Source organism: Mirounga angustirostris, unplaced genomic scaffold (genome assembly GCF_029215605.1).
Source record: "Mirounga angustirostris isolate CCGP_5_RB_7025 unplaced genomic scaffold, mMirAng1.0.hap1 SCAF_5, whole genome shotgun sequence".
Taxonomy (NCBI): domain Eukaryota; kingdom Metazoa; phylum Chordata; class Mammalia; order Carnivora; family Phocidae; genus Mirounga; species Mirounga angustirostris.
In genome coordinates this window covers 115116738-115238633 of record NW_026991713.1, presented here as the reverse complement: position 1 = coordinate 115238633, position 121896 = coordinate 115116738, and the positions used below count along the sequence as shown (strand labels likewise).

The following is a 121896-nucleotide window of genomic DNA, read 5'->3' as shown; positions in this document are numbered from 1 at the left end:
TGCCTCTCAATCAGCATTCTTTCTCCCAGCCGTCAGTCCCGTCAGTCAGATCCTGGACGGTGGGTTCAGCGACCGCGCTCTCCGAAGCACAGGAATGACGCGCTCCCGAGCACCGCGCGGCTGGATAGGAAGGCGTCAGGCTCTACTAAGGAGCTGAAATGAGCCCTTAAGCGCGTAGGCGCCCTGCCCCCACCGTCCCCTCCCCAAGCTCACGAACCGCTTGTGATTCCAGCCCAGCCGCCGGGGCTCTCGAGGTCACAGCGACCTCAGCACCGTCTTGGAGGAAGGCGGCGCGATTTCCGCGCCGCATTCCCGGCAGCAGGAGCCAGACCTCAAACAATACGCCAATCGATGCCTGCATGAGACCCGTTCCGGCCACCCGCTCCGCCTCGCCAAGGTCTCTCCGGTCTACCCCTAGCTGAAGCCGGCGCGCAGTCAGCAGCGTTAGCACTCGGGACAGCGCACCCGAGCCCGCGGGGGCTGTTTGCGGGCTAGCGGCTAGCGCTCCCCGGGGGCTCCCCTGCACGCCTCCCACCCACACGCTCTGACTCCAGCTCGTGAGCGCTGTCTGCCTCGCACCCTCCCTCTCCCATTTTTTCTCTCCGTCGCCCCCTCATCCATCCGGATTGGACTCCTCCTTCAAAAGCAGTTCGGGTGCTCGGCGCTTTCCCATACCCCTGCTCCGCGGACCCTTCGGTCTCCTTCCCTATTTAACCTCAGCCTTCCGAGAGAGTTGCCACGTCTCTAAGCCCTAACCCCAACACACACACGCATTCACACGCAGACACGCACGTTCCCTGTCGCTGTGTGACACCCACCCTCTGCCGCACGGCCGCGCGGTCCCCGCGCCGTGCCCTCCTCCCGCCACACTCACACACGCACGCAGGCGCGCGCAGCGCCGAGCAGAGGGCAGCTCGCCGACAGTTCGCACTTGGAGGCGACCCGCTCCAGTCTCACAGCGCTGATGGCATCTCCAGGCTCCGGCTTTTGGTCCTTCGGGTCTGAAGATGGCTCCGGGGATCCCGAGAACCCCGGCACAGGTAGGGGAACAGGGGCCTGCAGCAGGCGAGCTTTGCGGGTGGAATGGGGTTTGCAGTGCTAAGGAAGACGAAGGAGGTTTTTCCACCTGCAACAGGAAACTTCGGACACTTGGCCCTGCTCTCGCTGTAGGTCCCTGATGGCCCAAGAGACCAAAACCTCACAGGCCCTTATCCCTTGGAAAGACACCCAAAGAATCTCAGACCCTTTTCAATGAAGTCTGGGAGAGCCCCCAAACGCAGAGGCGTCTCCTCGACACCGAATTCCGTGGGCCTGGAGCACTGCCACCATCTTGGTGTCTGGACCCTGTAGAGGGATAGAGTGGCTGTGGGGAAAGGGAAAAAATGGAAGAGATAGAATTCTTGGTCTGGAAGGAGAGGCTGCGAGGAAAATGGACAGCTTCGGTATCTAGGAAAACTCACTGGAGCAAGGCAGGAAGGGGAGTTTGCCTGAACCTACTGGCACCTGGAAGGCAAGGGCAAAGGGCTGGAGTCTCTGAGCTCTTGGAAAGAAATCAGGGAACGTAAGGTCGGGCTGGGCTGGGCCGGGCCGCCTGGCTCCCGTGACCCTCCTGCACCTGTCCTTTGTGCGGAGCCCAGGACGGCCTCTTTCTGAACCCCGGGTTTAGTGCATTTGTTCCCGTAGAAGGAAACTTCACACGTTGTCTGCTTCCTCTTTCTGCCTCGCTGTACGCCTACCTGTCTTTCCTTGCAGCGAGAGCCTGGTGTCAGGTGGCCCAGAAGTTCACGGGAGGCATCGGAAACAAGCTGTGCGGTGAGTGCCCAGCCCGTGCCGGGGGAGGGAGTCGAAAACGGCCAGTCAGTCGCCTCTGTGTCCCGCGGGGGCAGTGTGGCCTTCTCACCTCCTCATCCCCAACAGCGGAGTTGAGGTTGCTTGGCCGGGGATGGGCAGGCGCGAGGGAGCTGGGACCGGCGGGCGGCTGACCAGCGCTCTCGATGTGCTTGCCTAGCCCTGCTCTACGGAGACGCCGAGAAGCCGGCGGAGAGTGGCGGGAGCGAGCCCCCGCGGGCCACCTCCCGGAAGGCTGCCTGCGCTTGTAATCAGAAGCCTTGCAGCTGCCCCAAAGCGGATGTCAACTATGCGTTTCTACATGCAACAGGTAAAGGCGCCCCGTGGGGTCCCCGGGAGCCACTGTCCCTCGCACTGTCCCACCCACCGCAACCAGAAGGGACTCGATGACAGGGGCCTGACCCGAGTCGTGGAGAAGCAGGGCGGAGGCGGACCTTACGTGAATCTTCAGCTGAAAGCGAGAAACACTGGGCCTGTCCCTTCCGTCTGAGCCCCAACCCGGCCTCTGCGCAGCGCTGGGCGCGGGCGTTCCAAGGGGATTCTCGGGCCGCGGCTCTCTTGCCCCAGTGCCGCCCGCGGGTCTGCGGTTGGCGGAGGTCCCCGCGCGCGCTGGACCTCGAGGTCGGCTTCTTGGTGGCCGCTGAAACGGGTGGGACTTGGTTGATGAGACTTTCTAGGTCTTTAGATCGCAAGAGTAATTCATAGCTGCGGTTTCACAGGGGAACTATTCTATTCACGTGAGACCTGCGGGCGTTTTTACTCCCTTGTGTTTACACACCCAATCACCTAAACGCGCGCGCGCGCGCGCACCCACACACACACACACACACACACACACACACTGACTTAGGAAACAGCGAGCCATCTTAATGGGTCAGGGATCCTAACATTGCATGCTCCACTTTGCCTGATTTGCCCAAAGGCATTCCTCAAACATTCCGATGTGACGTATTTCCATAATCATTTAAGATGATTTACTGAGATGTAACATTTAGGACGGACCCCGGTGAAACAGATGAATGGAGGCACACTCCTTTTAAAAAAGGAAGCAAACAATACCTTATGGATTGAAATGCAAAGAATTAACTTGGGGTGGGGAAGAAATCTCAATTTCTCTTTTTCCTTTGTCTTTGAAAAATACCTCCCATTTAAAGAAAATGCTCTGCGTTTCCAGATTTTTTTTTTAAGCACAAAATCTCTCAGTCCAAAGAAAAATTGCCAAATCAAGATCTTGCCTGGATATTTCCACAGTAAAATTAAAATGTGGCATTTTGATTCCATTCTTTAGACCTGCTGCCAGCGTGTGATGGAGAAAGGCCCACTTTGGCATTTCTGCAAGATGTTATGGACATTTTGCTTCAGTATGTGGTGAAAAGTTTCGATAGATCAACCAAAGTGATTGATTTCCATTACCCTAATGAGCTCCTTCAAGAGTATAACTGGGAATTGGCAGACCAACCACAAAATTTGGAGGAAATTTTGATGCATTGCCAAACGACTCTAAAGTATGCAATTAAAACAGGTATTGTCCAGTCAAAAATAATAAAGCTCTTTTTTCCTTTTACAATTTTTATTTTTTATATAAAAATGTTTTCTGTTTATGGAGTTACTGGTATTTTCAAATTAACAGAGTTATTTTCATCAATTAAAAGAAGTCATTATTAGAATGATATGAAGCAAAGTCACCCTTTACTATTAATGGTCATGCTTCTGAAGTTGATATCAGAAACATTATAAACGCATTAAGTATAAATCATCAGATTTTACACTGCACGTATTTGGCCACAGAGATTAACCACTGATGTAGAAGCAACCATTTGTCAGCAGAGGCCAGTAGAAGTGACCCAAAATGGAGAAAGGAAGGGAATATGGAAATGAAACCTCAAAAGGCATGATCCAAACAAAAACCCAATACTAGTGTAGTGCTAGTCATTTCTTTGGCATAGGAATGGTCAGACATTGGATAAACCATCCTATGTAATCATTGCAACAGGGGGATAATATTTTGGCATTGTCTCAAATGGCCAGGACTTCAGATTCGAGCCCCAGGTTTTCTCTTTTTTTAAAGAAATGTCCACAAAAGAAAACACAATACAAACTAGCTTAACAATTCAGCGGTGTTATATACAAGGATGTGTGTGCTTCATAGCCATTCTGAATATAAAATAAAGAAAATGGGTGGGGGAGGGGAATGAAATATCCTTATTTTAAAATGTATTTTGTATCTATTGCTTTTTTTCACAGTTGTCTTCATACGCTGTTTATTTATTTATTTATAGTATTTATTTATTAGTAACATTTATTTGGGCACATTGTAAGCTTTCATTTTATCTACACAAAATCAGCTATTTATCTCCCCAGGTCATGATTACCGCTTCTTTTCCTGCATTGTCTCTAATCATGCTGATGCATGATCCACTATACTTCATTAAAGCAATAAAAATAGGTATGAATGAATTTCATGAGGGATAGAAGACCTTGTGGATCTAAATTGATTTGTAGTCTTAAAAAAGATCCGCTAGCAACTAAAAATGTCACATGAATATTAATTACCACAGGAACTTGATTTTTTATGTTGCCATTTCTTTGGTTAATGAATTATCATATTGCTCTAATCAACCACAAGCATTTTAAGAATGTTTGCTGTGTGACTTTTAGCTACTACTTTTGGTTTTGTTTTTCCATTCGTTATACCAATAGAGAGGAAAAGTATGCAGAGAAGAAGCCTAAGGAAATGGATCTGCTGCATTATTAGTATCCACTTTTGTGAGACTATAGACGTAAAACTAGGTGCATAGGGAAAGGAGTTTAACTTGGTGATTTTGACCACACTTGGTCTGTGGAATATGAATTTTGAAGGCTTATTAGCTATCATTCTCAATCATGTTCACAGAGAATCCACATGATGTATATACTAGGCATTAAAGATGTTCTTCCAGCTTTTGATGTATCTGTGGGGGCAAACCTGAATAGTGTTTTTAATTCATTTTTGTTTGATCCATTCCCCTAACCTAATATTTAAATGTAATAATAGTAGGTTGCTACCTATTATTTTTATTGCTACCAAACTGGAAAGAACCTATAAAAATGTTTTACATCTTCATCCTTAAAAGCTGGTGATGTCTGACATGTAATTTAAAGAGTTAAGATAATGAGAATTGCAAGTCAATGAAAGTCATAGTTCTGTCTATCAATGCTTCCTTTAGTGTTAGGAGAAGATGGGGCAATTCAATTCTTAGACTTTGCCATAATGCTTGTGAGATTGTTGGTCAAATGTAGTTCTAATGCATTTTATTTAAAGTTCAGGAGAAAATAGGATTACGTTGGATTTCCAAGCATCAATATCAATATTATTCATAACACATGTAGTCTTCTGGTCTTCCCCATTCCACCCCTAAATAGCAGTTCAAAGAAGTAACACCGGTCACCTCTTTTTGACTAGCAAGCTTACAGGTTTTTATGCTATAACTGGTATTTGACGACTAGTACTATTTAGGGTCTGTAAAGTAGTTACCACCTCTGTGACCATTAGACATTTTAGTTCTCTTAGGGAGATGCTTTTATAAAATATGTTAGCACCTGCTTTCTACTGAGAGTCCTTAATCTAATTTTCACTTGGGCTCCAAGCTTAGAGAGGAGTGAGGGGCAGTGGGGTTAAATACTTGCAAGTGGAAGTCGTCCTGTATTGTTAAAATTCCGTCTGTAAGAACTGTTGGAACAGAAAACTGAAAACTGCAGAGAATGATAGTATTTTAGAATAAATAACATTTTCGGGGATCATTGGACTTGGTGGTAGTGATGGTGGTTGGGGAGTGCAGGGGTTAATGAGTCTTTTAACGGAGCCATCAGACAAAGAAATGGAAGCATCATAAATGAGGCCGTCCTTGGGTGCGTGCTGTGGCTACACGGAGAGCAGTTTGGACCGACTTTGGGGCCCTCCCCAACTGATGGTGGACAAGGGGGTCAAGGCCGCCCGGGGCTGGTCGTTGGCCGAGCCTGGGCATCCTTCCTGGCTCATTTGCTAATCAGTGGGGAGCGTTCCAGAGGCGTGAGCGGCTCTAATCTCACGTTTCCTCCTCGCTGTCTGCCCGGCTGCGCGTGGCCGCCTATTCCCGGGCCCGGTGGGGGCGGCGGCGGCAGCTGGATGCCCAGGCCGGCTGGGACAGCTGGGGGCCTCCAAGGCAGGTCTCTCCCACCCTTTCTCTCGGAGAGCCTTGCCTGGATTCGCCGGCAGCCTGCGGGGGGGGGTCACGGGAAAGGAGCAAATAGAATATTTCTGCAGCCCACTTCTGCAGAAATCAAGAGGACATGTTGCTCTAACCTGTCAAACTATCTCCTTCCATTTTTATCACATCACCATCAGTGAATGAAAATTTTGAGGCACGAGACATTCAGGTGCCATGGGCGACCAAGGTAAAAAAAAAAAAGAAAGAAAGAAAGAAAAGCGAGTCAAGCCATTGAAGCCTCAAATTTGCTTCCCAGTTTTCCAAAGGCAGTGGGCAGGGTGGATTGGCCTTTTGATATCCTGGGGCCAGACACAGGCCTTGGAATTTCTCTCAATTTTTTTTGCAGAGGTTTTTCATGCCAAAGTTTCCAGAGAGTTAAATAGTGTGTGATAATAGACACCAGATTCATCCAGAAAATGCATATGAATTGGGAGAGTAGATTAATGGATTGATTTGCTAATCTTTATTAATTTCCTCACTTTAAGGAAATGGCTTAGGGAAAGAGAAATGAAGGGGAATCAGGAGGGAGAGGCGGCTGTGATTTCAGCTGTGAGCTCTAATGAAATGGGGAGTCAATGAGGCAGAGAGGGGAGGGCTGTTCCAGACCATGGCCCAGGCGGCAGCAGCAAAGGGGCTTTCTCCTTTTGCCTGGATGCATAAACTGACAGGGTCAGCATCAGAGGGCCTGGTAAAGAGCGAAAAGGTAGAAGGGCACTGTGCACAGCCACAGGGAAGCAAAACAATGCCGGAGCATGAGCGAGAGCCACACAAATCCCAGTCTCTTTGAAATGTGCCCTTTCCCAGCTCCTATCTTTTCCCGGTGTCTAAATGTCTAACCACATGCCCAAGGCTGATAAGAGAGCACTCCAGTCCTAGAGATAAGCTCTGTGTTGACTTTTGTCCCTGTTTTCCCCATTGCCTTCCTTTATCTTGTTTTGCCCATGCTGGCCTGAGAGACCGTCACCCCAGGCTTCAGACAGGTGTCCAATAAGTAGGGGCTGCCTTTTTATCAGATGCTATTTCCATAATTGATAATCTTCCAAAATTTTTGCTGCCAAGCAAATCACAGATTTAGAGATAGGCTTTTATGGGGCAAGACAAGGAATGGAATTCTAATGAGATATTTACAATCACATTTTAAATAATAGCCTCAGGAGTATTTGGATGTCAGCTCCTTTGGAGAGTTTTAGAGAAATCTAGAAGTTAATTAGATAAGCCTTGCTAATGGACTCATCAGCCCATTGAATATATCTTCTTGTATCTTGTTGGTGGGGCAGTGATGTTGACCGTATCCCTCTTTACTTCAAATCACAACTATGAGGAGTTCTGTTGTTTATAATCAAGTATTTGGACAGAAAAGAATCGACAAGAATTGAATTTGCCCATGCCCTCTTTCGACGATCATCACCTTTTGAATCCAGGGCAAATCACCCAACAAAGTGTCCTATTTTCTCATTTTTGTGTTGTCTTTTGTAATCATCAGTCATTTGTCACTGATATCATTATGAATGTTGGCATGTTGGCATGCCTGGTGGATGTCATGATATGACTGATTCCCAGAACAACTTCAACAAAAAAGGATTTTTAGCAGCATGAGTGTAAACAAGAATAGCTTTGGATTACACGAGCATTTTAGTTTACAAATGTATTGAAGGGATGCTAGGAAATAAACTAGCATCCACATTGCAAACCACACTTGTTATTTTTTTTTTATATCGGATAATGTTTAGAGGAAGCTTTTTTAGAGAGTGTGTTTTAAGAAATACCAAAACCCCAAATAGTCTCTCTTGTTAGATGAAATGCTCCTTTTGGATGTGTCTGCGTGTGCACACGCATGCATGCACATGTTGGGTTTCTGAATATGGATTTCCTATTACTGAAGGATCTTTCAAGGTTCTTTAGCTAGAGCAATCATGTGTTTGAGAGGCATTTATTTTCACTGGATGCAGTCTTGATTCTCGTATTCCTTTTTATTCAGGGCATCCCAGATATTTCAATCAACTTTCCACTGGACTGGATATGGTTGGACTAGCAGCAGACTGGCTGACATCAACAGCAAACACCAACATGTAAGTTGTTAAATGTGGTGTTTTTTTTTTAAATCCAGGATAATTATTAGTGAGATTTCATAGTCTTTATTCTACCTCTCATGTGAAAATCTCTTTTTAATTAAGTAGTCCCTAACATAGTGATACAAACTTCAGAAGTATACGGGTGCTCACTCTAACTTAAAAGAAAAGAGTCCTGATCTATCTTTCATGCAATCAAAGCTATATAACATTTTTCAAACACAAAAGGCACTTTTTTGGCATTTTGGATTTGTAATTATGTATAAAGTGAACAAGAAATGGGACCAGATGATATCTTTTAAATAGTATTACTCTGCAGTGTTCTTTATTTATTCAATATGATAAATGACCCTTGGGCATTAAGCTCTTAACTTTAGGAATATAGAAAAATGGGCAACCTTTAAGAAGACATAATTTTCTCTCTGTTCAATAGAATAATCAAAACCTTTGTGAATGTAGGGCTTGAAGAGGGACATGCAATAGTTCTATAGATGTTGTAATGATGAATTATTTCTTCGAGTTACATACATAAAATGTGGCCATTACTACATTTCAGGTTCACCTATGAAATTGCTCCAGTATTTGTGCTCTTGGAATATGTCACGCTAAAGAAAATGAGAGAAATCATTGGCTGGCCAGGGGGCTCTGGCGATGGGATATTTTCTCCTGGTATATGATATTTCAACCTTTCTTTGTGTTTTTTCTTCTGATACACAGTGCCTCGTTATGAACATAGGAGCGATTAAGTATCTAGTCTGTGTTTCTGCTTATGTTAAATAGGTTATGTTGATCAAAAGAATGAGCGTGCTAATACATGACCATTGACCATGCTTCCAAGCCAACTCCCCATACTTGACCAATAGTTATTGGTGTTCAGAAAAAGGATAAACAGGGGTGGATATTTACCCAACCCTTCTACTGTGATCCTACACAGAAGATGTATGGATCATGTGGAACACAGGAATAAAGATTCCTCATAAGGGAATTCACTCTCTGAAACTCTTCCCACAATTAGTGAAAGGGTAGCCTCATTTAATAAAGCCTTCTCTGTTTCAGGAGGGGCATTATGAAGCAGATCTACGTAATTGAGCCTATGTACTCTGTCCCTTTCAAATAACAACCAGAGAAGCTGATTGACTTTAATTTCAAGGAGGGCAGAGAGTGACTTGGGAAACCATTTCTTAAAGCTGAAACAGAGGGTGCTGATTCCTTCCAAAGGTTTCTTTTGCCTTCTCTTCTTTATCATGCCATTCAGTCTCTTCATCCTGCCTTTTATCACCAGCCATTGGATTCTAAGCTCCATTATTTACACCTCTTCCAGCCAAGAGAATCAACCTGACACCAAAAAAAAGCCTTGCCCTTGGTTCCGGATTTGTATGTGACCTTGGTTTTGACGCAGAGAAGAAATAGAAGTTAGAAAGGCAGTAGGGAGAGAGAGTCGCTGACCCAAGGAAAATAAACCTGGTGTGCAGACTGTCACCTAATCAGTGGCAGGAGAGGGTCATCAGAATGGGGCGGGCCCTCAGTACACTGAGACTGGCCCTGCTGAGGAGGCCACAGCCACACCTGCCATTATGTCAGGCCTAGCAAAGGCCACGTCGAGATGTCCCTTCAGCAAACCTAGAGACAAGCGGATGATGAGGGAGAGAGAAAATAAAGAACAGGTGGAAAGAAGAAATTATAAGCAAGCAACAGTGGCCTCAAGGGTAGGGCTTAAATTAAGGAGCTTTACCTACAAGCTCAGGTCTGCTATTATATTTTATGCTTTTAAAGATACAACACAATTTTTCAGGTGCTGAAGGAAAACATGTTAGTTAAATGGAAGGGAAAATTAGCTTTTTTTTTTTTTCGTTAAACACCAGCTGTGATGAATTTAAAGCTAGCCTTTATTTTGTAGGGAACGCAGTTTTCCTTTGGAAAACCATTCCCCACTGAGGGAACTTTGCCATCATTGCCTGGAACTGATGCTCTTAAGATATTTTTCGTGAGGAATTAGGTAGTGTTCAAAGATCAGCATTGTTTTTACCTCTATTCTTCTCCCTCTTACAAGGCTGGTTATGTGATTGAGCATCCTGAGCTCTCTTTTAAAGGTCCCCAGGAGTGGGAAGAGAACAGTTGCTCCTGTTGACCCTGAAAACTTGTCTGAGAGGGCTTGGGCCAGGCCTAATTTAGCTGCTCTTGGAAACCGCTTGCCCCAGAAAATATACACCCAGAGAAAGAACCTTCTTTGGCAATTCTGCTAAGCCAAGTATGGACACCCCCATCAATGACAGAAAATGATCAGGTAGAAAGACTTAACCTTGATCATGGGGTTCCTTCCTTGGATCCTAAAGATCTGTATGCTCTCACACCAAGATGGAAGCCACTGATGTCATGCTAAGTATAATGTAGACATTGAAAAGTGGGGAGGGGACAGAAGAAAACGCCATTGGCAACCTGTTTCTGCTCTGCTTTCTACAAGGCATTACAGAGGAGAGATGGACTATAGCATCCTCACTTGCAAATGGATGCCTTTCCAGGTAGCATCTGGCCTTATTCCTGGGGTATAGGGTCTTACAATTTAAAGAGTGGGGATAGGGGAAATCATACATCATATGTGCCTGAGATCTGAAAGTCCTATTGCCCAGGACTAAACATGGAGAGTTAGGTCTGTGACTTGAATACATAGCTCAGCTCAGTTTACCTTACACCTCCATCTATAGCATCCAGAGACTTCATGCTTCATGGAAAGTTCTCTGGGACTTCTAGAAGAAATCTGTTCATGTGATGTCACCTGTGCCTGGGAGCCAAAGAGAACTGGAGTATTCCTCACTGCTCAGCAAGTCATGAAGGACCAAAAGAGAAGAAAGGGAAATTTTGGCTTAGTCACAAACCTTTTCCAGTCTGACAGGATTTTCCTGATGATTCAGAGCTCGTTTTTGCATCCTTCCTCTGGAAGATGCATCTGTCCTCCTGCCTGGGCTGCACAACAGTCTGCTCTAACGATCCAGAATCCTCTTCATCTCTCTCAGGGCTACTAGATCTTTAGACAGAGAATAACTGGAGTGGCAAAATGAGAAGTGGCAAGGTAGAGCTGGAAGCTTCTTGAATAACTGTGCTGTGTGACTGGTATCTTTGTGTTCATCTTCCCCTTTTTCTTCTGGCCTCCTTTCTCCCCAGCCTCTCTGACAAGAACAACTAGGGCAGTGCTTCTCTGCTGGGGGCTATTGTAACCCCCAGGGGACATTTGGCAATGAATGGAGAGGTTCTTGATTGTCACAACTTGGTGGCGGGGGAGAGGGAGGAGGTAGTACTAGTAGCCTCTGGTGGATAACAGCCAGGGATGCTGCTAAACACCCTCCTTTAAAAGCTGGTCCCTTGCCCAGCAGCATCCTACACCCTCAGCCCTTTTAGACAAGGTGTTTGCTCAGAGCAGGCTTGACCTGGATTCCTCTTGCCCCATGTCTCTGGGGGTCAGAAGAGGTAGCAATTGCCCTTATTCAGACTGATGACAGAACCGGGATCTGGATAGTTACTGCTCTGGGCCAGGCTGCTTGCTTGCGTCGGAGCCCAGGGAGCATGGAGGCAAAAGTCATGGCCCTGTGGGGGCCATTCAGTTTGGTACAAAGAGGCCTCTGCTCCTCAACCACCCAAAGGGAAGGGAACTCTCAAACACTCACATCATGGCAGAGCCCAGTGTGTCCCCTATGGGAAAGGAGGAGATAGTGGCTTCACTCTGCCACATGATGTCACAGCTTCCATTCCAACATCCCCATTTGCATGCACAACAACTGTCTTCTTCTTGTATTGCAAAAATCCTGAGCTTTCCAACAATCTTGGGGGAAATCTCACTTTTCTTTGCTTGTCAAATGAGACCTTACTTATAAGATACAAATATTATGGTATGAAATCCTTGACAATCTTAGGATGACACAGAAAAAGCAATTCAACATAGACTTAAAATTCCCTTAGTTTTGTGTTTTCCTATCATTAAAATATGATTTTTGTTCAGCTATTACAATTGTATTTCTATGAAGTCTTTGAGGGGGAAGAACTGTTCTGGGGAAATTCACAGATGAGTATGATGAAATGGGCTTGGATGTTTATCCTCATTCTTTTTTTTTTAATTTTTTTATTGTTATGTTAATCCCCATACATTACATCATTAGTTTTAGATGTAGTGTTCCATGATTCATCGTTTGTGCATAACACCTAGTGCTCCATGCAGAATGTGCCCTCCTCAATACCCATCACCAGGCTAACCCATCCTCCCACCCCCCTCCCCTCTAGAACCCTCAGTTTGTTTTTCAGAGTCCATCGTCTCTCATTCTATAAGAATTGTGGATTAATAGTCCACACCATGAGCTACAACGGATTTGTCTTAGTGTGAGTGCAAGGCACTGCCTGAGTTGAAATGAAAAGAAATGTTTTCTCCATCAGGAGATAAGTAGGATTTCCACAAGCCTAATGAAGAATGACCACGTTCGCATGGTGGGAAGGAAGGCAACAATTTCTCAGTTCTTAAGAACCTCTTCAAAGGACTCCCAGCAAGAGCAGAATCAATTGGCAGTTCTGTTTAGTCGCAGATTTGGGATGTGAAGGGGTAGCATATGTCCTATGGTTGGGCCCAATGCTCCTTTTTCTAGACCCTCTTAGGCTGAAGATTCAGTCTGAGTTTGAGGATTCAGGTCAAAGGATAACCAATAAATATGGCCTTCTCCCATGTCCAAGGAGGATTCTAGGTCAATGGAAATAAGGAATGTTGCTTGCATGTGAAATGATGTTGACAATGACTAGAAAAGGTCACTGTGTGTTGCTGTTACTTTCTTTAGGTGGTGCTATATCTAACATGTATGCCATGCTGATTGCACGCTTTAAGATGTTCCCAGAAGTCAAGGAAAAAGGAATGGCTGCTGTTCCCAGGCTCATTGCCTTCACATCAGAGCATGTATGTGTTTCTGTTCTTTCCAAGTTTAAGGTTATAGTCTGTAAAGCCCAAGCTGAAGGAGTCATATTTGGAAATGCTTTATCCCCAGAGGGTAGATACTTCTTGGGAGAGAATGAGGGGAGAGAACAACTGTGTGGTACAATGGGGTGAACCCCTTTCTCTTTGAAATGTAGGAAAAACCCCAAAGAGAAAGCAGAATGCTTCTAGAAACTTCTAGTTTCTACACGTAATTTTTCTGTAATAATGTTGTGTGTTGGGGGAAGGAGGAGAGGAGAGGCCAGAGTGACTATGAACTCATTTGGACAATTGTTGCTGTGCCTACATAATTCAAACCTCTGGAGTGTCCTACTGATACCATCTTTTTGTATGAAAATTCTTTTTTTTTTTTTTTAAAGATTTTGTTTATTCATTTGACAGAGAGAGATAGCAAGGGCAGGAACACAAGCAGGGGGAGTGGGAGAGGGAGAAGCAGGCTTCCTGTGGAGCAGGAAGCCCAATGCGGGGCTCGATCCCAGGACCCCGGGATCATGACCTGAGCCAAAGGCAGACGCTTAACCAACTGAGCCACCCAGGTGCCCCCTGTATGAAAATTCTGATCAGATATTCTACCCTAATGGTGCCTTGAACCATTTAATGCTTATCTTTGGTGGACTTAACCAGAGGTTTTATCACTGTAGAGAAATGGCCTAGTGGTCATATCTGTCATATCTGATCTTTGGGTCAGTTCTGTCTCAGCCAATCACAGCCTCCTGCATCCTGCTAGGCTCTCTCCAGGCAGGACGCTGAGACCTGGGTCTTCCTAGCTGAACGCCACAGCATAGTACTTCACATTCTTTCCATGGCTTTCAAAAAGTTAATGCCATTCTCCCTACCATCACAGACACATTGAAAAAAGTGGCCCACCCTGTTGACATAAATTAAGCTAAACAGCTTCCTTCTGCTAGGCCTTCAGCTTTCCTTCCTGTGCAGGGACAGAGCCGCACACAAGCTCGAAGCCACTTTGCAGCTCTTTGAGCAACATCTTGGTTCCAAATTCTCCCACCACACAGACCCTGCAGTAAACCAGAGGCTGTTCTTGACAGGCATTAGTAAGCATTACCTGCCATGGAATTCCTAAGATTTTTCCTTCACAACCTCTGCCTCAGAATAGCCTAGAGTCTGGGAAACAGTTGCCTCAAAGAAGATCAAGAAGCCCTGTGATGGTGGGGGAAATAGGAGCTGGGGAGGGTAGAGGGGTCTATAGGGAAATGAGGGACTCCTGTAAAGAGACATCAGTGGGGAGAGGCAGGGAGTTATAGTGGGAGTCGAGGCACATCTCCTACGGAACTTTTCTTTTTCTGCTTTAAGTGATGTGTGTGCGTGTTCTTAGCAAGGAAGCAAAGGGTAAGTACAAAGAAGCCAGTGACTACCATTCACAACCATAGCAGTAGCCATGGAATCAAAGAAACTAGTGATTTATGTTAACAAATGATCTTCAGTATCATTTTTAGACATGTTTTACCATTTTCTTTTGTTTTGTTTCTTTGCCCTTCCTCAACTTACAGAGGTCAAATTTAGCAGAGAATTTCACAGGCTGAAATTACCTGCCTTTGCTTTCCTATTTGCTACTTTCCTATTGTATTCCTATTGCTACTAAAAAAATTATGACAAACTTAATGGATTAAACCAATATAAATTTATTACCTTACGGTTCTGGAGGTCAGAAATCTATAATGGGTCAGGCAATGCTGTGTTGCTTTGGAGATGGTAGGGGAGATTCCATTTCCTTGCCTTTTCTAGCTTCTAGATGCCACCTGCCTTCCTTGATTCATGGCCCCTTCTTCCAACTTCAAAACCAGTAGAAGAACATCTTCAAATCTCTCTCTCTTTCTCTGACCTCTGCTTCTGTCACCACATCTCCTTCCGTGGCTCTGACTCTCTTCCCTACCCCTTTTCCACAAGGACACTTGTGATGACATTGGGTCCACCCAGATAACACAGGACAATCTCCCATCTCAAGACCCTTAGCTTAATCACATCTGCAAAGTCCCTTTTGCCATGTAAGGTGACATATTCTTAGGTTTCAAGGATTAGGTTGTGAACATCTTTGCAGGAAGGGCATTATTCAACCTATTAAGCCTAGTACCCCATCCCATGAGATAATTTTCATTTCTCAGCTTCTCCAAGGATAGAAACCATGATATAATTTTTTCAATTACTATTTCACTATACTATTGTACCCCTAAATAGCTAAACGTTACTCTATTCTCAATCTCAAGAAGCTCGGATGATCTTATATTAGGCATTTTCTTTTGGCTTCCAAGCTGTTTGCACAACCTGAAGTGAGGTTGGTCAACCGGAAAGCTGCCCTGTGCTCTCTGGTTTCTGTGTGGATTTCTTGGCTCAAGCTTCATGGAAATTGACTTAACCTTGCCCACAAAGCCCAGGTCATGTGGTCTGAGAATAATTTTTCTATGCCTTCTTTTCTTGATATAGCAAACTTAGAGTCTAATTTTTGACTTCTAAGTGATAGAAAGGTGACTCAGCTATATAACAACCATTCGATTCTTCCTCCTCCTTCTTGTGCCTCGATCCATGCACATAATTATGAAAGAACATTTGAATTATGAACCTTTCCTAAAATACCAATTGGTTCTAATGCTACACCTATTTTTTGACAGATGAACTCTTTTTCTAATGTATAATATCTTATATCTGATAACTATTTGACTCTTTCCAACACACTTCCAATATACAGTAGCTCATCTGATTCTCACTACATTCTTGTAGAACAGGCAGAGCAGAGATTGTTATTAGCATTTCTTCAACGAAGAGGCTATAGGTAGAGCCAGGATTAAATGGGTTTCCTGACTCCCAAGCCAATGAGGTCTCTGCCCCGACTACCAAAGTAGAAACCAGATCAAAAGATTCAGTGACATTTTGTACACCAGAGCTCATCAATTAATTTAACATTTTATACCTTCCCAAGTAAAATTTCTACCAAGATCTTTTCTCTTAATGTGACTGTCATGCTAAATTATTACTCCCCTCACTAAAAAAAAAAAAAAAAGTCCTTATTATCTCATAGGGCTGGGCTGGAGGGGATTTTAGAGCTCATTTAAAGCACTCCTATGTCTCACTGAACACTTGATCCAAACCATTCTGGACAGATGAACTCTTAAAGTAGCCCTGCCCGTGAAGCTTCGGATTAAGAGGTAACATGATCCCTGTATCTAGTTCCTTCTAGACTCTAGACCTCAGGGCCATTCCATTCCATTCATCACTTAGTGTAGTTCCTTCCAGTTTCAGGCCAGGCCATATATTCCCTTAGTCTTTTCAAGTTTTACAATCACCTTGTTTCCACCAGCCCCAGAAATAGATCTCCACCAGCTGAAAACAGAAGATCACCAAGTCATGTCTCAAATGCCTTTTCTCCAGGCCAAACAATTTCCATCTTTGCATGGAGGTTTCTTTCCTGAGTCCCTTGACCTGCAGAGAGAAACAGCAGTGGAAGAGCTGCTTTATGAATCTAATGGAGAGAGGAGGAGCCAAAGGCTTTGGCAGAAGCTGCTTCAACTGTTGTCTCTCTCAATGCTCTTTGAGAGTTTCCAAGGCCCAAGACTTTTGAGAATCAAATGAGAGCCTTATAAAACACTCACCTCAGCTCCTGGGATGTAGGAAACTCTACATAAATATTAGGTGACTTAAAAAAAAAAAAAACCACAACCTTATTTATAGATGAGGAACCCAAGTCCCAGAGGTGGGAGATGTTTTGCCCAGGGTTTCTAGCCAGTCGGTGGCAGAGTCAGATCTAGAGCCTCGGTTTCCTGACAATCCCAACACTGCTTTTTCAACTACTGGGTTGGATGACCTCTACACCACTCTAGCTGGCTGCTCTAAATTCACTTGTAGCATCATTTCTCAAATCTTATTTTCCCCATATTGTTATTCTAGTGCTAATTTAATTTCCTGATTTATTGAGCCAGGTCAAGTTACTATCCTTTCTTCTAGTCTGAGCACTGAGTTTAAAACTTGACATGCGTAGGGCCATAGGGATGGAAATGACATTGAGAAACTCTCTTCCAGCAACCAGCCAGAAACATCACACATTGAGGAAGGGAAGGGTCCTCTTTTGTTTACTAAATGGCCCTCACTGTCTCTGTTGCACCCGCAAAGCTACCCATCTCTTTTCTGGCCACCAACTCAGACAAGAAGTTTCCCTTTGTTGATAAGGAGGGCAAGCTATTACATTTTTCTGTTGTTCAAAGCCAACTCTTTTCTTGAAATTTTGAATAGGACTAAATTAAACAAATAATATTGCTATGAAGAACATTAGAAGAAGTAAATATATCACTGAGTTGAAACAAGAGACAGCATTTAAGCTCTGAGTAAAGAGTTCCAAGACTATTTTCCTCCCCAGGATGGAAGCACAAAAATCTCAGAATTGGAAAGGATCTTAAAGATTGTCTGTTCCATACTCATTCTTTGCTGGAATCTCATCCTCGTCACCAATCTTCAGTGATAGAAAATCTTGGCAAAAATTAATTTGATGAGTTTAAGGTCCTTTCTTGAAAATAGGTTTAGAGGGAAGTTAAGACTCTAGCTGAATAATTCACATCTCTACCCCTGAATCCTTTGAAAGCCCAAACAAGCTCCATTCCAAATTCCTCTTATTTCCTTGTGTGCAACAAGCTCTTCCAGAAATAGTCTCAGTGAAACAGCATATTTGCATCTAGGAAAAATGCTCTTCATAATCAGAACAGGTAGTGGGATCTTTTAGGCAAATCAGCACAACTCACTCCACTCTTTACAGCCAGTCACCAATGTTCTGCCGAGGTCCTCATGGCCTCAGCCCACATACACGGAAGATGATTCTCCCAATTGTTTAGAAAGATGGTTTTCACATCACAACACTATATGAGAGCCTTCAATTCCAAAAACAGATGTCCTTTGTGTCTAAAAACCAAAACAAAAAACTAACAGTGACCCAGGCAGCTTGGAAAGACAGCTCCCGTGTAATGCTTTCCATTAGACAGAAGCTTAGCCTGACAGAACTTCAGTAAGTGAAATTGTGAGCTAAATGCAGGTTTCCTTTAGCCTCTGCATTCCTACCTCATCTTCATTTCAGGGCCCTCATCACCCCCGTGTTATTTTCTCTCTCTATTCAATCCCATCAAGACCTACTCTCAGGAAAGAGCCTGAGAGCCCTGTAAATGATGGGTAAAAACCAAAGTGTTACCTCTCTTGGGGGCATTTCCATTGCAATAGGAGACAAAGGAAGGCACAGTGCAGCCATGGGGTAGTGGGATGTGCTCTTTAGACCTTCTTCATTCACTCAGTGCACAATGTGCCAGGCACTGCCTCAGGCATTGGGCAGACAACAGTGAACAGAACAGACCCAGTGCCTGCTCTCAAGAGGCATATATTGTACTGTGGGGGAAGGAAAGAACAGAGGTCTGGAAGGGACAGTCACTCTTCTCAGTGCCCCTGAGACCACACTGAGTCATCACTATAACTGAATTCATGCTCAGTGCTGATGTTCACATTTGTCACCAGATGTGATCCTTGGATCTCTTTTCATGTCAACTTAATCTTGGTACACAACCTTCTTTTAGCACTTACTTAGAGCACAAGCTCACAATGGGTGAGTAATAAGGTAGCAGCCTCCCAGAAATGCCTTGTATGCAGATCCATATCACGTCAGTATCACATGGAGTCTCTGAGAACATGGTTTGGTGGTCCCCTGCCCTCCAAATCATTATAATTAGAAATCAATGAAGTGGTCTCACAGAGTACCAGCTTCTTTGTAAGTCAGATGCTTTAGAAAGCAGAATGCTCTTTTAAGGCCACTTGATGAATAAAAGCAAGGACAAGGACTACCAGTGTGTCTAAGGCAGAAAAAGCCGTCATTTTCATCAAATCTCAGGCTGTATAGAGAGCAAACCAATGGATATGTGGGAGAATTGTGGAGAAAGGGAAGACTGTTAGTCCTATAATCGCTGAGTGGGGCGGGGTGTCCAAAGCATGTGGAGGGGTCAAAGAAGCAGACTTCAGCTCATTCACCGGTTGGGCTTTATGACCTATTTGTTGGGGGTCCTGATGTGTAAGGCCCCCCCATTCACCTCTGTTCTGTGTCTCCACACACACTTCATTCACTCCATTCACAAAGGGGTTCAAGTCCAAGAACAATCAATAGACCTTAGGGCTAGAAGATAGAGCTTTTGACAGAAAGTCAGAGAGTTAAGAGCTGAGATTTCCAACTTAGTGTGCCTTTTTCTTTCTTCATTTGAAGTTATGAGTTGCTTCTTCCCCAAAGCAGCTGATCTGGCTAGAAAGACCTATAGCTGCTTCCTACTTGGGAAGGACCCCATCTTGGGCCTTTTAGGGTGGGTGCTAAAAAGATCTCTTGACTTGCTTTTAGAATGGGCTTTAGATTAGAGGTGTTGGGGTCTCTTTAGCCCACCATTGTCTGGCTCCAGTTACCAAAGCCACACCTCAATAATGGGATTTGTGGCCAGAGATTTATGGCAATAAGTAGTGGACATTTTTCTGGACTTGTTCTCCAAGCATATGGTCAAATTCAATCAATATTTGCTAAACCAACCACCAAAGTCCTTGTCCTCATGCAACCTGGGTTCTAGTAGGGGACAGATAGTAAACAAATAAATATTTAATGTCACATGCTGACAAGAGAATGGGATAATAGTGGGCTCTGTTTGACAAGATAGTCATAAAAGGTCTCTGTGGAGGTGATATGTAACAGAGACCTACATCAAATGAGGGAGGGAGCCATATAAATATCCGAGGGAAGGATTTTCCAAGAAATGGAATAGCAAATACAAAGACTGAGAGGCAAGAACAAGTTTAGCAAGCTCACAGAAGACCCGGAAGTCCAGTACCATCAGGTAGAGAGAGCAAGAGGAGGGGAGGCAGGAGACGAGGTAGGGGAGGTAGCCGGGGACTGAGGGCTGTTTAATAATCTTTGTGTCCCCAGCTTAGCAAAGGCTTTCCCTGAAGCCCTGTGGTCCACTAGGCAGTTGAACCTGAGTCTCAGTTAAATATCTGGATGTGACCAACAATGGCTGGAAATAGTTAATGCAGCTTTCCAAACTGCTTATCTAAATTGCAGTACAGGAAGAGAAAGCAGCATGTCAAGAGACTGAAGTGGTTTGTCTCAGAGCTTTCCACCACTCCTCTTATTCTCCCACCATCCCTAAAGACAAGAAAGATTTATTGTCCCCATTACAGAAGGAAGGAGCTGATGCGCACCCTAGTCATAGGGCTGGATGGAATGAAGGAGCTCATGCCCTTGCCTCAGCCTATGGGCTCTCATTCTCACGCATTCTTACTCTGCGTAATCTCATCCTACCCAAGCCCAGAAAGCCTGCTTATTTTTTAATTACAATTATTGTATAACTATAAAACCCCATGGTTATTTACACATATTTCAAATGTCAGCTGAATCATGTAGACTGTATCTAGATTACTTATGATATTTTTAAAAAGATCGAGAAATTAATCTTCCATCAACCTCGAATTTTTTGTTTAGTAAAAAATAAAAATCAGTTGGGTTTTAACATCTGTTACCCAAATAGAAATACGATTTAGTTCTAAATAAGGACTGGATTCTATCAAGTCTATTATTTTTCCAAAATCAGGGTGGAGGAGATACAGGGGATATATTCATTAACTCATTCCCCAGCCATTTTTTTTAAAGATTTTATTTATTTATTTATTTGACAGAGAGAGAGAGAGCACAAGCAGGGGGAGTGGGAGAGGGAGAAGCAGGCTCCCTACTAAGCAGGTGAGGGGCTCGATCTCAGGATCTTGGGATCACGACCTGAGCCTAAGGCAGAGGTTTAACCGACTGAGCCACCAGGCGCCCCCCATCCCCCAGCCATTCTATTGATGAATGACTGATCATTACAAGAGCCTTGATGATTTGGGGACACATCTGAATCACTGTAGCCTTCAATTTTTGTTCATAGATTTACCTTCTGAAGCCATCGATCCTTTTTCTCTCACCTTGACGCCACATGTCCCTGTTGCCCTCTGCTCATGAACAAGCATCCTCTGAGCTCTCTCCAGACGCCTGGTTTCCAGGCTCCTCACCTTCCAGCCTGCTGTGGTTCATCAACAAGTAGTTCCATTAAACGTGGTGCCAAGGATTAAAAATGATTCCCCGTGTGCTGTCTCACCAGCACGGAAATGTGCTATTGAAGCTATTTTCACTGTTTCTTCCTCATTAGGTAGTCTTTTTTTTTTGCTCTCAGGCTCCTTGCTTACCATGGTCCCTTGCTATTTGTGGATAACATCTAGTGATTTCCCTGCTCCTTTTCCTGAAAATGTAAACAGGCTCAGTGTTCGGTCCCTAATCTTCTTTTTTCATGCCTCATATCACCTTTGTTCCCCATATCGAAGCTTTCTTTTTAGGCCTGTGTTCTTCTTTAAGTGTGTGGCATTTGCTACAGTGATCAATTATCCTAGGTAATTGCTCCTCATTTGAGCATCCCTATTCTTTCTCATTAAAGACCAGACAAGACTACTTCCTCTCATTGACCAGGTGCACCAGATCTCTTACTTTGCCCCAATTTACCATGTGGCAGTTTAATACTCTCAAAGGTTTAGGAAAACAAAAACAGAAACAGAAGTAAAACCAAGGAATCACAGAAGTAGTAACTGTGAAGGTTTATTTTGCACACACCAAAAAAAAGACAGTTTGCAAACCGGGAGTACTCAAACCAAAACGTGGGATGAGACTCAGAGGATATTGTTATAAAGCAGCTTAGAGATCACAGAGGCAGGGACTGTTTATTCTTCAAAGTGTTTGGTAACAATATTAGAGTTTTCTTCAATGATAGAGAATTGGGTAGTGGTTACATCCTATCAATTTGGGGGAAGAATTTAAGTTTCAGTTATGATTTTCAGAGGCATAAGCTAGATGTGACCCAAGTCGTCAGCCTATTTTGTCATGCAAAATAAGCTAAATTAAGCTTTGCTTGTATGACTAAACTGGTTTTTGTCTGGCTCAGGACATTTTCAAGTCTGGTCTCCGTGTGTTTGATTTTAACAGTGCTTTCGAGCTCATTCACTGAGGGGCCTAATTTGAGTAGCTTTGCTTGCTCAGTGGACAGCTGGCTCCTCTGTTCTGTGCCCTCCCTGCAGTAACAGACTGCTGTTTTCCTCTGAGCGGCTTCTTCTGGGGGCCACCCAGGGATCTGCTAACCATGCAAGAGAGAACACTTTTTTGTTTTGTTTGGGGGCGTCATGCATCTTTACAAACCCAGTTAAGCTTTCTCTCCTAGTTTCCAGGTATCTTGGTAACGATGGTCTACTTTGTCTTTCTGAGGTTGTAAAAGGAGGCTAATGGCCCCTTCTCATTACATCTCGGCTCCACTGGGCCTTTTAAACTCCTCCAGTCGGTGCCTCATGTATTGGTTCACATTATTTGCTGCTGTTATAAATGTGATTTCTTCTTGCTTATCAGACACACGCCCTAAAAATACATGTGTTAACAGTTCCTGTGCTGCATGTTTAAGAATTCAGATGAGTCAAAAGTGGGCATTCAGGGAGAGTACACTCTGGAACGCTAACTTAAAATTCCAGTCAGCAATCCTTTGGAGATGTAAATTGAGGAAGCAGCCCTCCTTTTGGACAGCTTAATGATCTGTAGTTAATAGTAAGAGGCTGCTGGGCAGATGCCATACAGCTGGGCTTACGTTAGCCTCTCTCAGCTCTCCAAATTGCCCCGTGATTACAGCCATTGAGATTCAGAATCCTACCCGGGATCAATAACCAAAAGCACAAACAAAGATCTGACGGTGGCTTGTCAGTGTGGCTTTTTTCTGCACACCGTCCTGCCCAAGCCAGCGACTGACCCTTTCTCCCTGGTCCTGCCTCAGGCTGAGCTGTCGCCTGCACGAGAACTAGAGAACTAGCTCCCCAACAAGTCTGGGATGAAGAGTGCTGGACTGAAGGCCAACTTCTTCTTTTACTTGAGTGCACACAATTTCATTAAACTTGACAGAGACTGAGTGTCATCTCTTGGTAGGAAAATATAAGCCTGGAAGCCATACAGTCATAGTTCCTGGAGGCAGTTGGCTTGTTTTTATGCCTTATATGTAAAATTGGTTTGGATTACTGTGTGTTGAGGTGGCAGGTCCATTTACAATTCCCAGGGTCTTGTTATTTTCACTCAGAAACTCAAGTGAATTCAACAACCATCACCACAAAACAACCCATTCAAAAATGGGCAAAGGACTTGTAGAGACATTTCTTTAAAGATGATGTACAAAGGGCCGATAGGCACGTAAAAAGATACTCAATGTCACTAATCATTAGGGAAATACAAATCGAAATCATAATGAAGTATCACCCCACCCCCATTTGAATGACTAGTATCAAAAAGCAGAAAATAACCACTATTGACAAGGTTGTGGAGAAATTGGAACCATCGTGCACTGCTGGTGGGGACACAAAAAGGTGCAGCTGCTGTGGGGAAACAGGATGGCAAGTCATCAAAAAGAGAATGACCATATGACCCAGCAATTCCATTTCTGGGGATACACCCAAAAAAGAATTGAAAGCAGGGCTCGAGAAGATATTTGTACACCCACTTTCCTAGCACCACTATCCCTCATGGCCAAAAGTTGCAAGCAACGCAAGTATCCATTGATGGATGAATGGAAATGTAGGGTATACCTACAGTGAATAGGATTCAGCCTTAAAAAGGAAGGGAATTGTGATACAGGCTACAACATGGATGAGCCTCAGGGACACTATGCTGAGTGAAATAAACCAGTCACAAAACAACAAATACTATATGGTCCCACTTACATGAGGCACCTAACGTCGTCAAATGCACGGACAGAAAATAGAATGGTGGCTGCCAGGGGCTGAGGGAGGGAGGAATGAAGAGTTATCACTCAGTGGATACAGAATTTCCCTTCTGCAAGACGAAAAGAGTTCCAGAGATGGATGGTGATGAGGGTTGCACAGCTATGTGAATGTACTTAAGGCCATCGAACTGTACACTTAAAAGTGGTTAAGGTGGCAAATCCTGTTACGTGGATTTTACCACAGTTAAAAAAAAAACAAAGCTCAACTGAAGGATGCCATATTCTCTCAGCAGTCCACGCTGTTGAGGGAGATTAGAAATTAAAGGAGGAGGGGCGCCTGGGTGGCTCAGTTGGTTAAGCGACTGCCTTCAGCTCAGGTCATGATCCTGGAGTCCCGGGATCGAGTCCCACATCGGGCTCCCCGCTCGGCAGGGAGTCTGCTTCTCCCTCTGACCCTCCTCCCTCTCATGCTCTCTGTCTCTCATTCTCTCTCTCTCAAATAAATAAATAAATAAATAAATAAATAAATAAATAAATAAAATCTTAAAAAAAAAAAGAATCTGCTTTAAAAAAAAAAAAAGAAATTAAAGGAGGAAAAAAACCAGCTGAGGGAATAGATCTTGAATTTATGTACAACTAATTACAAATATGCTTTTTTTTTTTTTTTACAGAGTCATTTTTCTCTCAAGAAGGGAGCTGCAGCTTTGGGGATTGGAACAGACAGCGTGATTCTGATTAAATGTGATGAGAGGTGAGTGTGCATCTGCAACCCTTCATTGGTTGGCAGTTGGCAACTTCCACACATGTATCTTTCAGTCCAAACGCAGGCATTGACTGTGGGGTGGGGGGCAAAACCACCTCCATCCCAGCTTGCTGTTCACTGTTTCTTTTTCACGTGGGCTCTTGCTTGGAGTCCTGGGACATTGTTCCTCAATGCCATGGAGCCTTCCATGGCCCTCGACTGAATTGGCACCTTTGTTAAATCAATCAAAATATTCTGCACCAAGAAGGTGCAGAAGGGCATTCATCACCTGGGCACTTAAGCACAAACCAGCAGTTTGAGTATTGATTCATGGAGGTGTCATCGTTCTAGGCGCCATGGATTGTGCGAGCTTGATGGACTGATTACAGAAGGGGGGACAGTTTAGTGAGCAGGAAGTAAATAATGCCCCCAGCAATTTGTCCACTTTGTGCTGGAACCAAAGAGCTCTCTTAGGGAAAATCCCTGCCTTAATAGGCACCCAAACCTCATAGGTACTCTGGGAAGAGGTGTAGGATTAAAAAGCATTTCCAGCATATCCATGTAAATTTTCACTAGCCTATAGGTCTGGAACCGATAAGAAATTAAATTTAGTCTCTAAAGAATTGAGTAAGAAATTTCACTAAATTAAAAGGGAGCTACTCAATTAACCATTTTTTTCATATGTATTTATTAGACAGACTTCATGTTTGCCCACCATATCGTGAGGCTCCAGAAAAGCATAGGGCATCAACATCCCGGTTCCCTGACAGTCTATGATCTAAGGGAGATAGGATAACACCAGAAGGAGACAGTTATAGGGTTGAATCGTGTGGCACAGAGTACCTGTTCTGTATATTGGTAAGGCTTGGAAGGCTCCACACAGCAAGCAAGACTTGTGCTCTCAAAGATTTTCAGTGAAGGATGAACTGAATGGATGGAGGGGAAGTGGGGTGCCATTACAGAGGACGGAACACCACAAGCAAAGCCCCAGAAGTAGGAGTGAGCATGTGGAGCTCCAGAGAGGAAAGGGACCTGAGCAGGGCTATCAAGGAGGAACGGTCATGGCAAACCTGGTGGACCATGTGGGATTTTGAAAGCTCAACAAAACACACTGATTAATGACGCATCTCTCTCTGGGAGGGAAAATCACAAGGGATTGCCGCTTTCTTGTCCACGCCTTTACATCTTGCCTGACCTGATCTGGTTGTTTACAAGGAACACATGCTACTTTTACAATCAGAAAGAAAAAGTGACGTTTTCTTTTTCCTTGTTGTGGGGGGAGGACACTAAACTTAGCACTTGAGCTTGATACATCAGCAATCAAGGTCACCTGAAAGCATTTTTATCCGAGAAGGGCATGAGAGAAACCATCCTTCAGGAAGCAAGGTGAGGAGAGACCTGGGTCAGTGAGGCTGGGCGTGAGGCTCTAGCAATAGGATGGGTGGGAAATTAGAAGGACTGGAGCAAAGCAGGCATATTTTGAAGAAGGAACTGCTTTTATTTTTAAGACTACCAGTCTACAAAAATTGCTAACAGGGAATAAAGGTTTAGATGACTTTAGCATTGTTCTTAATCTGTAGCCACATCTTATAAGGAGCCTAGAATTCGGGGAAGGACAGTCTAGACAGACCCTGTTAGCTGACCTACTCCGTCTTCTAATCTAGCCTGGTTAGCAGGTGTTCTTGACCTTGAAGCCCAGTGGGTGAGGGATGACCTGGGAGAACAGAGGGTACCTCGAGGCATCAATATTGCTGCTTCTACTCCTGTGAAAATGTTGTAACGATGCAAGTGGCCTTGGGATGAGCCCACCCAACCAGCCAGCCAGGCATTCCTGGGAGCTGAAGGCTGGCCTGAGGACTGCTGACTGTCTGAGGCAGGATCATGCTCCCAAGGGAAGTGCAGGCCTGGAAGAAGGAAAGGCAAGAGGAAAAGCAAAAAAGTCACAGGAACAGAGCACAGAAGAGGTTGCAAGGGAACAGATGCCAAAAGATGTCTGTTGTTCACCAACAGCAGAGAAAGGAGCAGAAAGCAGAGAATGCTGGGAAACCAATGGGGTCTCGAATCAGTGACTAGCCACATCACCTCAAATTTTTAGGTCAAAGAATTTTATGTCAACAATTTTAGAAGCCATTAGAAACACTAAAACACAATGTTAAAAATTACTGTTTTTTTCAGAAAATACCTCACTTTCCCCGGCAACTCCCCCCGTCCCCCGTACACCCATTGGGAGGGGACAGAGGGAAGGGACTACCAGGCACGTAGGGCTAGGTGGGGCTTTTCCTTCTTCTGCTCATGAGCCTTGTGGGATGGGGAAGGGAGGAGAGAACAATACAGGAGGAAGAAGAAAGAAAGAAAAATAGATAAGAAATAAAAGATGGGAGAAATAAGGACCAGGAGGAAAAAACAAATTGCAATGAAGTATGAAGTGAAGCAAGGAGGAAGGAAGTACAGTTGAAAACATGGGTGTCAAGGGCACTGACCTCCCCACCACTTGCAGTTGAAAATTCACATATAACCTTTGACTCCTCCAAAACTAAACTACTAAGAGCTACTGTTGACCAGAAGCCTTACCGATAACATAACCAGTCAATTAACACATATTTTGTATGTTTTATATATATTACATACTATATTCCTAGAACAAAGCAAGCTAGAGAAAAGAAAATGTTATTAACAAAATCGTAAGGAAAATGCATTTACAGAACTGTATTGTATTTATCAAAAAATATCCATGTGTTAGGGGCACCTGGCTGGCTCAGTCGATGGAGCATGCGACTCTTGATCTCAAGGTTGTGAGTTCGAGCCCCACAGTGGGTGTAGAGAATTACTCAAAAATTAAAAAATCTTAAAAAAAAAAAAAATATCTGTGTATAAATGAACCTTCACAGTTTTCAGACCTGGGGGCAAGAAGCACATGAGAACTTTAAAGAGGAGTAAGTGATCGTTTTTACCATCTGAAAAGCAATACATGCTTACTTTAAAAAATACAAAATAACAGGGAAAAATTGTCATTCCACCACCGAAAGATCATCACTAATACCATACTGGTGTCTAAATCTTGAATCTCTTTTTCTAAGCATAGAGGTTTGAGTTTTTTTCTTTTCCTGTTTTAATTTTCATATTTATGATCATGTTTCTTTTTCTAACTAGACATGGTAAGTATCTTCCCACATTATTGCAAACACTCTTAACTACATAACATATGAGAAAGCATGATAGTACTTTGTTTTTGATTCTTTAAAGATTTTATTTATTTATTTTATTTTATTTTATTTTATTTAAAGATTTTATTTATTTATTCATGAGAGACAGAGAGAGAGAGAGAGAGGCAGAGGCAGAGGGAAAAGCAGGCTCCCCACGGAGCAGGGAGCCCGATGCGGGACTCGATCCCAGGACCCTGGGATCATGACCTGGGCCGAAGGCAGACACTTAACCGACTGAGCCACCCAGGCGTCCCAAGATTTTATTTATTTTATTTGGAAGAGAGAGAGTGAGTGAGAGAGCGAGCATAAGCAGGGGGAGGGGGAGAAGCAGACTCCCTTGCTGAGCAGGGAGCCTGCTGTGCGGCTCGATCCCAGGACCCTGGGATCATGATCTGAGCCAAAAGGAGACGCTTAACCAACTGAGCCACTCAGGCGCCCCACATGATAGTACTTTGAAGGGTGGTTTCTGGAGCTGGACTCTTTGACCCCCTCCCCCCATCTCAGCTCCAGCACTAGCTTGGGCATTTCCCTCTCTGCACCTCAATTTTCTTATCTGAAAAAAAGGAAAAAGTAAGGGCCCTGCTTCATAGGGTTATTACGAAGATTAAATGTGTTAACAAATATAAAATACTAAAAATGATATGTAGTAGTAGAAAGCAAACACAAAATATTACCCCCTCCTGTTCATTTCCCTGTTTCTGGTGTTGCTATTATAAATAATCCTTCTATCCTTCATTGAACATTCTTATGTGCCCAGGTTTCTCCATTTAGGATTATTTCTTAATATAATTGCTAACTTAAGTTATATGAATATTCTTAAGGAAAGTGATACATCAGGCCATATTGCCTTTCAAAAGTTTTCACCAATTTATTCTCCTAGCAGTATTGTATGAGAGCATGTTGGGGGAAAAATTAAAGCTGTGTTGGTAGCTACATGTAGTCTTTAATTCTATATTGATAATTCACATCATCTCTATAGAATGGTTTTAAGACGGAGAGCCTGGCCTAATGGATTAAGAGAAATTGAAGTGTCTGGGTTGGGGGGCCAAGGAGCAGACTTTGGACAGTCATCTGTAGCCACCATTCCAGTCAGAATCAGTTAAAACATGCCTGGCAGCCATTTTGTTTTTATTAATCACGTCCTTGTGAAAGTCAGATGTTTGGGTCAAAAAATCACTTGAGGCTGACAAAGTGCATACCTGCCTTCTCGTTTCTCCTAGTGTGCTTGGCAGAGTTCATCCAGGTTTTACAAAACATGAACCTGGACCTGCTCTCAAAAACATTCATTTCTTAGTAACTCTTTCTGACTCTGCCCATTAGTCTGTCAGTGGCTGGGGTAATAGGTTTTATCTTGTTCTACAGACAGTTGACTTAGTAGGAAGCTCACAATGAAGGGAAATGTCCTAGTGAAGAAGAATAGTCTCCTAGTCCAATGCCACATATGGAAGAAAATACAAGATACTGTCTCTTAATTAGTAATCATAGGGGCTCAGTTTGATAACCCATTCAAAGTGAAACATGATTCTCAGTTAAAACAAAGAAAGAGAAATATATAATAAATCTTCATGTATTTGGAAAAGCTTCTTTCAAAGTTGAAAATCAAAAAGCATATTAACTTTATTATTACTCTAATAAATAAAATAAGGCAATGGAAAACCTCACTTCACCATGGGCTTACATTTGAATGTGAAGTATCATAACTAAAAAGAGTGTTTCTATTTTTGTAAAAATTAATTATTAAATTAAAAAGAGGATAATGTGTTAAATGAATCTTCGATTTCATAAGTTCTAGTGTAAGAGTTCTTTTTCCTTAGAAGCAAAAAGTTGAATCTTTGCAGTAATGGGATTAATGGATTTTTATTTAAGTATCATTGGGTCTAATATTTGCAAATTTTGAATTAGTGGAATCCAAGTTAATGATGCACTGATGATATCTAAGGATAGAAAAGTGTGAGTTAATATCTAGAGAAAAATAACTATTTGTGAAAGAAACTGAGTGATACTTCAGAATTGGATTGGGCCACTAAGCGAAAACATGTTTCCCAAAGGTTCAGACAGGGGAGGGGAGAAAACTTCTGAGAATGATAATTTGGAAGAATAGAGTTCCCATATAATGCAAGTGGGAGCCCTCTGAGCGGCTTCTTTTGACTGTAGGCAGTGGCCTTGGTTGGGAACACAGGGGTGAACAAGGTGGATAGAGTCACAGATGCTGTAAAACTTAGTCCAGTATGCAGAGGCAGACTTTGAAACAAATGATAACACTTGAGAAAGGTATGTGCTGTGAGAGGGGGAGTACAGGTTGCTATTGATACACATTTAATTCTACATCCAGAGGGAGGACGATGGGAATTAGCCAGATGAAAAGGAAAGAATGTTCCAAGAAACCATGGCACATTCTAAGCCATGGATGTGAGGAACGTTGGCTTGCCCAAAGAACTGAAAAGAAGTTCTGGGAGTAAGTGGTCAGAATGACCTTGTCATGAAGGACATTATGAGCCATGTTAAGCTGTTTGGACTTTGGGTTTGAAGACATGAGATGCCCCTGAAAGGTTTTGAGCAGCAAAACGACATCGTATTTTGGCATTAGAAAGATCATTTTAAATGCAGAGTGAAGTATAGGTTGGAGGCTGGAAGTTGGTGGTTGTGGTAGTAATATTAGTAAATGCTGAATGGTGGGCTGGCCTGATGTAGTTGAATGCTGGAATTACTAGGAATTATTGACTGATTGATGTGCAGGTTGAGAGAAGAGTCAAAGATGAATGCCAGGCTTGCTGTTCTCTGAGATAAGGAACCCTGGCCAAAGTGAGTTCAGATTTGAAGATGTTGAGTTTGAAGAACGTATGAGACATCCAAGTGGGGGTGTCAGATAGGCATGGGGAAATATGAGCCCGAAGATCTGAAGTTACACACAGGAAGCCAAGTAGAGTGGGCCTATGAAAGAACTCTAAGGAGCTCCCGCATTTCAGGGACAGGCAGAGTTAGAGAGGCCTGCAGTGGAGACTTGAGAAAGAGCAGCTGGAGTCATTGGAGGAGGATTGGGAACTGAGGCATGAGGGCTGTGAGAATCTTTCTAGAAGTGGTTAACAGCATCAAATGCTACCAGTAGATGGGATGAGCGTCAACAACTGCCCATCAGCTTTATTTATCAGCAGGTGGCTGGTGAGTTGGTAAGAGTAGCTTCAATACAGGGGTGAAGGCAGAAGGCAGTTTGCAGCGGGTGAAGGTTGGGCAGGAGCAGAGGGGAGGGAGAGCGTCTCTAAATGTAGAGCCCTGAAGGGAAGCAGGGAGGATGGAAGCTGGAGGGGGGTTGAATTCAGGATGGTTTTTGGTTTTGTTGTTTTAAGGAGGGTGCTTAAGGCATATTTAACTGTGAGATGGAGGACCTGCTAGACAGGAAATGTGAATTATATAAAAAGAAGAAGGGATAAAATAGATAGCAGAAGCTTAATTTCTCTTGGGAGTTCCTTATTCCTTTGACTAAAATTGTGTAGAGTCTTTCTCTGAAGAACTCACAAGAACTCTGCAGTTTTCGTACATTATACATTATAGATATTATACATTATATTATGTTACAGTTATACAACTGGAAGGAAACAAGGGGGAGAGAGCAGGAGGGGTTCTCCTGGCAGGAAGGGCAGGGGAGAGGTTAGGGACCTGTGAGTGGGGGAGGGGCAAAGCCCTGGGCTTACTCCACGCTGAGAGCTGTGAATGGATTTCAATTCAGAAACCCTCAGCGTTGGAAAGGTTCTTAGACATTAACACATCCAACCTTTTTTTTTTTTCACTTTGTATTTTTGTGAAATATATATATATATACACACACACACTACGTTTTCCTTATCCATTCGTCAGTTGATGGACACTTAGGCTGCTTCCATATCTTGGCTACTGTAAATAATGCCACAATAAATATAGGGGTGCATGTATCTTTTCAAATTAGGGTTTTCATTTTCTTTGGGTAAACACCTAGTAGTGGAATTATTGGATCATATGGTATTTCTCTTTTTAATTTTTTGAGGAACCTCCATACTGATTTTCACAATGGCTGCACCAGTTTGCATTCCCACCAATAGTGAATGAGGGTTCCTTTTTCTCCATATCCTCACTAACACTTGTTCTCTTTATCATTTTGATTTTAGCCATTCTAACTGGTGTAAGGTGATATCTCATTGTGGTTTTGACTTGCATTTCCGTGATGATCAGTGATGTTGAGCATCTTTTCATGTGTCTGTTGGCCATCTGGATGTCTTCTTTGAAAAAACGTCTATTCAGATCCTCTGTCCATTTTTAATTGGATTATTTGATTTTTTTTTTTTTTGGTATTGAATTGTATCTTTATATATTTTGGGTACCAACCCCTTATCAGATATGTCATTTGCAAATATCTTCTCCCATTCAGTAGGTTGTCTTTTTGTTTTGTTGATGGTTTCCTTTGCTGTGCAAAAGCTTTTTTATTTTGATGTAGTCCCAATAGTTTATTTTGCTTTTGTTTCTTTGTCTTAGGAGAAATATCTAGAAAAATGGTGCTATGACCAATGTCAGAGAATTACTGCCTGTGTTCTCTTCTAGGATTTTTATGGTTTCAGGTCTCGCATTTAGGTCTTTAATCCATTTTGAGTTTTGATATACATCTTTAGAGTTCTCTTTCTCTCCATATACATAATTTAATATCTCTTGAATGTAATGAATATTGTATTATAAATACAAATTATACGTATATTACAGATTTTTCTGAACCTTTTGAGAATTCCTTGCAGACATCATGCCCCTTAAGACTTCAATATGCGTTTCCTAAGAACAAGGATATTCACTTACATAATCACAGTACAGTGATCAAAATCAGATCTGACAGTGACACAGGACTATTATTTAATCGATATAACTTATTCAAATTTCATCAATTGTCCCAATAATATTCTTTAGAGCTATTTTTTTTCCCAGTCCAGGATCACACATTACACTCAGTTGTCATGTCTCTTCAGCTTCCTTTCATCTGGAACATTTCCTCATCCTTCGTCTTTCATGACTGATATTTTTGAAGAGTGTATTTATTTTGTAGAGGATTTCTTAATTTGCGTTTGTCTCATATTTCCTCATGGTTAGATTCAGGCAATGCATTTTAGGCAGGAATTCCAGGGAGGTGATCCTTGTCTTTCTCAGCCATACCTCTTCAAGACGATTATTATATGATTAGGTATGTCAACTTTGACCATTGGTTAGGGTAGTGTCTGCCAGGTTTCTCCCCTGTAAAATGACTGTTCTCTACTTTGAGGTTTATCTTATAGGCGATGCTTTGATACTATATAAATATTCTGTTCCTCCTGAAACATTCACTCACTAGTTTAGCATCCATTGAAGATTCTGGCCTGAATTATGATGATGATGGTTGCAAAATATGATGTTCTAACTCTATCATTTCTTCTCTATTTATTCGTTCCTGTTACTCTACTACTATAAGGAAGATCTCTCCCCGCCTCCGTGTGTGTGTGATATATTTACCGTCAGTATGGACTCACAGGTGCTTTTAGAAATTAATTCTCTCTAGCACTCTCTCCCACTCTCTCCCCATCTTTCCATCTCTTACTCCTCCCTTCAGGGTTTCCTTTAAATTATCTAAATCGCTGTAAAACCTTAGAGAAAACAAATCTGAGCAAGATACGTGATACCTGGTGGGCAGAGGACTAGAAGAGTCGCTGGCCTTCCTATATCCCATGTAACACGAGATCTCTGTTAGGTATTTTGATTAATACTTGTATACCACAAAATGAACACTTACGTTTTTGTATAAATTTTAGTTTTTTAGTTTAACATATCTCTTAGCTTTACAAATTACAGTCAGATAACATTTCCTTGTGCTTGTTAAGTACCACACTTCATCATTCAACTGATTTAAACAATTGAAAGTATAAATAATCTGGGGTCATTATACTCTCTTATTAAATTAGCTGAATTGTGGCCAGTGTGTGAAAGCTGTTAGGGAAGCTAATTAACTCTTTCAGGCCCTTGGGGAGCTGTTGAGTGCACTGTAATAGGATAGACTTCACAGAGACCCTGAATCAATTATTATTGAGCAGGACTGGGGTAAGCCCTTTGAGAGTCATATTTCCTATGGGTTAGACACAGAGAACTCATTGGTGCTAGAGGTGTATGTGCTTCATTATGTCCTATATCAGGAAGGATTATAAAATAAGAATAGCTGACCCTTAGTGAGTGTTTATTATGTGCCAGGCAGACTCCTAAGCAGTTTATACAATTGATCTAATTAATTCACTTATTAGAGACACAGAAAAGTATATCCCCTCACATTTACCTGGTGCTGACACAGTTTGTGAAGAGTTTCTATGTACATAATAGTCATAAGCAGTATGGTGAGTTCACCTTTCTGTGTTTGATTTATAACCCTGGTCGAGGGGCAGCATGTCTGCGACCACCTAGCTGGGAAGTGAAGAATTGGGGCTTGAACTCAGAAGAGAACTCCTGGTGCTTACCAGTCCAACAGGGCCCTTTGTCTTCTTTCCCCCAATTTTTTAATTGTGGTCAAATACACATAAAATTTAGCATCTTAACCATTTTTAAGTATACAGGACAGTGACATGAAGGACACTTGTGTTCTTGGGCAACCACCATCACTATCCATCTCCAAAACTCTTTTCATCTTGCAAAACGGAAACTCTCTATCCATTCAACAAAAACTCCCATGGCTCTCTCTCCCCTCCCCACCCGGCAACCACTATTCTACTTCGTGTCTCTATGAATTCGACCACTCTAGGCACCTGACTCTTTTGTCTTCCTGTGATTGAGTTATTTCACTTTGCATAATGTCCTCAAGGTTCATCCATGTTGAAGCAAATGTCATCAGTTCCTTCCTTTCTAGGGTTGAATAATATTTCATTGTATGTATATACCACTTGGGTTGCTTCTACATTTTAGCTATTGTGAATAGTGCTGCTCTGGCCATGGGTGTGCAAGTATCTCTTTGAGCTTTGCTTTTTAGTCTTCTGGGTATATACTCAGAAGTGGAATTGACAGGTAACATGGTAATTCTATTTTTAATTTTTTGAGGAATTAACATACTATTTTCCGTAGTGGCTGCACTATTTGACATTTCCACTAACAGTGCCCAAGCGTTCCAATTTCTCCACATACTTGCCAACATTTGCTACTTCCTGGGTTTCTTTTTTAAATAGTTGCCCTCCTAATGGGTGTGAGGTGGTATTTCATTGTGGTTTTGGTTTGCATCTCTCTAATGATTAGTGATGTTGAGCACATTTTCATGTGCTTATTAGCCATTTGTACATCTTTTTTGGAGAAATGTCTATCCAAGTCCTTTGCCCATCTTAAAAAATAATTTTACCTGTTTATTTTTTTTTGAAGATATGTATTTCTGGTTTTAATTTGGTCTAATTGACGAATAAAAATTGTATATATTTAAGGTGTACAATATGATGCCATGAGATATATATACATATACTGTGTACCACAATCAAGCTAATTAACATATCTATCACCTCGCACAGTTACCATTGGTGAGGGGTGAAGGGTGTGGTGAGACCTCTTAAGATCTACTCTCTTAGCCTACTTCAACTATACAAAACAATATTATTATTTAAGTCATCATGCTGTACATTAGATCCCTAGAACTTATTCATCTTATAACTGAAGTTTGTACTCTTTGAACAATATTTCCCCATATCTCCCACCCAATAGTTCCTGGCAATCACCATTCTACTCTCTGCTTCTATGAATTGGACTTTTTTCAATTCTATATATAAGTGAAATCATATAGCATTTGTCTTTCTGTTTCTGGCTTATTTTGCTTAGCATAATATCTGTCAGGTTCATCCATGTGGTCACAGATTCTCTTCTTTTTATGGCTGAATAATATTCCAGTGTGTTTGTGTGTGTGTGTGTGTGTGTGTGTGATGCTTCTTTATCCATTCATTCGTTAATTGACTCTCAGATTGTTTCCTAATCTTGCCTATTGGGAATAATGTTGCAGTGAAGATGGGAGTAGATATCTCTTTGCAATACTGATTTCATTTCCTTTGGATTTACCAAGGAGTGGGATTCAGGAATCATATAGGAGTTCTATTTTTAATTTTTGAGGAGCCTCCATACTCTTTTCCACAGTGGCTGCACCAGTTTACCTTCCCACCAACCATGTACAAGGGTTTTCTTTTCTCCACATCCAAACCAACATGTATTATTTCATGTCTTTTTGATAAGAGCCACCCTAACAGGTACGTAGTGATATCTCACTGTGGTTTTGCTTTGCATTCCTCTGATGGTTAGTGATGCTGAACACCTTTTCATATGCCTATTAGTTATTTGTATGTCTTCTTTGGAAAAATATCTATTCAAGTCCTTTGCCCATTTTTTAATCAGGTTATTTGGGTTTAGTTATTGAGTTGTAAGAGCTCTTTATATAATTTGGATATTAATCCTTTATCAGATATATGGTTTATAAATATTTTCTCCCATTCCATACAGTGCCTTTTCATTTTGTTGATTGTTTACTTGCTGTGCAGAAGTTTTTTAGTTTGATGTAGTCCCACTTATTTTTGCTTTTGTTGCCTTTGCTTTTGGTATTAAATCCAAAAAAATTATAGGCAAGACCAATGTCAAGGAGCTTACCACTTATGTTTTCTTCTAGGAGTTTTATGGTTTCAGGTTTTACGATCAAGTCACTAATCTGTTTTGTGTTAATTTTTGTGCTTGGTGTAAGATGGTGCTCCAGTTTCGTTTTTTTTGCATGTGGCTTTTCCCAGCACCATTTATTGAAGAGCCTATCCTTTCCCCATTGTGTATTTTTGACACTTTTGTCAAAGATTATTCGACTGCACACACATGGGTTTATTTCTGGGCTCTCTATTCTGTTTCGTTGGTCTATGTGTCTATTTGTATGCCAGAACCATACAGTTTTGATTACAATATCTTTGCAAAACAGTTTGAAATCAGGAAGTGTGATGCCTCTAGATTTGTTCTTCTTTCTCAAGATTGCTTTGGCTATTTGAGCTCTTTTGTGGTTCCATATAAATTTTTTCTATTTGGATAGTTTTTTCTATTTCTGTGAAAAATGCCATTTGAATTTTGATAGGGATTGCATTGAATAGTAGATGATTTGGGGTAGTATGGCCATTTTAACAATATTAATTCTTCCAATCCATGAACACAGGACATCTTTCCATTTATTTGTATCTTCTTCCATCAATATCTTATCGTTTTTAGTGTACAGATATTTTATCTCCTTGGTTAAATTTATTTCTAAGTATTTGATTCTTTTTCACACTACTATAAATGGGATTGATTTTTTATGTTAATTTCATATCCTGCAACTTTATTGAATTTGTTTATTAGCTCTAACAGGTTTATTTTGTAGAGTCTTTAGGGCTTTCTATATATAAGATCATGTCATCTGCAACAGAGACAATTTAACTTCTTACTTTCCAATTTGGATGTCTTTTTTTTTTTCCTCTTTCTTGTGTAATTTCTCTGGCTAGGACTTCCAGTACTATGTTGAATAGAAGTAGTAAGAGTGGGCATGCTTACATTCTTCCTAATCTTAGAGGAAAATCGTTCAGCTTTTAATCATTGAGTATAATGTTACTTATGGGATTGTCATATATGGCCTTCATTATGTTGAGGTAGTTTCCCTCTAACCCCAGTCTGTTGAGAATTTTTTATCATGAAAGAATGTTGGATTTTGTTAAATGTTTTTTCTGTATCTATTGAGATGATCATATGATTTCCGTCCTTCATTCTTTAATGTAGTGCATCAAATTGATTGATTTGCAGATGTTGAACCATCCTTGTATCTCAGGGATAAATCCCACTTGATTATTGTGTATTATCCTTTTAATATATTGCTGAATTTGGTTTGCTAGTATTTCGTGAGAATTTTTGCATCTATGTTCTTCAGAGATATTGGCCTGTAATTTTCTTTTCTTGTAGTGGCCTTATCTGGCTTTGGTATGAGGGTATGGCTGGTCTCATAAAATGAGTTTGGAAACGTTTCCTCCTCTTCAATTTTTTAGGAGACTTTGGGAAAGATTAGCATTAATCCTTTAAATGTTTGGTAGAATTTATTTATGAAGCCATCTGGTCCTGTCTTTGTTGGAGGTTGTTGCTTACCGCTTTCATCTCTTCACTCATTATTGGTCCCTTCAGAAATTCTATTTCTTCATGATTCAGTCTCAGTAGGTTGTATGTTTCTACAAATTTATTCACTTTTTCTACATTACCCAATTTGTTGGCATAATATTTTTAAGTAATCTCTTATGACCTTATGTATTTATATGGTATGAGTTACAATGTTTCCTTTTTCCTTTTTAATTTTATTTATTTGAGTTTTCCCTTTTGTTTCTTGGTTAGTCCAACTAAAGTTTTGTCAATTTTGTTTATATTTTTCAAAAGCCAGATGTTAATTTTATTGATCTTTTCTATTTTCTCCATTTATTTCTGCTCTAATCTTTATTCTTTCCTTCCTTCTGCTAATTTTGGGCTTAGTTTGTTCTTTCTTTTCTAGTTCCTTGAGATGTAAAATTAGGTATTTTGAGACTCTGCTTTTTTGGTAATATAGCCATTTATCACTATAAATTTTCCTCTTAGAACTGCTTTGCTGCATCTCATAAGTTCTGTTATGCTGTATTTTCATTTTTATTTGTCTAAAGATACTTTTTATTTTTTTATTTCTTCTTTGCCCTATTGGCTGTTCAGGAGTGTGTTTCTCAGTTTCTATATATTTATGATTTTTCTAATTTCCTCCTTTTAACTGATTTCTATTTTAATACCACTGTATTTGTAAAAGACACTTGATATGATTTCAGTTTTCTTAAATTTGTTAAAAAATTTTTTGTGATCTAGCATATGATCTATTCTGGAGAATGTACATGTGCACTTGAGAAGAAGGTGTATCTGCTGCTGTTGGATGGAATGTTCTATCTGTGCCTCTTAGGTCCATTTTGCCATCTTTGATTTGGGTGGTTTGTTTTTGTTGTTGAATTTAAGGAGTGCTTCATATATTTGGGATGTTAGTCCTTTATCAGATTTTGCAAAAATTTATAAATACTTTGTTCCATTCTGTGGGACACTTTTTACTCTGTTGATAGTGTCTTTTAATGCACAAAAGTTTTTCATTTTTATGAAGTCCAGTTTGCCTATTTTTCCTTTTGTTGCTTGTGTTTTTGGCATTATGTCCATGAAAATATCCATTGCCAAATCCAATGTCATGAAGCTTTTGTCCTCCGTTTTCTTCTAAGAGTTTTATAGTTTTAGCTCTTACATTCAGGCCTTAACCCATTTTGGGTTAATTTTTTATATGGTGTTAGGTAAGGGATAGCCTGTTCTTTTTATAAAAAACAAACATAATATTCTCTTCTTATTTTCTTACAATTATAATATTATTTTCTTATAATATTCTTTCCAGAAGCAGCACATACTCATTGTTGAAAAACAGGAAAATAGGAGGACCTAGACATAATCTCTCATAATTCTTTGGTGCATATATTTCCAAATACATTATATATATATTTAAACATAAGACCTACTGATTAGAAACTTGTTTTTCATATAATAAAATATTATGGGCAACTTTCATGTCATTAGAAATTCTCTAATACAATTCTTAATTACTATTTAATAACCTATTATTTAGAATTTATATTACTTAAGTCTGTTGTTAGACATTTAAGCTACTTTAAATTTTTACTATTTAAAAAATTGCTAATATAAATATCAGTGTGGCTAAATATTTGCACACATACATATATTATTTTCTTAGGATAAATTTCTAAAAATAGAATTTCTGAGCCCCAGACTATGTCTGTACTAAGAGTTAGGATACTTGCTGGCATGTTGCCCTTCAGAAAAGAACCAGCCAATTTACACTTCCTCTAAGCAGTATACAGGGGTGACCGCTCACCACATTCTTACTAATCCTAGGAACTAAAACCTTAAGTGACCTGTGTCAATTTGATGAGTAGAAACATTTTTTAATTATTTATATTTTCAATTGCATTTTCAATTATTAGCAAAGTTGAGCATTTTATGCTTATCAGTCATTCATAGTTGAAAAAGAACACAAAGCCCTTTTTGTCACGTATGTTGTAAATGTTTTCCAAAATGTATCATTTGCTTTTAATTTTATTTATGGTATTTATAAAAATATTCTGTTTTTTGGTAGTCAGAGCTTATCATCAATTATCCATTTTCTACTTCTGGTGTCTTTTCTAGAAAGTCATCCCCAGGGGCACCTGGGTGGCTCAGTTGTTAAGCGTCTGCCTTCGGCTCAGGTCATGGTCTCAGGGTCCTGGGATCGAGCCCCGCATCAGGCTCCCTGCTCTGCGGGAAGCCTGCTTCTCCCTCTCCCTCTCCCCCTCCCCCTGCTTGTGTTCCCTTTCTCGCTGTGTCTCTCTCTGTCAAATAAATAAATAAAATCTTTAAAAAAAAAAAAGAAAAAGAAAGTCATCCCCATTCTTAGTACATGGTAATATTCCACTTTCTCCTTAGAACCTTTATATTGTTATTTTAATAGTTGCTCTAACTGAAATTTATTTTGATCTGTGGTGTTTGAGAGATATGTAATTATTTTTTTTATCCACTTAGTTTTTGCCAAATGTTGGTGTGAGATCAAACAAAATGCTTTAATCACTTTCCAGTCTTCTATTTTTATTCCACTGATTTGCTTATTTGAGCTCAATCACCATACTTTTTAATCACTACAGTGTTATAATATGTTCTACACTCTAGTAGAGAAAAATATGTCCCCTGCCCTCTTTTTAACTGAATATTCTTTTTTTTTTTAAAGATTTTATTTTATTTTATTTGAGAGAGAGAGAATGAGAAAGAGAGCACATGAGAGGGGGGAGGGTCCGAGGGAGAAGCAGACTCCCTGCCGAGCAGGGAGTCCGATGCGGGACTCGATCCCAGGACTCCAGGATCATGACCTGAGCCGAAGGCAGTCGCTTAACCAACTGAGCCACCCAGGCGCCCCTAACTGAATATTCTTAATTAGTTTTTTCATCCAGTTGTACTTTAGAATTATTTTCTCAGATTCCCATTCCCCTAAAACTCCCAGTGGGGAGACTGTTGGAATTGTGTTACTTTTAGAGAGCAATTGTGTGTATTTGCAATGTTGAGTTTTCTCATCAAAGAACATGTGTCTCTCCGTTTATTCAAATCTTTTTCGCATCCTTTGGTAAAGATCTGTGTTTTTCTTCTTATTTGTTATTTGTTTACTCATTTATAGTTTCAGATACTAATTATTATTTTATCTCCTTTCCATTCTTTGTATTCTTGCAACAAATTGTACTCGGTTCCATGTTAATCTGTAATTTCCTCTGTATTATATTTTCAAACATATTCAGGATTTTTATAGCTATATTATAAGATACATTGATAAGCTTTTCTGGGCTACCTTTGACAGATTTTGCTTTTAGAAATAGCTAGTTTCTATGGCACCTGGGTGGCTCAGTTGGTTAAGTGACTGCCTTCGGCTCAGGTCATGATCCTGGAGTCCCAGGATCAAGTCCTGCATCGGGCTCCCTGCTCAGCGGGGAGTCTGCTTCTTCCTCTCACCCTCCCCCCTCTCGTGCTCTCTTTCTCTATCTCATTCTCTCTCAAATAAATAAATAAAATCTTTAAAAAAAAAAAAAAAGAATTAGCTAGTTTCTAGAAATAAACCCAGCAGCTTCCCGTTGCCTCCTCTATAAGAGTTTAGAGGGCATTATCTGCTAATAGTTGACTTGTTAAAATTCACTATTAAAACATCAGGGCCTGTCATTTTGGGGGGTTGTTTTTGGTAACTTTTTTCCCACTTACTTCTTGATTATTAATTTTTTCAAATTTTCTATATATTCTTGAATCACTTCTTTTTTATTATGTTCATTTAACCACCATATAATACATCCTTAGTTTTTGATGTGGTGTTTAATGATTCATTAGTTGCGTATAACACCCAGTGCTCATCACAGCACGTGCCCTCCTTATTACCCATCACCCGGTTACCCCATTCCCCCACTCCCCTCCCCTCTGAAACCCTCAGTTTATTTCCCGGGGTCCATAGTCTCTCATGGTTTGTCTCCCTCTGATTTCTTCCTCTTCAATTTTCCCTCCCTTCCCCTGTGGTCCTCTGTGCTATTCCTTATGTTCCACATTGAATCATTTCTTTTAATTTCCATTTTAGTAGGGAAAAATTATCTATTTCTTCAAAAATTTTAAGATTAGTACAAAGCTCTATATAGAAATTTTTATAATACTAAAATATCTTTTTCCATAACCTCCTTTCTTATTTCAAATGTTACATTTTCTCTCTTTACTTAACTAATCAGATACTTGTTTATTCACTGATCTTTTCAATATACCAGCTTTTGAATTTAGTAATTCAGTCTACCATATAAAGTTTCTAATTCATTGAAAAATCCATTCATTCTCTCTGCCTACATTGTTTGTTTTCATTTTCCTAGCTTCTTGGATTAAATATTTAGCTATTTTCATTCTCTGTTATTTAATTTCAAAAGCATGCCAGGCTATTCATTTTTCTCTGAGAATGATTTAGGATGCTTCTCATATTTTTACATGTAGTATTCCCATGTCATTAATTTTTAATGTTCTGTAATTGCAGTTTTGATTTCCTCCCTGACTCAAAAGTTATTTAGAATAGCCAAGTATGCTTTCTTACATGGTGAATTGAACTTCTTATCATAATCCTCTTTTCTCTACCAGTATGTTCAAGAAAGAGGAGTGGCAGCTTGGGGAAGTTGAGGCAGTGATGAGAAATGACCAGCACACCTTCTTGCTTGTAGACATTTTCTTTTGTCACATACTCCCCTGTGAGCTCTAATGAGGGCACCCAATGGCAGCAATCCGGAGGTTTCGTGTGAAAACAAAAGTAGCTCCTAACCACATCATGGTTGGCATCCTTGGTTGCACATCACTTGGATTGTTGTATAGTGAGTGAGAGTGTGTGTATGTGTCTGTGTGAAATAAATGCTTTTGGAGAAAGTAATTTTTTAAAAAAAATTACTAGAATTAGATACAAAAATCACCCAAACTGTCCTGCTCCCCTATCCTGGCTGTAATGCTAAGTGATCCCATTGTGCCCATTGGAAAACAAATCTAAAAAGGGAAAAATATGGTTATCTGTTAGAGTTAAAATTCTTTTTCTTTTTTTTAAAGATTTTATTTATTTATTTGACAGAGACAGAGATAGCGAGAGCGGGAACACAAGCAGCGGGAGTGGGAGAGGGAGAAGCAGGCTTCCCCCCGAGGAGGGAGCCCGATGTGGGACTCGATCCCAGGACCCTGGGATCATGACCTGAGCCGAAGGCAGACGCTTAACGACTGAGCCACCCAGGCGCCCCTAAAATTCTTTTTCTGAATCAAACTGCGCATTAAAGGGACCGAGGAAGCTCGCTGTTTCTAATTATGATAAAAATTTTTAGCAGAGGGTTTGGTTTCATAATACTAGTACTTCCTGAATGGTCTGTTTGGACTTCTGTTTGCTAGTCTATCTTCCGGGCCTGTCCCAGAATAGGTTACCCACACCGGCAGCAGCCATGTGGAGACACATGGAGCCCTTTTCCCAGGAGATTTCTCTCGTAAGTTTCCCCTCTGCTCCACAATTCCTGCAACAATGGTTTCCCCAGTCAGTCCGTGAAATTTTCAAGTCACCACACAGTCTGGGCAATTTGAAAATTGGCTTGGATCCATGAGTTCCCTTTATCATCCCAATATCACAATCTATGTTGAAGAAACGGTTTCACTCAGCACTGACTACTTAAAAAACAAAACCAAAAAAACTGGCAGATTTTGGTTACTCCTCTAGCATTTGGATACTACGCTAGAAGGAACAGTATCATCAAGGGATGATGGAGCAATGTGTTTTAGTAGGAAGTGATAAGTTTTTATTTTACTAAACAGGGCTAATAGCCAATAGAATCGGGATCAAGGAGCTCCTCACTTTGAAGGGTTTCCAAAAAACCCTAGTGTTAATTTTACATACATCATTGCAGCTCTAGAACGCAACCTTTCAGATAGGCAGGTGTTTTGTTTGAACCCCATAAATGCTTTGGAAGACATCTCTTGTGCGGTGCTAAGAACCTGCCTTCTGGTATCAGACAGCTCTGGGTTTGCCGTCAGCCTCCTACTAGCTGTGTGACATCTGGCGAGTCACTCATCGCTAGAACCGCAGCTGGTAGTGACCATAGTCAGACTACCTCATATGTACTCATATGTAAACGCATAGGTAGAGTTTTATACTCAGTGCTTTATAGTGTCTTCCATTTATTATCTCATTTAATCCTCATGGAAACCTCGTGAGGGAAGTACTGTTGTCATCACTTTAGGAATGAGCAAAAGGAAGAACTGAATTCTTCAAGGACACACAATGAGCACAGGACCTGGGGCAAGAACCTGAAGATTCTGTCTCCACGTTCCGAGTTCTAGCCCCATTCACCTGCCTCCCTGAGCCTCAGTTTCCTTGTCTGCAAGGTCAGAACAATAGTAAGCCCTGTAGAGTTGGCAGGAGGCTCAGAGATCGTGGAGTGCTTCTGAAGCTGGCGATTCATTATCACTGCCAGCACTGTTGCTCTTAGCAATGATTCTCATGTCAATCAGTTTCTAACAGGAAGGAGTCACACATCCAATCTTCCTTGCACATCTATCTCTGCGAACAGAGACAAGCTCTACTCACTTAAGAAAAGCTGGTAGATTTCCTACAGTTTCATCAGGGCCAATGAGCAGGGTCACCAGTGACTCAGGCACCTGCTTTGTGACCATTTGGATGCCTGCCTAGAGGTATAAACTCTCTAGGAAACATTCTCTTGTTGGTAAGCTCGCTTTCTCCTTCATGAATCTGGGCCCAAAATCCACTGTGTCTTTAGCTTCTTCCCACAAAGAGGAGATTTTCCTGCTGGCAGCTCTAGCTGCCATTGTGGGATTTTGCCCAGGAAATTTTGTGAAGTTATCTGACCCTATAGAATTATATAAATTTTTAAAGACTGTCGGGGCGCCTGGGTGGCTCAGTCGTCAAGCGTCTGCCTTCGGCTCAGGTCATGATCCCAGGGTCCTGGGATCGAGCCCCGCGTCAGGCTCCCTGCTCCGCGGGAAACCTGCTTCTCCCTCTCCCACTCCCCCTGCTTGTGTTCCCTCTCTCACTGTGTCTCTCTCTCTTAAATAAATAAATAAATAAATAAATAAATAAATAAATAAATAAGTAAATAAAGACTGTTGCAAAATCAGGAATCTCAACACAAGGCAGCCACATCCAAAGCAGCAATCTGATTCAACAATCCCCACTTCAATGGCAGCCCTTTCGTAAACATGAACAGCTACCAGAGACCAGCATTAAAAGCATCAGTCACTACTTAATTGTGTCCTTAAAGGCAGGGACGTGTAAACATTAAAGACATACATTTTTTGCTATGGAGATACTTTGAGGCCAGACCTACAGAATGCGACAGCTGCCATCCAAAGTCTCTGCACCAAGAGGTGTTTGTCTGGAAAATCCAGGCCTGGCCAGACAGCTTCCAGTCCTCAGAGGACCCTGCTGGTTGTCACCCAGATGTTCTCTCATCCCACAGCACATAGACCAGCAGGGGATGCAGGATCCATATCTGGAGCTCCTTCTGCTCCCCGCCCTACAGCCATGATGGCTCAAAACCATGGGTCATATGAATGGTACTTGGCTAGTCTGTCACACGATTGTTTAAATGCCTACCAGGCTAAAATTTCCATTTCTAAAGCAGTGTTTCCCAACATGTGCATCCAGATCAGAATTATCTGGGGTGTTTGTTAGAAATGCAGATTCCTGTGCATGTCTTATCTATTTTCCTGTGTGATTATTTGTTTCTCTTGTTAGCATGGAAGCCCTGAAGAGTAGAAACTGGTCTGTTTCCCCCGGTACCCCAGTACCCCCTACAGTGTGTGACACATCGAGAGTAAGCGCTCAATACATCTTTGTGGAAGAAATTAATTCCCAGGCCCCATAATCGACCTCCTGAATCAAAATCCCTAAGAGCGGGGCCGAGAAATCTGCATTTTAAAGGCACACACAAGTGATTTTTTTATGCACACTAAATTTTAAGAACCATTGTTCTAAAGTAATTCAGCGAATTCTAAGATAAACAGAAAGATGAAAAGTTTTGTCTCCAGAGGCCCCGATACTATATCATCTGTGAGTTAAACTTCTCTGTTCTGCTCACATACCTCCAACAAATGTTGATCGGCCACCTTCAGGTTCTGGGTCCCTAAGTGGATAAAACAGGTATCTTAGGCAGAGGGCCTAAGAAAGGCTGCAACCTGCCCAGTCAAGAGCCACAACCATCACTTTCTGCCTGAACTGGGTTATTTGACGAGCCCGCCCCAAAACTCCGATCGAGAAATGCAACACACTGTTCATTACTGCTTTCTCAGCATGCTTGAATGACACCTCTGATCCAGGAAAGTCAGATATTATCTGCAAGGATCTATCTTATCGTAAAAGACTCCAGTCTTCCTAAATAGGTTTCCTATCTGTTTGGCCTTTCGAGGAAGTTTAGTGTTTTATTTCCAGTTACAATCAACCTTTTGCCAACATTTGATCTTGGGCAGTCACTTCGCTTCTCCTGGCCTGCTTCCTCATTTGAAAAATGAGACAATTAGACTAGAAACAGGTCTTCAGCCCCTTCCAATTATAATGTACCCTAATCTGTGACTTCTTGGTGACACCTTACTGCCTCATGCTTAACATCCAGGTGTGATTAGACAAGTGAATCACAGCTGTCAAACTTGTCCAACCAAAACTCTCCAAAGGAGAGGAAAGTCTTTTACTCTCCTTTGGTATGTGGAAGACTAGGGAAAATTTGGGATTTGCAAACTGTTTCTGAGAATTCTTTCTCAGTTTCCATGTTTACCTAGAAAAATACAATGGCAACTTTAATGTGCTGAAAACTATGTAAAAGACAACTATGATACCCAAATTTATTCTGAATCTGCACAAATTTTTGTTTCTATCAGTGCTGAAGCAAGGTGTTTGAGCATAGCCTGATCTAGAGAGATGGAAAATCACTGCTTCGTGGGATGCCCCCCCCCCTTACCCCAGCTGAGCTGTGAAGTGTAGGGAGAGATGTAGGGAGTGAGCTCCTTGTCCCCGCCTCACCCCCTGCTTTCCGTTCCCTCTGTCCCTCCTTCAGAAGCCCCATCTCACCCAAGTTCCCCAGAGGTGGGGGCTCTGACCCGGAATTGTACCCTCAGCACCAAATGTACGTTCACTGTCTTTTGTTCCAACCCAGCCTGACTAATCACTGGTAACTTGTCTATGATTGTTGCCAGATAATTGCATTTTAACTGCCTTCCTTTGGAAAACAGCTTCACATAAATTAGTGGTTCTTAAGGCGTTCAGGCCTAATGCCTGCTTTTTATGCCAACTAGTTTGCACTGCTTCCTTTATGAGCCTGAGATGAAAATCGCAGAAAATAAAACTTAACTACATAATGCCCAAATTATTTTTTATAAAATGGGTGTTAGGAAAGTAACTTATAATAAAATAACATATTTCAGTATGTAAAGCTTAGAAGATGTAATGAAGTGCCTCAAGTCACAGGGACAGCCAGGAATGGATTATCGACCTAGCAACAAATACCAACCCCCCCCAACTCACTGCTCCCTAAACGCCAATAGGGTTTCCCAGCCATTTATTGTGACAACCTCCTGCCCATAATTTATTTTTCCAAATTGCCTTTTAAAAACCTAGATTGATGACCCCGATGTGAAAAGTTAAGCCAGTTTAGCAACCTCAAGAGAGCTATTTTGGCTTAAAGAATTTTTTACTACTTCTGGCACCATGCAACTACTCTGTCCTTTCCCTATTTTTTCCCCCAAAGTCTTGGGAGAAGGATGTCATAATACATAACAATCTCAACAATACAAGTTAACATTTATGAAATGCTTCCCACATGCCGAGCACTTTTTAAATAATTTTGCATTTATTAACTCATTTAAACCTCATAACTCCATAAGTAATATTACTATCACTCTGTTCCAGGGACAGTAATGAGAGGCACAGAGAAATCAAGTCATTTGACTAAGATGACACATCTAGCTACATCCAGCTTCTTGTCGAAATCAACTCCTTTGACTATTATAATAATGCGGTTTTGTAATTAGCAAAGCACTATCTGTGTTTTTATTTTAGGAAAGAAACATTTCAGGAAGGAAAGAAAGGATGTTTCTTTTTCCAAAGTCCATGTATCTAAATATTTGAAATTTGAGCCCATGTTTTCCTGGCCAGCTTTATGCTTTTAGCACTTAGAATGTAATTAGGTATTTTTTTATTTAATATTTTCATTCAATTGTTTCAGAATGGATTTCTCTTCTTGGCATGTCATCTATATGTGAAATTGCAGCTCCCTTCATTTGAAGATTGGGAACACAGATCTCTTTTCTGCACTCACTTTTCATTGCCAAGTGGCTCGCGCCAAAGCAGGCTTGTTTTAACCGAGTTAAGAGGATGACCCAAAAAGTGGGTTCTGTGCGGCATGGAGTGACATGTGCCTGTTCTAACAGCACAGTGTGCTCAGGAGTCTCCTCAATGTGTCAGAAATTATATCCTGCATCCTTCAGGGAGGAACTGCATTTCTTCCTGGAAACAGGCATCGAGTTGTTTTAACTGATCATGATTATCCACTGTGTAGGGTTGAACTTTTACCCTGATATGGCTGCTTGTAAAGACAACAAAGTAAACTATTTGAAGCAAACCTATAATGTGTGTATTTTTCCTTTCAGGGGGAAAATGATCCCATCTGATCTTGAAAGAAGGATCCTTGAAGCCAAACAAAAAGTAAGTTTTTGTAGGGAGCTTTATTCAACCCATAACAAGCGAAGGGTACATATTTCTGTTTCCATCCAGTGGAGAACACACTTTAGTTTTGGTTTTTTTGTTTGTTTGGGGGGGATGTTGGGGGGCATAGGGAAAGGGAGAGGGAGAATCCCAAGCAAGCTCCACGCCCAGTGCAGAGCCCAACACAGGGCTCGATCTCACAACCCTGAGATCATGATCTGAACCACAATCAAGAGTCAGACACTTAGCCACCCAGGTGCCGCCACCTTGGTTTTGTTTTGAAAAGAAGACCCAGTTCTCAACCTCCCAGCTTTACTGAGAATATGGGATTTTTGCACCCAGTCATTATTTATTTCTCTGAGTTGTAGCCTCTGCTTTGGAAAGATCTAAATTGCTGTTTAAATAATACACACTGTGATAATATACACGGTGATGTTGGAGGAATTTCTAAAGCTTTACTATGTGCTAAGAGTTGGCATGAAACAGACATACAGTTGAAAGATCATTTTCACAAGTGGAAAATATCACAACACCAATGCAGCATGAGTTACTGTGGTGTGGTTACTTGAAAGGGGCCAATTTTTCCCGCCTAGGAATATGGTTATGATTGGCTCTCCAAGCATCTTCTTCTTTGGCATGCAATTTAGAAGTCTTAGAAGCAGCAAGTTCTGGAGACCAGCAACAGATTCCCACAAAGCTCTAGAAAGTCATTTCTTTTTTTTTTTTTTTTTAAAGATTTTATTTATTTATTTGACAGAGAGAGACACAGCGAGAGAGGGAACACAAGCAGGGGGAGTGGGAGAGGGAGAGGCAGGCTTCCCGCTGAGCAGGGAGCCCGACGCGGGGCTCGATCCCAGGACACTGGGATCATGACCTGCACCGAAGGCAGACGCCTAACGACTGAGCCACCCAGGCGCCCCTAGAAAGTCATTTCTAACCCCACAAACCAGAGAGCTGGTTTGTAGAACTCCCTTAGTGTAACTTTTAGTGGATAGGACCCACGGTTCCTAGTTCAACGAGAAGAACGGGTGCGTTTTATTATTATCAATTTAGGAAAACATTATTTCTTTTCTTCTGCCTTTTCTATTTTTCTGCAAAGTGGCAGCAGGAGGTTCCCCTTGTTCCTGTGCTCCAACTACTTCTAGTAGCATAAACCCCAAGATTAAACCTTTGCTGCCACCTAAAGACGGACTCTGACAGCCTGTCACATCATGGCTCTGTTCATTCTGTTCGAGGCATTCTTCTTTCTACCTTCCAGCAATTTTCATTTAGCCAGCGCCAGGCAGACTGAGGACTACTTAGACAGATAACGGTCATGGCTTATTGTCTAATCCCACATGAACCCTTCCCTCTAAGACACCAAATAAATGATCTCAGGATTTTCTAAATAGGAATAATGGGCCGGTTGTATTTCCTTCTTTGTTCTTTTGCCTGCTCAATCTAGGGGACTGTTATGTAAAAGGAAGACTGGAACGTGAGCAAAAAGGAAGACTAGAGAGTGAACAAAGTGGGGTAGAATATCTACCTGGAATATATAAATGGCTTGGGGGCACCATAAAACTTCCTCACCTCTGGGTGCAGTGTGGCCTCTCCTGAGAACCAAGTGTCTGTTCTCCTAAGGCAAATGGCAGGTCCAACAGAATGTCCTGGAGAACTCAGATCCTGGAGAGTGAATACCTTCCCAGGCTCCAAGGGGTCAACACTCCCTTTGATGGTTCCAAAACTGGAGAAGTGTATGACAGAGGGAGAATATCCACTGTTTTTATCAGCTCAAAAAAAAAAAAAAAAAATCTGTGACGCCCTGTTTGACATTATCTGGGGCTTTCTCGTTTGTGTAGGGATTTGTTCCTTTCCTTGTGAGCGCCACAGCTGGGACCACCGTGTATGGAGCATTTGACCCCCTCTTGGCAGTTGCTGACATTTGCAAAAAGTACAAGATCTGGATGCATGTGGATGTGAGTATCCCATAGGGACGGCCACTAAAATATCCTTGCACATTTATTCATTTGGGGCTCATGGAATGAAATGTTCTCTCTCCCTCTCTCTTTTTTTTTCCTTTGGGAGCCTATTTTCAGAATGGGGAGATTTAAGCTTTTGAAGAGTGCAGAGACAAAGTAGCCCACAACTCACCCAGTACCCAACATTGACTGGAGGAAGTCAGAGGCTGACCTGCCTTAATGTCCCCAACATGATAATATTCAAATTATTTCTATGACCAGTACCCAAGCTGAGCACTTAGCTCTTGATTCATCAGCCTATAACGTCCTTGGAGGAATGTAGCCTACACACATGCAGGTTGTACTTCCCTAGGAGAATGATCAAAAAGGCAAAAAAGAGTTACATTTACATAGGAAACCCAGAGGATAAAAAAACAAACAAACAAAAAAACACAGAAAAACAAAACCCTCAAGCTCAAGTCAGGTATTTGTATATTTGGAGAGGAGAGCACACTCTGGCAGCTTGCTAGGAAGTATGGGCCACCAAATTTCCAATTTCTTAGCTGGGCCAGCTAAGAAGATAAATTATAGTTCAAATGTTTTTGACTCCAGACCTAGTCGCACTAAAATGAAGATGTGCCCACCAAAACATTTTCAAATGAAAAAAAAAAAAAAAAAAGTCAAGATTTAGAAGGACAAAGTGAAGAAATTTAAGCATAGGCCAGTATTACTCAAAGTGCGGTTCAAAGATCAGCTGTTATCTACAAACTGTTAGTTACTAATCCACTATTACTAAGGCTGAACCAGGTAGATTTCCATGATCCCAGTGTTACCCTGCATAGTGGTTACCAGTCTTCTTTTCCTTCCCTGATTCACAGTGTGAGTTGTTCATTAGGCTACCAGAGACCCCATCTGTTTTACAAATGAAGACACTAAGTTGAACAATTCAAGTACCATCATGACCTGGGTCTCGGAGCTGGAGAGCCTATTAAAGCTTGTTAGCTGAAACCGGAAGAGGATTATCCTGACAACTTTAAAAATAACAGTGTCTGTGCGTCCTGAGCCAGCAGGTGCTACGGTCTCTCCTCTAGGATTTCTACTTAAAACAGAGCAGGGAGATCTTTTAACCAATTGTATTTGTTTTCTTTGAAACTTACCAAGTGTATCACTTATTATCTTAAATGTTTATACTCTTTATAATTAAATTAGAGAAAATCTTAAAATATTACACATTTGGAAAATCGGATAATTTTTCAAAGTGTAAAAAAACTGAAATTACAACAAACTAAAAAAAAAGGCAATTATACCCTAACAGGTTTTTTTTTTCTTTAAAATTATCCTAGGATTATTTTTACCCACAAAGAATGCCAACATTTTCCAATGAATCTCCATCTTAACATCTTCTTTTTAAAGGAGATGACTGCATCACTACACTAATTCAAATCTTCAATCTTGAGTACGAGTTTTTAAGAGGCATGTTCTAGTCGCTCAACAAACTGGCACAAATTCTTCCTGCTTGTTTTCCTCTTTCTTTCTTTCTTTCCCTTTTTTCTTGACAGGGAAATTATCTTATCCTAAAATACATATTAGTGAAATAGGATTATGAAGCTGCTTCTTCCTTCTGGAATCATCCAGACTTGCCAAAGGAGTTTTCCTTACAATTCAGAAGCTGCTTAATGAGTCCCCTAGCCCATCCTCTGTACTTCCAACAGGGCAGACAACAGGGTTTCTTGTTCTGAGATCACGAGCTTTACTAGGACTATGAGTGGTGGTGATGCGTTGGGGGAAAGGATCTTTCCTTTGTGCAGACACAAGAAATGTGCCCCCAGTTTGGCTCCTTACACTAGTCTAAATGTGGGATGGAACCTGAAACCTTAGAATAGCTTCCAATTTAAACTTTGAAAGTCTAGTGCCAGAAGGTGACCAGCCCCCTGTCGCCTGAGCCTGAGGAGATGACTTTCACCCCACGAGACTCTCGCTATTCTGGAAGACACCAAACTTTAGAACTCTAGGCAATGAAAGACCTGTTACCCTGTTCCTTATATGATCTTCCTTTTGCAGGCAGCTTGGGGTGGGGGATTACTGATGTCCCAGAAGCACAAATGGAAACTGAGCGGCGTGGAGAGGTACACCCACTTTTCTTGCTAACGATGTAAAGTGTGAAAGCTAAATGTGAAAAGCAAGTTACATACAATTTCCAAACACCCTTGAGACACAGGTGAACCCATTCTCTGCGGTGTTTGTGTGCCTTGATCTGTGTGGTCATAGACCCATGAACATTACATGTAAATAACAAAAAGACATCAAATCCTCTATCCGGTAGCCCAGGCAGAATGTTTCTCAAATAAATAGAGATTCCTAACTGGAGTCCGTGGTTGACCAGAGGGCTCAGCAATGACCTTCCTACAATCTCTGAACCAACTACCCAAATTATTTAAAACCTGTTGACAGGTCATAATTTTCTAGGGAGAAGATCTGTAGCTTTCATATTCCACAAAAGGATAATATCCACTACTATAAGCAAACCAACAAATAACTTTGCACCTTGTAATTTATCAGTGTTGAAAGCATGGGTTTGAGGTTTAATACGGCCAGCTGAAAGCAAGACATACTTGTGAGAACCTCATCTCATGGTTTCATTCCCATGATAACTTTCTTTTTTTACATAGCTCTGATGGATGCAGCAAAGCACCTTTTTTTTTCAGTGACTAAGCAGTAGATGGTTGAGAAAAGCCTCCAAACCCAAAGGAGGTGATATTTGATTAGCATAAAACATATTCAGGTCTGAAGAAAAAAGGGGGAAAAAATTATAGAATGCAAAATCAGCCTCGGGCTTTGCTGACTGTGCACAGAGGAAGCTCAGCGTCCCCATTCTCCCATTACACCATGGCAGGTCAACAGCAGAGGTGAGCTCTGATACACCAGGCAACTAACTGAGAAAGCCTGAGTTGGTCTGAGGCTGCCAAGGGCCCACCATGCCCTGCCCAGTAGCCAGATGCTGCCCAGGAAGAGTCTCCCACTGGCTTTGCCTCCAGATATCTTGGCACAGTTTCTGCTCCGGGATGAGGAGTGAGGCCGATGGAGCGTGGGAGCATCTGTCGGCGTTGGCTATGGGGCCAAGCCAAGAAGGATGCCCCCGGCGTGCTCCGTGATGCCCAGGCCCGCTCACACACAGAGAACCCGAGGGGCACGGATCACAGAGGCAGAGTCAGGGGCACACTGCCTCATTTGTGGAAGACTCAAGAGACCCGCTGAGGCCCAAGTCAGCAGGGTAGCCGTCCGTGAGTCTGCCGGCTGGGGTCAGCGGCTGGCGGGTATCGCCGCCCGGGCTCTGATGACAGGTTCCCACTTAGCTCCAGTCCTCTGGGGCTTCTCCCATGCCCAATTCCTTTTTGCTGGGAAGATCTCTATGGAACCAGACGCTTAAGGAGAAGGCAATGCACTACACAGGGAGAGATGATGGGGAAAAAAAAAAAAAAAGAACGGCTTGGAAGGTGCCTGCTTGGATGATCAGAACAAGAACGAATTCTCGTGCTTTCAAGAGAGAGGCGGCCTGTACACAGTACCTTCTCTTCTTTAGTTTCTTTCTGACTGGCACAAAATGTAAGTGTCTATTATTGTACTTTTAATGCCATCTGGGACTCCGATTGCCAAAAGCCAGGGAGCGTCCTCTACCAGTGATGACTTAAAAGCTCACTAAATTACCTACCCTGAGCCTTGGAAAAATAAACACCCACACACTTTTGTACTAAAGACTGTTATTTCAGAGCAAAACTTAGAACATTCACCGTGGAACATAGTCTCCTCCAATTGCCGCAGTTCTGAAACCGTATTGTACCTAAATCTATAAAGTGGAAGAGCCAAAGATGAAGTCCCCAAAAAAGAGGGACTGCCACCTCTGTACCCGAGAGTATCCGTCTTGCTGACTTATTAGCAAAAGGCACATCGTCTTTGGTGAATAAGCTCATAGAGCCAGTGGAAACCCCTGGGCATAATGGGCATGGACATAAGTTTAGGGACAAAAATTTGCCCCACTTGGGGGCACACGTGTTCCCAAGGATTCACTCTAAAACAGAGGAAATCCATGGTCAATTCTTGTCCCCAGATCAAGAGGTTTCCCCGTGGTCACAGGGTCCCCAGAGTGCCCTCTTCACAACAAAATGGCACAAGTCACCAGAGCCTACCTGGCACTCCCTTTGAGTACCTACCAAACTCTCAAAAAGCAGCGTTCTTCTTGCTAATGCTGTCAAATTTTCTAGAGACGGCGTAGCTGAGAGGGTGTGCCCAGAGCCCTAACGCTCCCAAGTACGCTTCTGGGCATTGTAAACTGTCTTCTTTAATCCCTCCCACAGCAGGCTGCTGTTTGCCTGTAATCTCCCTTTGCGGTGGCCCCCTCTCAAGGCTTTCGGGCCCGGCTGAAGGTCCTGGCCCTGCTTCTGCCATGTTACCAATCACTGCCCGCACTCCTGTCCCGAGAGCCGGCGGTTTAGAAATTCAGCTCAGTAGTGACTGAACCTCTGCCATATGCAAGGCGCAGCACCAGGCCCAGTGAGGGCACAAAGACGAATATGGTGTGAAGCCTATTTTCAAAGGGCTTAGAATCTGGTAGGGAAGAGTGGCAGTCAATGATGGGTTAAACTTCAAGGCAGAGAAAGTAAAGGCTCAAGAGACAGACAAGAGAGCTGACTGGCAAGCGCAGAGAAAGGGATGATTCCTGCTAAACGGGGTTATTCACGGAAGCCTTCGCGCAGGGGTGGGCATTGGGGCTGTGTCAGGCGGAAGTGGAAGATGGACATTCAAGGTGAAGAGCAAGGGCACGGAGGTTTGAAAGGGTCCTTGGAGGAAGTCCAGATAAGTTTGGATGGAGACTGAGAGGGACTCACGGCAGTGAGTAGGGAGCTCGTGGAGTGTCCACAAGTCCTGCCCGGGGAGTCTCAGTGGAGGGCCTGCCCACAGGACCAAGTCAGGATCAACATAAATCCCTGAGCTGAGAATCCCTGCTCTCAGAGCCATTATTTTGCATGGAGAGCATTATATTTCTCAGATTGGGAGGGGGGGTGAAAGCCCCTGCATTAGCAGCCATGGGGAGGGGGCAGGGGGGCAGTGAGGAGACGAGTCATATGATCTCACCTGCCCTTTGGAGAGACAGCTCTGGATTTGGGAAGAGATGGAGGCCAGGGACCCAGTAGAAGCCACTGAGCTCTCGAGAATGTCCAGGTGAGGGGTAGCAGTGATGGCAGAAGCTAAGGGTGAAAACCCGGGCGGTAGCGGCTGGGAGGGAAATAAGTGGATGAACCCAGCCATGTGGCTTCCATGCAACAGGACAAACCACCACAGAGACCTGCTTGTCTACGGGACCACATGTAATTTAAAGAACCAGTGCTTCTGTTGACTTCCCTTGCTTCTGAAAAACTTTGTGTATATATATAGATAAGTCATGCTCTAATTACATGAAGACCACTGTATATTACAGAATGCTTAAACACTCTTTGTATATAACACTTTCTTTTGCCTTATTTTCCAATACTTTAAGAAATTCCACACTCTCTGCCTTGACAGACTTTACAGTCTTATATAATATGTTGAAAAGTACGGGGGACATTTTTTTGTAGATATCTTTGACCAAGCTAGCATTAGCTTATTGTACTCTAGGAAGCATCTTCCTCAAAAGTTACAAGCACCAAGTACCACAGAATAAAGCACTTCATACAAAGTTTTAAAAAAAAGCTAGAGCTGCAAGGGGTGATATCGGGAGAGCAGAAAGAAGACAATGATACTAACACCTGAGGTTTGAGAGCTAGATGTGCGGGAGGAGGACAGTGTGAGGCACTGAGGCACAGAACACACGTGAAAGAACAGATCTGGAAGGATGAGGAGGGGCACGTTAATGAGTTCATGTGGGGTCTGCTGAGTTTGAGGTACAAGTGAGGGCATAAGGACATATCTTAAAACAGCCCTCAGGGAGTCAGTTTTCTCTAACTTAAAATAAATCACAGAAGGTTCATGACTGAACCTCAGAGCAAAAGATTTTGAAATGAACCTGAGGCTGTTTTTCATAAATTGCCAACATTTCTCAAACAAACTAAGGGCATGTCATTGAATCACTCTGTGCAGCTTTTTGCCATCTTTATGAGGCAGCCCTTCTGCGAGAGAGGCAGGACAAGGAACTCAGTGACGGGTAGTCGTGGGCCTCGACAGCATCTACTCTAAAAATTTAGACAAGTTGGCCACAGCATCGAAACAAACACCTCCAGTCAGAGAAATGAACAGTTATTCTCTCCTTCATCAAGTGTCATTACCGACAAAGCTGAGTTTCATCAGGATTAGGCATGGAGCTGTAGAATATTCTAGAAGCAGTGTATATGTGCTCAAAGTTCCACAGTGTGTAAATGATAGAATTGAAATCAATAGTAGGAGCCAAACTTGTTTAATGCTTACTGTGTATCAGAAGATGAGCTGGCCTATTTACTGATTCAGATGAGATCCGCAGGCCAGAAAACCTTCTCTGACTGGCCAACTGATGCCCACCACTCATCAGATAGAAGAATGGGATGTTTCCCAGCTTCTCATTTCTTCCCAAGGTTCTTGGGCTTGGGAAGCAACTCGAGTGCTGGGAGCAGGTGAGCCCAAGTCTGTTGTTCAGCCAGAGGAGGGCCAGCGATCTGCAGGACTCTGGAGCCAGCTGCCATGGGTAGCTCTACTTTCCCTCCTCCTGTGAGTCTATTTATACCAAGGTCACATTCATGATTCTCATCCCCAAGGACCCCTTAGGCTCTCAGAAGACATGCACAGGGGCTCACCTTGCCTGATAAACCCGTGAAGTGAGCGATGGGAACTCACTCATGGAGGGGACACTTGCTTTCCCTGGGAGCCAAAGGAGGAGCTGGTTGGAGCAGTTCAGCGGGAGTGAGAGAGAGAAGTTGAATGAAGTTGAAGAAGTCTGCAGAGAAAATAACACTTGATCTGGGACTTAAAGAATAAGTAAGATTTAGCCAAGTGGAGCAAAGAGAGATGACATTCCAGGAAGAAGAAATAACATTAAGAGACCCAGGAGCATGAGAATAGAATTTTCTGAGAATAAAAAATAATCTGGTGTGGGGCACCTGGGTGGCTCAGTCGTTAAGCGTCTGCCTTCAGTTCAGGTCATGATCCCAGGGTCCTGGGATCGAGCCCCACATCGGGCTCCCTACTCTGCAGGAAGCCTACTTCTCACTCTCCCACTCCCCCTGCTTGTGTTCCCTCTCTCGCTGTCTCTCTCTCTGTGTCAAATAAAATCTTTAAAAAAAAATAATAATAATCTGGTGTGATGAAAATGGTGTCATGAAAAATGAAAATGGGTATGGGATAGAGCAAGGACATAAGACTGAATACATGGCCTGTGCTTGCCCTTGATGGCATTATTATTATTATTATTATTATTATTATTATTATTATTATAAGAATCTGACCCAGAATTATGGTTTAGACTTTTCAAATAGCATAAATCCCTGACAATATCTATTACTGATAGGAGAGCATTGTATTTCTCAAGTGTGTTGGGACAAAATAGATTGAAAACTGCTATAGGAACCATAGCATATCCCACCTGTGGTCTAGAAGGACGTGTCTGGGTCAGAGAAGAGATGAAAATGGGATGAACTAGAAGCTATTATGAAAGGACAGATATGAAAAATGTAATAATCAATTGAAGAGGAAGAAGGAGAGATGGGTGAGAAGAACAAAACTAAGCAGTGAAATAAGCCATCGCTTTACACCCCAGGCCACTATGGTAATGCCTCCAGGAACAATAGAGGCACGTGAGGACAGCCCCTTCACCTGCTTGGTGCCCTCCTCCTTGGCCGCCAAAGGCGGGATGCTGGACTGGATGATCCCAGTCACTCAAAGGGACTCTCAGATCACATGGAGGCTGGCTGAATTCCTCCATGGAAGCTAAGGGGGAGCCGCATGAAGATGCCCATCCTCGCCTACTCTCTCTGTAGACAAAAAAAAGGTTGTAGGTTTAAGAGTCCACATCTTATGTTGTAAACTTAGTGTCATCCAGGAGTCTGAGAAACAATGCTAAGAACCTCAAAGCTCTGTTGGCCCGGCACAAGACCTTGTAGCCTGAGCCTGTCATAGGTGCCACCCTCTTAACTCCATTTCTTTCCTTTAGGGCCAACTCTGTGACATGGAACCCACACAAGATGATGGGCGTCCCTTTGCAGTGCTCCGCTCTCCTGGTCAGAGAAGAGGTACGTCTTTCCTGATTCATGGCCCAGTCCATCAGTAGAGTTTGGTAGAGTAAATGTGTGTAGTGATGGAATCAGAATGAAGGATGATTCACAGCCTAGAACAGTGAGCCATATCCAAAAAGAAGAAATCGTTCATGAGGATAATTATGAAGTCCTGCTCTTATTTCCATGTAGAGGATGATTCTATTTTGAGTTGACAAGACAAGCATGTTTCTTACATGGCTAAATTATGCGTGTGTGTGTCTGGCTTACTTTATTTAGCATAATGTTTGCAAGGTTCATTTATGTCATAGCATGTACCAAAATTTCATTCCTTCTGTGGCTGAACAATATTCCATTGTATGAATGTACCACAGTTTGTTTATCCATTCATCCTTCAGTGGACATTTGGGTTAATTCTGCTTTCTGGCTGTTATGAATAGAGCTGCTCTGAGCATTTGTGTACGATTATTTGTTTGACTATCTGTTTTCAAATGAGGGAACTGTTTTCAATGGAGGAATGGAGCTGCTAAATCATATGGTAATTCTATATTTACCTTACTGAGGAACTGCCAAAGTGGCTGAAACATTTTACTGTCCCACCAGCGTGCATGAGAGTTCCAACTTACTCTACATCCTTGCCAACATTTCTAAGAAAACACAGCTAAATTTATCTCTTAAATTTAGGTCTTTGAACCATTCTGAGTTAATGTTTATGTACGGTGTGAGGTATGAGTTTGCATGCGATATCCAGTTCCCCCACTACCATTTATTGAAGAGACTACTCTTTCTCCATTGAATGGTCTTGGCACCCTTGTTGAAAATCAATTAGCCATAGATATATGGATTTAGCTAAATTGTACTTCTAAAAAAGGCATAGAACATTAGGTTGTACTCAGCAGGGTCCACAATGAGTCAAGAGAAACTTAGCATTCATAAAATACTAATGGGTTAAAAAAAAAAAGAGTTTCAGAATGAGGAAGGTCGTAGTCTCCCACTGTCCTCCATGCCTGGAGTGGTTGCTTAGGTCAATGCCAAATTGCATATGGGACCCCAACAAGCTAGGGTTCAAACAGTGGGGAACAATTGGTGAGCATGTGAGAGGGATGGTTGAAATAACTAAGGATGTTTAATTTAAAAAGAAAAAGAAACTTGAAGGGCTGGAGGATGGCAGCCTTCACAGTTTAAGTGACTCTCAAGTGGAAGAGATTCATTTTTTCCTTGCAGCTTCAGGGAACGGGCACAGTAGCACTGGGTTTGAATCAGAATATGCTATGATTTTAGGTCTGACTTCCGGTCAATGAAAGGAAAGCTTTTCTAAAAATTAAGCTTCCCCAGAGGTAATGAATCTGGGTAATGAAATAAATTCACTGCCAGGGGAAGTGATTGGAGATTGGACAGCCACTTATTAGTAAGAAGATAGAAAAGATTCCTTCGTTGAGAAGGAATAAAATAAAAGCTCTAGGATCCCTTCCAAATCCAAGAGTTTATGATACTCTGACGGCATGTCCCTTATTGAGATATAAGGAATAATGCCATTGTATAAGACTGTATTAAGTATTCTGTGATAAGAGAGTTCCGGGTTTAAAAAAATCCTAGGTTATTTTAGATTGAAGAGTTAAAAGGAAGTTTTGTTACTTCAGGGCATATCAGAGCCTTTAATATGCTGATATATATTGCAACTACCTTTGAAGAAGGGATTTATGATGTAGAGTTTCCTAAATTTATTTGACCCTGGGAATTTCTTTTACAGCAACTATATGAGGTTCACAGCAATTATTAGTGTACTTAAAATCGTTGGCCACATAACGGTCTATAACTTTTTAATGGCTTGGAATCAGAGTATTTATTATCTCATCAAGGCCCTTTATGTGAAAAATATGACTTTTATTTATCCTTTTGTATAGTGAGACTGATGCCGGCCAGCCTTTGGGAGGTCCTGTGTTTTGAGTTGCTTTTCCTATCCCAGGTCCACTCTATCCACCATTCCAGACTCTGGGGTGATCTCCCTACGACTGTGGCACCTTTTTGTGGGCAAGCTTACATGCCAAGCTTCTGTGACCATGAAACAAAATTGAAGCACCTGTTGCAATTTTCAATCTTATTGGTCTTTGAGTGAATTTTCTTTTTCAAATCCAAAGTCATCCTACTACTCTATTACAGTTATTTAATTTCCCTGAATCTCAATGAATTCAACTGCAAATGAAGCCCAAACTATAGGGTTGAGCTCAGCTTCATTGCCTACCATATGGTCTTTTAGGACCCAGTTAAATTTTAGTTGCATTACAGTTTGCTTTCATTTGATACATTTTTTTTTTAAAGAATTCTCACTTCTAACTTCAACTTGGTGACCACGTTTTAGGCTTCTCTCTTCTCTTGTCATGAGTCACAAGGAAAAAAGAACAACAAATGTCAAAGCTTCTGTAAAATCACAATTATACTGTAGATAATGAAAGAGTCAAAGGCTTCCTGTGGTTCGTGACAAATTGAAACGTGGTGGGGTTTCTGGTGAGGAGACGGACAATGCTGTTTTAGTCAGAGAGCATGATTCATTCACTGTTCTTTGGAATCGTTCAGTCACTTTGCCACCCATTTTCCATACCAAGCTCCTGGTGATGGGGCAAATTAATGATCATTGGCAATGAAACGTCCCAATGAAACAAGCAGCCAAGTATAAAAATGCAGTACTAACCCCTCTTGAAAGGGGAACATGGCATTTGAAAGATTGGTTATTTAAGACCTCTCAGAATAACAATGTCTTTATTGTTTTAGATTTCAGCATATAAAAATAACAATAAACTATCTTAAAAGCTATGACTTCCAAAGAGGACTCAAACCCTAACAGCCAAATGATAAAGTACTTGAACTAAGTATGAATGAAACACTAGAATAATCTCACTATTAGTATTTTACAGAACCAAAGAGTTTCTAAAGTATTTTAATTACAACAAAATTAAAACAGCAGGATGTTCCCTCAAAGAACAAACATTATATTCTGATTATGATTGTTTCTAAAGAGACACATTCTCTTAAAGAGTTAAAGCATATATGCCCCTGTTGCTAACCTGTAGTTACATTTGACCCTGAGCCATTTATCCCACAGAACTGACCTATCCCCACAGCTCATACTGTCCAGATATTGGTCCCATTTTATTTTATTTTTCACTTTTTTAGAGAGAGGGAGAGAGAGAGAGAGAGTGCACACATATGTACAAGCACGCAAACAGTGGTAGGGAGGGGCAGAAGGAGAGAATCTGAAGCAGGCTCTATGTGGAGCCCGACGCAGGGCTCGTTCTCACGACCCTGAGATCACAACCTGAGCTGAAATCAAGAGTCAGACACTTAACCAACTGAGCCACCCAGGCGCCCCTTGGCCCATCTTAAACATTTGATTCTTCCTGCTTTCTTTCTCCGGGAAACTTGGTGTCCCTTTAAAATTTTTTTTTCTTAATAATTTTCACCACAATGTAAATCTAACAGAGTACTTGATCAAGTCAGTAGAGTTTCCTAAGTTTTCTCTTCTCTTCTAGGGATTGATGCAGAGTTGTAACCAGATGCATGCCTCCTACCTCTTCCAGCAAGATAAACACTACGACCTGTCCTACGACACTGGGGACAAGGCCTTACAGTGCGGACGCCACGTTGATGTTTTCAAATTATGGCTAATGTGGAGGGCAAAGGTGAGCTTGTGTAGATAGGCCTAATGTCAACTAAAGACAGAAACTTTATTTGGTGACCCTTATTATGAGGTTAAAAATGGATTTCCAAATCGAAAATTACCCAGGATTAAGTTTCTTTAATCCCGTGTCTAGATATCTGCCTTCTGCATGGGCAAGGACAGGAGCCAAATTGCTTCTAATGCTCATCCATCTAGGAAACAAACCCAGATTGCATTCTACAGCAGAACATCTGGATTCTTAAGAGGCGTTTTGTTGTTGTTGTTGTTGTCTTTCACCTCTTGGTTTTTACCCAGTGATTGATCCCTTGGGGAAGTTGAAGCCCTCCTTTTGATTGGAAGACAAAACCCACCACGATAGCTTCCTTTTCACATTTCAAGGGATATCGTCTAGTTATAAAGCTGTAAAAAAAAAAAAAAACCAAACCCTGGAACTACCCAGTGACTTCATTTTGTAAGCTTTCTCTGTTTACCCCAGAATTTAACTACCCTTGATCACTCCACCCAGAAACAGAAACTCTGTAATGGTGCACAGTTTGGGCTCGACTCATTGCCGGCTTCAAAGAGGATCCCTGTGTGCTGAAATGTAAGCAGGCTGGAAAGGTCAAAGATTTTCTTTCTCATTTGGATGAGATTCCTAATTTCAATGTTACAAATCAGTGACTTCCCACCTGGTTTCATTTACCTCCCACAGGAGGCAATGGCCAGAGCCAGCTGGACATGCCAGAGACACCCAGCTGCTAGAAAACCCACCGCTCAAAGAGTCCATAAGGGAAACTTGATGAAGGAAACAAGAAAGGGCGAGGTTAGAGGGAGGCTGGCACACCCCGAGGTCCTCCATGTTTGAGGGAGGGGCTAGATTGGGCTGGATGCTTTCTCAGTAGCCCACACAAATAGGGGGGCCCTCCCATCCCAGGGGACACACAGATAACTTGGTCAGCACGCGTGCAACCTGCCAGGGTGAGATCACAGATTGTGCCTGTGTAAGGAACCATGTATACAGCAGAAAGTTCCCTATGCCGTGGTTTTGGGGGTTTTTTTATTTAATTTTATTTTATTTTATTATGTTAGTCACCATACCGTACATCATTAGGGTTTTTTTAGCATTTTTAAAAGATTTTATTTATTCATTTGAGACACAGAGATACAGAGAGAGACAGAGAGCGCGAGCAGGGGGAGAGGCAGAAGGAGAGGGAGAAGCAGGCTCCCTCCTGAGCCAGGAGCCTGATACCGTGCTTGATCCCAGGACCCTGGGATCATGACCTGAGCCGAAGGCAGACGCTTAATCATCTGAGCTACCCAGGTGCCCCACATCATTAGTTTTTGATACAGTGTTCCATGATTCATTGCTTGCGTATAACACCCAGTGCTCCATGCAATATGTGCCCTCCTTAGTACCCATCACCAGGCTCATCCATCCCCCCACCCCCCTCCCTTCTGTAACCCTCAGTTTGTTTCTTGAAGTCCATAATCTCTCATGGTTCATCTCCCCCTCGGACCTCCCCCCCTTCATTTTTCCCTTCCTTCTCCTAATGTCCTCCGTAAGACTTTTCAAAGTCAACTGAATGCCTGAGCAGGAGAGAGGCAGATAGCTAACAAGAAACAGAGGGGGTTTGGGTGTGAAATAATGCAGTCAGCAACTATCTAAAGGAAGCCTCTAAAGATCTATTCAGGAAAAAGGCAGTTTATTTATTTTTTTTTTTTTACTTTATTTATTTATTTGAGAGAGACAGAGTGAGAGGGAGAAGCAGGCTTCCTGAGGAGAAGGGAGCCCAATGCGGGGCTCGATCCCAGGGCCCTGAGATCATGACCTGAGCTGAAGGCAGACACTTAACTGAGGACACTTAACGAGTGAGCCACCCAGGCGCCCCTCTGAATCTCTTCTAAGTGGTACTAAGTATGGAGCGGCTGCCTGGAGTTATTGCCCTAGTAAAAGTGGTTGGATGGGCAGGGGCCCCCTCCTCTCTCAAAAGAGCTTGCACAAGGACACTTACTGGGTCCCCACCACCCAAGATAAGACTCATTCTTTGGAATGAGTCTCATTTGGCAAAAATAAATAAATCAAGAGCAGGAGTTATTGGCGTCCTCTCAAACTGTTTGAAAATGAGTAGGTTTTTCATTTCATTGATTGGTGGGAATCAAAACTGATGAACATGAACATCAGCTAGGCAGTGGAGGAAAACATGATCTCTAAATATTGCTCAGGATCATCCTTTTTGTCCCCTTTTCCTGTGGTGTTTCTATTACGATGACGATCATTAGCTATATTTACACAAAAGTGTTCCTCTCATGCTTCATCGGTTCCTGCAGCTCCTTTTCCATCTGAAGCCCCCTCGCCAGCATGGGGCAACGGTTGGCTGTAAGAGAAATAACTTGCAGGCCATCAGGTGTGAATGAAACAACAAGAACAACTGAAGCCTGAAATAAGGGCCGAGGAGCTAGACTCTAACGCGCTGAAGTAAAGGCATCAAAAGAGGGAAGAAAAAAAGAAAAAAAAAAAAAACAATCCCAGCAGCCGCATAATTTATCCGTAAATTAGGGATGCATATTCCTTTAATTCCTCATGCCAAACTTAAGTATCTAGACACATAAATGGCAAAAAACTTCCATTTGCTTTTCGACTTAAAGCTGCGTGTTTTGCAAAATGAAATGGTAATAACGATCAAAGCCCTAAGCTCAGTCCTACAGTCCAGAGGAGTGGGGAGGGTAGTCACCCTCTTGTGAGAGCTCTCTAGTGATGCCAGCCAGGGAAGAATTCAGCCTGCCCTCAGAAGAACCGAGAAAGAGCAAGCTATGACATTCCATCTCCTATCCCCTCGGGCATGAGAAAAGGATCTGCAAAAACAATACTGAGGAGGAGGCAGCATTAATCAGTAAACCCGCTGTTATCAGATATGCCTGGAGACTGCAGCATTCAAGTGAATCCACATTTTCTCCTTCGCAATACAAACCACATGAAAATAAGTAACCTAACTATAAATATTCCTTAATCCGTTAATGACTGATGGAGCTAAATGCACTGACAGACAGTCTCCACATTAAGTCCAAGAGAACTTGATGAAAGCAACTATATGCCCCCCCCCCCCCAAAAAAATGAGCCTCTTGACGTGATGCTGGCAGGCTTTCCGGACAGTAATACCAGACGTAAGCCTGTCAGGAGCAAAGGCCCTGTGCCTGCCCTCAGCTCTGTTCTTAGTGAGGAGATCTTTCATTCTGTCTGTATTTTATTAGAGAATGTTAAATAAGACTTGGTGGTTATTTTCCAGATTTTCCAGATTTCCTCGGTGGGTAAAACTCAGAGTAGATAGAAAAAAACAAAAAGAGATAAAGGAAGGAAGGAAGAAAGAAGGAAGGAAGGAAAGAAGGAAGGAAGGGAGGAAGAAAGAGAAAGAGAAAGGAAGGAAGGAAGGAGGGAGGGGAGGAAGAAAGAGAGGGAGAAAGAGAAAGGAAGAAAGGAAGGAAGGAAAGGGAGGGAGGGGCAGAGGGAAGGAGGAAGGAAGGGAGGGAGGAAGAGTGGGGGAGGGAGGGAGAGGAAGGAGGGAGGAGAAAGGAAGGGGGAAGGAAAGAAAGAGGGAGGAAGGAAGGGAGAGAGAGAGGGTGGGAGGGAGAGGGAGAGAGACAGAGAATGAACGAACCTTAATTTTAGGTCTGCAACCATGGCTCAATGTGTAACTACCTAGTTTTCATGGTAAATTTCTCTGTGTATGGTTATGCAAATTAGCAGGTTTCCTTATAGTTTTCTGTGATTGGCCTTCCTCATTAAAAATGTAGATAACAGGGGCGCCTGGGTGGCTCTGCCTTCAGCTCAGGTCATGATCCCAGGGTCCTGGGATCGAGCCCCGATCGCGCTCCCTGCTCAGCGGGGAGCCTGCTTCTCCCTCTCCCACTCCCCCTGCTTGTGTTCCCTCTCTGGCTGTGTCTCTCTCTGTCTTTAAAAAAAAAAAAAAATGTAGGTAACAGAGGGACTGGCAAATGGCTGAGAAAAAAAAAATACCAGGAGAAAACCATTAAAGGGAAAGTGATACGAGGCACCCTTTGCTGAGTGACTGAATGAATGTTCACTTTCTCTCTAAAATACCAATTTATTTTAATAAGTAGCTAATGAGTATCTGTTATTGTGCCTGATGCTGGGTGGGATGAGGGGGCCACAATTTTCCAGACGAGGTAAGCTAAATGCACAGATAACCATCACATAAGACAGAAAATAACTGGTTGTAAAAGAAACACAGACGCACCTTGGAAGTTAAAGGATGGAAAGCCCATTCCTAGTTTGAGAGCCAAAAATGATTTATTAAGAGGTCGCCTCGGAGACGGGTCTAGAAGAGGATAGGTAGAATACGTAGGATTTCAACCAGCAGAGCTACGTTATTAACGCAATTAACTTGGTGCCGATAGAGATGGTTCCTCAGAACATACTCTGTAAAAACACTGCCCCGGGGATTAAAAGTAGACTTCCATCCACTCATCCATTCATTCCACAAATGTACATTGAGCACCTAATGTATGCCAGCCCTGCTGGTACGAGCGAGACAGTGGTGAACAAAAGAAACACCAGTGTGTGCCCTTGTGGAGTGTGCATTTCAGCCATGTCAGCCTAAACCAATCCTAAGTGTGTGGGCAATGAGGGAGAAAATAAAACCATCTTTCTCCTGCAGCTCCCTCAGCGTAACTCAGACGCTGGGGTCCAGACTTTGACTTAGGCGCGCCGGTCAGAGCCCTCCTCAGCTTCCTTCATAGCAACCCGGGTCATGGTGATGTCACGCCCGATCAAGTTTTCCAGGGTATTCCAGGTATCCTGTTATTCTCAGAGTAACAACTGTGTGGCATAGAACAACTACTCAGAAAGTAGTTGATGAATGAGTACATTTTGGAGAATCTCCTAAAAGCCTTCAAAACCTTGAAAATAAAATATGGCTCTTATTCCCATAAATATCCAACATGAAGAGACAGGCTTCTAAGAGCACACTAGAGTTTCCTGTGTCATCCCCCCACCCCCCACCCATCCCTTGTACCTCTTTAGCTTACAACTAGGGATGGTCAGGTTACTCCTGATCATCTCAAGTAAAGTCCTAGACTAGCAAAGGCCAGAGGACTCCCCATCCAGTCTGTGATGATCACACTGCCTTTGCAATACAACTCCTTTTCAGAGCATTCATTTTACTTTACCATGTCCCTGTGTGGGAGGGAAATCACACAGACACCACCCTTCCCATGTGATCAGGGAGATTAGCCAAGGCCATGGGGCTGGACAGGCTCAGAGTCCCGCTGGTCCCGGCCATATCCTGGATCAAGTACGTGCCAGTTTAAAGCCAACTCTGGACCGGTCCAAAGGATCCAGTTTGGAGAACAATGAACTTCTCTCCCTCCCACTTAGGGGCCATCCCCAGTGTACCCAAACTGCCAGGTCAGTCCAAACCAACCCCAAATCCTTGACACCACAAAGTCATAGAGTGCATGGTGTAGGCTCTGGCCCGAGTGTTCAGGCATCAATCAGGGCCCTTCCTTGGGGTCATCAGGAACCAGTCAGACTCTTTGACCAATCAACTTGGGTGGCAGTCTCCATAGAAATGATTCCTGAGCCCATCAGATTTCTTTAAGGCTTCAGATGTTAAAGTCACTGGCTATGCTGCATCCCCCTTTTAGCTGAAATGATGAGACCATCAATAGGAGCACGGGCCCATCTTATGTCCATTACAGCTGCTCCCTCCAGTTTCCATGTTGGATTAGTCACGGGTTGGCCTCTTCCAAGTGCTCCTGGAATAAGCGTTAGCTGTTTGTCTAAGCTTTCCATTAGCACTCCAGAAATGCTGAAGGAGTTAGGAGGAAAGCCATTTTGAAAAGTAATGTCCTGGAGTGTCCTGAGGTCCGTTAAACAGCTCCAGTCCACAGCTGTAGCGTTATTTTTCACAAGTTCTTGGGCTTCCGGAGCTGGAAACTAAAAGGCCTCCCTGATAATGTTTGCCCATTACCAACACATGAGTCATTTATCCCCAGAGGAGAAATCTAATGAGCTTTGCAGAATGACAGGCTAACAAAGCATCTGTGTGCCCCTTAAGATTCATACATTCATTTGTTCAACAAATCTTCATTGAGTACCTACCCTATTTGTTCTATAATGGGGTTACATTGGTGAACCAAAGTGGGATCTGGAAATGGTAAATTTTCATGATGGGCAGGGGCTAAGCTGGCCTGCTGGGGGCTCCCTGATGATGCTGCTTCTCCACAGGAGAAGAACAGCCCAGCCTCCTGTCATTACTGAGTTCCGTAATTACCCCTCAGAGTGGCAGAGGCAAATTTTCCCCTCGAGTAATCAAAATAATTGCCTACGAGAGAATGGGGCCTCGGGAAGAAGAGGAATCCGCTGTAGGGAGCTGTGATGACATGAAAGGAGCTAAAACACCTGAGGGGGGAGCATCAAAGGAGAAACAATCGCCAGAAAAGCCTCTGGAAGCACAGTCTTATCAAGGAAAGTGTGGAGCAGCCCTGAGGTGGAAGCGGCAGAGAAAGCATCAGTCTCCAGAGAGATTAGCCCCACAGAGAGTCCACCCGCCTGACAAGCTTTCTTCTCTTGCTCAGGGCACCACTGGGTTCGAAGCACATATTGATAAGTGCGTGGAGCTGGCGGAGTATTTATACAATATCATAAAAAACCGAGAAGGATACGAAATGGTGTTTGACGGAAAGGTGCGTATTCTGATCTCTACAATCCCAGAAAGTTGAGTCAGTTCCAGTTCTTACCAATCACGGATTTTTTTTTTTTTAATGTCAATCATGTACTGTCCAGGTAAAGGGGAGCATTACAAAGGAGAAGCTGGGCTGATGGGGTCACTGTCCTGAGCTGGAGTAAAAAACGCAAACTGACAAAACAATAACTCTATATAAGGTGGCGGAAGTCAGGCACTCCAAAAGTGATTATGGATTTAAAGTAGGAATCCTATTCGGAAGCTGCAGAATAGGTTTGAAATGTCCTTGGAATTTTCTAAATGGCCACGATGGGCCGAGTGTGAATCTTACTTTCCTCCTTATAGCCTCAGCACACAAATGTCTGTTTCTGGTACGTGCCCCCGAGTCTGCGTGTCCTGGAGGACAATGAAGAGAGAATGAGCCGCCTCTCAAAGGTCAGTGATACAGGCTTCTCTGGTCCGGACATCAGCGCGTCTAGTGGGCCTTGCACATGCACGGCGTCTCTCTAGAGAGGAGAAATCCAACCTTGACCTTGGTGCACAGGCCCACTCCCCTTCATGGGCTCCTACAGAACCAGGCCATTCAGACCTGGTATAGCCAGACTTTTGACTACTCTGTTTGCTTCTTTTTTCCTGAGAGCAAGTTTATGATATCTTAAAATAAGCAATCAGGTGACAGCTTTACTGTCATTCACAAATCATACATTATATGTTAAAAAAAAAAAGAAGAAGAAGAAGATAGCAAGAGGGGAAGAATGAAGGGGGGGAAATTGGAGCGGGAGACGAACCATGAGAGACTATGGACTCTGAGAAACAAACTGAGGGTTCTAGAGGGGAGGGGGGTGGGGGGATGGGTTAGCCTGGTGAGGGGTATTAAAGAGGGCACGTACTGCATGGAGCACTGGGTGTTATACGCAAACAATGAATCATGGATCACTACATCAAAAACTAACGATGTAATGTGTGGTGATTAACATAACATAATAAAATAAAATTTTAAAAAATATATAAGGGCAAAAAAAAAAAAAAGAACCCTTGGTGAAGTTGGCTGACCTGCCCAGCAAAACTGTTAAAAACACAGAAGAGATTTCAGGCACCAGCAATGGTTAGAAATCAGAGCTGCTGCTGACCCTCTTGAGATGCCAAGGTCAAGGCTACCCTGTGGAGTCTTTAGAGCTATGGTGAACCCCAGAAGGGCCCGGGGGCAGGGAACAATACTAATGGCCACTGTGTAGAGTGCATGTTGTGTCCCAGGCTCAACTGTGATCTAGCATTAAATCACTCAATTATCATAAGTGTTAGAAAGGACTGAAGAAGACAATTTAGGTGACACAAACAAACTTCATTTAACACTTCATGAAGTAGGCAGCCTCCATTCCCAGGGGTCCAGAGAACTGCAAAATGGGGTGGAATGCAAGAAGCTTTTATAGGATGAAGAATAAGGAACAGGAAGAGAAAGATAGAAAATGAATAAGGAGGGGCACCTGGGTGGCTCAGTCGGTTAAATGTCCAACTCTTGATTTTGGCTTAGGTCATGATTTCAGGGTCGTGAGATGGAGCCGCGCGTCAGGCTCTGTGTTGGGCATGGAACAAGCTTGAGATTCTCTTTCCCTCTCCCTCTGCCCACCCTCCCCGTTTGTGTGCATGCATGCACGCGCTCATGCACCCTCTCTCTCTCTCTCTCTCTATAAAAAAAAAAAAAAAAGGAAAAGAAAAAGAAAATGAGTAAGGAACAACAAAATAAGTATAGAGCCCAGGGTTGGCTTGGCGTTGGGGATTTCCTGACTGGATATTCCATGTTTCTGGTTAAACAGAGCATTTACAGGGTTATGCAAGTTAAGTGTCCATTTCCTGATGTGACATCTGGGCAGAAGCAGCCCCATCATGGGCCTAGAAATTTACTTCAGTCTAAGCAAACTAATCTGGGAAGCACTGCTGTCTCCCCATTTTGCTGAGGGGGAAACTGAAGCACAGAGAGGAAAAAAAAAAAATCACTTTCCCAAAATCACTGACTCCAGAGCTGGAGGGCTTGAACTTCAGATTCTTCTGTGGCCAGTAAGATATCCTTTCTCTTTTTCCTCTCCTGCTCCCATCACTTACACATGGGTGAGATTCGGTTGATAATGTACCCCAAAGAGAATCTTGAAGGGAGGTAATTGTGGGGCCCCATCTCAGTGTTGAGGAATGGGAAACTAGGGTTGATTGTGTGTATTTGGATCTCAGAGCCTGGGTTAGTTGGTTGGTTGGTTTTCCATTTACCACAAAGGAGGGGACTTCTTCCAGTTGCTGTCAGGAACAGGGGAGGCCCTCTCACCCACTGCGAAGGAGCCTGGGCTGCCTCACTGACCTTTCAGAATATTTTATTTCCTTCTATGTCAAACAACAGGATTTTTTGTGGTTTAAAACCTCCAGGAAGGCTTATAAATGTGAATACCTGCCAGTAGACAATCCAGGATCAAACCTTCATCAGCCTGAAGCTTTATAGAAAACACTGATGACCAGGTCTTAACCCTGAGAATTTAATCCAGTTGGTTTGGGATGGGCTTGGGAATGGTTCTAAAAGTTCTCCAGGTGATCCCAATGTGCAGCCCAGGCTCAGAGCCACTGACCTAGAGGAATGCATGGAAGAAAGCTTCTAGAATGGGAATCCATCAGTGCATGTGTCTGAGTAGGATGGGTCATGGTCATGTTTGAAGTTTTAATGAAGTTGGCTCATTTGCTCATTCCAAGAAATCAAGCCCAAGAGATAGGAGGGAGGCAGGATGAGGGTCACATTGGAAAAGATGATAGGGAGGCAAAAAGGGGCCTGTTTTCGTTTGAGAAGAAAGAATTCATATTTTTTCCTGATGTTTTATGGTGTGGCTTCTCCGCAGTATGTATCATCTTACCAATAACTAATTTTATTTAACAAGTTAGTTAGAAATTAGATGTTTCCATTCTCATTGGCTCTACCTCTTTAATGAATCCATTGATCAGACAGAATCCATGGGGTAATTTGACTGATTTCATTTGTTGGATCAATTCATTATTGCTGGGCTGAGGGATGGGGCAAGATGGGAAAACAGAACAGAAAGCAGTTTTTCCCATCACTTTCTGAGCAAAAATCAATTCTGAGGGGTGCCTGGGGGCTCAGTTGTTAAGTGTCTGCCTTCGGCTCAGGTCATGATCCCAAGACCCTGGGATTGAGCCCTGAATTGGGCTCCCTGCTCAGCGGGAAGCCTGCTTCTCCCTCTCCCACTCCCCCTGCTTGTATTCCTTCTTTCGCCGTCTCTCTCTCTCTGTCAAATAAATAAATAAAATCTTTAAAAAAAATCAATTCTGAATTCCCCCCATTTCAATACAGCTCTCTTCAGATGCCTCAGGTTTTGGCAAATCACATAAACTGTGATGGGAATGGAGATTATTTCTTGGGGAGAGCCATGAGAATATTAGTCAACTATTTTTATACTGTTGGTAATTCAAATTTGAATTAGGTCTGGGGATTGCAAAATGAGTTCTCTTAATTTTTTCCTCTCCTGTGATTCCATTTTCCTGACTAGAAGATAGAGAATTCAGCAAGTCAGAGTTGGAATTCTGATTCAGTAGAACCACATAAAATATCAAGGTTAACTTTTGTTTATTTATGTCAATAATTTTTCAGAGTTTCAGAAAAGTTTCTTCTTAAATATAAATCCCTTAAAGTATAATGTCCAGGGACCAGTAAATCTTCACACGCTCAAACACACACATGCACACAATCCCAGAGGGAAAACAGCGGAGGTAGAATAAAATAGATGATTTGCTCTAACCAGTGTGGTATCAATAGCCGCGTAGGGAATTTAAATTTAAATCAATCAAAATTAAATTCAACCAGAAATTCACTTCTTCAGTTACACTGGCCACATTTCAAGGGCTCAACTTGTGATCAGTGGTTATTGTATCAGATAGTGGAGATATAACACATCTCTATCACTACATAAAATTCTCTTGTCAGTGCTGACATAGACCCAAAATGGGAGGAAATGTGGAGACTTCCATGTGGCATGTGGCAAACGAGAATTAAGTTAAATTCTGGACCCTCCAAGGAAGAATTACTCTTTGTGCCCTCTTGTCTTGGTACAAGGCTTAGCATACAGTAAGGCATTCAACAACGTTTGCTGAGCTAAAGTGCCATTTACACATTCCAGAACAGGGAGCAGAAACGATATTTAGGAAACCTACTAGTGGATCATAGGTCTTTCTCCAGAGCTCACAGTGACATGGGGACAGATATCTAGGCAACAGGTGGTTATTATGAAACAAGCAGAGTCAACACTTCATGAGGGAGGCTGAGAATCAGGTTGTAGTATTTCCTGCTGCCTGATCAGGACTGTGAATGTGCAGGTGGCCCATCATCACTGAGGCACAGTGGACACAGAAGGCCTGGGGCGCCACACGACCACAGGCAAATGCCTTAGACACAGGCAGGACAAGCAGGTGGAGTCCATGAGGGCATTCATCAGACAAGAATCCTGGTTCTTCATCATCACCTTCATCTTGTGTTTTATTGCATTGTATTTGATCATTATCTGCATATCTCATCCTGACTTCTACCAGTCTATAATTGATGAACTTCCAAAAGGTCAACAGTGGATTGAAAAGTACATTGGTAAGGAAGTAGATTGGCCTCATATTTAAGGTGACACTCTTCCAAAGTCTACGTTGTTAAATGTAACAAGGAATTTAATTGGTGAAATTTTAAAGTGTTAGGATTCCTATTTGTTGTTATTCTGCTTTTTCATTTTTCCACAAATTTCACTCACGTTTCCAAGATTTTGAAACAAAAAGATTTTGTGATACATAATGAAAAAATACATTTCTGTGATTCCATGATGCTTTAACCTGAGCTCTCTTGGGAGAAATAAATGTGATTTCAAATTATGGGATAGTTCCCTGGTTATTGTTTTCTAAGGGATTGAAAAAGCTAATGACACAAGGGAGAAAATGACACCCTAAAACTTATAAGGCAGCACCAAGAGCTCCTGCTGAGGTCTTTAGTGAAATCTTCAACAGGCAGCCTCTCTTTCCTGACTCTCTTTATTCAACAAAACCAAGAATGAGATCAAAAGACAACATCTAGAAATAAGTGAAAATGCTATATATTCATCAGAAGAGTCAGAATCTTATTTTCCTTCTGAACTTGCAATTAGTGATTATGCAATGAAGTAGATGTTCCATGTTTCTGCTAATTTTAGTTCATCCACATTTTCTGGAAGCAACCAAAAGTCATATGTATTTAGACAAAAGTCATATGATTTCTCCAACCCAGCTAGCTTCAGTAACTGGGAGCAATCGATCTGACTTTATACCAAAATCTGTTTGGGATGATGTCTGTTACCATTTAATTTAATTTCTGATTAATTTGATTTAACTTCTGATTTGATTTAACTTCTCTGAAAAGTTAGAGATGATTGTCTTTAAGAATAAATGCCATCTCTATGTGGTTTTGCTGGGATTGCCCATGAAAATGAAATCAGAGTTTAATTCACTGAGTAAAGCATTATCATTGTTTTTGTCAGTTCTAAAGAGCAAGCATGATTTATTACACAAATAAAAATTAAGGAATAGTTATGTGATTCTTCCTAAAATTCCACAGACACATGGATTTGGAATTCCTTTTCTATTTTGGGATTTCTCTTCCCAGGAACACATTGATTTGCCATGTCTCACAGCACAAAGTGATAAATTTCATGTCCTTATGCTAGAATATTCTACTAGATCCACTTTCAGAACTTAACCCCAGAGTTGAGATATTCAGATTCTTTTTCATACTTATTCCCTGAGATGAGCCCGATGCTCTATGTACATCCTTAATCCTTCAGGGGAAAAAAAGAAACATTCCTCTTTATATTATCTTCCTGTGTAATAAAAAAGAGGCTGAAAGAGACTTAAGAACACATTAACCTAGAATCAGAAAATCCCAGGGCTGGAATCATCAAGCACATTCATGTTTAGATGAGGCAATTAGGTTTAGGATGTGAGGTGAGGGTGACATGAAAGTGAAGATGAACTCTGTCCTTGGTTTTCCCTTTGGTAACTAATAAATAATTGGGCCTGATAGGAAATACGTCGCTTTTACACATTGAGTACTTTGTTTGGGGTTTTTTTACATTCACTTAGCTTTCTTTTTTAAATTTTAAATTCCAGTATAGTTAGCATACAGTGTTATATTAGTTTCAGGTGTACAATATAGTGATTCAACACTTGCATACATTTCCTGGTGCTCATCACAACAAGTGCCCTCCTTAATCCCCATCACCCATTTCTCCCATTTCCCCACCCCCCCTCTGGTAAACATCAGTTTGTTCTCTATAGTTAAGAATCTGTTTCTTGGTTTCTCTCTCTCTTTTTTTTCCCTTGATCAATTTAAAAAAGAAAACCATTGTTTTGTTTTTTTAAATTCCACATATGAGTAAAATCATACGGTATTTGTCTTTCTCTGACTTATTTCTCTTAGCATAATACTCTCTAGCTCCATCCACGTTGTTGCAGATGGCAAGATTTCATTCTTTTTTATTCCCTTGTGTGTGTGCATACACACACACACACACACACACACACACATATATATACCACCTTTTCTTTATCCATTCATCAATCAAAGGACACTTGGGCTGTTTCCATAATTTGTCTATTATAAATAATGCTGCTATAAAAATAGCAGTGCATGTATCCCTTTGAATTAGTGTTTTTATATTTTGGGGGTAAATACCTACTAGTGCAATTACTGGATCATAAAGTAGTTCTATTGTTAACTTTCTGAGGACCTTCCATACTGTTTTCCACAGTGGTTGCACCAGTTTGCATTCCCAACAAGAGTGTAAGAGGGTCCGTTTCTCCACATTCTCACCAACACCTGTTGTTTCTTATATTTTTTATTTTAGCCACTCTGACGGGTGGGAGATGAAATCTCATTGTAGTTTTGATTTGCATGTCCCTGATGATGAGTGATGTTGAGCATCTTTTCATGTGTCTATTGGCCATCTGATGTCTTCTTTGGAGAAATGTCTTTTGCCCATTTTTTAATTGGATTTTTTGTTTTTGGGGTGTTGAATTTTATAAGTTATTTATAGATTTTTGGATACTAACACTTTATCAGATATGTCATTTTCACAATGAGTACTGTGAAGATGAAAATCTCATTGTAAACAAATGATTATTTAAGTGTTGATGTTCAAAAGTTGCATGTTCATAACAGCATTCCATCTGAATCAAACTATTCTTCATTAAAATGAATCCAACTATGATGTAAGGTATAGTCCCCATTTTGAACTGAGTTACTTACTATGTATATCTAAATAAGTCTAAAGCTCCCTGACATCAACCATTCCTGGTTACATATTTGCAGCAATGAACTTAAATGATCAGATGTTATATTTACAGACTCTAATGGTAAAATACATGAACAGATCATACACATGGTTAGACCTAAGTTAAATGTGTTCCTCTTCCTAGATAGCTATCCCTATTATTCTACTCTTTATTTAATTTAATAAGGACTTGGGGAGCCCTCAATGTGCACACACAGTTGTGCTTGTAAACAAAAGAAGTAAAAGACACTATGCCCTTCAGAGCTTACGGTTTCGAAATTACAGAGATGAAATGTATTTTCTTATAAGTAATAGGACAGTAGGAAAGTTTCTGCAGACATACTCTATGGGTAAGGATCATGTATTTACCACTTAAAAGGAGAAAGAAGCTACTGGACTAGAGGAGTCAAGAAAAGCTTCATCATGGTTGTAGGTCTGTGGTGGAGTCTTTGGGTCTGTATAGGATATGTCTTGGAAGAGAAAGGGAACTTGGAGCCAAGACAACAAGTGTGACACAGGAAGACTGAGGACAAGTGTGAAGGGAGAAAAATATATGTGGCAGAGTTGAAGATTAGTTTTAGCGAGCACTGGAAGATAAGTCCTCAGAGCTGGGGGACAAAATAGCTTTGTGCTGAGCTCGAGAGTTTGAACTTCATCTCATACACAGTCATCAGAGAACTACTGACACTGTAATCATTCTGGCATACATGTGGTAAAATCTCACCTGAGAGCCACCTCTGTAATGTTAAGTGTTTGTGGGCTCTCCTTTTGGCCTCAGCTGATTTTCATCATGATTAAGGAATGCATTTCAAAAAATCTTATAAAGTGAGATAATGCAAAAGGAAAATGAAAAGAAACTGGAAAGCTTTAGGGTCTCAAGAAAGAAAAGGGCTTTAAAGGCTCAAAAGTCTGCTTATTTTCAGACATCACTTGATATTGAGGCTTACCTCTTGGTAACCATTCTCTGAGCTATGTTCTATTTCCAGTGTTTTTATAACTACTGAGGGAAAAACAAAAAGCCCTCCCCCAAATGGTGTATTGCTAAACTATTTAGCCTTGGAACCAACACCGAATTCTTCCCATTCTCCCAAAACCATAACTGCAAGTTGTTAAATAACAAAAACTCAACTGAGGTATAGTTTAAAAATCTAATTGGCTTTAGGCATCATCCCATCTAGGAAGTAGAGGGGAGCTCCAAGGGGCTATAGAAAGGGAGAGGTTTTTAAAGGCAGGACAAGGAAGTCACAAACAGAAAAGAGAATTATTTGGGGTGAGCTCACCTTTCTTTGGGGAAAAGGGTCTTATTAGGTGATTACCTCATGTTTCTTTGGGGGATGGGAAGGGGCCATGTGACTGAGTACCATTTTGATGCTGACCAGAAGATTCCTGACTGACCAGCTAAGACTATGTTCTTGGAAGAAATTGAAAGTGCAATTAGGTTAGGTATGAAGCCCAGGGTTGGTGACGTGGCCTAGTGTGACTCCATTTGGGGTCTGCAGTTTTCTTTTTCACAAAGTCAAGGATGAGGGAGCAAACAACTGAGAGCCTATCACTTATTATTCATCTTATCACCTTCAAGAATTTGGATGTATTAAACTGCTCTAGTGCTCTGATCCCGAAAAAACTTGGAGAAAATTTCTTTAAGGGAAACAAATATGAGTCTGGTTGTTTAATTAAAAACTAAAAATGCTACTTGATATTGGGTTCTTTTACTAGAGGAAGGGTCCCCAGGGGTCACCATGTGGCTCTGGTCTCTCCCACAGGTGGCCCCAGTGATTAAAGCCAGAATGATGGAGTATGGGACCACAATGGTCAGCTACCAGCCCTTGGGAGACAAGGTCAATTTCTTCCGCATGGTCATCTCAAATCCCGCAGCAACTCACCAAGATATTGACTTCCTGATTGAAGAAATAGAACGCCTTGGACAAGATTTATAATAACATAGCTCACTAAGCTGTTTCAATTCTCTAGGTAGACAATTAAGTTGTCACAAACTGTGTGAATGTATTTGTAGTTTGTTCCAAAGTAAATCTATTTCTATATTGTGATGTCAAAGTAGAGTACAGTTTAAAAATCCAAAAAACATTGCTCCTTTTAAAAATCCTTTCCTAAGTTTAGAATACCTCTCTAAAAATTAGTGACAAAAGGCTGTGTTCTAATCAGTAATGAAAAGCTTAAAATTGTTATAAATACTTCCCTTACTTTTAATATAGTATGCAAATCAAGCTTTATTTTCACTTCAGAGTAGTACGATTGAATAGTGCCAAATTGCCCCTGAATCCTAAAAGGTTCTTTGGGGCACAGTCCAAAGGAGAAAGTACATATAAAATGTATGTTGACAATAAAAACTCTTGCCTTTTTCATAGTATTAGAAAAAAAATTTCTAATTTACCTATAGCAACATTTCAAATGTATTTAAATACATATAATTTTACAAAAGGAAAATATATATATTAAAAAGAAATCCTATTTTGTAACATATAGATTTTTATTTTATATGGGTTATACAAACTGCAGGGTCAGATATAAAAATTAAGCCAGATTTTTTTTTCTCTTTCTTTTAATGGAGGCACAATAAAACACTGAGCAAAGTTATTTTGAAACATAGGCCCACAAAATTCTTAAAAGGTATAATGCCTTCTTTCTATTCATGTGACGGTTTATCATATCTCTAAAGTTAGTATTACAAAACAAACACAAAAGAATATTGCAAGTTCTTTAAAATGACTGACCAGATCGACAATAAGATTCTCTTCCCTGCTGAGTTTTCCGCCCAGTTGACCCTGAGCAGACCCCCTCAGTAAGCATGGTAAGCCAAGCTTCATCTTAGACTAAAACTAGGGTAATTGTACTCTGCTTTCCAGTTCAGCTTGTTTTGAACAGAAGGTGGATGCTTGTTCTGGAAGCATCTTCCCAAAGAGTATTCTTTTATTAGGTCATTTGGATTAATTAGAGAAAATAAAAATAAAATCTAATCAGCCTGAGCAAAAAGGAATGAAGCACACTCCAGAAGGTGGTGATCCCAGAAAATTAAACTTGGCCTTGAGAGAAGAGATCTTTGTGTGAACAATGATGTCCTCCTGGGCACCATATTGTCACTGTCCAGGAAGGAGTCATTTACCTCCTGGGTAATTGCTTATTTCCATTCTTTCCCCTCTCCTACACACAAAAGTTCCCATCACTGGAATCCCAAATAATTAATTTCTATCCCATGGGTGGTTATTTTCCTCTCATGAAGTGAGCTCTTCACCTGAGATTTTGAGACAGCATCTTAAGACTTCTTTTATCTGCCTCTTGTCAAGATTGAAAGTGACCAGGGGCACCTGGGTGCTCAGTCGTTAAGATTGAAAGTGACCAGAGTATGCAGAGATAGGAAGATCCTTAGAATTCAGGATAATATTTTAAAGAATTCTTCTTCCCCTACAAACCTGATGGAGAAGCCTGAACTAACAAGAGCTCCCATAGATATTTGTGGGGCCACAGTTTGTCGGATTCCAAGTACTAGTATGATGACTACAGACTGATCTATGCAGATTGCAGATACAAACTTAGAACATTCATCCTTTCTATATGTATCTTAGAAAGACTACAGGTATACAAAAGAAGAAAGAAAGAAATGCCCTATAATATAACCGTAAGATCCCACCATCTGAAATCTGCATGAGCTTGCCCCTACATTCTTTCTCCCACATTATATCCAAAAACATTGATACTTGAAATGAACATAGGTTTGGGTTCCCTATGATGATTAGGAGAAAACTTTTATCTGTACCCTGGAATTTCAAGAAGGAATAAACCTCCCATTCTAGGCTATGTCTAATGGCCAAGCATCCCTTTCCCTTCTAGAAATGGGCCATTGAGACTAAGCACATAGCTGCCCATCTATCTTGAGACTCAGGCCAAAAGGTCCTACCTCAGAGGCAGAGACACTAACTGTCAAACCCACTGTCCTGCTTGGAGAAGACAGTGGAGCCCAGGGCCCTGACCTGGGCAGACCCCTCTCAACTGCAGGATGCTTATACCTTGCAGTACGATCCTCTATCAGAAGCTGCTGCTTTTTAACTTGATGGTATGATGGAATTAAAAGGAGAAGCATTTGTGTCTTTGTATGAAATTCCAGCAAAATAATTTTTACAAATAGGTTGTTGCCCCCACTCCCCGCCCCTTCCAGATCCTTCCCCAAGTTGTCTGGGAGTCTTGCTCAATCAGTGAAATCCCTGCCAACCACAACCCAGGAAAGGGGGTAAATAAAAGCTTAATAGGTCCCAGTATTCTAATAAAATATTCTTTAAAGTAGGTCTGTAATCTACTTGGGAGAGAGGGAGGGAGGGAGGAAGGTGGTTTTGAACATTAGCTCAAATTCCCAGTGCCAAAGGCCTTTATGTGGGACCATCCTTTCCAAATTTAAGAAAAGTCTGGGGTTAACTTAATCAAAATTGACATGGCCATTTTCATTAATTCAGCAATATTGTGTTTATTATTTTTAAATACTTGAAAAAAACGTGTGGTATGTCTATCTGAGACACATAAATGGCATTGACTTCGTGTACTGTCACAAGGCTGTGAAGAAAGCAAAGGAAATCAATTGTGTGTATAAATTGTGTTGCTTTCATTATATTGATAGTACTCTCTCGTCACCTCAGATTGGGGTTGTGCACTTTAGCTCTGAACTGTACAGTGTTGCAAATCAACATATGTTGCTGTAAAAGCTTGTACAATATATTATTGACATGTCTTTTTCTGTGTGGTAGCTGTATCAATATTACAAGAACAACATCCGCATCTGTTCCTGTGTGCTTTCTCTCTCCCTCTCTCTGCTAAACTGTACGCCCTCCACATCTGCTCTAATAGAGAACATGCTCTCAGCTAAGCTCTCTACCGAGAAATCTCCTTTGAGAACTGTGTGATTGCACAAAAATGCAAGCTGAATGCCGCTCATGTCCGAGAATAGAGGAGACCCATATGGAGTGTCACAAACTGCCCAAATTGCAGGTTTTATCCCCACTGGGGTTTGGAGTAGGAGCTATTCCTCAGAATGTGGACAAAGAAAGCACAGGTGTAAATATAGCAGCAGGACAGGGAATCAAGGACCCTCATGGTGGGTATCATCTTGCACGTGCTCTCCTGTTTTCAGATGCTACGTACAAACACTGTGTATTTATTAGTTTCGTGCTCCAAAATACTGTTCCCAAATGGTGTTTCTGAAAGACATCAACATCTCTCCAACATTACGCCATTTACTAAAGACAGAAAAAAATAAAAAATATAAACACGTGGCAACATGTTCTTCTTACCAAATATAAACTTGTGTATGATCAAAGTATTTTATCTGTGTTGTCTCTCTAAACCCAAATAAATGTGTAAATGTGGACATGCCTCGGGCTCTGCTTGCTTATTTCTGACTTTGCCTTGTTGTGGAGCTCATTTTTAACAAGTTGCCTGAATACAAGGCCCTTGTCTTGTCACAGAGCTCAGAGTGTCTTTGGGTCTTTGTTGGGGAAAAAGAGCTCTTACTTCTGCTGCCACTCTTACTGTCACTTCTGAAGGATATTGTTTTACCACACGTGCTTCAATTCTGCAAGCAGATCCAGTCTTTTTTTTTAGAAAACATTTTATTATGGAAAATTTCACATACATACAAAAGTGGAGAAAATAGTATAATAAATTCCCGTGAAGTTTTCACCCAGCTTCAACATTTACTGATTCAGAGACTGAATCTCATTTCACCATTCCCCGACCCCATGTCCTCCCTAACACCAAATTATTTTTATATGAATCTGAAAAGATAAGGGCTCCTATAAACAAAAAGAGAAAAGTCCTCAATATGATTATCACAGCTAAAACAATAATAATGTCATAATAGTGGCAAATATTAAGTTAATGTTCTCATTTCCCTGGGTCTCACTTTGATAGCAAAATCCATAGCCCATGGCCTGTGGCCCAGGAAAGCCAAAGAGGCCCACAGAACTTTCAGGAGAGCTGGGACACGGATAATTCAGGTGCACCATCCAATGCTGTATACACATGGGCTATGTGTAGGCTGTTGTATATTATTGGTTATTTCTGCACCTCTGTGGGTTCTGAATTTTGGAGCTATCATGTTCAGGGGCTTTTCTCCCATGCTCTTATGGATTAAGAGGGGTGAGCAGGTTAAATGCTAGCAAGCCATGGGAATTTAATTGGTGGAATATATCCTGATGTGCCTTATCAAGTCCAGGCTGCCCCTATGGGCTCGAGATACCCTTAAAGGTATTAATCTAGAGTAAACAGATACTACTTCAAGCAGATGCGGGGCTGGGGGAGGACATAAAGGGGAGGAGGAGACAAGGTTTCTAGTTAATTTCAATATTGCTTCTAGGGGAATCAATAGACAACAGCCAAATAAAGAGGCAACGCTTTGTGCATTCCTGCCTTTGTTCACATTATTCCCTCAGCCTGGGAAGAATCTCCCATTCTTCCTTGCTCTAGGGAGCAATATCTCATGGATAGTGTTACAACAGCCTTCTTCATGAGGTTTTTATAGGGGTTAAATAAAATGTATGTACAGCACTTAGCATGGTGCTTTGCGTCCAAAAAGCTTTCAACAATCTTGTTCTTGTTCGTGATGCTGGTAATTATATATGACGTCTACAACTCAGCTTTGTCCCCCTCCTCTGAATTCCCAAACTACTTGCTCTTGGTCAGTAGTGTTCACGGGCACTTATCTAACAAGTTCAGATCATAAGGAGAGTGTTTCTTATCGTTCTGTCCCCACTGCAGCAACACACACACTCCTGACAAAATTCTGCCGTTTCCACTGGTGTCCTACAAGTAGAAGGCACTCCATCCATACTGTCACTGGATCTTCCCCTGGTGTGTGATGTGATTCTAGGCAAGACAACATCTTCAGCCGAGAAATGGGGGGGGCGGGAGGAGGCGGCTACTTGATCTCCAAGGAAGAATGTAGGTGGTTTAAGATTATAGGTTTATACTGCTGAGTGGGAAAAGATATTTGCAAATGATATATATGATAAATATCCAAAATATAAGAACTTATACAATCCAAAACCAAGAAAATCGAATAAGCTGATTAAAAATAGGCAGAGGACCTGAATAGACAATTTTCCAAAGAAGACATACAGATGGCCAACAGGCATTTGAAAAGGTGCTCAGTATCACTCATCATCTGAGAAATACAAATCAAAACCATAATGACATATCATCTTACATGCATAAAAATAGCTAGAATAAAAAAGATAAAGGTTCCTTGGAGGTTCCTCAAAATATTTTTTTAAGATTTTATTTATTTATTTGATAGAGAAGAGAGAGCACAAGCAGGAGGAGCAGCAGAGGGAGAGGGAGAAACAGACTCCCCACTGAGCAGGGACCCCAATGCGGGGCTCAATCCCAGAACTCTGAGATCATGACATGAGCCGAAGGCAGACGCTTAACTGACTGAGCCACCCAGGTGCCCCCAAATATTTTTTTTTAAAGAAATACCATATGATCCAGTAATTTCACTTCTGGGTATTTACCAAAGAAAACAAAACACTAATTTGAAAAGATACGTGTTTATAGCAGCATTGTTTACAACAGCCAAGATATGGAAGCAACCCAAATGTCCATCGAGAGATGAATGGATAGATATGGTATATATGTGGATAGATACAGATGTGGTATATATATAGAATAGACAAAGTCACACACACACACAGTGGAATACTACTCAGCCATTAAAAAGTATGAGATTTTGTCATTTGCAACAACATGGATGGACCTGGAGAGTATTACGCTAAGAGAAATATGTCAGACAAATACTATATGAGAAGACAAATACTATATGATTTTACTTATATGTGGAATCTAAAAAAACAAAATAAATGAATAAACACAAACATAAAGCAGAAACAGACCCACAAATACAGAGAACAAACTGATGGTTGCCAGAGGAAAGGAGGGTAGGAGATGGGCAAACTGGGTGAAGGGGAGGGGGAGATACAGACTTCCAGTTATAAAATGAATAGGACTTGGGAATAATAGGTAAAGCACAGGGAATATAGTCAGTAATATTGTAATAACTCTATATAGTGACAGATGGGCTATATGTGGTGAGCATAGCATAACATATAAACTTGTCGAATCACTATGTTTTACAGCTGAAACTAATGTAACATTGTGTGTCAACTATACTTCAATTTAAAAAAATAAATAAGTAGTGGGTGCCTGGCTGGCTCTTGATCTCAGGGATTGTGAGTTCAAGCCCCACCACTGGGCATGGATCCTACTTAAAAAGTTAAAAAATAAATAAATAAATAATAAATAAAATAAAAGGACTAAGTAAAAAAAAAAGATTACAGGTTTATAAAGGCCCTTAGGAAGCATTAATTAATTCAACTAACTTTTATTGAGGAGCTTCCATATGCCAGATACTTTCATATATATATATATATTTTTTTTTAAGAATTATTTATTTATTTGAGAGAGAGAGCATGAGCCGGGGGAGGGGCCAAGGGAGAGGGAGAGAGAAACCCAAGCAGACTCTGCACTGAACACAGAGCTGGACGCAGGGCCCAGCCTCACCACCCCAAGATCGTGACCTGAGCCGAAACCAAGAATTGGACGTTCAACCGACTGCACCACCCAAGTGCCCCTGGATGCTTGCATATACTAATCCAGCACCTTCATTTGACAGATGAGAAAATTGAGACTCAGAGAAGTTTAGCCATTTTCCAAAGTCAGTGAATTCACAGCGCAAGCAGCACTTTGCAATGAGATGATACATCTGGTGAAGCCTCAGGACATTGCCCAACCATGCTAGACTGCCTGACTTCCTCCGGTCTACCATATTTCCCTACCTACATCTCCCACCTCCGTTGTTACCACTCTCCCTAACACTCAATGCCGCCTGGCCTTTTCTGAGTCCTGCCCCAGGGCCTTTGCCCTTACCATACCCGCTACTGAGAACTCACTGTCTCCAGAATTTTTCACAGCTGGCTCCTTCTCAGTCAGGCTGGGCTCCAATACCACCTCCTTGGCAAGGCCCTCCCAGACCAACTGATCTGAATTTCTTCACTCTTTATCATGCCATTTCATTTAATTTTTTCGTAACAATGTTCTCATTTATTTTTCACAAAATGCCTCAGTGAGAGATAACAATGCAAACCATTACCTATCCACAGAAATGTGTGATTCAAACCAGAATTTTCTCAGACTCTACCATTGTCAAAATGAGAAAATTCATAGATGCATGTACAAGAAGAGGAACAGTATGCCCCATCCTAACATCCTGATAATACCCAATTCCTAAAGGTGGTTTAATAGTGCCCTACCTTATGTTAGCTTTCTCTGGTCACCCCCACCTCAACTGGAGCTTAAATTTTTCTATTACATAATTCTTCACATTTTAACTTGGGCTTTGTACACTCTGCTTTTATGAATTAAACTTTTTTTGTTTAATTTAATTTTTGAGCCAGCAAAAAGAACTGCTTCCCAGTCCAATTAAGTGAATACATCTAGCTCTAAAATTAAACCCAAGGCAATGTCCAGTTAATTCAATTTTTACCATCTCAGGCAACACTGTCTGAGGTTCCATTTACGTTTTCCAATAACAGGGTCAACCAATGCCATCTTCTTTAATTTATTTGCCTATTAAAACACACATACACAAATATATGTGTATATATATATAAATACACTATCTAAACACACAGTTGCATACACTTGTATGTAATTACATACATAAAAGTGCACGTTCACACACACACATCTGCTACAATTTGATGGACTTAGTGGTATAATAATAAAATTCAAATCTATTTCAGTTATTGACACAAAATAGGAGCAAGCACTCACCAAAGGATCAATAGCTCAGAGCCCAAGTTTAAGGAGAACTGGAGGGGTTGATTTCCCAATAAGCAGGGGTGTTATAAAAAATACTCCATGAGCTTGGCTGGTTTCTTTATGTCTATGAATGGGGAGGCCCAGAAAGGAAGAGGGTCAGGAGCAGGGAGGCTAAGAAGGGTAGCAGGTTCCCAGGAGCAACTGCACCACCAACGTGCCCCCCCTTCGGCCACCATTCACCCTTCTCTCAACCCCTGAGCTATTGTTATCTGAGGAAAATGTACAATAAAAATTGCTCTGAAAGGGTAAAAGAACTACAAATGGACAATCTTCTGCCATGGAGACAGCAGATGATTGCATGGAAAAGGAAAGATGGAATAAAACTGACATGAGGGTCCAAGAGGGTGGACAGGAAGAGCCCAAAGCCCAGGTAAGTGAACATGGCCACCTCAGGTCTGCACACACCTCCCCTGAGGGACACTAGATCCCCTTCTCCACACCCAGCTTGCCGAGTCCCCTCCCGGTAGCCCAATCCGAGGGAGCTACTCTCACTTGCCAAATCTCTCACTAGAAGACAACACCTACTCAACACAAAACCTGACTCAGTTTCACCTCCCCACAAAGCCTTCCTCATGTACCCTTAAGTAAACACACTGTGCTTGTAGACGTTTGGTCTGTGTGATGCTCTCGAGCATCCATGCTGCTTTGGAAATGTTCTCCAGCTGTTTGTCATCTGTGAATCTAGTCTGTCCATCGTACTTCCAGAGCAGAGACAGGTCTCTTACTCACAGGCTTAGAGACCTAGAAAGATGCTGAAAGATCATCTGGTCCATAGTTTCGAAAGCCCTGGACTGGAGACCCAATCGGAATGAAGACATCTCCAATCTGGGGAAAAATAGATCAGTGTCACAGGATTTCTCTGCTTTTAGTGCCCACAGTTCTTGGTCACGCCACTCCGAAGAATGAAGAGGTAGACCAGACGAAGAGTGGTGGGCAGTGAAGCAAAGTTTATTGAGCAATAGTATAAAGCCCCTGGAGAGGGAGGGGACCCGAAAGGGTTGCCCTCGGGGTTTCTAAGTTGAGGGGTTTTTATGAGCTTTTTTGTGGAACTATCTTAAGCAATCAGGGTGCACTGAGTCCTGCCAATCGTGGCTTTGGTCACCTATCTACCTATTAGGTTGATGTCCATGTGCTGATGGTCTTTTTTGGCTGACATCTGGGGGCTTATGTCTTAAATGCCCCTTGCCCATGATAGTGAGAAAGCTTTGTGGTTAATTGCCTTATTTTAGGACATTTTGCAAAAGTCACTTCTGCAGAGGCTGCAAAGCAGAATGCTAGTGCAGCCCTATCTAAGCTGTAAAATAGGATGTTAGTGCTGTTTTATTTTAGCTGTCGTGACTCCATATTTTCTTGTTGGGGACCCTGGTCCTGACTACCTAACTGTCCAACTAACTCCTAACATCAGGACAACAAAGAAGGGGTTTTGTACCGCCAAAGCCATTCATTTAGAAGAGCAGTCTCTCATCTCAGATGATGCCCTTGTTACATTCTGTTGTTGACGTTGCTCATCAATGCCCTATCATTTCTAAAATGATAGTGACAGCAAAAGAAAGAGTTACCAACTCTGCTAACTGCATTTTTTATATAAACCATAAATCTGAGAACCACTAATTTAATCAAATCTTTCAGATTCTCCCCACCCCAACTTCCATTTCAAGGCACTTGATCAGCCTTTAATAAATGCAATTTAAAGTAACGAGTATTTGCAAGTCAAATTGAAAAATTGGAATCACTATGGATTGTGCTGTTGTCTCCATGTTGCTAGAAGCTACTTGACCACCAATATTTTCACTTTCAAAATCTTACACATCCCCATACCTCTTGGCATTGGACTCCTCATTGATTACTTGCCTTTTATTATGATTTACCAAGGCAGGTGTTACCTTTGGCTTTAGTCTAGCCAGGCAAACTAATAAGATTTTCATCACCCCCCACCCCAACCCCAGGCAACTGTTGAAAGATATTAGAACCTAAGGTCTTTCATGATGTTTCAAAAAACAAAAACTTTCAAAATTAGCCTTTGATAGATGGATGAGAAGCTCTAACTAGGAAGTACCAAAGCCACCTCTTTGCTTCGCTCTGTTGAATTCCTATGAGAGTGAGTTATAGGGCTGGTTCATAATTGGGATGTTTCCTATGCTCCAGTGAGTAGAACTGCAATTCTTTCTCTACTTCACATTTCCCAAAGTTTCCTTGTCTGTGATTCAAACAGATTTACACATCTGACACCATTCGCTGCTGCGTGGAAACTGACAAATCTCGGCAACATACATCAAAATGTCCATTTAGGAAAAGCACCTGGTTTAACATCTGTCTTTGTTTATGTGGAGGAAGCTCTGATTGGCAAAGACTTTATAAACCTGGGGAATTGTCTTGATTCTTTCCTTCCCAGTTAATTCCTAGAAGTCTGCAGTAGGGGATAGGGAGGAAGATGAGCAGGAGGAGAGAAACTAAGCTCTATTGTGTTAACCTCTTCATCCCATATGTAAATCAGAGTCTTGTAAGACCAAGTAACTGAAGGGATTTGTTTAAACTGTAAAAAACAGTATTTTCCTAAGGTATATGAAATTTTAAAACATAACCCTATTCCTACACCCTCACCTGATATTTTTTTCATGTGTAATAGTAAAAGGATTCTAATCACCGTGTTCACCCAACTGGCGTTGGAATGACCTGCCCAGCATTTATGATAAAACAACAAACCAGATGTGTTAATTATGGAAGATGAGGGTTCCCAGGGGACACTCTTCTTGTCCTTGCTGTCTACAGAGGCACCTAGTCCTGTTAACTTCCTTCCCAAAGACTTCCATGGCTGAGTAACTACAAATCTAATTTAGTATACAAGCACTTACAAGTACTATAATTTCATGGGAGGAGGCCCAATGGAGTAGGGTTTGTGGCAGCCTGGAAACCCGGGCTCCTGCCAGGAGAGGTCAGATCCCTGTGCTCATGTTTACATTCCCATAACGAGCCAGCTGTGGAGTCAGATTGCCTGGCCTCAGATGCCATCTCTGCCTTTTATTAGCTCTGTGACCCTAAGCAAATCACTTTACCTCTCTGAACGTCAGTTCTCTTATCTGTAAAACGAGGACAAAAATAGTACTTATCTCATAGGGTGATAGTGAAAATTCAGCTGAGAAGAAAACCAGATGCCTAGAACATAGCAAATGTTCAATACATGTTCATTTTATTTTTATTCTGTGCCCTTAAGGACCAGGCTTCAGATGCAAGTCCTTCATCCTTAACTCGCCTAAGAGAAGATTGTCCTGAATGCATGGAGGAGGTGACGGCAGCGTCTTCCTGTAGAAAGCCATTCTATGAATCATCTGTGAGGACAGTAGGCTGGTGACTAAAGGAGCCTTCGTCACCTTGGCCTTGGCGGAAATAGAAACTGGGAGGACACCCACACCAGCTGGACAGGACAGCTGAGGAAAGAGGCAGAGAATGAGGAAGTAAGCTATGTTAGTTGGGATGAATTATCCAGTTCTTGTTTTAAACGCCTTTCCCCAAAGCACATCCTTTCGTCAGGGAAGGATGCATCAGAATTAGAGCAAAATGACACAGGACATCAGCTTTGGCTTCACTGGAATTGCTAATATGGTCACTTCTCTAAGGCTTACAAGGGGCCATTTATCCAATGAGAATGAGTCATTGGGGCACACCACAAGAAGGGTGACTTTGTCTCCCCCAAGCCATTGAAGAGCCTCCAACACCTGAAAAAGCAAGTAGCAAAGAAACACTAAGTGTTCTGAGTTGAAGATCCTCCCTTCCCAGCATCTGTTGTCGTGAGTCCCGGCCTGTAGCGTGGGCACAGATAAACACAAATAAACTATACATTTACATGACTGCAAAGCCACTCTCTACTTGGACTCCTGTTTCCCATTTTTGGAAAAAATATTTGTGATCTTGATCAGTCAGAACTAAAGGCTTCTGCCTGTGGCCAAGTAATCAAAAACTTATCAGAGTTGGCAAGAAAACGACTTCAAAAGGAATTTCAATTTATTTGAACATGCTAACCTTGTAAATTCCAAGAAAATTCAATTATACAAACTTGAGGAAAAGAGACATTCAAAGGATTTCTGTCAATTCAGATTTTAGTCAGTCAAGGAAATCTTGATACTAAATCTTTTACCTTCTCTTGATTTTCTTTTACATCTGTTTTAGGATTGTCAAGACCAACATAGTAAAGGATAGGAATTTTCTTTAGTGTCCATTTTTATTTAGGTTGTTGTGGAAGGTTAACATTCCCTCTATGCCACTGAGACCTATTCTAGAGGGAGAAACATTCCTCGTTGTGTGTCCCCACAGCCAGCTGGGCCCGCACTGGTTTATGTTCAGGGAAGAGCAAATGGTTCCAATGATGACTTAGCAGCCAAGATGTAAGGAAACAGTGTTCTTTTTTCTATATATATGTGCTTATTAAAGTTGCAAAAACAAAGCAGCCCCTAACTTCACTTTTTCCAAAGGATGGATGGAATTGCAGGTAAACTACTGATTGAAGATGAACCATCTACAATGAGGCATGGGTGGAAAATTAAACTCTGACATTGAGTCATTATCCCTGTTCCTGTCATGAAGAGCTATAACAGTTTATTATAAGAGATTATTCAGTCTGGGAATAAATTCAATGCATGAAATGTCCCAAGCCACTGACGCCAATTAATCTAGAAATTACAGCAATACTCAGTGCAGGAATCGAGGGCTGGAAGAATGGGCGAAGGCATGGCCAACGATTTTGCCTTACTCATTTTGAATCTAAGACAGCTATTCTAGAATTCCAGAAGCCCCTCTAATACTTCCTGGACTAAGGACAAAATTCCCTATACCCCAATAATATATTGTCTCTTGTCTATATAAATTCTGAACATCTTTTCCTCATCTGTAAAATCAAGTTAGTGAGGGGGCGCCTGGGTGGCTCAGTTGGTTAAGCGACCGACTCTTGATTTCGTCTCAGGTCATGATCTCAGGGTCCTGAGATCAAGCCCCATGTCAGGCTCTATGCTCAGCAGGGAATCTGCTTCTCTCCCTCTCCCTCTGCCCCACCCTCAAATAAATAAATAAATAAATAAATAAATACATCTTTTTTTAAAAAAATCAGGTTATGATACTTATCACAGAGGGTTGTAAGGATTCAATGAGAAACTATCTTCAGGGCCCTGGCAAGAGTCAGCTGCCAGAGACTGTTTCCTCCCTTCCCCTCCTCGGTCCTGTCACTGCTCTTCCTTCTTATGGCATCAGAATTACCTCCTGATGCAACCACTGCTGGCGGTTCAACCAGAACAACATATTCCCTGTGAATGTGATTGTTTGCCGCCCTGGGTAGCTCTTCATAGAAACTGAGGGGTTTTGTTCTTTCGTTCATTTCAATAAAACATCAACACACGCTTCTTGTGCACAAAAAGAGGCAGGGGTGTGAGCATGCTGGGAGCAGGTTTTGCTCCAGTAAGCTCATTTATAAGGGTTTTGTTGGATTCTATTTAGATAGGGTCCCACAAGGCGCAGACCGGATAATCACCTATTAGCTGGTGAGCAGCGGGCACCTGAGACAGAGGACCCCAGGGTGACAGACGCCAAGGCAGCTGCGGAGCTGACTCATGTGGGCTGTGGAAGGCCTCAGTGTGCAAGGAAGAGAACCAACTAGGCTGTGTCTCCCACATCCCACACCACAAGACCAGCGCTTGGGAAGAATCTCATTTTGCCTCATTCACGTCAGGTACAGGCCATAGAAAACCGCTCTCCCTGTCTCTCCCCAGGGCACTTAACAGGATCACACACAAGGACTCCTGTCAGCTAAGAACAACCCTAGGGAGGGACCACTTCCTTTCAATTTCTGTCTGACGCAGAACCCATAATTATCTCATCTTCCCTGTGCCCAGACAAGAGAAAAAGAGAAAGAAGAGAGGAAAGAAATGGAAAAGGGCCTTAGTATTCCGTCTGATGTTAAATAACACACAGTTTGCTTCAGGAATGGGGGAGACCATCGTGGTGCCTAAGAATATAAATATAAACTTCTTATGTTAAAAAGCATCTCTATACACTATGTAATACATTTAAACTCCCTGGGCCCACAGCTCTACTCCCCTTCTCCAGTTTCTGGCCTTCCAGGAGTCATGGCCTAGCACCGAAAGAGTAAGTCAGCAGAAACATGGAATATTTCTGACACATTAGCTCCTGGGGGACTAGGGTGAGATATTGTAGTCTCAGGCTTCAACTTGCTTATAGTGTGGCGAGAGGGACAAAGAAGCAAATCCATACAGGACATTGTAAAAACCAGAGTTCTGTGAAGGATGCTTTCCATAAGGACAAGAAGGGGAGGCATCCCGGGTCTTGCACAGAGCATGAGGAAGCCCTGGGCATCCCTCCCCAGGGGCAGCACTCTGAGGGAGGGTGCAGCTTAGGATCCAGCCGATAGCTGTGGGCGGCCCTGCACTCTGGCCATAAAAAGAGCTGAATGCACATTGTTGCATAATAGGCATTGAAAAGCAAACTTAAAATAATCATTGTCCTGGAAGCATCTATGTGAAAAAGGAGTGACCTGGATGGAGGCTGGCAGACAAATTTGCACTTGTTTGGGGTAGGGGTTTCCTAGGGGAGGGCCCCAGGGCCAGAGCAGGGCCCCAGGTAGAACTTTCCAACACCTCCACTGCAACCCCGATTCTGTCCAAAGTACCCCTCAGAAGTCTTCCGGGAAAATTTTTGCTTCTCTAGAAGCCATGTTTCCCCAAGGATAGATAGTATTAGAACAAATCCAGTTTTAGCACTAGCCATGGGTTCAGGCCATACAGCTTTAAGAAACGTTTGGCCACGCCAGGGGGGAAGAGACCTGATCAGTCGTTGTGCTCCAAGATGAAACCTAGTGAAGCACAGATTTGGAAGCAACAAATGTTTAGGCACATGAGCTGCTTCCTGGTTTCGTCTACCACAGAGCATCTTAAAAATCATCATTCCTATTTCAGACAGAACGACATTGAACCACACCTAATGTCACCCAGTTATAGCAATGTCAGTTCCACTGCTTTCAATCCATCACTCCCTCTCTATTACTGCTGACACTCATCTCCGAGCTGGCCCTAATTTCTAACTGGGAATGTTGTGACAGCAGTTACCTTCTGTTAGATGATGTTCTTTTGCTGGCACGTAATGAAAATCAACTTGAAACAGCTAAGGAAAAAAAAAACTGGTAGGATACTAGAAAGCTCATAGAGTCTCAGTAACCCCAGCAACGCCCAGGACTTGGGAAAAGCAATGTACTGCAAAGACCCTCGTGGCAAGAGTTTGTGCTTGGTCCCTCTATTGTCCCGCCATTGATTACCTGACCCAGCTCTGAATTCCCAGTCTCTGTCTCTTATTCTTATTCTTAAGGAAGAATCTGGTTGGGTGAGCTTTGTTTGGGTCAAGTGTCCACTCTGGTCAAAGTGGTCACAATCAAGATGATGGTATCATGTAGCACAAATATGGCTCCCCGGCCCAACCCAGAGATGAGAGGCGGAATAAAAACATCAATAAGTATATAAATCTTGAGGGAGAGAGAGTGGTGGTTGGATACCAGATTGGAGGAGAAATGCCAGCCTTGAGCAGATGCAGTCTGCCACACACAACTTGTAAGGGAACAATATTTTTGTTGTAGCTTGTTTTTCTCCCATATTCCTCTGGCAGGAACACGGGAGAGGCTCACTTGTTTCCATAGTAGAGTAGAAAAAGAACACCTGCCCAGCATTGGCTTGAGACAGCAGGGTCACATCAGGCAGTACCGTGGATACTAGAGTGTAATCAGACTGTGAGGCCCCTGGGCATTATCATCTCCTCCCCATCTCCAACCTAGGGCAGTATAATTAGAAGCAAGGGAGAAGCAAGGGAGAAGGGGCACCTAGGTGGCTCAGTCGGTTGAGTGTCCAACTCTTGATTTCAGCTCAGGTCACCATCTTGGGGTCGTGAGATCAAGCCCTATGTGGGGCTCTATCTTAGTAGAGAGTCTGCTTGGTATTCTCTCTCTTCCTCTGCCCCTCCCCCACTCATGCTCTCCTTGTCTCTCTAAAATAAATAAATAAATAAATAAATAAATAAATAAATAAATAAATAAATAAATAAATAAAATCTTTCAAAAAAGAGAGAGAAGGTAGGGAGAAACTTCTGGAAAATAGCAGTCCCTCAAGTGGGAGTACTGAGAGATTCTGTGAGGTACAGGGGTAGCTCACCATGAGCACAAATGGGAAGATATTGAACCCAGATTTTAACATGAGGCAAACCTCACAGTGAAGCAAACCTCCCCAAACTCACCCAAAGGGGCCAGGCTAGGAGAGCTCAGGTCATAGCATACCTGACAAGCCAACGTCATTGGGTGGGACTATAAACTCCTGAGAAAACTAATGAGATATTTGGGACCATGGGTATGACAAAAGAAAGACACACAAAAAAATAGGACAATCTATGTTAGAAGAAGGGAAATCAATAACCCAGACAGAGTGAAGCTTTAAGCTAAGCCTCAGAAATATCCTCAAAGAGATAAAGGAGGATATTGAACACATGAGGTAAGAAGAAATAGTTACAAAAAAGAAACCAGGTGACACAACACAACACAAACATATAATGGTAGTAATGTCTTCAACAGAATAAGCTAAAGAGCAGAGTGGATACAAACCAAGAACCAACCAATGACCTCGAAAAATTGGTCAAGCCATGTCCCAAAAAGTATAAGGAAGAGATAAAGAGATGTAAAGTTAAGGAAAGTGGAAAGTGGACACAAAAGTTCAGTGAAAACGACCTGAAAGTGAATGTTAACTTCGCTCAACCATCACAGAGTGCTATGTTCAGAATAGCAACTCAACAGGAACATACTTCCCATTACCATTTCTTTAGGGAACGTGGAAACCACAAAAAAAAAAATAAAATAAAATAACATTCATTTCTGTGTTTTACTGAGAGTCACCTAATAAAAGAGTTCCAGATGGTGGCAAGAAATTCCAGAATACTCTTCATTCAGTTACTAGTTTCTAAAAGCACACTGTTTTGCCCTTAAGTAAGGAAACAAAGCAGACTACAGATAGGTTTCCTCTTTAATGTGTCACTATGAAACCAAATGCATTTATTTATTTATTTATTTATTATTTTTATTTTATTGTTTTATTTAAATTCAAGTTAGTTATCATGTAGTGTATTATTAATTTGGGGGTAAAATTTAGTGATTCATCAGCTCATATAACACCCAGTGTTCATTACATCATGTGCCCTCCTTAATGCCCATCACCCAGTTACCCCATCCCCCCACCCCTCCAGCAGCCCTCAGTTTGTTCTCTATAGTTAAGAGTCTCTTATAGTTTATCTCCCTCTCTGTTTTTATACTATTTTATTTTTTTCTTTCTTCCCCCTACGCTCATCAGTTTTGTTTCTTAAATTCTGTGTATGAGTGAAATCAAGAAATGAGCAGAAGACATGAACAGACACTTCTCCAAAGAAGACATACAAATGGCTAACAGACACATGAAAAAATGCTCAACATCACTCATCATCAGGGAAATAAAAATCAAAACCATGATGAGATACCATCTCACACCAGTCAGAATGGCTAAAATTAACAAGTCAGGAAACAACAGATGTTGGTGAGAATGTGGAGAAAGGGGAACCCTCTTACACTGTTGGTGGGAATGCGAACTGGTGCAGCCACTCTGGAAAACAGTATGGAGGTTCCTCAAAAAGTTAAAAATAAAGCTACCCAGCAATTGCACTACTAGGTATTTATCCAAAGAATACAAAAATAGTGATTTGAAGGAGCACTTGCACCCCAATGTTTATAGCAGCAATGTCCACAATAGCCAAACTATGGAAAGATCCCAGATGTTCATCAATGAATGAATAGATAAAGAAGATGTGATATAGGGGTGCCTGGGTGGCTTGGTCATTAAGCGTCTGCCTTTATGGGGTGCCTGGGTGGCTCAGTCATTGGGCGTCTGCCTTCAGCTCAGGTCATGATCCCAGGGTCCTGGGATCAAGCCCTGCATCAGGCTCTCTGCTCAGCGGAGGGCCTGCTTCTCCCTCTCCCACTCCCCCTGCTTGTGTTCCCTCTCTCGCCATGTCTCTATCTGTCAAATAAATAAATAAAATCTTTAAAAAAAAGATGTGATATATATGTACAATGGAATATTAGCCATAAAAAAGGATGAAATCTTGCCATTTGCAATGACGTGGATGAATCTAGAGTATATTATGCTAAGCAAAATAAGTCAGTCAAATGCATTTTTAACATGTTCTGAACACAATGATGATCTTAAAGACATAAGGATCCAATCTGAGGTTGAGATAAACATAATCCTAAAGATAAAGCAAAAGAAGAGATGTTGAATATGGTTGAAATAAAAACCATTTTACAAAGAGCTCCTAGTTTGATAGTGTCTAAATACTTTAATGAATGTAAATGTTCTTAAAAGAGAAAAAAGACTTCCCAGACTTAAGTTTTTAGTTGTCTGTATGCATAATTGGTCCCTGGCTTTATTTGATGTACAAACTAAATAGATATGAAATGACACAAGAAGTTATTTTCAGAATTTTTCTCCTTTAAAGAATGAAAATCTAGTGTTTTTACCTCCTTTTCAAAATTTCCTTTCCAGAGCACTGGGTGTTATACGCAAACAATGAATCATGGAACACTACATAGAAAACTAATGATGTAATGTATGGTGATTAACATAACAAAATAAAACTTAAAAAAAAATTTCCTTTCCAAGCATTTTTCCCAAACCAGCTTTGTAGTCCCCCCTGCCCCCATTTTTACACTTAGATTTTTCAAATTGGAAAAATCATGCACCATGGGTGGAAACTATAAGAAAATCAAAATGAGCTAAATTTGCTGTAAAGGGTTACAGTACCATCATACCAAAAAATGGGATGCTTTCTAACAAAATGTCTCTTTGTGAGAGATTCTATTCCAAGTTGTGGTATTGGATGGGAATCCAAGCAATGGTGCAAGAGGACATCATGGGATTCAACTCCATTAGCAGCAGATAAGGAAACTAAGGCACAGGGAGACAAATAATGTCATCAAGCCAATGGGTAGCAACATCTGAACTAGAACCTTATGCTCCAGCTCCAACCTTATGCTCCTGCACAGTTATCAGTGAGGTTTTAGTATGGAAAATTAGTTAATGCTGACTAAAATAATATAGATTTGCAAAAAAACAAGAGTACACATTTAAGAAGCTTAGAGGGGAAGGAGAGAGGCCTGGAAGATTAGATGACCTGTACGTATTCAGGCAAGAGATGGGGCCAACAGGCTAAGAAAAGCAGCCTCAGGGAGAATAAAGCCTTTGTCTCCTCCTCCAGGGAGAACTCATGGAAGACTCCACTCAGGAAGCTGCTCAGCACCACTAAATCTCAGAAAGCCATGGCTGGGTGCACCCCTGTTCCAGCCGTACAGGGGATAGGGAAAGGCTAATTGTGCACCTGCCCATCAGACAGTCACTTCCCTTTCTCTTCTGCTGGCACCTACCCATCAGCCCTGCTCCTGTTTCCTACCTCCTGAGCCACCATGATGACCACATCACATCCTGAAAGAAATAAGCCCAGTTAACTTCAGGATAGGTTTTGCAAGTGGGTATCAAGTTAGATTTCTGCTCCTCCTCATCCCTCAAAGATTCACTTATGTTCTTACCGATGCCTGAAAGACCTTCAATCTAAAATAAAGGCTTTCTCTTCCAACAGGAGGAGGGGAGAGAGGGAAGATTAAATTACAAATGTTTAATTTAATTACCAAATTGGCTGGAGTTCATTTCATTGGAATGTTATTGCACAATGGCTAATGCTTTCTCTTTCCCTCACCAACTCACTCAGCACTTCTACGAAATCTAACCCACATCCAAACAGTTCTCAACACCTTCACCTGACACACAGTAGCTCCTCACACGGACCACAACAATCAGCTGTTAACTGCTCTCCCTACTTCTATTCCGTCTTTCCTTTCTTCTAGTAAACACAATTTAAGTGTATAGACTTTCTTCTGAGCACTGCTTTCTCCCCTTTTCATTGATATTAATTTAAAGTATTTTCACTGTTATTCATTTCTTAATTGCCTATAATTTTAGTTTTTATTTTCTGTTTAACACATGAAGTATTTGGAACAGTATTCTTTTTTATTGTTATGTTAATCACCATACATTACACCATTAGTTTTTGATGTAGTCTTCCATGATTCATTGTTTGCATATAACACCCAGTGCTCCATGCAGAATGTGCCCTCTTTATACCCATCACCAGGCTAACCCATCCTCCCACCCCCCTCCCCTCTAGAACCCTCAGTTTGTTTTTCAGAGTCCATCATCTCTCATGGTTCATCTCCCCCTCCGATTTCCCCCCATTCATTCTTCCCCTCCTGCTATCTTCTTCTTTTTTTTTTTTCTTAACATATATTGCATTATTTGTTTCAGAGGTACAGATCAGGGATTCAACAGTCTTGCACAATTCACAGTGCTCACCATAGCACATACCCTCCCCAATGTCTATCACCCAGCCACCCCATCCCTCCCACCCCGCACCACTCCAGCAACCCTCAGTTTGTTTCCTGAGATTAAGAATTCCTCATATCAGTGAGGTCATATGATACATGTCTTTCTCTGACTGACTTATTTCCCTCAGCATAACACCCTCCAGTTCCATCCACGTCGTTGCAAATGGCAAGATCTCATTCTTTTTGATGGCTGCATAATATTCCATTGTATATATATACCACATCTTCTTTAGCCTTTCATCTGTCCATGGACATCTTGGCTCTTTCCACAGTTTGGCTATTGTGGACATTGCTGCTATAAACATCAGGGTGCACGTACCCCTTCAGATCCCTACATTTGTATCTTTGGGGTAAATACCCAGTAGTGCAATTGCTGGATCATATGGTAGTTCTATTTTCAACTTTTTGAGGAATCTCCATACTGTTTTCCAGAGTAGTTGCACCAGCTTGCATTCCCACCAACAGTGTAAGAGGGTTCCCCTTTCTCCACATCCCCGCCAACATCTGTTGTTTCCTGACTTGTTAATTTTAGCCAGTGGAACAGTATTCTTAATTTTCAAGTGATGAATTATTTTTTACTATCCTCTTGTTATTTTCTAGTTGTGATGAACCATAGTTGGAAATATAGCCTGCATAATAGAATGATGGTGACATTTGGGCCGAATGAGTGGTATAGTCGGTTAAGCGCCTGACTCTTGGTTTCTGCTCAGGTCATGATCTCAGGATCCTGAGATGGAGCCCTGTGTCAGGCTCTGCACTCATCAGGGAGTGTGCTTGTGGATTCTCTCTCTCTTTCTGCCTTTGTCACTCCCCCCACTCATGCTTTCTGTCTCTCTCTCTAAAATAAATAAATACATCTTAAAAAAAAAAAGAATGACAGTAACATTTACTGATTTTCATAGATATTTATAGTCATTTGCATGGATTTGAATACAGATCTCTATGTGTGGGCATATGTAAGTTCTCATTTTATACATGTATATATGTACATGTACAAAATCCCCAAACTTTATATATGTATTTTATATATGATACTTATGCATATGTATATATAATCTAATTGTAAAATTTGCTTGAATCCCCTGTGTTCACTGGAATATAACCCCATGATGACAAGGAGTTTTACTTATTTTTACCTTACTATAATATTCAGTATAAAGAACAGTTCCTGGAACATGGTAGGCATCTTATAAATATTTAGTGACTAAATGCTAAACACCCATATATTTTCTGCTTTGTATATCAGTTTTTTCATTATAATTTCTTTTTAAAATTTTTTATTTTTAAATGAAGTATGCTTGACATATGATATTAAACTAGTTTCCATTATACAACATAGTGATTTGATAATTGCAAAATTACAAAATGCTCACCATGATAAGTGTAGTACAATATTATGGGGTTACACAATATATTATAATTATTATTGACTATATTCCCTATGCTGTACTTTTCATCTCCAGGATTGTTTATTTTATAACTAGAAGTTCATACCTCTTTGGCAACCATCAGTTTATTCTCTGTGTTTATGAGTCTATTTCTCTCTGTTGTTATTTGTTTGTTCATTTGTCTTGTTTTTTAGATTCCACATATAAGTGAAATTGCATGGTATTTGTCTTTATCTGGCTAATATCACTTCGCATAATATCTTCTAGGTCCATCCATGTTGTCATAAAAGGCAAGATTTCATTCTTTGTTATGGCTGAGTAATATTCCATTGCATATGTATATACCACATCTTCTTTATCCATTCATTTATCACTTAGGTTGCTTCCATATCTTAGCTTTGGAAATAATGCTGCAGTAAACACAGGGATGCACATATCCTTCTGAATTAGTATTTTCATTTTCTTTAGGTAAATACCCAGAAGTGGAATTGCTGAATCATATGGCAGTTCTATTTTTAGTTTTTTGAGGAACCTCCACACTGTTTTCCACAGTGGCTGCACCAATGTACATTCCCACCAACAGTACACAGGGTTCCCTTTTCTCCATATCCTGTATGCCAACTTTTGAGAGAGCTATATTAAAATGTTTCATTAGGATTGGGTTCTGTCGGGGCGCCTGGGTGGCTCAGTTGGTTAAGCGACTGCCTTCGGTTCAGGTCATGATCCTGGAGACCCGGGATCGAGTCCCTCATTGGGCTCCCTGCTCAGTGGGGAGTCTGCCTCTCCCTCTGACTCTCCCCCTCTCATGCTCTCTCTCTATCACTATCTCTCTCAATAAATAAATAAAAATCTTAAAAAAAAAAAAAAGGATTGGGTTCTGTCAAAAACTACTTGAATGAGCCAAATGTTTGTGATAGAAAAGAACTGACAACATTGCTTATTTAAAAAGCTACACAAAGTTCCTGATGGATTCAACAGAGATTTTTTGCATAACTCTGGTTTTCAGGGACAGAGAATTTAAGGATGGATAAAACCTCATGCCAGAGCTGCTGTTTTGCATAATCCCAGGGAGCCCCATCCTTACCATTGTCTACATAAATAGCGCCCTCTAGAGCTGTGCCGTGCACTCCTACAAGGCTATTTGCTATGGCCTAACTAGGCCTGTCCTCAAAGGTGCTTAAAAGATCTTTCAGGTAGCTCAGAGGCTTGTACTTTGAGGTCCAATAATTCCATATTACCTTTATATTCAAGGTATATATTCCTTTGCCCTCTGCTCTGCCTACCACCTACACACACACACACACACACACACACACATCTGCCTCTCATGGGACCATGGATGATTTAATGTGTTGGCAGGTTCACTTTGACAGCAAAAGTTCTTCTTTCCAGGGACTGTTTAGCTTTGGACTTTTGGCAATAGTCCCAAACACACACACACACATCTACAATAAAAAAAACACTTGTGCATAAATCTTATTTAGAGATGTCTGACACAAGTCAGGGGAGGTCAATCTCTTACTATGTTCCCGGCCAGTGATACCTAAACTTTTATATATCTGGGTAAACAAGACCTTGGAAGAGGCTCCCAATCAGTGATTCACTAGCTGGAAAACTGATCCCATTCTTTACTCCTCGATCCTGTTCAGAAACTGGTGCCACAAAATGATATCATTTCTCCAAGGAAATGTTCAAAGTGAATGATTTCTTAGGAATTACAAAAGAACCACGATTCTGCCTGGCAACTATCAGACGAAGTGGTATCATGGAGTTACAAGGAACTTTCTAGAAGAATGTAGGGGGGAAAAAAATTAGCAGACATTTGCCAGACATTCTGTAAGCATTGTGATGTCTTGGCCACTTTATTCTTTCCTGGAACATTTCTGTATTCCTAGTTGAGTCTAGAATCTGGTTATGACGGTTGTAATCGTCTCTCTTTCTTGTCCAAGCAGTCAGATTCCCTGACATCTCCTTCAGTTGATGCTACCAATGTCCATCTCCACCCAACAGTTTTCTTCCTTACCTGCCTCCATCCCTCCTAAATGCCCTATTGTCTTACAAGTCTAAGGAACACAGCAGTGAGACACCACTACACACCTGTTAGAATGGCCAAAATCCAGAACACTAACAACATCAAATGCTGGAGAGGATAGGGAGCATAAGGAACTCTCATTCATTGCTGGTGAAAAGCAAAATGATACAGCTACTTTGGAAGACAGTTTGGTGGTTTCTGACAAAGCTAACCACAGTCTGACCATAGGATTTACCAAGTGCACCCATATGTACTTATCTAAATGAATTAAAACATATCCATACAAAAATCTGCACACGGATATTTATAGCAGCCTTACTCATTATTGTAAAAACTTGGAAGCAACTGGAGCACCTGGGTGGCTCAGTTGGTTAAGTGTCTGCCTTCGGCTCAGGTCATGATCCCAGGATCCTGGGATTGAGCCCTGCATTGGGCTCCCTGCTCAGCAGGGAGTCCGCTTCTCCGTCTCTCTCTGTCCCTCCCCTGCTTGTGCTCTCTCTCTCTCTCGCTCGCTCTTGCTCTCTCTCAAATAAATAAATAAAATCTTTAAAAAAATAATCTGAACTGGCAAGTTGAGAGGTCCATTTGTCTTTCCTTCTCCCTTTTTACTTGAGAGCGGTGCCATTGCCTTACTCGTTTCTAAAACTTTTATTAGTGCCTACCAAAATATCTTCTTCAATAAATGTGTATTAAGCTTTATTAAACTGTATCATGTAACTGAATACAAAAATCATAATCATACACTGATTCTGATATAAAGTGGCATGACTTTTGCTCACCCAGACTGAGTTCAGCTGACTATTTTTTGCACTTTTTAGGACACTTAGTTTAAACCAGGCCTTCCAGCACCTGGCTGGCTCAGTTGGTACAACATGGGACCCTTGATCTTGGGGTCATGAATCTGAGTCCCTCGTGGGGCATAGGGTTTACTTACACCTGGCCTTCCAGACAGGACCCTGTTCCACTAATTCCCACACAAGACTCAGAGAGAATGATAATGAATGAATTTAGAATAGGCTTTGAAATTCAAATAGCATAGTTAACCCTCTTATTACTGGTTTTGTGTAACTACTTTTTGGTGAATTCTGAGAAAGCCACCTACGTAAGTATGTAAAATTATGCCATTATTAACGGATCCAGGGAAAGGCCAGGGAGTTTCTAGTTCTGTGGAATCATTTTACTCTGGCAGCGTTGACCTTCAACGTCTTCTGAGTGAAGCCACAACTCAGGCTTGAAAACTCTTAGAAATTGTTTTTTTCCTTTTGAATTTTTTTTCCAAATTAAGACACAGCTATCAACTGACACAAATAGGCACAGAAGGCATTGCCTTTCTTGAGTATATAAATCTGGTCTCTCAAAGGAAACTATTAAATCTTCTTGAGGATTTTTTTTTCCTCTTTAGGGATCTTTTCATATAATGTCATGTGGAAACAATACTTACAATTATGTCTGCCCGAAAAAAATAGGACTTCTGATTTCCCAGCAGCAGTGAACACTATTTTACAACTGATTTATAGTGACCATATCCAAGGGCTCCAAGCTGCAGCGTGTATGACCCCATTCTAAGAAGGGGAGCCTGCCCAGGTGTGGGGGCTCCAGAAGAAACCCTACAAATGGGCTTGCGCTGTGGCTTTCTCCTACCACCACCATCCAGGTGCAAGGGGATTCCTAAAACTGAACCTGAATGAGGGAAAACTGCCTCTGAATCCTCTGGCCTCAAGGCTTCACCATGAGCAGAATCCTAAATAAAAAGAAAAATGAACACGGGGCACCTGGGTGGCTCAGTCATTTGAACGACCGACTCTTGATTTTGTCTCAGGTCATGATCTTGGAGTCTTGCGATTGAGCCCTGCCTTGGACTCCTCTCAGCACAGTCTGCTTCTCCCCCCACTCCCACCCCCAGCCCCTGCTCGAGCATCTCAGATAGATAAATAAAAAATTCAAGAAATTTTTTTAAAAAGTTTCTCTCTCCCTCTCCTTCTGCCCCTCCCCTGCTCACACTCTCTAAATAAATGAATGAATGAATAAATAAATAAATAAATAAAATCTTTTTTAAAAAACTTTCTAAGCACATGACTTTTTGAATGGTGATTTGTCACTTTGTGATGGTAGTGGTTTTAGAATTTTTAGGCCTGAATTGCTTCAACTTTGCTTCTACTCATCTGAACACTGCTTTAGGAAAATTGAAATCTATGAAAGTCTCTGCAAAATTCAAATGTACACAATGATTGGTCTGAGTAATAAACTGTACTACAGTAGTACTCAAAACTGGCTTTAAAAGTTTTCCCTTCTAAGGGGTGCCTGGATGGCTCAGTCGTTAAGTGTCTGCCTTCAGCTCAGGTCATGATCCCAGGGTCCTGGGATCAAGCCCCACATCGGGCTCCCTGCTCAGCGGAAAGCCTGCTTCTCCCTCTTCCACTCCCCCTGCTTGTGTTCCCTCTCTCACTGTCTCTCTCTCTCTTTGTCAAATAAATAAATAAAATCTTTAAAAAAAAATGTTATCCCTTCTGGTTTCTTCTATGAGTTTTTCATTGAAGTCCTTAAAACCTAAACCAATTTAACAAAACTAAACTTATACAAAATTTTCATAAACACATCAATCAAATATGTACTTTTATTCACATAAAAATAAGTTTCTTATTGTCCTCTTCTCTACTCATCAAGGACAATGACATTATGAAAAAGCTAATCCACTAGTCCAGCCTTCCATACCACCTTCTACTCTTTCACCGAAGTGTTAGTTAGGTAATTGCTCTTCCTAACACTTTTCACATGCTCCCTTTTCATCTCCAATAATTAGGTCCAAATTCTCAAGCATGATGTACAAGCCCTGTATGTTCCTGGTCTATCTTATCTCTCCAGCCTACAGTCTTGCCAAGATCTCCTTTCCATGCCCCAAGCATCCTAGCCCTTCCCCTCTCGGCCATTCCGACTATGTTGGGCTCCCTAGCACACTACACAGAGCATGCCTCTGCAGAGAACATCCTTCTCTTCTTTGTCTTCCTGACTGTCCTTCAAAGACCAGTTCACCCACCATCTTTTCAAAACAGCTGCCCCAAGTCCCCTCTTCTCTTGTCCTCCTCTTTGTTAGCTGTTCCTTGCATAGGCATGGATGGTTGCAACCACCTAAGCAGGTGAGCAATTTATGTGTTTATTTAGCTGTTTCCCTTCCCAGGCTGTGAGCCCCCCAAGGACTATGATTCTGTTCTGTTCACATTTGTGTGCCCACAGCTGGCATGGTGCCCGACATGTAGTAGGTGGTCAGTAAACATTTTGTGAATAATTGAAAAAAAATAAGGATACCCAACCAATGTCCAAGAACCAGTATTGACACAGAATAGAATCATTCAGAAACTCATAAGGGACATTTTGTTTGATGCTATATATTACTGTGAGTAAAAATGACCCTTAGAATAATTGGTTCTTGAAGTGTTTATGAATAATCTAGAAAAGGGGAGGCCATCTTCAAGCCACATATTAAACAAATGAAAGCATTAGTGGCAAATGTATTTTATTGCTTTTAATAAAATATGTCAATGCTTATTCTGCCTTTATAGAAAAATAGTTAACTGAAATATCCTACTGATCATGCCACTTCCCTATCATTCTAGATTAAAAGGGACTTGGTGACACTCCAAATCTGTATTAAAATATATTTCATCTCACAGGCAACTTTTACATAAACAAAATGTATTTTAGAACCTGTCAAAATCGGTGATGAAACTAATTACAACACTCCTATTTTAGAATCGAACACCTGGAGAAGGAACTCGGGCCAAGGTATCCCTGCAATAAAAATGTCCTGATGGAGGGCACAGTCCTGTGTCTGCAACTGTCCCTCACCTGGGAAATGTTGGGAATACTTAATATCTTAGCAGTCCCCTTAAATTTCCTTTCCTCACACGGTTACTGCCTTAGACCCAGCAGCCCCTGGTTTCCTTGCACAAAAATGCATTTGGCACAGTTCAGCAAGCATGCTCTCAAGTTTGCAACCTCCTTCTTTGAAAAGATTGTTTTTTATCTTAAAACATATTTTTTTGCCCTAAATAGCTTTTGTTGTTTTCTTAAGCAAGTTTGAGACATTCGGAATTTTAATAGGTTCCGAAATAATATTCATGTGACTTTTTTTCTCTAATTGCTGTCTTACCTGATTAATGCATATTCCCCACTGTGGCCAACAGTTCCCAGCTGCCTTTACTGCTCCACTATATTGCATTGAATTCCAAAAAGGCACAAAGGAAAAAGGGATAGAAATGTGTAACTCTAAGGTTGGGCCACCTAACATAGGAGTGAGAAGTAACTTTCAAGAAAAGTAAAAGAGAACCCAGGATTCCTGCTCCAAGCCTTAGCTTGCTCAGTGTAAATTTTTCACAGATTTTGTGATGCCACTTACTTAGAATTCTTTCCTGGCTTCTATGGGAAATCTCAGCCGGGAATCTGTATCTCCATAAATGTGCAATTATTTCCTTGAGCCTTGTACGTGCCTGCCAATACTGCATTATGATAATGCCGCACTCCGCGTATCCAGTCACTTGCTTTACCTTAGGGAACATTGTAACACAAGCTGAAAAACTAAGACCTACTTGGGCTGTGCCTAAAACCAACAGAAACCTGAAGGAGATGCATGAACCCAACACAAAACCGGAAGCCTCAATATCTTGAGTGTTTCTTCCCAACTCTTTTCACCCCTGACCCTTTCCTCCAGCCCATAATCAGCTTCTAAAGATTGCACATCCACACGCAGTGATCACAAGAATTGCCCACACACCCGCGCTTCCGAGTGAGATGGAGTCACCTGAACTTTTGCACCAGCGTCTTCCTGGCTCATGCCCGGCACCGTGATGATCAGACACTGGCGCCAATATTTTTTTTTTAAGATTTTTATTTATTTATTTGACAGAGAGAGAGATAGCGAGAGCAGGAACACAAGCAGGGGGAGTGGGAGAGGGAGAAGCAGGCTTCCCGCGGAGCAGGGAGCCCAATGTGGGGCTCGATCCCAGGACCCTGGGATCATGACCTAAGCAGACGCTTAACGACTGAGCCACCCCGGCGCTCGACACTGGTGCCAATATTATGATATCAGGGCACCTGCTCTGAAATCTAGGCTCCTACTGTCACCTCTATAGTTTCCACCTGTTCAAAGGGCAGGGCCCAGCAGTAGCCGTGTCTTCTTCAAGGAATCCATGCTGTTTTTCCTCCAGTTTTTTTATGTGCTGCCAAGCAGCATCTACATTTGCATTCTTTCCCTCCAGTGTTCACTTACAAAGAATGGACTCATCAACTGTTTCAGAGATCACCCTGAGGAAAATGTTTTCTGGGTCCCTGTTTTTATTTTCTTCTGCTCCTTTCACACTGAAGGACACATGGAACACAAAGACAGTCTTATTTTAGGGAGCGGGTAGTCTTCCTTCAATAGCCAGCAGTTTCTGTGAACTCTCTCATCATTGGTAAGCTTCCGGCTTGTGCTAGATTTCACCTCGATTTCTAAGAACATGAAGAAAATAATTACTTGGTTTTCTTGCCACGTCTTTGTCTTCCATTCATACCTCTCTATTGTGATTCTTGGATGGCAAATCTTTTCTTTTGCCATTTATCTATTCTTCATATATAATGAGACCTCTCAGTTTCCTTTCACAAGCAGAGAGTGGAACTGAGCACATTTAAATAAAGAGAAACTGTATTCTGAGCCACATTGCCAGCATACTGATGTATGCTGTCGCTGAGGCTGGCAAATCATAATTACTGGTACTTTTAAAAAGTAAAATGGTCTATAATCCTTAAATGTGATATGAGGTGTTTTATTACTCCCCAGCACTCTAGTCTGCAATGGGCAACAGTTGCTTCTGTGAGATTCTTCTATAAAAACACCTAACAGTAGCAATTAGGAAAAATTCACACACACACACACACACACATACACACACACAGGGAGGGTGGGGGGAAAGAGAGAGAATTAGGATCTATATTCTCTCTCTTTCCATTTCCCTTTCCCCAGAATGATGATAAGAAATAGGAAAAATGGTCCAAAAGAACAGGGGGACAAGTCAGGAGACTGGATAATCCAAATTGGGCTCCTGAGGGATGGGGAGGGTGGCTGCATGTTTCTCCATGTGGCACACAACCCCACTGCAAGATGCAGGGGAATGGTGACAGAGGATCACCAGCCCCTTCTTGGTGGTTGCTTCTTCTTATTATTGTTGCTCTTTTTTTTTTTTAAGATTTTTTATTTATTTATTTGAGAGAGAGAGAATGAGAGACAGAGAGCATGAGAGGGAGGAGGGTCAGAGGGAGAAGCAGACTCCCCGCCGAGCAGGGAGCCCGATGCGGGACTCGATCCCGGGACTCCAGGATCATGACCTGAGCCGAAGGCAGTCGCCCAACCAACTGAGCCACCCAGGTGCCCTGTTGCTCTTTTTTTTAAGTAGAGGGCCCAAGATTCAAGGAGCCATCCTGCACTCATTTAAAATATAATGGTGGTAAAAATGATTTCAAGTATTTTCTTGAAAATTTTAAACCTGGGAATATTTTCTATCTTCACTTTATCTTTTGTGGTTTTTCCAAATGATTTCAGTTTTAAGTCTATCATTTTGCCAAAATAATAAAACATCTGGAAAATCCAACCAATACAGAAAAGTAAAAAACAGAACCTGGCAGCCCTTCTCTATAGATAAGTTCTGTGAAGAGATTTGGCTGTATCATACTGGAATTTTTCTACACATTTGCAAATGTATGGATGTATCAGTATATATGTTTATATAGACATAGGATAAAATTTGTATATATAAACATATTTATAAGTATATGTGTTTCCGGATTTATATGTATTACTGAACATAGAACCAAACATGTACGGGGCAAATTTCAGAAATTGTGTTCAGGCTATATTTCTAGGTATATTTGTGTTTGTGTGAATGTACGTATATGTGTATGTGTGTGCATATATATATACATATATAAATGTACATATATATTCACATACACATATGCATGTATTTACACATTTATCCATTATCCCTGGCACTGAAATTCCTCTCAGGATGGCAACTGCATTTATTTAAGAAAATTCTTTTGCAAAAAAATTCTTTTGCAAGGTCATTTGGGATGAGAGGTAAGACACTGAAGCCATAGGTATTTTCAAGAGACAGAGTAACACAAGAGATTAATTAATTTTAAAAATCACTATCTTTATTATGATTAACATTTATTAAATACCTACTATATGTCAGGTGCTATTTTAAGATGACTAAACCATTCCACCAGAGTATATGAGCAAAATGTGCTTCTGTCACAAGCAGAAGAGGATGGAGTGGCAGAAAGGACCCACAAGAAAGAGGCTGCCCAACTGAGCTCTAAGTGAGGAGCAAAGTGAGCACCATCTTTTTCTGTCCACATTTCTTTTCTGTACCTTCTTCCCTAGAGCAAAAGCAAATTCTGCTCATTTTTTCAGGCACAGAAACTTAGTCAGTCTTATTCTTGACTTTCATCAGCATATTTTTTTATCAGTGGAAGGGAATTTTGCTTTTGCTTTTATTTTTGTTTTGATTGTTAGTTCTCTTTTGGTCATAAAGAAAGTTTTACTTTTCACAGAAGCGAATTTATTAACATTTTCTTTATGGGTTCTAACTTTATGCCTGCTCATAAAGGCCCTCCACACCCTCCAAAATTATAAAAGTAATTTTTCTCCTTTTTTTTTAGCACTTCTGTGCCTTTGTTTCTTACATTTAAGTCTTTGCTCTATCTGAATTTCTTCTGGATTATTTTGTATTTAAAAAGTAATGATCTATTAATTAATGACTAACCACTTCTTTTAACATTATTTATTAATTTACCTTTTTCACTGATTGTACATGCCACTTTTTTGATATACTGAAATCACATAAGTTCATGCATTTATGTCTGAATTCTCTACTCCTTTCCATTGATTATACCACCCATTTCAGTATAAGTACCCTAATATATTAATTAAGGTCACTTCATAATGATAACAGCAATTTTATTTTGCTGATTTATTGAATGTTTTATTATGTGCTGATACTTTTTTTTTTACATGTGGAACGTAAGACATAGAGAAGTTCAATAATTTACCCAAGTTCACATAGATAGTAAGTAGAGGAGCCAAGATTTGAACTAGATTGTCCAGCCCTAAAGATAACCTCTTGGTCATTATTCTCAGCTGCCTCATGACACAACTTGATGTCATAAAGTTATTCTACTTTTGTGACTCTTCTCTCTCTGAATATTCCTTTATGTTTATTTTTCCAGATGAACTTCAGAATTATTTTTGACAAATTTTCCCCAGAATCTTGGGCTAGTTTTACATGGGGATCCTAGTGAATATACACATTGATTTAAGAAGAATTGATAAGTCTAAGGAGTCTTCCTTTCCATGAGTAAGGTATGCTTCTCTATTTATTTGTCTTCTTTTATATACTTCCACAGAGATATTTGCAAACATCTTTATGGTGACAGGACTTTGTCCATTTTATTTCCTAATTATTGGTTATATAAGAAAACTATTAACTTTTATATATTAATGTCAAGTAGTACTAAGGGTAATGGCATCCTAGTCTTATCTGTGATTTTAACATGAATGCTTCCAGTGTTTGCCATACATATAGTCCTATGTTTTTATTTTAAAGATATATTCTTTTTTTTTTTTTAAGATTTTATTTACTTATTTGGCAGAGAGAGAGGCAGGGAGAGAGGAAATACAAGCAAGGGGAGCAGCAGAGGGAGAAGCAGGCCTCCCGCGGAGCAGGGAGCCCAATGCGGGGCTCGACCCCAGGACCCTGGGATCATGACCTGAGCTGAAGGCAGACGCTTAACGACTGAGCCACCCAGGCACCTAAAGATATATTCTTAAATACTAAAGGAATATTCCTTTATCCTTATTTTCCTACGATTTCTTTAAAGTCAGAAATAGACTTTAACTTATCAAATACCTCTTCTATACCTATCAACATGATTATATCTTTTTACCTTTTGGCCTACTAATAAGGTGAATTGTCAATAAATATCCTAATTAAGCCTTTCTTAAAGTCTTAAAGAATAAACTCCATGTGGTTTTGTCTACTTTTTTAGTTTATTACTGGATTTTATGTGCCTTGTTATTTAGGATTTTTGCATAGACATTCACATGTGAGACTAGCCTATAATTTTCTTTTCTGTGCTATTTTGGTCAAAATTTATATGCTGGTTTTATAAAAAAACTTGTCTTTCTCTATGTTCTAGTACAGTTATAAAGGCATCAGAATTATCTATTTCTTGAACATTTGAAAGAATTCACTCGGATCCCAATACTTCTCAAAGGAATAGCTTGTAGAAAGCCTGAATAGAGCAAAAATAAATCTATAAATAAAGCCGGTACCATTTTGACAAACATACTAGTTGGCTCAGACCTCCATAGCTTGGGAACAGACTAGATTTAGGTAAATCAAAGAGGTTATCCATAGAAAGGACACAGAGTACAGCCAAGACGCACAACAAAGAGATCAGCAACATCATCCAGGAGAGCCAGAGGTACAAGTTTCTGGACTCCAAAAATTCTCTCTAGCGATGCACAACTGTTGATGGTACCAGAAGCCTAACTGCTCTCCTTCCTGTCAGTCCTAATCTGAAAGTGGGCTAGAGATTACCTCACCTGTGCTGAGGACCCCTCATCCATCATGGAGTTCTACAGGCCATGGTACAAACTCAAAAACAAGCACACCATTCTCCACCTCCCGGGGTCTTCCAGCTGGGTTCGAGTTCATTTCTGAACTTAGTGTTGGGAACCAGAACACAGGCCAGTTTTTTCAGATTACCATGCAATCTTTAGAACAGTCTGGGGTGTGTGTGCCTCTACCTAGCTCTCAAAGATAAAGAGAGTAGTTTCAAGATAGCCTACTGTATTGGAAAACTATGTTCTTGCCAGATCAGAATCTTCTCGAGCCTGAGCTCCAGATCTCATACAACCCCAATAGCTCTATACAGTACCTGATAACCCAAAAATGATTTTCTAATTTTCCGTAGGTTTCTGTCTCCCTTCTCAAATCTCACATAAATGCATAAAATGATGCACTTTAGCCATAGTAAAAATGTTTTCAAATTACCTTTATACCCACTGCTGCTCTATGCTCTGGTGTTAATAAAGCTTTCTTCTTCCTGAGTTTGAAGATAACATAGACATTAGATAGCAAAATTGTGGTAGGAAATGTACTTCATGACAAAGGATATAAAATAAATAAAGGAAAGGAGACAGAATAACAGAAAGCAAGTTCAATGAGAAGTTAATGCACTTGCAAGGCTTGGTTTGGAGATTGGTGGGATGTAAAGCTGGGTGATAAATTAGGGCTAGATGTTGAAAACTTAGCTGATTTTATTTCAGGAGCGACATGGACAAATTCACATTTCGAAAAGCTCCACCTAGCATCCATGGGGAAATGTGCGTTAGAGATGGAAGAGCTGAGAGTGGGGAGAGCAGGGCCGAGGGCTGATGAAGGCTCCATAAAGCCAAGGCAGGAGGCATAAAGGGAGCACAGACTTAAGATGTATTAGGAAGAAGAACTGGCAGGACTTAGTCACAAACTAGATATGGGGGACTGAAGAAGACAAAAGAAGCAAGGATAAATCCTAGTTTTATGAGACTCACTCAAACAAGGAGCACAGGATGAAAGTTCTGTTGTGGACAGCGTACCTCTAAAGTAATTGTGGGAATCTGTGTGGCAATCTTTACCTAGCAGTTCTGCTGGGGAATCTGGGTTGCTTAGTTGCTAAACAAAAAAAGAAAAGAAGAATCTCAAGGATAGGGGGAGGTTATTTTAAGGACACTGGAAGTTGAGCCACAAGGGAAGTTAAAGCCAAAAAGAAGTTATTCTTCCCATCATCCACCTCTCAACATTCTCAGTCTTTCCAGGCCACAGGCAACCACTCTCAACCCTAAAGTCAGAGAGATTTTCCTAAAACAAGTCAGATCAGGCCACTCCTGACTAATACCCATGACCCTGAAGGCAAGGCTCACAATTCTTAATTTGGTCTTGGACAACGCTTATGTTTAAGCTCCAGCATAGGTCTCCACCTCATCTCCTATAACTCTGCTCCTTACAACTGATGGATAAACAGAGGATTAAAGGAAAAATAAAGTGATAGAGAGATGATCTCTCATCTTTTTTTTTTTTCTGCCCATCTGCTGCACTCCAGATCTACCTCCTCTAGGAGGATCCAAATCCTGCTCCTCTCCTGTAACTTTTTTTGCGTGTGGCTCTGGCTTATACAGACTCCCCTGGAGTCTTGACATCATATGTCTCAGAAATATTTTTTAATAACATGAAGCAAAATTTCCTTACTGCCCATGTTGTTATTCCAGATTCCCATGAGAGAGAATCTGAGTAACTCACAATGAAGTTCAAGTGACCACTTTCTTCCAATAAGCTGTGGACAAGGGTCAATGTCACATAGAAAGTAAGAAGCCTTCCCAGGGCAATGGGGACAGTCAAGCTCACAGAGAAGGAGGTGTGGGCACCAAGGAAGTGATCAACTTCTCTATCCCAATTCTGCCTTCTTTGGGTGTGATTATTTTTCTAATTTCTCAATTTCTACTTACATTTTGTTCTAATATTATAAAGTATCAGTACCACTCACGCAGTTTTTCAGTCTCAACCAATTTAGTATTATACGTGAATCTGATATGCATGCTCCTTTATCCCGATTACTAGTGAAAACATTTTATTTTATTTATTTTTATTTTTATTTATTTGACAGAGAGAGCACAAGTAGGCAGAGCAGCGGGCAGAGGCAGAGGGAGAAGCAGGCTCTCGCTGAGCAGGGAGCCTAACGTGGGGCTCCATCCCAGGACCTGGGATCATGACCTGAGCTGAAGTCAGCCGGCCAACTGACTGTGCCACCCAGGTGTCCCTGTGAAAACATTTTAAAGAGAAATTTGGTTTCCTACTGTAGCATTACAGAAAGCTCAGACCTCTTCCCCAAAAAAAAGTGTGTTTGGAAGAAAAATGTTGTTAAAAAATCAGGAAGCTAAAAGCACGAGGTTATTGACTACCTTTGTCTGTAATAATAGATGGTAATACTAATTATTGTTCAGAAGTTGCATATTGTTTTAATTTTCTCAAGGGTAAAATATGAATGTAGACATGGAGAGATTTTTAATATTCTGTTTCTACACTCACTGTATGAGCTTTGCAAATTATTTGATTCTATAATAAAATGCATCTTCCTTTTTTTGAAAGGATGTGGCCCTTTTTAAAGGAGAAACAGTTTTAGAAGGTAGCAAAAAATATCACAACCTAGAAAAACTCATTTGAAATTAAGTTGTCTATTTGCAAGTGAATGAGGGGCTATTTCTGTCCATTTCAATATAATCAGCATTCTGCCTCCAAAAATATTCAAATTTTCATTGCAAATTGCCCCGATGAAGTTCTGCATTTCTCATAACTCAAGACTTAGAACTCACCCCTGGCTCATGGGCTCCTTTAGCGTTTATATGAGATTTTAATAACATTTGGAAGATAAGTACCTCCTTCCATCCATACCAGTTGGTTGGGAAATACAGCTAAAAACTAAAAATAAAATATCATGTTACAGAGGCGTGAGGTGGAGGTCATGTAAATAGTTGATCAAATTGAATGTAAACAGTATGTAACAATATGTTGCACAGAGGATGAAAGAGATCCTGAACTTGGGACTTGCCAAACCTAAGCTCCATCTTTGAAAGGACACTTCTAATCTCCAATTAGATGTTAAAATTCTTTTATATCTTGGACTTAAAATATAACCCCTGGACACAACCTAGAGAGTCAACTTCAAGAGATGCCAGGATGAATTTTTCTTCCTACCCCACTCCAAACTATTTCATATTCCACCTTGTCCTTCCACAGAGCTGGCAAATGTACAGTTAGAGGGCTATCCCTTTGGATTAGGCATTGTCATTTCCAGGCAGTGTCTTTAAAAATGCAGATTCTCCTAAGAGATGTAACATAGAACATCAGTGACATGGTCACCTGAAAAGGTTTACCAAAAGCTGTGCAGAGAGAATAGGATAGCAAGGGGGTGAGGAAGAAGCAGAAAATGGGTTTTCAGTGTTGCTTGAATTCAGGGATTCAGTTGATGCTTTTCTTAGTGAAACACTTCTAATAACTAACAAAAGTGTTTCAGGTTCGGTTTCTTTATCTCCAGACTTATTTAAATCATGAAACTAACCTGATCAGACAACCCACATAATTTGGATTATGTTTGTACCAAAAGGCTTTCCTGCCACATTAAATGCAGTGATTACCACCACCTTCACATGTGGAGAGCTCAAATAGCCAATGTGAGTTCATTTGCTAGCCAATCATGATCTTGTTCTCATTTTCTAAATCAACGTAGAGTTGATATGAAAATGGATATAAACGACTGTACCTGGATGTGCTTTTGGGATTGGAACTGGGCATCAGAACAAAGCTGGCCCATTAGATTTTTTTCTCCCAAAACATCTGTAAAGAAGGAATTAAAGAGGAAGGGAGAAAGACAGATCCTGTGTGACTGGGATTGGGACAATTCACTGGACCATGTGGTGTGACCACTGCTCTTTGAACCCAGAAGTGAGAAAAAAATCACACTGTTAGGAGCAGAATGTGGTGGGGATACACAGAGGGTCTGGACAGTTTTGTGATTCCCAGCCCCAGTTCCACACTGAGTCCAGCTGGGGTCCATGAGACACCCTATGCCCACATAATGAATTTCCCACCACTACCTTTTCATTTTTGTTTTCAGTCAGTCTGAACTGAATTCTGTAGCTTGCAAACAGGGTTGAAACTAATACAGTTCTTATGATGGTTCTGCAAATACACCCCGACCTGTAACAGTAGGCTACACTAAGATGTCAGAAAGGAGAATTTCACATAAGGGCATCCCCAAAAGGGGATGCTTTGTTCTAGCTAAGGGTCAATGTGTATTTCAGAAGAATGGCATGCATGTTACCTAGAAGACTGTGCAGTTAGCCACTCTTTTCAGAGTTAGGGTCTATCATTGGTATACCAAGAACATGAAAATTAGACAAATAGGATTGTCCTCTGAAGACATAAAACATAAAATCAATGCACAATGGGTCAGATTAGACACACGACAAAGTATCATTTATAAAAATCAACGTGGTCCATATACCAAAAATTGATTTTAACATGACTGAAAGGAGCAATTATGCTAATTGAATTTTGAGATGACTTTGATCATCAGCAGCTTGGGCCTGGGCTGGTAGGTTTCTGGTTTAAAAATAAAAGATGAAACTCTCAAAAGGTATAGAACTTACAAAAAGACATATTTTCAGGGGCACCTGGGTGGATCAATTAGTTAAGCATCTGACTCTTGATTTTGGTTCAGGTCATGAACTCAAGGTTGTGGGACCGAGCCCCGTGTCAGGCTCTGCACTGGATGTGGAGCCTGCTTAATATTCTCTCTCTCTCTCTCTTTCTCCCCCTGTCCCTCCCCTTGTACGGGCTCACTCTCTCTCTGTCTCAAAAAAAAAAAAAAGAAAGAAAAGAAAATGAGAAAATGAACAAGGCTAGAATAAGACAGGCCATAGGTTTAAAAAAAAAGAAATATTTTATGGGGCACCTGGGTGGCTCAGTCATCAAGTGTCTGCCTTCAGCTCAGGTCATGATCCCAGGGTCCTGGGATCAAGCCCCACATCGGGCTTCCTGCTCTGCAGGAAGCCTGTTTCTCCCTCTCCCACTCCCCCTGCTTGTGTTCCCTCTCTCACTGTCTCTCTCTCTGTCAAATAAATAAATAAAATCTTTAAAAAAATATTTTAGATAGGCTTTATCTAGGTGGATATATTATGACTTTTTATGTAAAAAATATCTATAAAATTATGACTTTTTATATAAAAAGTATCTATATAAAATTGACACACTATTTTCAACTTTGATATTCCATAGTAATTTAAGACAAGAAGAACCACATGTAACATTACCATATTTTCATCAGTAATTACACAGCTCTGTATCTAATGATAAAGGTTGAATTGTGTTAAAGGAATTGGCAATATATTTGCCTCTAGAGAAATATAGCATAGTCCCCTTTATATATGGATTACTTTATACCACATCACATTTACTTTGGTCCTATATATATTTAAATGTTTGAAGTGCCTTAGACTCTTGACATCTTTTCAAAATAAAACTTTGTTAAGTTCTAATAAATTTTGCATAAAAACTTGAATAAAATCAAAGAGCAAGCCATGATTTATAGCTAAGAGGACAGTTAGTAGAAGTATGGGTGGAAAAGTATATGCTTTAAAACACAAAAAATATTACATAGTAATTAGAACAGTGGTTCTCAAATTGTGGTCCTTTAAAACTTGGGGATCCCAACCCCTTTTCAGGGGCTCCATGGAGTCAAAATAATTTTCTTAATAATTGTAAAATGTTATTTGTCTTTTTCTTTTACTGTGTTGACATTTTGGTGCAAAAATAATAGCGATTAAAATTGCATGTGCAGAGGAGGAGCAAGATGGCGGAGGAGTAGGAGACCTAAATTTCATCTGGTCCCAGGAATTCAGCTAGGTAGGTATCAAACCATTCTGAACACTTACGAACTCAACAGGAGATTGAAGAAAAGAATAGCAGCAACTCTCTGAACAGAAAAGGGACCACTTTCTGGAAGGTCTCTTCTGATTTGTATAGTGTATATTTTTCTGGGGTCATTGTTACCCTGTTAGCATTTTGTTCTCTCATTCATCTATTCTCATCTGGACAAAATGACAAGATGGAAAAAATCACCTCAAAAAAAAGAACAAGAGGCAGTACCGACTGCCAGGGACCTAATCAATATGGACATTAGTAAGATGTTGGAACTAGAGTTCAGAATGACGATTGTAAAGTTACTAGCTGGGCTTGAAAACAGCGTGGAAGATACTAGAGAAACTCTGGAGAAATAAAAGACTAAAATCTAACCAAGTCAAAATCAAAAAGGCTATTAATGAGGTGCAATCAAAAATGGAGGCTCGGGGCGCCTGGGTGGCTCAGTTGGTTAAGCGGCTGCCTTCAGCTCAGGTCATGATCCTGGAGTCCCGGGATCAAGTCCCGCATCGGGCTCCCTGCTCAGCAGGGAGTCTGCTTCTCCCTCTGATCCTCTTCCCTCTCATGCTCTGTCTCTCATTCTTTCTCTCTCAAATAAATAAATAAAATCTTTAAAAAAAAAAAATGGAGGCTCTAATGGTTAGGGTAAATGAGGCAGAAGAGAGAATTAGTGATATAGAAGACCAAATGATGGAGAATAAAGAAGCTGAGAAAAAGAGAGATAACAACTACTGGATCACGAGGGCTAAATGCCCCAATCAAAAGACACAGACTATCAGATTGGATAAGGAAAAAAGACCCATCAATATGTTGTCTGCAAGAGACTCATTTTAGACCCACAGACACCCCCAGATTGAAAGTGAGGGGGTAGAAAACCATTTACCATGCCAATGGACACCAAAAGAAAGCTGGGGTGGCAATCCTTACATCAGACAAATTAGATTTTAAACCAAAGACTATAATAAGAGATGAGGAAGGACACTATATCATACTTAAAGGGTCTATCCAACAAAAAGATCTGACAATTGTAAATATCTATGCTCCTAACATGGGAGCAGCCAATTATATAAGCCAATTAATAACAAAAGCAAAGAAACACATCAGCAACAATACAATAATAGTAGGGGACTTTAACACTCCCCTCTCTGAAATGGACAGATCATCTAACTAAAAGATCAACAAGGAAATAAAGACTTTAAATGAGACACTGGACCAAATGGACTTCACATATATTCAGAACATTCCATTCCAAAGCAACAGAATACACCTTCTTCTCTAGTGCCCATGGAACATTCTCCAGAATAGATCACATCCTAGGTCACAAATCAGGTCTCAACTGGTACCAAAAGACTGGGATCATTCCCTGCATATTTTCGGACCACAGTGCTTTGAAACTAGAACTCAATCACAAGAAGAAAGTCGGAAAGAATTCAAATACATGGAGGCTAAAGAGCATCCTACTAAAGAATGAATGGGTCAACCAGGAAATTAAAGAAGAATTAAAAAAATACATGGAAACAAATGAAAATGAAAATACAATGTTCAAAATCTTTAGGATGCAGCAAAGGCGGTCCTAAGAGGAAAGTATATAGCAATACAAGCCTTTCTCAAGAAACAAGAAAGGTCTCAAGTACACAACCTAACCCTATACCTAAAGGAGCTGGAGAAAGAACAGCAAATAAAGCCTAAAGCCAGCAGGAGAAGAGAAATAATAAAGATCAGAGCAGAAATCAATGAAATAGAAACCAAAAGAACAGTAGAACAGATCAACAAAACTAGGAGCTGGTTCTTTGAAAGAATCAACAAGATTGATAAACCCCTGGCCAGACTTATCCAAAAGAAAAGAGAAAGGACCCAAATAAATAAAGTCATGAAAGAGGAGAGATCACAACCAACACCAAAGAAATACAAACAATTATAAGAACATATTATGAGCAACTCTATGCCAGCAAATTAGATAATCTGGAAGAGATGGATGCATTCCTAGAGATGTATCAACTACCAAAACTGAACCAGGAAGAAATAGAAAACCTGAACAGACCCATAGTCACTGAGGAAATTGAAGCAGTAATCAAAAATCTCCCAATAAGCAAGAGCCCAGGGCCAGATGGCTTCCCAGGGGAATTCTACCAAACATTTAAAGAAGAATTAATACCTATTCTGGAACTGTTCCAAAAAATAGAAATGGAAGGAAAACCTCCAAACTCTTTCTATGAAGCCAGCATTACCTTGATCCCAAAATCAGACACAGACCCCATCAAAAAGGAGAATTACAGACCAATATCCCTGATGAACATGGATGCAAAAATTCTCACCAAAATACTAGGCAATAGGACCCAACAGTACATTAAAAGGATTATTCACCACAACCAAGTGGGATTTATCCCTGGGCTGCAAGGTTGGTTCAACATCTGCAAATCAATCAATGTGATACAATACATTAATAAAAGAAAGAACAAGAACCATAAGATCCTCTCAATAGATGCAGAAAAAGTATTTGACAAAGTACAGCATCCTTTCTTGATTAAAACTCTTCAGAGTACAGGGATAGAGAGTACATACCTCAATATCATAAAAGCCATCTATGAAAAATCCACAGTGAATATCATTCTCAATGGGGAAAACCTGAGAGCTTTCCCCCTAAGGTCAGGAACGCGGCAGGGATGTCCACTATCACCACTGCTATTCAACATAGTATTAGAAGCCCTAGGCACAGCAATCAGACAACAAAAAGAAATAAAAGGCATCCGAATTGGCAAAGAAGAAGTCAAACTCTCACTCTTTGCAGATGATATACTTTATGTGGAAAACCCAAAAGACTCCACCCCAAAACTGCTAGAACTCATACAGGAATTCAGTAAAGTGGCAGGATATAAAATCAATGCACAGAAATCAGTTGCATTTATATATACCAACAAGACAGAAGAAAGAGAAATTAAGGAGTCAATCCCATTTACAATTGCACCTAAAACCATAGGATACCTAGGAATAAATCTAACCAAAGAGGCAAAGAATCTGTACTCGGAAAACTATAAAATACTCATGAAATAAATTGAGGAAGACACAAAGAAATAGAAAAACGTTCCATGCTCATGGATTGGAAGAACAAATATTGTGAAGATGTCAATGCTACCTAGAGCAATCTACACATTCAATGCAATGCCCATCAAAATACCATCCACTTTTTTCAAAGAAATGGAACAAATAATCCTAAAATTTGTATGGAACCAGAAAAGACCCCGCATAGCCAGAGGAATGTTGAAAAAGAAAAGCAAAGCTCGCGGCATCATAATTCCCGACATCTAGCTCTATTACAAAGCTGTCATCATCAAGACAGTATGGTACTGGCACAAAAACAGACACATAGATCAATGGAACAGAATAGAGAGCCCAGAAATGGACCCTCAACTCTATGGTCAACTCATCTTTGACAAAGCAGGAAAGAATGTCCAATGGAAAAAAGACAGTCTCTTCAACAAATGGTGTTGGGAAAATTGGACAGCCACATGCAGAAGAATGAAACTGAACCATTTCCTTACACCACACACAAAAATAGACTCAAAATGGTTGAAAGACCTAAATGTGAGACAGGAGTCCATCAAAATCCTAGAGGAGAACACAGGCAGCAACCTCTTCGACCTCAGCTGCAGCAACATCTTCCTAGAAACATCGCCAAAGGCAAGGGAAGCAGGGGCAAAAATGAACTATTGGGACTTCATCAAGATAAAAAGCTTTTGCACAGCAAAAGAAACAGTCAACAAAAACCAAAAGACAACCGACAGAATGGGAGAAGACATTTGCAAATGACATATCAGATAAAGGGCTAGGATCCAAAGTCTATAAAGAACTTACCAAACTCAACACCCAAAGAACAAATAATCCAATCAAGAAATGGGCAGAAGACATGAACAGACATTTTTCCAAAGAAGACAGTCAAATGGCCAACAGACACATGAAAAAGTGCTCAACATCACTCAGCATCAGGGAAATCCAAATCAAAACCTCAATGAGATACTACCTCACGCCAATCAGAATGGCTAAAATTAACAAGTCAGGAAATGACAGATGTTGG

General features: G+C 41.3%; 1 protein-coding gene across 1 annotated transcript; it reads left to right on the top strand.

The window, feature by feature from the left end:
- The first annotated feature begins 436 nt into the window (after positions 1-436).
- GAD2 (glutamate decarboxylase 2) lies at positions 437-79044 on the top strand. The gene is made up of 16 exons (XM_045871317.2): positions 437-1040; positions 1753-1812; positions 2009-2158; positions 3137-3370; positions 8053-8143; positions 8700-8812; positions 12955-13070; positions 24559-24638; positions 48593-48647; positions 50486-50602; positions 52646-52710; positions 58737-58815; positions 62325-62474; positions 69047-69154; positions 69499-69588; positions 78245-79044. Exons 1-16 carry the CDS (start codon positions 965-967, stop codon positions 78416-78418), a joined length of 1758 nt encoding a protein of 585 aa, XP_045727273.1. The 5' UTR covers positions 437-964; the 3' UTR covers positions 78419-79044.
- Positions 79045-121896: the final 42852 nt, after the last annotated feature.

Excerpts from the sequence above, each read along its gene's own strand:
- GAD2 (XM_045871317.2), top strand. The coding sequence starts at position 965 with ATGGCATCTCCAGGCTCCGGCTTTTGGTCCTTCGGGTCTGAAGATGGC. Across the intron at positions 13,071-24,558 it reads TTGCCTTCACATCAGAGCAT|AGTCATTTTTCTCTCAAGAA; the intron begins GTATGTGTTTCT and ends TTTTTTTTACAG. Across the intron at positions 69,155-69,498 it reads AAATGGTGTTTGACGGAAAG|CCTCAGCACACAAATGTCTG; the intron begins GTGCGTATTCTG and ends TCCTCCTTATAG.